The sequence below is a fragment of the Schistocerca serialis genome, chromosome 1 (assembly GCF_023864345.2).
Source record: "Schistocerca serialis cubense isolate TAMUIC-IGC-003099 chromosome 1, iqSchSeri2.2, whole genome shotgun sequence".
Lineage (NCBI taxonomy): Eukaryota > Metazoa > Arthropoda > Insecta > Orthoptera > Acrididae > Schistocerca > Schistocerca serialis.
Genome location: NC_064638.1, coordinates 337,299,975 through 337,444,153, shown reverse-complemented (window position 1 = coordinate 337,444,153; position 144,179 = coordinate 337,299,975). Strand labels below are relative to the sequence as shown.

The 144,179-nt window shown below is 43.5% G+C and overlaps 1 protein-coding gene and 1 pseudogene across 1 annotated transcript; both read right to left on the bottom strand.

Annotated features, from left to right (window-relative positions):
• Positions 1–52,942: 52,942 nt before the first annotated feature.
• LOC126471331 (PR domain zinc finger protein 1-like) lies at positions 52,943–117,774 on the bottom strand. The gene is made up of 7 exons (XM_050099482.1): positions 117,748–117,774; positions 105,993–106,200; positions 101,114–101,205; positions 100,561–100,789; positions 99,881–100,449; positions 62,028–62,253; positions 52,943–52,977 (listed from the first exon to the last, which is right to left on the bottom strand). Exons 1-7 carry the CDS (start codon positions 117,772–117,774, stop codon positions 52,943–52,945), a joined length of 1,386 nt encoding a protein of 461 aa, XP_049955439.1.
• LOC126426369 (5S ribosomal RNA) lies at positions 74,180–74,297 on the bottom strand (annotated as a pseudogene).
• Positions 117,775–144,179: the final 26,405 nt, after the last annotated feature.

Here is a 144,179-nt window from a genome sequence, read left to right as displayed (position 1 = left end):
AATTTCGGACACTTTTGGTTAGTACCACTATGCATCAGTGACATATTAATTTACTTCAACACGGCACATGATAATGATTCCTTTGTAAGTGAGTAACACAGCAAGATGTATTTTGGCGGTTAAAGAAGCGAATGATGGAAAAGTGATGGCATTCTCTTGTCCATTCTAAACTCAAGTTGGATGGGACTGACTTCTTTCGTTACGCTCTTTTGATTTGGCTGCGGAGGCAAGGCCAGTTCGCTGTTTCTTGTTTTTTTGTACTGGACTTTCGGATGTCTCTGTATCCCAGAAGAAGCGCTCCCCTTTCCATTTCCTTATCGCTTCCACCCGACGACGCGCAGCTTCCCGCATAGTAACTCGATACTATTCACAAAGGACTTGTTATCTACCATGTAGGCTAAAGTTTTATTCTGAGTGCATATCCACTCGGTAGAGTAATTATGAATAAATCTGTCACCTCTCAGTTTAATTCTCACCGTGAACAGCAGCCGTTTGTCAGGAGAAACTTTTATTAATCATGAAAATTGGAAACCTCGCTTCGTAAATAACGTCAGCAACCAGCCGCAGCCCTACTTCCCTCTTTCTTTCTCTCTCTCTCCCTCCCTCTCCCTCCCTCTCTCTCTCTCTCTCTCTCTCTGTCGCTATCTCTCTCTCTCTCTCTCCCTCTCTTTCTCTCTCTCTCATTCCTCGAGCTCATATCGTTATTGACTGTTTCGATATGAAAGTTCCTTTCGGATATATACGTGACTGAGACCAACATCTTGAATTAGTACTGTAGTTGGTAAAGTTACACTGAATAACCAAAGAAACTGGTACACCTGCCTAACATCGTGTAGGAGCCCCGCGAGCACTCGGAAGTGCCGCAACACAACGTGGCATAGACTCGACTAATGTCTGAAGCAGTGCTGGAGGTAACTGACACCATGAATCCTTCAGGGCTGTCCATAAATTGGTAAGAGTACTAGGGGGTGGAGAACTCTTCTGAACAGCACGTTGCAAGGCATCCCAGCCATGCTCAATAATGTACAGGTCTGGGAAGTTTGGTGGCCAGCGGAGGTGTTTAAACTAAGAAGAGTGTTCCTGGTGCCACTCTCTAGCAATTCTGGACGTGTGGGGTGTCATATTGTCCTGCCTGAATCATCGGAGTCTGTCGGAATGCACAATGGACATGAGTGGATGCAGGTGATCAGACAGGATGCTTAGTATGTGTCACATCTAGACGTATCAGGGATCCCGTATCACTCCAACTGGACACGGCACACACCATTACATGCTGACATGCTGACATGCAGGGTCCATGGATTCATGAGGTTGTCTCCATACCCGTACACGTCCATCTGCTCGATACAATTTGAAACAAGACTCGTCCGAGCAGGCAACATGTTTCCACATATCAGTAGTACAATGTTGGTGTCGACGGGCCCAGGTGAGGCATAAATCTTTGTGGTGTGCAGTCATCAAGGGTACACGAGTGGTTCTGAAGCTCCGACAGCCCATATCGATGATGTTTCGTTGAACGGTTCGATCGTTGACACCTGTTGATGGCCCAGTATTGAAATCTTCAGCAGTTTGTGGAAGTGTCGCACTTCTGTCACTTTGAACGATTCTCTTCAGTCTTCGTTGGTCCCGCACTTGCAGGATCTTTCTACGGCCGCAGCGATGCCAGAGATTTGACGTTTTACCGGATTCCTGATATTCACATTATACATTTGTGAAATGGTCGTACGGGAAAATCCTTAATTTATCGTTACCTCGGAGATGCTGTGTCCCATAGCTCGTGCGCCGATTATAAAATCACGTTCAAACCCACTTGAACCTGGATATCCTGTCATTGTAGCATCAGTAACTGATCTAACAACTGCGCTAGACACTTGTTGTCTTACATAGGCGTTGCCGACCGCAGCGGCGTATTCCGCCTGTTTACGTATCTCTCTATTTGAATACCCATGCCTATACCAGTTTCTTTCGCACTGTAGTGTATTTTTATTGTAGATTTTCATTTCAGGCAGTACATTCCTCAACTAACAAGTTGATATTCGACTCTTATATAGTTTATCTTCTTCGCTCCTTCCTATTCATCGACGCGATTATCACAACTTTCTTTCTTAGGAGATAAATGCTAAGTTAGTCTTACTACTTCGGACAGTAGAAACCGATGATACTAAACTAATTTTCGCATGTGTGCTGTAACACATACTGTGTGGCTGGCGTAATATTATAGCGGTTGCGGGAAATGGAAATATGCGGCGGACGTATTATTACGTCACGCCAGTTATGATGATTTTCCACGATCTCAAACGTATATTTACGGCTCTCGCAAACGTCTATCGGATACGCAGGGTTCGTATTTCTATTAGATCACTGGAAAATTCATCGCTTTTATAACATTTGTTACCGTGCCTTGTTTTTTAGGCGTTAGCTGACGTTCAAGTCCTGTTTTTTCGTTTTGTCCTCTTATATGGTGATTTTATGTTCAAAATGTTTAGTGGAGAGGAGAGACATCTGGAGCAAATGATTTATGAAGTCCTTGACGTTTCTAATGATGAGAACGGAGTATGTGATATTGGTTCAGATTACTCATTCATGTAATTGTTTTCACAGATAGCGTTGTTATGAAGGATCCTCCTGCAGGTAAATCAGGAAATCAATCCGAGCTTATGATTCCAGTGAGTGTAATGTTTGACTATATATCACTCCACGCTTCAGTTTTTATCGCACTGTGCCCACTATGAACGAAAAATTTTGCTTTGTCATTGTGTTTTGTGTGTTTCTTTATATATAAACTGGCTGTAAAAGCAATTTAAGCAAAAGCTCTCTTGTTTCTTGCGGGAGTATGTATTTGAATACGAGAACTCCTTTTCAATTTTTTCTGCGATAATTACTATTAAAATGACGTTTCACCCGTGGGTTCACATTTAACACCAGCAATACCAAAATATGTATATTTGAAGTAGAAAGAGGAATAAACGTGAAAAAGTCCGAACTCCGATTATATATATGTACGTTGTCTGCTCTTTCGGACAAGTCCGGATGAAACAGTTACCATTTCAACTTTCCTCATCCATTTAAATCGATGCCCGCTGTTAGCCAAGGTCTGTAATTCCTTTGTGTCTTAATACAACCACATAGTTGAATGTACGAGCTATAATTTCAGAAAAACCATGTATTTTAGCGAGCTGACAGGCAATGACAGCTACATACAACAACACCGTATCCGTTATGTCTTATATCTGCTCTGGTTCTCATTTAGCAGAATCGGAGACAATTACAACAAAAAATGCGAAGGTCCGTTGTTGTCACATAATATCAATACAAGCGAATACCAACATTTCCATTTCAGGTTAAAAGAACCTGTACTTCAGCAAGAGTCTCACTCATAACTTCGTAGCTAAAACAAATACAAGCATTTACAACTCACATGAACGTGGTTCAATAAGTTAGGTACTAAGAGCTCTCACGGCTATATAAGTATCCCCTGCCATTTAAACAAAAATTCTGTTAAAAATTGGCTATTTCAGTCCAATGTTTGGTAATAAGAGCATTTAGGGACTTACAGCAAACTTTAAACGCAATTTAAAACCTTTTCTAAATTTTTTCTCACTCATATTCTTAACGTCAAGTGCTTGATACAAAACTCATTTGTAAAGTGATCAGAAGTTTGAAGGTCTTTTATATGTGGTAGTGTGATTCTGTAAGGAATCGATATTTTACTGGTAAACATAAATCTGCCTTTCTTTAACCTGTGTTCTAAGATAAGTCGCAGGGTGTTTGTTGCCTTGTGTGTAACTTTATTTCCGAGGGACCCAAACTGATCTGCTTCTACCAGTTTATCCATTATTCTGTAAATAATTCGCGTCAGTACTTTTCAGCCATACTCATTAAACTGATAGTTCCCTGATATTCTTAACTGTCAGAACCTGCTTTCTTTGGATTTGTTATTATTACGTTCCTCTTGAAGTCGAAGTGTACTTCGCCTGTCTAGCGTATCTTGCCTACGAGACGTCGTGGTTGCAGAGCCCAAGTATCTCAATGATTTTGAAAGAATGTCGTCTGCCCCAGGGGTCTTATTTCGAATTAGCTCTTTCAGTGTTCTGTCAAATTCTTCTCGCAGTATCGCATCTCATCTCCATCTATTTCCTCTTCCCCATCTGTAATGCCAGTAAACCACTGATTCCTTAAAGAATCGAACTCTCATGCATAAAACAGCTTCAGACATCTGATTACGTTGCATATGTGTTAAAGTATTAGATATTGACGTTAAGCTTGTAATCGAGAAAGGGTTTAGAAAAAGTTTGAAATTACGTTTAAGGGGAGTCAGAAAGGAATTTTCTTTCACATTTTCGGATTTTTATCTCATTACAAAATTTGAAATTTTCCACATAAAAATCACTTGTAAACTCACATGGGCAGTATTTTATTTTATTTTTTGAAATATAATCTACACCGGTTGAAAATGTTAAAATTTGTACGTGCATTACTTCAATAACTAATAAAATCGATAATTATTTATATAGAAGGCTGTGGATTGCTGTGTTATAGAGGTTAATAGTGTTGGTCATGTCCAGAAGAGGATGGGCACCAGGTTGAGGAAGCTGAAACAAAGTTTGAGAGACAAAAACTTTCTGATGGTAAAACCATGAGAGACAGGATAACAGACAAAATGGTTGATGAACTACAGCAGTATTATGAGATGGCCATTAGAAATAATACTGAGGATTAGTTGAAAATGTAGCAGGCAGACTGTCAACTGATGGAAAAACCAGAACACCACCTTTGCCCTCCTGGACCTGGTTTATGGTGCAATTACCGCAATGCCTAGTACTCAAATAGTTCTTACAGCCATATCATAAAACCTATTTACAGAGACCTGGCAAATCCTGAATTACTGAAGAAGTGTCTGCCTGGTCAGACTCAAAATCCCAATGAGTCGTTCAATAATCTTGTATCGACTCGCTTACCAAAAAATGTTTTTGTTGGAACGAAGACACTAAAGTGGGGGGGGGGGGGAGGGGGTTAGTGATGCTGGTATTGCTTTTAATGATGGCAACATTGGTAGGATGAAAGTGCTACAGCATATGGGAATTAATCCTGGAACAAACCGCTTCAGAGAACTTGAACGGATGGACAAGGTTTGCATTGATAAAGCAAAGTATGTAGCACAGTTGGCCACTAAGTAGTCCAGAAAGAAGAAAAGAAGAATAAACTTGGAAAAGACCAAGAGGATGATATACAGTATGGTGTGGGGTGCTTCTGAGTGACTAAAAATAAAGAATTAAGCATATATTAAGTGAGTTACAGTCTTTTGTAACTTTAGAAGCCGTTCCTAAAAATTTACATTTTCTGTTGCATATTTCCCTAAATCATGGAAACCACTTCGAGTAGAGTATTCACATTTTCAGTGAGTAATAACATACGTATCCTGAGTCCACTGAACTAAAAGAAGAACATAATGTTATATATAATTATAATTGTTTAGGAAACGTACAAAAAAGTACACAAAATTTTAACCGTGTCATTAAAAAATTGCATTTCTGAAAGTAATGGCTGAAATGCAATTATTGTAGTTCAGTAGACTCAGAACGTACAGTTTAATGTCCTGTAAAAATTTCACGCCAATGACTGCAGTGGTTCATGAAATAGAGGGAAGCCAAGTCACTAAGTTTAACATTGACGGGATAGGGCGTTCCAACTCAGGTTCGTTCGAAATTACCAAGGCTGTCATTATCAAACACTGCATGAATATGGTTTGTGTAATTTGAGCTCCATTTTAAGCAGTAACTAATTTTTGACGCTTTTCAGTCTTCATGACGACATCCCTCCTGAAAATAATGTAATTTCGCAGTTACGCTGTGTGGTACGTATGGATACTGTCTGACAAATATGCTGCGAATAGAGTTTTACTGCAAGTCAACGAAAATGTATTAAGGCGACATACCTTTTTCCATTTCATAACTTTTTGTTTGTGGGACGGGAGGGGGGTGGAATTGGGAGGGGGATTCCAGAGAGAGGAAGTCTCACAAACGTTTGAAATAATGTTTAACGTTCGTAGGAGGTACCCTCATTCCAAATACTGGATGAATATATTCTGTGTATTTTCACGCCGAGAATTACGTTGTTTAAGGTCATACACAGTTAAGAATTGTGATATTTGTCTTACTGTGTTAAACCTGTAATATAAGATTATATTTCTTAATGAGTAGCTTATGAAATCATTTTTTTAAAAGATTCGATCAATAATTAGATGAAATATTGAAAACCAAATTTCTGTTTCCCCTGGAAGCAGTTAGATAGGCAACCTGCAAACTGAGACCGTATTACCGCGCTTCAGGTTAGTCGTTTAGTAACGTCGATTGTCTTATCGTTCATTTCTCTGGTATGGAAATGAAGTCCCATGCTTCTTGACAGAGACCCGCACCGCCGTACTAGGCAAGGTCCTGATGGATGTGGTTTACTGTTGCTTTCTTCCGACCGTAATGGGGATGAATGATGATAATGAAGGCAACTTAATAACACCCAGTTATCGCGGGGCAGATGACAATCCCTGACCCCGCCGGGAATCGAACCCCGGACCCAGTGCTCGGGAGGCGAGAACGCTACCGCGAGCCCACGAGCGCGGAGATGCTTTGGTCTAGCCTTTCTATTTATGTTCTCCACCTTTCAGGTTTCCCTTCGCCTTGTCATCTGAGCTTGATATTTGAACAGTTGCTTTTCTCCATGGCGGTATCTTTCTCCTAGTCAAGCAAGCTCCTGCAGCGTTGTATTTACCCTCTACTCATTCCCGAGTGGCTATTTTGCTCTGATGCCAAGAGATTCTTACTAGGCCGAGTCTTTTTACCTTTTTGTCCTCTGCTACCTTCACGTATCTCTTTTGCTATCTAGGGAGTTTTACAAAGCATTGTCTGTTGATGTATTTAGTTCTCTGGTGCCTTCTCTATTCCATCTCTAACATCTACCCAGTCATCTCATATTGGATTTCTTTTCTTTGTTTCAGCCAGTCGTGCCTAACGATCCCTCTGAAGTTCGCAGTAATCTCTGGTTCTTTCGACTTATCCAGGTCCTATCTTTTCAGTCTCCTACCTCTTTGCAATTAATTCAGTTTTAATCTGCAGTTTACGACCAAGAAATCGTGGTCCGAGTCCACATCCGCCCCCGGAAATGTTTTTCAGTTTAAAATTTGGTTTCGAAATCTCCATGTTACCATTATTTTGTCTATTTGAAAGCTTCCTTTGTCTGTAGGTCTCTTCCACGTACATAATCTTCTGTCTTTATTCTTAAAGAAAGCAAGTATTAGTGATAATTAAATTATGTTCTATGCAAAAGTCTACTAGACGCCTTCCGCTTCCGTTCCCTTTCCTCTAATCCATGCTTTCCTGCTACCCTTCCTTCCCTTACTATCGAATTCCAGTCGTCTATAACAATGAAATTTTCAACTCATTTAACTATCTCAACAATTTATTTTACACACATCAAAAAGAGTTTTGCGTCACTTCGCTTCCGAGAATTCCGGAACCTGCGCAGAAAATTGGAATAGAGATCAACATAAACGTCATTTCCGCCCTTTTTATTCCTAATGAAAACCACATATTGCATGTTGTACCACCATACAGCGATACCTTTAGAGGTGGTGGTCCAGACAGCTGTACACACCAGTACCTCTAATAGCAATAGCACATCCTCTTGCGTTGATGCATGCCTTTATTCGTCGTGGCATACTATCCACAAGTTTATCAAGGCACTGTTGGTCCATATTGTCCCACTTCTCAACGGCGATTCGGCCTAGATCCCTCAGAGTGGTTGGTGGGTCACGTCGTCCATAAACAGCCCTTTTCAATCTATCCCAGGCGTGTTCGACAGGGTTCATGTCTGGAGAACATGCTAACCACTTTAGTCGAGCGATGTCGTTATCCTGAAGGAAGTCATTCACAAGTTGTGCACGGTGGGGCCGCGAATTGTCGTCCATGAAGACGAATGCCTCGCCAATATGCTGCCGATATGGTTGCACTATTTGTGGGAGGATGGCATTCCCGTATCGCACAGCCATTATGGCACCTTCCGTGCCCTCCAGCATTATACGTCGGCCCACATAATGCCAACCCAAAACAGCAGGGAACGACCACCTTGCTGCACTCCCTGGACAGTGTGTCTAAGGCGTCAGTCTGACTAGGTTGCCTCCTAACACGTCTCCGACGATTGTCTGGTTGAAGGCATATGAGACACTCAACGGTGAAGAGAAGATGATGCCAATCCTGAGCGGTCCATTCGGTGTGTTGTTGTTGGGCCCATCTGTACCTCATTGAATGGTGTCGTGGTTGCCATGATGGACGTCGCCATGGACGTCGGGATTGAAGTTACGCAACATGTAGCCTACGGCGCACAGTTTGAATCGCAAAATGACGTTCTGTGGCTACACGAAAAGCAGGGTTCCTCCGAGCTATAATCCGTAGGTAGCTGTCATCCACTGCAGTAGTAGCCCTTGGGCGGCCTGAGCGAGTCACGTCATCGACCGTTCCTGTCTCTCTGTATCTCCTCCACGTCCGAACAACATCGCTGTGGTCCACTCCGAGACGCCTGGACACTTCCCTTGTTGAGAGCCCTTCCTGGCACAAAGTAACAATGCGGACGCGATCGATCCGCGGTATTGACCGTTTAGGCATGATTGAACTACAGACAACACAAGCCATGTCCATCCTGGTGGAATGACGCACTGTTCGGCTGTCGGACCCTCTCCGTCTAATAGGCGCTGCTCATGCATGGTTGTTTACATCTTTGGGCTGTGTTAGTGACATTTCTGAACAGTCAAAGGGACTGTGTCTGTGATACAATACCCTCAAAAAATGGTTCAAATGGCTCTGAGCACTATGGAACTGCTGAGGTCATCAGTCCCCTAGAACTTAGAACTACTTAAACCCAACTAACCTAAGGACATCACACACATCCATGCCCGAGGCGGGATTCGAACCTGCGACCGTAGAGGTCGCGCGGTTCCAGACTAAAGCGCTTAAAACCGCTCGGCCACTCCGGCCGTCATACAATACCCTCAGTCAAAGTCTATCTTCAGTAGTTCTGGGAACCGGGATGGTGCAAAACTTTTTTTGATGTGTGTATATTGTCATACATTCCTTCAATTTGTTCATCATCTGCGGAGCCAATTGGTGTATGAACTGAGACTATTGTGATGGTAGGGTGCTTATGACCTCACTGTCCAGCGTCCAGAAACACCAGCCATCATCATCATCGTCTATTGTGGTGGTTGCTGGCTTTGTTTCTTTTTGTCGACCATAATGTGTTCCCCATGCTGTTTATAGAAGTTTACTCTCATTCCTGTTTTCTTATTCATTATTAAACCAACTGCTGCATTAGACCTACTCCTCCCACTGATTTAATTTTTGTAATCCTATACTCATGTGATACCATTATTCTACATCTATAACCAAGCTTCGCAAGCAACAGTACGGTACACGGCGAAAGGTACCACGTACTACTACTAGTTACTTCCTTTCTCGTTCCACTCGCAAATATAGCGGGGGAAAAACGACTGTTAGCCTCCATATGAGCCCTAATTTCTCTTATTTTATCTTCGTGGAACTTACGTGAAATGTACGTTAGTGGCAGTAGGATCCTTCTGCTGTCGGCCCCAAATTCCGGCTCTCTAAATCTAACATTGCAAGCTACAACATGTAGAATGCCAGTTTTGTTTTTACTGTTGACATCTTCCTTAGTATTCCCCACCCGGATATCCGAATGAAAAGCTGTTTTATCTTCGGAATTATTTTACGACCAAGATGCTGTTATTAAGCGGTACAATAGAGCTTGAAATATGTCAAAAGAAAATCAGCCAGCCCGTGAAAAATATGTATAAGCTAAGAAATATGTAAATAACAATTATAGTGTGTAAGAAAAATGTTGTCAAAAATTTATTGAAGTTCTTTGCCTATCGATGGTGACAGTGAAGTATCTCCGCTCCAAGCTCTTTGTTGGCGTGAGATCCCGCGTATTGATACATAGCGTGGCGAGAAGCGCGTAACATTGTCGATAGAACACTCTTGAGTCAACATTTGTGCAGTGAAGTTGTGTGTACAGACAGAGCAGTGAGCCTGTTCGCCACCAGCTGTATATTACTTGAAGAATACTATAATTATGTAATTGGTAATTATTTATGAATTATTAAAAATCGACGTCATGAAGACATCAAAGGTATTTAAGCGCTAACTGCATATTGTAAGTTCGTTGTTACATTTTTTTTCTGTTTTATGTAAACGATCCGCAAACCAAAGTTTTACAAATTGAATCATTATAAGGAGTTAAAAATCTATATTCAATCATTTTTAGAATAGGTCAGTTTATCTCAGTCAATATCGTATTATTTTTCGTTGAACCCAATAACCACAAGATTTAACTTTTGTTGAGTTTTCTCAATTTTTTTATTTAATAATGACATTGAATTTTTCAAAAAAGGAAATGAGTAATGAGTACAGTTTTAGCTCACGTATTTGCAATCCCATTAAATGAATGTCAACCCAAATAATTATCAACAACAGATCATAGTGAGTATATTCAGACATGCAGTCGGATGACGTTATCCAGAGGCGACGCAGTAAAATAAAAGGTAAGGAGAATATATATGTGCGATTTCAGGTTCACTGCACAGACAACCAGTAATGAGGGCCTCTGCGTAAGCTTGGATTCACGTCGAAATAATCTTCTTTTGATCAGTCACATTAACATCGTTACCAATAAAGGCACAAGGCGAACACCATTGTGTACGCTAAAGACTATCAGATCAGACACGTTGTCAAAAGCAAGTCAAGACAGGAAAGCTGCAAGGCACAAAAAGTTCAATTATCTGTCTTTCTTTCATTAGACGGAAATTAAACTAAATTATTCAAGCTGCATGCCCTCGAGAAAAACAATGGCTCTAGTTTCTCCCTGCTGTGAGCCGTTTGCAGTATCATAGTCATGTTGCCTAGTGTTACAAGACGAGATTAGTCATTCATCCACACTGCTGCCCCTGAAACTTTTGAAGAGGGTGCTACCCCTCCTCATGAACCACATTTTTGTATCGCCTCTCCAGTGATGCGCCCCTGTTGCGGCTGCAATTTCGATACAACTATTCGTGTCGTTGAGGCATGAAAGGCAGCCAACCTCGGCCAGATCCTTGGCTTACGAGACGCGGCATGGATGACTAACATTGTTGCTTAGAACAACAAAATCATTGTTATGAACGTTGTCTCTGTATCAGATCGATACATTTCTTCTTTAACCTGTTGAAGGTAGACATGTGATGAAGGCATTAAGAGTGGAACATTGTCTTTGTTTTGAAGATGAAAGAGGAGGGCAACAGTGAAACTAGATGCTTTTTTGGCTGGGCACGAAAGAGACCGATTACGAATCGTCCACATTCAGCAGGTCGATCGCTATCATTTCCTACCACGCAATGGCGGTGTTGAGCCTGGTGTTCTTGCGATAGCTGGCACGGTAGATCAGCGTGTTCGGTCGGGGGAGTGGGCAGTCTCTGTAGTAAAGAGACTAAGCGAATTTCTCATCGATAATATCTGAAGGATATCGTGGGACATCTGGACAGGAACACGACAAATGTTGACGAAGAAACAGACAGAGAGGAAAATAACGGCTGTAGTTTCAGGTGGGACACTGGGAACAGGTTTGAAACCTCATCCACTTATGAGACTCCGTCCGCCTATAATCGAAGTTTTGTTACATGACTGACAAAATAGAGTTCAGATACAATTCTGTCGGAAAAAATTTACCTGACCTACAGTTGCTTCAGTTAGATACAGGACAAGGAACCTAGGAGGAACTCCATTAAAACTATTCGTTACGAAATGTTCATAATTACAATATTCGTCTTTCTTTTGGACGTTGAAACCACTGTTAATATTAAAGTTGTGTTATTGTTCTTCTAGCTCGTTGTTCTGTTACATTAATCGGGGTATGATCTTGCCAATAGGTTCTCTGGGTCTTGTAAGTGTTTAAAGATAATATGTTAATCTCCTTAATTAAAGAAAATCAGCCACGCGGGATTAGTCGATCGGTCTAGGGCGCTGCAGTCATAGACTGTGCGGCTGGTCCCGGCGGAGGTTCGAGTCCTCCCTCGGGCATGGGTGTGTGTGTTTATCCTTAGGATAATTTAGGTTAAGTAATGTGTAAGCTTAGGGACTGATGACCTTAGCAGTTAAGTCCCATAAGATCTCACACACATTTGAACATTTTTTGAAAGAAAATCACTAACAATGCGATTACCTGTGGCCTCGAAATAATGCAAAGAGATATTGACAGTAACTTTTCAAAATGAAACACCAGACTAAATCAACTTCCATATGTATTCTTCAAATGGTTCAAATGGCTCTGAGCACTATGGGACTTAACATCTGAGGTCATCAGTCCCCTACAACTTAGAACTACTTAAACCTAACTAACCTAAGGACATCACACACATCCATGCCCGAGGCAGGATTCGAACCTGCGACCGTAGCAGGCGCGCGGTTCCGGACTGAAGCGCCTAGAACCGCTCGGCCACCGCGGCCGGCCATATGTATTCTTCACTTTTAAGTAATCACAAAGTAACTTTTCACATTTCTTGATACTTTGTCAACATATCCCCCCTGGGTACAACGGAGACAGGTTACATTTCGACTATCTCTTCGACAGTACAACTCCGCCTCTCCACTATTACTACTAGCAGCAGCTTGAACATAAACCAAAGATACATCTGTATTGACAGCTATGAAATATAACAGGATTAGACGACATATCGTAACATACCACACATTTGTGCCTGTATAGCCAACTATAGCACTCCAGGATTCCATAGTGATAGTCCCATTACAAACCGGACCATTTGTACACTATTGGCCATTAAAACTGCTACACCACGAAGATGACGTGCTACAGAGGTGAAATTTAAGCGACAGGGAGAAGATGCTGTGATATGCAAATGATTAGCTTTTCAGAGTATTCACACACGTTTGGCGCCGGTGGCGTCACCTACAACGTGCTGACATGAGGAAAGATTTTCATACACAAACAGCAGTTGACCGGCGTTGCCTGGTGAAACGTTGTTGTGATGCCTCGTGTAAGGAGGAGAAATGCCTACCATCACGTTTCCGACTTTGATAAAGGTCGCATTGTAGCCTATCGATATAGCGGTTTATCGTATCGCGACATTGCTGCTCGCGTTGGTCGAGATCCAATGACTGTTAGCAGAATATGGAACCGGTGGGTTCAGGAGGGTAATACAGAACGCCGTGCTGGATCCCAACGGCCTCGTATCATTAGCAATCGAAATGACAGGCATCTTATCCTCATGGCTGTAACGTATTGTGCAGCCACTTCTCGATCCCTGAGTCAACAGATGGGGACGTTTGCAAGACAACAAACATCTGCACGAACAGTTCGACGACGTTTGCAGCAGCATGGACTATCAGCTCGGAGACCATGGCTGCTGTTATCCTTGATGCTGCATCACAGACAGGAGCGCCTGCGATGGTGTACTCAACGACGAACCTGGGTGCACGAATGGCAAAACGTCATTTTTTCGGGTTAATCTAGGTTCTGTTTATAGCGTCATGATGGTCGTATCCGTGTTTGGCGACATCGCGGTGAACGCACATTGGAAGCGTGTATTCGTCATCGCCATACTGGCCTATCATCCGGCGTGATGGTATGGGGTGCCATTGGTTGCACGTTCGGTCACCTCTTGTTCACACTGAGTGCGCTTTGAACAGTGGACGTTACATTTCAGATGTGTTACGACCCGTGGCTCTACCCTTCATTCGATCCCTGCGAAACCCTGCATTTCAGCTGGATAATACATGACCGCATATTGCAGGTCCTGTACGGGCGTTTCCGGATACAGAAAATGTTAGACTGCTGCCCTGGCCAGCTCATTCTTCAGATCTTTCATCAATTGAAAACGTCTGGTCAATGGTGGCCTAACAACTGACTCGTCACAATACGCCAGTCACTACTCTAAACTGTGGTATTGTTTTGCATGGGCAGCTGTACCTGTACACGCTCTGTTTGACTCAATGCCCAGGCGTATCAAGGCCTTTATTACAGCCAGAGGTGGTTGTCCTGAATACTGATTTCTCAGGATCTGTGCTCCCAAATTGCTTGAAAATGTAATCACATGTCAGTTCTAGTATAATATATTTGTCCAATGAATACCCGTTTATCATCTGAATTTCTTCTTGGTGTGGCTCAAATGGCTCTGAGCACTATGCGACTTAACTTCTTAGGTCATCAGTCGCCTAGAACTTAGAACTAATTAAACCTAACTAACCTAAGGACATCACATACATCCATGCCCGAGGCAGGATTCGAACCTGAGACCGTAGCGGTCGCTCGGCTCCAGACTGTAGCGTCTAGACCCGCACGGCCACTCCGGCCGGCTCTTCTTGGTGTAGCAGTTTTAATGGCCAGTAGTGTACTAAGTCTAACGTGCAACAGGTTTACACAAACATCGCGATTAGGGCGTGTCCCATCGTTATGATTCTAATCTCTTACCTCCAAGTCTTATTCTACCACCCAAGCGTACCGTCAGCGACTGCCGCGACGGAACGAACGTTTGTCCTGAAATACCCTGCACAGTAAATCTAGGGAGACCGCCCAGGTGCAACAAGGAGAACCTAAGTCGGTGACGTGGCGACACTGTGCCGGGGGGGGGGGGGGGGGGACTGCCGTGAAAAGTTGCCTGTGGAACAGCAGAAGCGTGCCCCACGCCAGGAACAGGCAGACACGGGCACGGCCGGTCCACCTGGAGACCGTAGCATCAGATAGCGCCACAGCTGCCGGCGGCCCGCGCGGCGGCCACGTCACGCTAATTAAATAATGGGCCTTTTGTTTACCAAACGGACGGCGCATCATCAGTTTGCTGATAACGGGCCCTCCCGTGGCTTTCTGGATACTCGCGAGCCGGTGTCTGCGCCACCTGCGGACAGGGAGAAATCGGATATGCCGCACCGAAATACAGCTGTTTAGCCCCTCTGCAACATATGGTTCCGATACCGAAGAGGATTCGACAAGACAGACACTTCTGCTGGGTTATTTAAATGGCACGAAGTTCAGGTAAGCTATTCCCTGGCGAAGAAAAGCTACTGAAGAAAATGCTAACGCACAAGAGCGTATTTTAAGTTATTGCATTCATATGTTGGGTTGGTACACACGGTAGTGTTAGGTAACAGAATGTCGTGCAGTCGAAAAGAGGACATATTACGTGATCGTACCAATCATTTCCGCCAATCCCTAGTTTCATTCGAGTGACGCGGCGTTTGCGATCCTTCTTCGTTTACACACCTGCGATAAATTGTTTCGGCTTCTCAATCAATGTTTCTACACCAGAAATTGGTGCTTATTAGAGCTGTTACATATCGTATGTGTTAGTTATCGAGTAAAGATGTTACGAGACTAAGTACCGTTTCGTTACTACCCGATACGTTTCAGGACTCGCGTGTTTCCGTTCTCCCACGGCAGTTCGTTTCGATTGGTAGTTTTCGAATTCTTCCAATTTCTTACTCTCAGTGAGCCTAGCTGGCAGTGGCACGAAATAACCAATAAATTATGTCGCTCAGCCCTGTTTTCTTTCCCGCAAGCAGTTCGTGTCCAGCTCGGTGCTTATCAGCAGTATACAAGAACCTGTTATTTGTACTCCCAGATTCGATTCGTTTGCCCTGTGAATTCGAACGCTATGAGCGAATGTTAGATGGACGGAGTAGCTTGAACTTGATATCACCGACATCAGTAAGATCGACCTACCTATCTTTCTTACACTGAAGAACCAAAGAAACTAGTGAAGGGGCCCCACGAGCAAGCAGAAGAGCCATAACACGACGTGGTATGGACTCGACTAATGTCTGAAATAGTGCTGAAGGGAACTGACGCCATGAATCCTGCAGGGCTGTCCATAAATGCGTAAGAGGACGGGGAGACGGAGTTCTCTTCCGAACCGCACGTAGCTAGGCATCTCAGATATGCTTAACAATGTTCATGTCTCGGGAATTTGGTGGCCAGCGGAAGTCATTAAACTAGGAAGAGTGTTCCTGGAGCTACCATGTAGCAATTCTAGACGTGTGGGGTGTCGCACTATCCTGCTGGAATTGTCCAACACCGTCAGAATGCACAATGGACATGAATGGATGCAGGTGATTAGACAGGATGTTTACGTACCTGTCAGAGTCGTGTCTATAAGAAGGGTCCCTTATCACACCAACAACACACGCTCCACACCATTACAGAGCCTCCACAAGCTTGAACAGTCCCCTGCTGACATGCAGGGTCCATGGATTCATGAGGTTGTCTCCATATCCGTATACGTCCATGCCCTCGACACCATTTGAAACGAGGCTTGTCCGAACAGGCAACATGTTTCCAGTCATCAACAGTTCAATGTCGGTGTTGACGGCCCAGGCAAGGCGTAAAGCTTTGTGTCGTGCAGTCATCAAGGGTACACGAGTGGGCCTCCGGCTCAGAAGGCCCAGATCGATGATATTTTGTTCAACGCTTCGCACACTGACACTTGTTGATGGCCCAGCATTGCAATCTGCAGAAATTTGCGGAATGGTTTCGTTTCTGTCAGTTGAACGATTGTCTTCAGTCGCTGCTGGTCCCTGTCTTACAGGACCTTTTAACGGCCGCAGCGATGTCGGGGATTTGATGTTTTACCCCTGAAGAATCTATCTGTATATGTATGTATGTCGGGGATTTGATGTTTTACCCCTGAAGACCCCCCCATGAACCATGGACCTTGCCGTTGGTGGGGAGGCTTGCATGCCTCACCGATACAGATAGCCGTACCGTAGGTGCAACCACAACGGAGGGGTATCTGTTGAGATGCCAGACAAACGTGTGGTTCCTGAAGAGGGGCAGCAGCCTTTTCAGTAGTTGCAAGGGCAACAGTCTGGATGATTGACTGATTTGGCCTTGTAACAATAACCAAAACGGTCTTGCTGTGCTGGTACTGCGAACGGCTGAAAGCAAGGGGAAACTACAGCCGTAATTTTTCCCGAGGGCATGCAGCTTTACTGCATGATTAAATGATGATGGTGTCCTCTTGGGTAAAATATTCCGGAGGTAAAATAGTCCCCCATTCGGATCTCCGGGCGGGGACTACTCAAGAGGATGTCGTTATCAGGAGAAAGAAAACTGGCGTTCTACGGATCGGAGCGTGGAATGTCAGATCCCTTAATCGGGCAGGTAGGTTAGAAAATTTAAAAAGGGAAATGGATAGGTTAAAGTTAGATAAAGTGGGAATTAGTGAAGTTCGGTGGCAGGAGGAACAAGACTTCTGGTCAGGTGACTACAGGGTTATAAACACAAAATCAAATAGGGGTAATGCAGGAGTAGGTTTAATAATGAATAAGAAAATAGGAATGCGGGGAAGCTACTACAAACAGCATAGTGAACGCATTATTGTGGCGAAGATAGATACGAAGCCCACACCTACTACAGTAGTACAAGTTTATATGCCAACTAGCTCTGCAGATGACGAAGAAACTGAAGAAATGTATGATGAAATAAAAGAAATTATTTAGATTGTGAAGGGAGACGAAAATTTAATAGTCATGGGTGACTGGAATTCGAGTGTAGGAAAAGGGAGAGAAAGAAACATAGTAGATGAATATGGATTGGGGCTAAGAAATGAAAGAGGAAGCCGCCTGGTAGAATTTTGCACAGAGCACAACATAATCATAACTAACACTTGGTTTAAGAATCATGAAAGAAGGTTGTATACATGGAAGAACCCTGGAGATACTAAAAGGTATCAGATAGATTATATAATGGTAAGACAGAGATTTAGGAACCAGGTTTTAAATTGTAAGACATTTCCAGGGACAGATGTGGACTCTGACCACAATCTATTGGTTATGACCTGTAGATTAAAACTGATGAAACTGCAAAAAGGTGGGAATTTAAGGAGATGGGACCTGGATAAACTGAAAGAACCAGAGGTTGTACAGAGTTTCAGGGAGAGCATAAGGGAACAATTGACAGGAATGGGGGAAAGAAATACAGTAGAAGTAGAATGGGTAGCTTTGAGGGACGAAGTAGCGAAGGCAGCAGAGGATCAAGTAGGTAAAAAGACGAGGGCTAGTAGAAATCCTTGGGTAACAGAAGAAATATTGAATTTAATTGATGAAAGGAGAAAATACAAAAACGCAGTAAATGAAGCAGGCAAAAAGGAATACAAACGTCTCAAAAATGAGATCGACAGGAAGTGCAAAATGGCTAAGCAGGGATGGCCAGAGGACAAATGTAAGGATGTAGAGGCCTATCTCACTAGGGGTAAAATAGATACTGCCTACAGGAAAATTAAAGAGACCTTTGGAGATAAGAGAACGACTTGTATGAATATCAAGAGCTCAGATGGAAACCCAGTTCTAAGCAAAGAAGGGAAAGCAGAAAGGTGGAGGGAGTATATAGAGGGTCTATACAAGGGCGATGTACTTGAGGACAATATTATGGAAATGGAAGATGATGTAGATGAAGATGAAATGGGAGATATGATACTGCGTGAAGAGTTTGACAGAGCACTGAAAGACCTGAGTCGAAACAAGGCCCCCGGAGTAGACAACATTCCATTGGAACTACTGACGGCCTTGTGAGAGCCAGTCCTGACAAAACTCTACCATCTGGTGAGCAAGATGTATGAAACAGGCGAAATACCCTCAGACTTCAAGAAGAATATAATAATTTCAATCCCAAACAAAGCAGGTGTTGACAGATGTGAAAATTACCGAACTATCAGTTTAATAAGTCACAGCTGCAAAATACTAACACGAATTCTTTACAGACGAATGGAAAAACTAGTAGAAGCCAACCTCGGGGAAGATCAGTTTGGATTCCGTAGAAACACTGGAACACGTGAGGCAATACTGACCTTACGACTTATCTTAGAAGAAAGATTAAGGAAAGGCAAACCTACGTTTCTAGCATTTGTAGACTTAGAGAAAGCTTTTGACAATGTTGACTGGAATACTCTCTTTCAAATCATAAAGGTGGCAGAGGTAAAATACAGGGAGCGAAAGGCTATTTACAATTTATACAGAAACCAGATGGCAGTTATAAGAGTCGAGGGACATGAAAGGGAAGCAGTGGTTGGGAAGGGAGTAAGACAGGGTTGTAGCCTCTCCCCGATGTTGTTCAATCTGCATATTGAGCAAGCAGTAGAGGAAACAAAATAAAAATTCGGAGTAGGTATTAAAATTCATGGAGAAGAAATAAAAACTTTGAGGTTCGCCGATGACATTGTAATTCTGTCAGAGACAGCAAAGGACTTGGAAGAGCAGTTGAATGGAATGGACAGTGTCTTGAAAGGAGGATATAAGATGAACATCAACAAAAGCAAAACAAGGATAATAATGTAGTCTAATTAAGTCGGGTGATGCTGAGGGAATTAGATTAGGAAATGAGGCACTTAAAGTAGTAAAGGAGTTTTGCTATTTGGGGAGCAAAATAACTGATGATGGTCAAAGTAGAGAGGATATAAAATGTAGGCTGGCAATGGCAAGGAAAGCGTTTCTGAAGAAGAGAAATTTGTTAACATCCAGTATAGATTTAAGTGTCAGGAAGTCATTTCTGAAAGTATTTGTACGGAGTGTAGCCATGTATGGAAGTGAAACATGGACGATAAATAGTTTGGACAAGAAGAGAATAGAAGCTTTCGAAATGTGGTGCTACAGAAGAATGCTGAAGATTAGATGGGTAGATCACATAACTAATGAGGAAGTATTGAATAGGATTGGGGAGAAGAGAAGTTTGTGGCACAACTTGACCAGAAGAAGGGATCGGTTGGTAGGACATGTTCTGAGCCATCAAGGGATCACCAATTTAGTATTGGAGGGCAGCGTGGAGGGTAAAAATCGTAGAGGGAGACCAAGAGATGAATACACTAAACAGATTCAGAAGGATGTAGGTTGCAGTAGGTACTGGGAGATGAAAAAGCTTGCACAGGATAGAGTAGCATGGAGAGCTGCATCAAACCAGTCTGAGGACTGAAGACCACAACAACAACAACAACCCCTGAAGAGGTCGTACGGGAAAATAGTTTGACAGTAGGAACACTCTCGTGGTTATCTGTCTCCAGTCGACTACTTACGAGACATCATCGGACGACATATTCAGCGTCATCCAGAAATACCACTAACCGTCCTGTATTGGCCGATCAAGTGCAACAGGCATGGAATTCCGTCCTACAAACTGACATCCGGCACGTTTACAACACAATTCATGCGCATTTGCTGCTTACAATCAACATTCTGGCTGTTACATCGGTTATTAATGTACCAGCATTTCACATTTACATGGCTTATCTCGCGCTTAAATTAACTTGTGATTTTACTATGTTATAAATGTTCACGGAGTGGCCTAGCGGTTCTAGGCGCTACAGTCTGGAACCGCGCGACCGCTACGTTCGCAGGTTCGAATCCTGCCTCGTAGTTCTGAGTTCTACGGGACTGATGACCTCAGATGTTAAGTCCCATAGTGCTCAGAGCCATTTGAACCATAAATGTTCAATATGTTACCTGGGAATGTATTCCAGAAATTTTATTGCTCTACATTAATTATTTTTCTGCGTTGCAAACGTGAAATCATGCGATTTGATCTTTAGTGCCTGTGTCCGCAATTTATTTGGTACCACCTTCATCATCAGTAAACCCTGCGGTGACAGTGTGAAACTTGTAGCTGTTGCCCCTAGCAGAAACAAGAGAGTCGAGTCGCAGGATCGCACAATACCACTCACCAACACGTTTCAGTGCTTCAATATGCACTCAGTTCCCACTTTAAAACTGAACAGCGTTGTTTACAATCACTGAAAATCGTTGTCACTCCCTCCGCGTGACCAACACCGTGGGGACCGCAGTCTCTTTCTGCCCAAGACATCCAGACTGGCTACTGCCACGTGAGCTCCTGTGTCCACCAGAAATTTATGTTCCATACCATTTACTTTGCCCAGCAAATAACATTCCGTGTGTGTGGTTTTTGTTTCCACTTACAGCAATCCACACAACATGGACTTCAAACCAAATCAGTGTGTCACAGAAGCCAAACCTAAATATGCTGCTCTCCCATACATTAGCCCACTATCATACCAAATGGCAAACGTGTTTAAAAAGAAAAATATCACAATCAGCTTTTCCACAAATAATAAATTACAACAAAAAGTAATCCATGCTGTAAACACCTCCAAGAGCCCCTACAGGAATATACAAGCTCAGATGTGATACATGTCCAGAATTCTACGTTGGACAGACAGGCAGAAGTTTTGACGTTAGATACAAAGAACACATTGATGCTTTAAGGCTTGCCAGCTTGAACAAATCTGCATTTGCAGCCCATGTTGCTGAAGAAAACCATTCAGTGAGAAACTTTGAGAACAACTTAAAAATTTTACATCTAGCAGAAAAGGGAGCCACTTTGAATATATTGGAAGAAATAGAAATACACACACACACAAACAGCACCCCAGACTATATCCTTAATGAACAAACTGAGTTGGCTAACACCCCTTTCCTGAAACATTTCCAAAAATTATTTTCCACCTTCCAAAGCAACTAGTATTCATACACCTATCTGCAGATCAAGTAGCAAATGTATATGTTACTACAATTCTCATGATGCTAAAAGTAAATAAATAATGTACTGTCTTACCCATATTCACAAAATCACTGTCTCTCTGTACTGGTGTAAAAGGCGTTGCAGCTACACAAGTGAATATATGATCTTTTTCCAAACATGGGGCATCTTTATAATGTTACGATAGCCTGTATCATAGCATCTTTACACTCATATGTTTGTAAACACTTTGTATCAATCAAAACATGCGGTGGATGTTAGAAGTCTGTTCTGTGACAAATCTGAAGTGCTCAGTGATACAAATTTACGTGTGCAACGGCAGGAATGTTGTGGAAATGTATACAGTGACAAAACTGAAGCACTCAGTTATACAAATTTATATGTGCAATGATGGGAATGTGGCGAAAACTACGAACGTCGTTTGGTGGACGAAAACTATGAAAACAAGTACTTCAAACCAACATTTCACGTGAGTCACGTTCCAATGCAAATCTGTAACGCAACCATTTGTGTGACGTCCTTATAATTATGAATTATTTATATTTTAGAACAACTAATCAGTAAAAAACTCAAAACATGTTCTAATGAAAGCATGAAAACCGTCTGACGATGAATTGTAATGATTCGAAACCCATAACGGTACCTTTTGGATAAAGGACCTTAAAATAAATTTGTGGCTGGTTGCTGCCTTAACACAATCAGCATGTTTCCACTCACTAACAGTCCAATATCGGTGTTGACATGTCCAGGTGTGACGTAAAGCTTTGTGGTGTGCATTCATCAAGGGTACATGAGTGGGCCTTCGGCTCCAAAAGCCCATATTGATGATGTTTCGTCGAATGGTTCGCACGCTGACACTTGTTAATGGCCCAGCATTGATATCTGCAACACTGCACTTCCGTCACGTTGAACGATTCTCTTCAGCCATTGAACGATTCTCTTCAGTAGTCGTTGGTCCCTTTCTTGTAGGATCTTTTTCGGCCGCAGCGATGTCGGAGATTTGATGTTTTACCGGATTCCTGATATTCGCGGTACATACGTGAAGAGATGGTACGGGAAAATAGCTACTTCGGAGATGCTGTGTCTTATCGCTCGCTCGCTGACTATAACACAACGTTCAAACTACCTTCCATCTTGATAACCTGCCTTTGTAGCAGCAGTAACCGATCTAACAACTGCCTAAGACACTTTTCGTCTTCCGTTGGCGTTGCCGATGGCAACACCATATTCTGCCTGCTTATATATCTCTTTATTTGAATACACATGCCAATAATAGTTTCTTTGAGAAATTCTGTTAAGTTTTCTTTTAATTTTAACAAGATACGTTACACAGCACAAAATTTTAACAGCAGCAGTACTAGTTCATTTAAATTATGAAGGTAGAACACCTTACACATTCGGTCACGATTTTGTGCATAATTATCGGTTCCCTATTACCAATTTAGCGCCAGCATTAATAATTTGATTTATAGGTATAAATGCTGTTCAGCTTAGTTTTGTTTCAAATGCAAAGTATTTTCATCTATTAAGTCATGTAATGTAAAATTTGTATCAATCTCTTTTAGCTGCACCACGGCATGCTGCAAATAAAGATCAGAAAATAAATTCAAGAAATTAGAAAGTAAGTCATTGATGTGGCGATGACAAATCAGTCCAGCGTGTATGTCAACACTTACAGAAAAATGTCTGAGAACTCAGTTAATGTAGGGTAACATTATGTTCAGGCCAACAGAAATCTTGGTGTCCGACGTAACAGCAGATAACTCTTCCCGTGTTATGCGTTATGCTACACAAATGAGTATTTTTCTTTTTTTAACTGATCACGCCATTATCACTGCTTGAAGCGGATAAACAACAAGAATACGCATTTCGTACTCTTTATTCACGAGTTTTGGGCACTTACAATTTCAAGAATATCAAAACGAACGTATTTGAAACGGATAAATAATGTTCAGTAGAGTTACCACTTAACACGATATTTTATGTCCAGTTTGTTTCTGATTGAATTCTTGTTATTTAGTGACCTGAAGCAGGATAATGGTCGCAGGTTTCTGCGTGGCCTGTTTTTATTTACGTTGGAATGGAGCCTTTATGGAATATATGTTGGCAATCAGATATGGAATGCGTGTTGACTATCACATGTGGAATATGTGTCGACAATCAAAACCAAATCCATCTTGAGTTCTAGACCTTCGATCACCTTTAAAATCCAGTTAGCATCTCTTAAGGCACTCGGCGAGGTATTGTTTCATTTCTCCTGCATATGTCCTTGCCATCTTCTGGACTCTTATTGCACTCCGAATCTCTGATACCTGTGCTCTATATGACTGATTTTTTTTTTGTTTCAGATCAGATATGAACTTGTTTCACACCTTTATCCCAACTCCGTAACCTAGGTCACTAGCGGAAGCGGTAGTACTCGAATGGGGTAGCCGATTAGAACACACACACACACACACACACACACACACACACACACACACACGTGACTCACATTCCAAACATGCCATCTCAAATACAATGGTATCAGAAACCAAACATGGTCAATAACATTTAAGATATCCACCTCATCATGCAAGACGGTTAATCACTGAAACAACTGGCCCCATAATAGCGTCTGGTAACCCAATTATGATCTGAAAGTAATACAAAAGAAAGGCTAAATGACGTGCTACGTTTTATCAACGTCCTCTTCCGCACTAACCTCGCATGGGAGTGAGCCAGACAGAGACTTTAAGTTTGGTCGTCCCCTTTGATGCTATTCGAGGGCAGTAGGCTATATGGCGGCACCGAGTCTGGCCTTCTTCCTTCTTTCAACATCATGCAACACTAACATGACACCACGCTATACGCACACCCATTAGTCAGCTACATTCAACAGATGCACTTAAGACAACTCGTACGCAACACGATCAAAGGAGCTAGCACGAATGGAGGACGAATACCATCCTTAGACCAGGTGGCTGTCGCCGCTCTTCAGGATGGATTTCAGATCCTCTTAATCAGACGGCTGTTGTCCATTTTGTCTGTGCTTCTCTGGAAGGGTAGTCTTCTCTTTCTAATTGGTAATGTTATTCATTTCTCTTGCACAAGCCTTCATAAAATCTTATCAATACCTGTTCGTCAAACCATCCATTGGTCAATTTCTTTACTGGTTTTCCAGAACTCCTTTTTTAAAATCTCGCTGTCTCCTTTGTGTTCAAAGCCCCTGAAGCACATAAGGGGTTTTCTTTGACAATCGTGCTACAGCTTCGTAAATTGTCTCTGAACCTAAGTACCTTCCTGTTGTAAACGTTTTTCGTCAGACGATAGGTTCCTTCTTAATTTAAGATCAAAGCCTCTTGATGTAGCCATCATCCTTCACCAAATATCTTGACCATTCGATATGTTTCATCAGGGCCGTTGCTAGGTGTTTTTCGCCCTAGGCAAGAATTGAAAAATGACGCCCCTCTCTTTTACTACCATCGGTGTCTCCTATATCCCCCTTCCACCGACACCACCACGACCAAAACCACCACCACCGCCAACATCCAACGGCACAACAATGCAAATCACCTATTATGTTTTTAATCATTAAATTAAGAAACCAAACGTCCTTATTTCAGGGGCTCTGTCCTCAGTTTTCCTTTGATTTGCAATTAATTTTTAACACCTTTTGCCGCCCCTAAATTTTTTCCGCTGTAGGTGGCCGCCTAGTCTTCCATAACGGTAGAAACGACCCTGTGTTTCATGTGTCATATTCCGTATTATTCTACATTGTAGATCATTTAGAAGACATGTAATGTAATAACCGATGGCTAACGTACACAGAAAACTGAGAAAACCTGTTAGTGACAGAAAACACACGAAGAATACTCGCTGGTGTGCGACTCGGATCCTCGACCTCAATCTTGAGAGTATGATTGCGTTCCGCGGTCGCCGTGCCTGCGGCAGGTGTAGCCAGGAAGACTGTGGGCGAGATGAGGTGGCGACGGTTGGCTCTTGGCTGCCGTGGCCCTGCTGAGCTGACGCCATCAGCTCTTTACGAGCCCATCGCACGCGGAATGTTGATTGGCGGGCGGGCGCTACGCGACCCTGCAGGCGATGAACCAACACCACCTTGACTATCCGGAAGGCTTTAACAGAACCCAGACCTCGCCAAAGAAGTGGGAAGTCAGCGGAGACCGCTAGCTCTCTGTTACCCTGCCTTACGCCAGTGCTGTACTGTTTGCGCGGATTAACAATGGTTCTTATCTGTATTAAAAACTAAAAACCCGCCTCGATTGCGAAAAAAGCACCTAGTGTTATGTATTAACCCAGGTTTCGGCGTAGATAACTACACCTTCTTCAGAACAACAATAAAACCCACAAGTGCCTAAGAAGACCTTTGTCAATGATCAAAAGAACATCATAGCTATACATTTATAAACGAAAAAGAAAAGGAAAACACAAACAGTATACATGTACAAAGTCAAAACCACTACTTAACTTAATGGTGTACGCTCCACCTCACACCGGCCTATGTTCGATGGGCCATGACCCGCCATAAACTGCAGCTACAAACGGTCGCTCACTTACAAGCTTGACCCGCTATCTATGCTCATGTGCAAGACAAGGGAATTTACTTGAATGCGCATGCGCATACGAATACGAGAAAGTTTATACATGGGTCGGGGCTAAATAGCCGATATATTCCAACCCGTGGATCAACGTATATCAAAAAATGAAATGGATAGAACAAGAGACGAGCTAAATAGGAGATGAAACCTAAAAATAACCGCACACGGTTGCTTATGCTAGTAAAGAAACTTATATATGATGCTACCTATGACAACAGGAGGAAAAACTATACCTAAAGCCAGTAGTTAGCCTGGAGGGGGGGGGGGGGGGCTGAGGGGAAGTAATCTAAAGACGTCGTGGTAATAAAGATATAGGGATAAAGTGTGAGGTGTTCAACGGGCTAAAATCACCTTCACCGTAAAAGGAAAATGAGGATAAAAAGAAAGAAGATGAACAGCTTGACCACCCGCGCTCGCCAATCAGCGCGCGCATGTGATAATCCCCAGATCATCAGATTTACAAGTATGAAGAACAAAGTAAGAGCGCGAAACCTTCAAAAAATTTTCTATTTCTTAGTAGGAGTTGGTCATTGAGGATATTGTCTTTAAGATGTTGCAGTTGCTTAAAGATCTGCATTTCTTTCAAAACTAGATGCTTTTTTCGAAATCGAGGCGGGTTTTTAGTTTTTAATATATTAACCAACGATTGCTGACGCGCTGCGATGTTGAAGGTTCTTAAGTTCTTATCTGTATCGATCAGAATATATTTCTAAACAAGCGGAAAATTAACTGTAGGGTTGCCTTTTGGTTTCAGTCTTATCTGAGCAGTGGGCAACAAATGGTCTGTAGTCGTTGTGACCTAATTTGGAATGATCTGGTACCAGAAAGGTTAGTTATTTCTTGATATTTTAAACATTTTTTTGTCTGCGCACAGCTGTGCAATTACGTAAAATTTAAATGCAGCCAAGCAGTTGCACACAACTTTTTTTAAAAAACATATTAATCAAGTCAAAATATTAACATAAATTCTCTGCAGACGAATGGAAAAACTAGTAGAAGTCGAACTTGGGGAAGATCAGTTTGGATTTCGTAGAAATGATGTAGCACGCGAGGCAATACTGACTCTACGACTTATCTTAGATTAAGGAAGGCAAACCTACGTTTCAAGCATTTGTAGACTTGAAGAAAGCTTTTGACAATATTGACTTAATATCAGGGGTAAAATACAGGGAGCGAAAGGCTATTTACAATTCGTACAGAAACCAGATGGCAGTTATAAGAGTAGATGGGCATCAAAGGAAAGCAGTGGTTGAGAAGGGAGTGAGACAGGGTTGTAGTCTATCCACGATGTTACTCCATTTGTATACTGAGTGGTGCTACAGAAGAATGCTAAATAGTAGACGGGTAGATCACGTAACTAATGAGAAGGTACTGAATAGAGTTGGTGATAAGAGAAAATTGTGGCAGAACCTGAGTAATAGAAGGGACCGATTGGTAGTACACGTTCTGAGGCGCCAAGGGATCACCAATTCAGTGTTGGAGGGAATCGTGGAGGCTAAAAATCGTAGAGGGAGACCAAGAGAGGAATACACTAAGCAGATTCAGAAGGATATAGGTTGCAGTAGTTACTCGGACATGAAGAAGCTTGCACAGGATAGAGTAGCATGGACAGCTGCATCAAACCAGTAGTCTCTGGACTGAAGACCACAACAACAACATTAATGAGGTTTCGATAGCTCTAAGACTATCTTCATCAGATGGTAAAAGTTACATGAAATCACATTACAAATTTTATATTTTCAGCAACAGTGCTATAGTAAAACGACATGTTTTTGTTCCATGAGTCAAGAACATAGGTCACAATGAAGACAGACATCTATCACAGAGTAACAAAACCGTAGTTGCAGGCGGCGGCTAAGACCGGCACATACGCAGCAGTTAACTTGTGCCGCCGCTTGCAACTATGGTTTTTTTGCTCTGTGATAACTGTCTGTCTTTATTATGATCTATATTCTTGACTCATGGAACAAGAACATGTCATTTGACGACGGCACTGTTGGCGAAAATTTACAAGTTGTCATGTGATTTCATGTAACTTTTACCATTCTGATGAGATAGTTTTAGAGCTATCGAAACCTAGTTAATTTGTGTTTTAAAAAAGTTGTGTGTAACTGACTGTTACATTTTTGTCATTAGTTATTTCTGTGCATAACGAGCTGTTTACAGGCCACGTATTCTAGTGTCGTAAATTCATTCTCGACACAATTTTTCCGCAATAGCCGGCCAGATGCATATACTAAACATTTTAAGAAAATGTATTATGTATTAAAGTTGATATACGTTCTCTTTTGCAGCTACAAAAATTGCGATCTGTTCCTTTTTACGTTTGACTTGTAATCACCGTGAGATCACGTGAGGGCTCTGAAGATCGAGTGTCCGGTCCGCCATCTGCAGAGAAGCGCCCACGTATTGTTCTAGGAATCTCCGGTCGTTGTTACTGTCATTTTTAGTGTCTGATGTACGAATTTGATTTGGTTATTAATGTGATATCATTGAGCCATGATAAGAATGCAAGTTAAAGGCTGTTCGCAAGTAGGCGATACTTATTTCTGTGCAGCTAAATAATATCTCAGATTAGCGGACAGATCTATTAATATTGCTAAGAACTCTTTAAATAGAACTGATCGTTGATCCAGTGAAGAGTTTCACCATATTTAAGGTAATGAAGGGGTTTTATTACTGTGAATCGTACGCTGCGTCAGTCTCACAGCCCGTAACACACGGCTCGTGGTCAAAGGAACTTCCATTCGTCAGCGCCAGCAGCGACGCATTGCCGGACACATGTTCAGCTGTCCCAGCTGTCTGTCGGTTTTACTAATGTACACCCTGTATGTGATTTCTGTATGTGTGACGTACACACAGTGCAGCGTCCGTCCCGTCCGCCTGCGATATCAGCACCCCGAATGACAGAACACAGATGCTGGATGCTTTCATCACAGCGAATGAAACCAAAGCAGATGTCTACCGATCGACCCAGGCTGCTGCCGAAGACGAAAACACAGCCTCGTGGCTCAGCCAATGGCCGCCAGGGCCCGCTACCAGAGCACCGCGGATCGACAGCGGCACCAGAGGTCGCCATCACAGCAAGGGAACTATTTTCCTACCACTCAAGCGATCGAAAATATTTCCAGAAGATCCACCGGGCAACCGGCCTTATAAGCCGATGTACCGCCGGCCAGAAGTCAGTTCGTCAAGCCGCCCGGACTTGTAGGGCTCAGCCATCTCAGCTGCAGCATCCACACGCCTAGTATGTTTGTAGTACCTGATCGTCGGGAGTGATAACATCGAACTCTGTGTCAAGAGTATCGCGTGACGGTGGTCTGGCCTTCCTCGACAGCTTTGTGGATACGCTGGGCCGGCCGGCCTCTAGTAGTTCCTTTGGTGAACTTTCTCGAGCACGCCAGAGTGGCGAGCGGTTCTAGGCGCTTGAGTCAGGAACCGCGCGACCGCTACGGTCGCAGGTTCGAATCCTGCCTCGGGCGTGGATGTGTGTGAGGTCCTTCACTTACTTAGGTTTAAGTACTTCTAAGTTCTAGGGGACTGATGACCTCAGATGTTAAGTCCCATAGTGCTCCGAGCCATTTGAACCATTTTTTGACTTTCTCGAGAGAGAGACTTGTGAGGAAAACATCTTATTTTGTTATTCTCTGTTACAAAATCCGAAGTGGGATCCATGCTTTGTTTCTAGCTTAAATTGTGTTTTGTTGCGACTACTTTATCGACATCAGCAAGATTCTTGGTTATTGCTTTTTCCTCCATTGAGGAGTGTCGTACACGTTTTGGCTCAGCTACCACAAATACTAAGCGCGCGCACACACACACGCACACACACACACACACACACACACACACACACACATACATACAAACTTAGAACATCACTTTGTAAGACGAGTTAACGGTCCATATAAATAAAATCATTATTAATTGATAAGGAGATAAGCGCTCTTCAAAATAGCTTTGTTATTGTACTTGAACAGTTTCTCATTAGATTTTCTGGCAACACTGACTACGAGAAAGAAAATGCTGTGCTGTGAAAAAGTGTAGCTTTGATTTTTCTCGCAATCAATTTCAGCTAAGATAGAAGGGCAAATTGTTTCTTCCATATTATTCTTTTTGCCCAACAGCAATATTGTAATCAACGGAATAGTAGAAACTAATCACACGGGAGTAGTACAGGTTTCTTCCTTGTTTCTCAAATCAATTGCAATTCAAGAAAAACCACTCTTGCAGATAGAATACGGGCTCGTTTACCTGATTTAGCAATTCAAGTTTGAGTTTTCCATAATTTTCACAAATAATTTCACTTTAGGGTCATTCATTTCATGTTCCAAATTTTTGAATTTGTGTAAAATGAAGTAAATTATTCTCTAAGTTTTCTGTTTTTATCAGTGATGTTATGTATGTTGTTCTATTCAGTTTTGAAGCACAGGGTTATTACAAATGATTGAAGCGATTTCACAGCTCTACAATAACTTTATTATTTGAATATTTTCACAATGCTTTGCACATACATACAAAAACTCAAAAAGTTTTTTTAGGCATTCACAAATGTTCGATATGTGCCCCTTCAGTGATTCGGCAGACATCAAGCCGATAATCTAGTTCCTCCCACACTCGGCGCAGCATGTCCCCATCAATGAGTTCGAAAGCATCGTTGATGCGAGCTCGCAGTTCTGGCACGATTCTTGGTAGAGGAGGTTTAAACACTGAATCTTTCACATAACCCCACAGAAAGAAATCGCATGGGGTTAAGTCGGGAGAGCGTGGAGGCCATGACATGAATTGTTGATCATGATCTCCACCACGACCGATCCATTGGTTTTCCAATCTCCTGTTTAAGAAATGCTACTGCTTTAGCCTTTTCCGTAAGATTTTCCAAACCGTCGGCTGTGGTACGTTTAGCTCCCTGCTTGCTTCATTCGTCGACTTCCGTGGGCTACGCGTGAAACTTGCCCGCACGCGTTCAACCGTTTCTTCGCTCACTGCAGGCCGACCCGTTGATTTCCCCTTACAGAGGCATCCAGAAGCTTTAGACTGCGCATACCATCGCCGAATGGAGTTAGCAGTTGGTGGATCTTTGTTGAACTTCGTCCTGAAGTGTCATTGCACTGTTATGACTGACTGATGTGAGTGCGTTTCAAGCACGACATACGCTTTCTCGGCTCCTGTCACCATTTTGTCTCACTGCGCTCTCGAGCGCTCTGGCGGCAGAAACCTGAAGTGCGGCTTCAGCCGAACAAAACTTTATGAGTTTTTCTATGTATCTGTAGTGTGTCGTGACAATATGTCAATGAATGGAGCTACAGTGAATTTATGAAACCGCTTCAATCATTTGTAATAGCCCTGTACAGTGTTCAAAATTCTAGTGCGTAGACAATTTATTTAAAAGTGAGCCACTTGTGAAGTCTTCCATAACATCACACACACAGCAAAGGTATATAGCTGAATTAAAACTAAAATGACATAAATAAAAATTGAATGGTAATGGAAAATAAAATTAATTTCCTCGTTTTATACGACTGGAGATACACAAGGTGTTAGGAATTAGGGTCGGATGTATTTGTAACAATTGCAGACTTATAAACAAAATTGGGTATGCTTTGAAAGGACTGTCATTGTGACTTCAGAAAGTGAAGCTCGTAGGTAGAACAGATTTTCATTTTAAAATGGGCAGTTGAAAGAAACATTAAAAAATTAGGAGTTACAACTGAAACCAGAACAAAAACAGCATCTAAATTAAAACATTTGTCTTTGTTACCCCTTATATTATAACGGTGAAACATTTCCAAAAATGTTACAACTTTTTGTCTAATCGTTTGTTTCGGAATCATTCTTCTAAGATGAATGTCAAAGAACCGGGATTCGTAATGGTGAAGAATTTCCCGTTCTTACATGCTTTACCAGTATCAAAGGTTATAAGAGAACTCGTATTCTGTACACCAAAGGAAAATCTAACCAGAGGTTTACATAGGTTTCAAACCAAGGAAAAGTTAGCAGTTGACTGGATGAAAGAAAGCTACAGAACCTACATTCGGAACAGACATACATATGGAACAATAAGTTCAGTGGAAACAAATGAGAGCAGAAATGCTGTTCCATTGTTCAAGGAAGAATGCTATTTGCAACAGTACTGCACTATTTGCCCTGATACGCACCAAGCTAAGAGTTTCTAACCAACATTTCACAGTATTGGCTCCATGGCAACTTTCACAAACGAGGAAGACGCCCAAATGCTCCTTGTTTATGGTGTTTCAGACGGAAAAGAAGAAGTAGCAAGTCAACTGATGCCTCCTGTCAGGGAAATCATTTTAATCAATGGATACATGCCCGTGGGAGTATGAAGAATTAGTGCCACATTTAGAGTTTAGCGACGGGGGGCAAATTTCTTCTAACAGTGCGATTAACAAACAGAATTTCTTCAAACTCTTACGGAGAATCGAAAAATAAGCACCAGATTTCACAGTACTGTAATAGGAATGTCATTAACTTCCGTTGTGCGATTATTATAAGCAAACCAGTTCCGTCCCATTTGCAAGCGTTGTTGTTGGGAGACTACGAGCAGAAGCTAAGCCTCTGGAAGGTCATTAGAAATCATGAGATGCAAGACCAGCTCTACTGAAAAATCTATTTCCTCTTTAATGAAGGACGCTGAAGAAATTAAGCACAGGATGCAAGTTTCAAGGTATCACTGAAAGTACTGTTTCAGTGTCTAATGTGTGTCTATTAGTCATCATCTCATAAGTATGGGGGCAAGGCCATCATGGAGACAGTGCGGGTTGCCAACATTCAGGGGCAAGAAAACTTTCACAGGCAAACCTATTGTTCTCCTTTTGTTCTGCTATGTAGGTTATGACGGCCTGGGGATAATATGTCCTCCTGAGAAAATTCCCCCCACCACTCCCCCTCCTCCTCCCCCTCCCCTCCTCCTCTCCCCTCCCACTGCGAACTGATAAAGGTACACTTTCGAACCTAAATTATTTGAATAGCCCACTCTCAATCTATCAATTTGATTTACTGAATTAAATTGATCAATTAATTAGCCCCTACCCCTCTGGTAAACCCCAACTCAACCCTCTGCCCCCCACCTACCTGGAAATTGGTGGCTCTGTGCCACAGAGGAAGGATCTCATAACAGGAAATTCAATTATGTAGCAGAAAGTATATTGCTTATTTGTAAAAAAGTTAGTTTTCAGGGTTGGAGCTCCCCTGGTAATCATTCTCTGCTGTTTGGAATGATGCAGGTCTTGTAAAATATATCGAAAAGAAGTAATTAAATTCATCACTGTTTTTTCATCCAAATCAGTCAAGGAATACCATCATGAAATAGTCAAAACATGTAATTACACTGTTAAAAATCTTTCAGTTGCGAAGTGCGTACTGTTCGCTGGATGGCTCTCAGTCCCAGCTCACAACACCCGTGTGGGCTGCCCAGAATCAGACTGCACCAGGGGGCCCTGTGAAGTGATGTGTCTGTCAGCAGCCACACCACACTTCGGTGTCCAAGAGGTATCCGCTTGGGCCTCATGACTGACAGACCAGAAGTCTTGCTAATCCTTGAACAAAAACACCCAAGAAATTCCTGTCAATACACGTGGGCTTTCTCTCTCTTTCTCCTCCTGCAGCGTCCCACTGCCAACCCCACATGCACCATTGGTCGCCGTCGGACCAAACTACAAACAAAGCAGCGTTTACCTGATAAACCCCTGTGGAACACCGATGAATTCAAGAATTCCTTTCAAGGCAATTGCCTGACTGAGAGTGGATTCCTGCATGGGCTCTAAGCTGCTGTCTGTGCTGGAGAGGAAGGATCTCACGATAGAAATTTCAATTATGTAGCATAGTATATAGTTTATTTACAAAATTCTATTCACACTGGCTGGATCTCACTTTCATTTCACAGGAAAAGATCACATTCAGCAACTAAATGTCCTGATTACATAATTACACTGCTTCAGACTGGAGGTGTCATCTTACTGGAAAAGTTTCATGTGTGCCCTCACATTGACACGCAGGGATCGACTGAGACAGTGCACAGTATCACCACCAGAGGGTGCTCCAACCACCTATCCCTCACCCCCTCCCTCAGAACCCATTGTAGAAAAAAATTGAAAGGAAAAAGGCTCACTCTGCGCTGAAGAGGCAGGCTCTCACGACACGAAATTCAGATTAAAATTATAACATGTATTGATACATATTCTTTATTTGATCACTTTGCAGGAGACAGGTTTCCCCCACTCGGGTAGACATCCTTGTTCCCCATGATATAATAACTGTAATTACCCAGGGAATTGAATGAAGCGCGTTATAGTAGACACCGTTTGGGGTCTCCCACGTGTGTGTCTATCGCTAGGGCGCCGCCACGAAGGTCAAAACAACCTAATGTACTAATTACAGATCATGTTATTAAATACCACCGACCAAAGCAGCAGGTTGTGTGAGCGCAACAGAAGAGAACATTAAAAATGATGGACGTTCGCGCTGTATGTATTGATATCATCCAAATTCCTATCACTCCAGTCATCCCCGGATGCCGTCCATGGATGGGGATGGTGCACTCTGGCATACAGGTGCTTCAACATCTGCGGCTGTGGCCGCGGCTGTAATTTCCTCCGGTACCTGAACGTCGGCGCTGTCGGTGTACAAATGGACGTGCGCACTGCGTATGGACACCTGAGATGTGACTGTGGGATGTGCAAGTGTTCCAGCGATCTCCATCATCTACCGACATCAGCTACTGATATGGACCGGGTCGTTTTTTAAGTGTGTCATGTTTAGCGATTCCCAATACAGCGCAGTGGGCTCGGTTTTGCAGTTGTATTTGCTGTTGTCTCTGCCCTATCACGCAGTAGAGCTTTCCTCCTTCTGAATGCGGAGGGAAACAATTTCGAAATTATACAGCACTTGAAAAACCCAATTTCGTTATCAGATTCCCAATTGTTGGTGATCTCTGACATCTAGCCATGATAGCTTATTGCTACGGACTGGAACGTGCTTTAAGTGGATTATTTTTAGAGTTTCTCAATACATCGTAGTGGACTCTGTCTTACATTGATATTCGCTGTTGTCTCTATTCTATCACGCAGTAGAGCCTTCCTCCCTCCTTTCGAATGTAGTGGAGATATCCAGTTTAGGAAATCCATAGTACTCTTAAAAACCCAAGCGACATCAAATTCCCGATTGATCAATTTATTGTTTCCAATAGTTGTATGCAAGCAACATGTGGCAGGTGTTGGTCTCTCTCTCCCAGCGAGGCGGATGGGGCTACCCTGTGCGGACGTTGTGCTTCGTGATCGCGATTTTGTCTGATCATCAGGATTTTTTTCCACCAGGTATATTTAGAGAAAATACACTCCTGGAAATTGAAATAAGAACACCGTGAATTCATTGTCCCAGGAAGGGGAAACTTTATTGACACATTCCTGGGGTCAGATACATCACATGATCACACTGACAGAACCACAGGCACACAGACACAGGCAACAGAGCATGCACAATGTCGGCACTAGTACAGTGTATATCCACCTTTCGCAGCAATGCAGGCTGCTATTCTCCCATGGAGACGATCGTAGAGATGTTGGATGTAATCCTGTGGAACGGCTTGCCATGCCATTTCCACCTGGCGCCTCAGATGGACCAGCGTTCGTGCTGGACGTGCAGACCGCGTGAGACGACGCTTCATCCAGTCCCAAACATGCTCAATGGGGGACAGATCCGGAGATCTTGCTGGCCAGGGTAGTTGACTTACACCTTCTAGAGCACGTTGGGTGGCACGAGATACATGCGGACGTGCATTGTCCTGTTGGAACAGCAAGTTCCCTTGCCGGTCTAGGAATGGTAGAGCGATGGGTTCGATGACGGTTTGGATGTACCGTGCACTACTCAGTGTCCCCTCGACGATCACCAGTGGTGTACGGCCAGTGTAGGAGATCGCTCCCCACACCATGATGCCGGGTGGTGGCCCTGTGTGCCTCGGTCGTATGCAGTCCTGATTGTGGCGCTCACCTGCACGGCGCCAAACACGCATACGACCATCATTGGCACCAAGGCAGAAGCGACTCTCATCGCTGAAGACGACACGTCTCCATTCGTCCCTCCATTCACGCCTGTCGCGACACCACTGGAGGCGGGCTGCACGATGTTGGGGCGTGAGCGGAAGACGGCCTAACGGTGTGCGGGACCGTAGCCCAGCTTCATGGAGACGGTTGCTAATGGTCCTCGCCGATACCCCAGGAGCAACAGTGTCCCTAATTTGCTGGGAAGTGGCGGTGCGGTCCCCTACGGCACTGCGTAGGATCCTACGGTCTTGGCGTGCATCCGTGCGTCGCTGCGGTCCGGTCCCAGATCGACGGGTACGTGCACCTTCCGCCGACCACTGGCGACAACATCGATGTACTGTGGAGACCTCACGCCCCACGTGTTGAGCAATTCGGCGGCACGTCCACCCGGCCTCCCGCATGCTCACTATATGCCCTCGCTCAAAGTCCGTCAACTGCACATACGGTTCACGTCCACGCTGTCGCGGCATGCTACCAGTGTTAAAGACTGCGATGGAGCTCCGTATGCCACGGCAAACTGGCTGACACTGACGGCGGCGGTGCACAAATGCTGCGCAGCTAGCGCCATTCGACGGCCAACACCGCGGTTCCTGGTGTGTCCGCTGTGCCGTGCGTGTGATCATTGCTTGTACAGCCCTCTCGCAGTGTCCGGAGCAAGTATGGTCGGTCTGACACACCGGTGTCAATATGTTCTTTTTTCCATTTCCAGGAGTGTAGTATCGTGGAGGAGGGTGTTTATGCTCTCAAACATTGGTGCGTAAAAGACCTCGGATACATCTAGTGCTACGATCTGTTTGTGACGGAAATTTCATTACTTGATTAGCTTAACGTTTGCATGTGATAGTCAAAAGCTGAAAATACATTTTATTATGAAGTAAGATCATCATAAGGTGGAAGTGAATGTTTTAAGTGATCTATTTGACTCCTGGAAATTCTTAAACAGTTACTTTGACAGGTCCCCCTGAGGGTGCAGGAGTAGAATAGCCCCGCGGTATTCCTGCCTGTCATAAGAGGCGACTAACAGGAGTCACCAACGTTTCGGCTTTTCTGTGATGGTCCCCTTTCGGGTTTGACCTCCACATTTTCCAAATTTCTGTTGATAGTGCGTGCCAATTGGGGAAGGGCGCCTTACGTGGTGTTTCTTGTTTGTCCATACACACCAAGATGTTGCATGCTACTTATTTTCGTGTAGCAGGCTTTTCACCCAATGTCTTATGGATTGCCTATTTCTCATCTCCTGCGCCATCCCAGCCTTCGCCCCCACGACAGTTCTGGGCCATTTTGGCATCCAAAATCCGGAGCAGGAGCCAGTCTATAGTGGTGGGGTTGTCATGTACCCTTTTGGCGGTAGCCCCCTGACAACACAGGGATTGCACTGCTGATGCCAGAGCTCAGAAGTCACTGTGTATGCCAAGGAGTAAGTGCCCATCCTTTCAGGGGCACAAGGACTCCTGGCAACGCGCATCCTGCCAGGTGGCCGTTGCTAATGCTGGGTGGCGCCTGTGGGGAGAGCCCCTGATCATAGTGGGTTGCATCAGGGCGGATGAACCACAATGAAATCGGTTAAACTGAACCACGCTGGTGGTCGCTCGACCCTTGCAGTCTCGAACTAAGGAATGGTTCTGATGCTGTGACTTATCATTCCCGATCGCTCCCTCCCTGGCCACACCTTGGGAGGACCATAGGGCATCAAGATATAGTGAAATGTATTTGCCTCTGTATCTAGTTTCCAGCAGGACTGATGAAGCGGCCTTTCAGGCAACGAAGTCCCAGTTTTTTGTCGACCATCTTGAAGATAGGTTAGGGGAAGTGCCGGTGTTGTCCAAAATGTGGAGCAGGTCGATTTTGATCCAAATGGCCCCAACAACCTTGTCATCGGCGTTGTTCGCCTATGACAAACTGAGTGACATTTCTGTTTCGACTACGCCCCATGAAAGCCTTAACATGGTCCAGGGTATTATTTTCCATTGCAACCTCCGTCTGCAGCCAGATGAGGAGCTACGCGCCAACTTAGACCAATAGGGTGTCCACTTCAACTGGTGCATGCATAGGGTACCCAAAGACCACAGGGTTACTACTGGTGCCTTCATCTTGGCTTTTGAGGGTGGCACGTTACCTGAAAAGGTCAAGGTGATTGTTTACCATTGTGATGTGGAACCATACATCCCTCCTCCTATGCGATACAGTCTGGAGCCGCGTAACTACTACAGTCGCAGGTTCGAATCCTGCCTCAGGCGTGCATGTGTGTGATGTCCTTAGGTTAGTTAGGTTTAAGTAGTTCTAAGTTCTAGGGGACTGATGACCTCAGAAGTTAAGTCCCATAGAGCTCAGAGCCATTTTTGAACCTTCTCCTATGCAGTGCTTCAAGTGCTGGAAGTTTGGCTACATATCATCTCGCTGTACCTCCAGCGCCACATGTAGCGATTGTGGTCGTCCTCTGCACCCGAACACTCTGTGTGTGCCTCCCTCCACTTGTGTCAACTGTGGGAAGCACCACTCCCTCTGCTCATCTGACTGCCCTGTTCTTCATAAGGAGAGGCAAATAATGGAGATAGTAACCCTGGACAGGCTCACCTATCAAGATGCAAAGAGGAAATTGAGCAACTGTTCAAATGACTACATCATATGCTGCGACTGCGACTTCATTACACCTGTTGGTGACAGCTGTCTCTGCTTTCGGTAAACCTCAAGTGGGCCCTCAGGGCTGCCCTGACTATTCCCCATGTTCGTGAGGAGGACCACTGCTTCTTCTGGTGCTCCCAACGTACCTCCTTAGGGAGACCACCCTCCCACCAAGTTGACGGGGATATCAGACCAGCCTCCTCCAGCTTCTCTCACGTGGAAAGGGTCCCTTGGAGGTTTACCTTCTAAGGCATCCTCCAGGACGACAGCTGCCATCAGTCAGTGGCTCAAGGTGCCACAGGCGGCAGATCGAAGAGCTTCCTACTCTTCATCTGTCCCTGGCCCTCCTTCTGAGACTCCCTCCCAGCTTGCTCCTAAGGAGCAGTGGGAGGAGAAGAAGAAGAAGAAGAAGAAGAAGAAGTAGCAGAAAAATCTGGGTAAGAAGGAAGAGGTTCAGGTTGCCTCTGTGCCACCTGCGACTACCAGTTCTGCGTCTGAGGACGATTTGCAGATTTTGACGTCCCCCGACGACCTCGATCTTGCCTCTACCTCAGATGCAATGGTTCTCGATTCAGTCTCTCCTTCAGTGGCGATAGATGACCCAGCGGTGTAATCTGCCTCCTCAGTCCCTTCACGCCTTTTTTGGCTGCGGGCAATGCCATTCCTCAGTGGAATTGCAGCGGTTTTCTCCACCATGTTGCTGAGCTCTGAAAACTTATCAGCCTTCACCCTTCCTTCTGCACTACTCTCCAGGAAACTTAGGTTCTGGCGATGCCTTCCTCCGTCCTCCATGGCTATCAGGGTTATTATAAGAATCAGGCAGCTTATGCAAGGATATCCGGTGGAGTCTGTGTCCGCATGTCCCTCTTCTAACACCCTTAGGGGCTGTCACTGTTAGGGTGAGGACGCCACAGGCTCTTACTGGCTGCAGTATCTATCTTCCACCGGATGATGATGTCGCACAGCATGTATTGGCTGTGCTGATAGCCCAACAGCCTCCACCTTTTGTGTTAGTGGGTGACTTTAACACCCATAACCCTTTGTGGGGTGGATTGGTGGCAACAGGCCAATGCGCTGTCATTGAGCAAGTGTTGGCAGAGCTTGACGTTTCTCTCTTAAATAATGGTGCCTCCACACATTTCAATGTGATGCATGTCACATACTAAGCTATCGACCTTTCGGTCTGCAGCCCTGGCCTTCTACCATCTGTCCAATGGAGTGTGCATGACAACTTGTGCGGTAGCGACCACTTTCTGATCTTTCTGTCACTGCCACAGCGTCACTCTTTTGGGCGCCTCCCCAGATTGGCCTTGCATAAGGCTGACTGGAACTCATTTGCCTACATTGCCACTAATGAGCCTCTTTCACATGACGCCATTGATGTGATGGTTCACACGATAACCAACAGCATCATTTCTGGAGTGGGATCTGCAATTCCCTGTTCTTCTGGGTCCCCTCTGTGGAGGACTGTGCCTGGTGGTCACCAGAGATCGCTGAGGCGATTAGAGATCGTAGGTGTGCCCTCCAACGTCATAAGCAGCATCCATCACTGGAACACCTCATTGCCTTTAAGGGGCTCAATGCCTGAGTCCGACGCCTTATTCGCCGATGGAAGCCGGAGTACTGGCAAAGGTATGTTTCCACCATTGGCATCCATACCTCTCCATCACAGGTTTGGACCAGGATTAGGCCTCTCCATCGACAGCAGACCCCCGTCATTGTACGTGGGCTTTCCCTGAATGGAGCAGTCTGTACTGAATCAGACACAATTGCAGAACTGTTAGGAGAGCATTATGCTCAGAGTTCTACCTTTACGAATAACCTGCTGGCCTTCCACTCCCTGAAAGAGTGGTGGGAACGTCGGAGCCTTTTATTCCATACACGCCACTCTAAATCATACAATGTTCCATTCAGCGAGTGGAAATTCCAAAGTACCCTAGCCACTTGCCCTGATGCAGCTCCCAGACCTGATCGCATCCACTATCAGATGCTCAAGCATCTCTCAGTGGACTGCCAGCGACACTTCCTAGACCTTTTCAACTGTAACTGGGTTGAGGGTGAGGTCCCATCACAATGGCGGTAAAGCATCATCATACTGGTGTTGAAATCTGGCAAAAACCCATTGGAGGTGGACAGCTACAGCCCCATTAGCCTCACCAACGTTCTGTGCAAGTTGTTCGAATGCATGATGAGCCAGAGATTGAGTTGGCTACTTGAGTCTCATGGCCTTCTGGCTTCATGTCAGGGTGGGTTCCGTAAAGGCCGCTCTGCCATCAATAATCCAGTCTGCCTGGAATCTGCATCCATATGACATTTGCCTGCTGTCAGGATCTGGTAGCCATCTTTTTTGACATGTGGAAGGTGTACAATACATGGCGACATCATATCCTCACCACGGTTCGTGGATGGAGTCTTAGGGGCCCTCTCCCAATTTTTATTCAAATTTTTATGTCGCTTCGTTCCTTCCGCATGCAAATTGGTCCCTCCGATAGTCCCTCCATAGTCCAGGAGAGTGGGGTCCCACAAGGCTCTGTCTTGAGTGTCTGTACCATTTTAGTTGCTATCAATGGGCCTACTGCAGCTGTTGGAACGTCCATATCAGCTTCTATGTATGCCGATGACTCGCCTGTACTACAGCTCCACTCGAATTGCAGGTGCTGGACAACAGCTGCAGGGCGCTATCTGCTAGGTGCAGTCATGGGCGCGGCTTCGAGTTTTCGGCTGCCAAGACGTGCGTCGTGCATTTCTGCCAGCATCACACTGTTCACCCTGAGCCACAGCTCTATGTTGATGCGAACCTCTTGCTGTGGTAGAGACGCATCGGTTTTTACGATTGGTTTTTGATATCCAGTTCACTTGGCTCCCTCATATTCGGCAGCTTCAACAAACGTGCTGGCGGCATCTTAACGCTCCTCGTTGCACCTGGGGTCCCGATCGGTCTACCCTTCTACGAGTGTATCGATTCAGTCCCACCTCGATTATGGGAGCATGGCTTATGGTCTGTTGTGGTTGCTTGACCCCATACTTCGCTGTGGGATCCGACTCGCAACTGCGGATGCAGCGCCAACAACTACTGGCCGCTTTGCTGCACATGTTTGTAGCTTGCCCGGGCATCCAAATTATCGTCTCCTGTTCCCCAACTCGGTCGTCCATCTTCCAGAACGGCGTCACCAGTCAGGTTGTACGATTGCGGTTAGCGTCTGGTCTCTTCTCTCTGGGCTTGAGTTTTTCCCTCTCTCACCTCTTTTCCGGGCCCATATACGTATGCCCCCCGTGGTGTGTCTCCAATCATGCCTTCAGCTGGACTTAGCACAAGGCCCAAAAGACTCAGTCCCTCCTGAGGCCCTCCGCCGACACTTTCTTTCCATCCTTGCAGCGTTTCACTCTGGTTGCTGGTCGAACTGGTTATGGTTTTACTCTTGGGGATCAATCTGAACAACGCTCCTTGCTGGATAGCTGCAGTGTTTTCACTGCAGAGCTGGTAGCCATCCCTCACGCCCTAGAGTGTATCCACTCCTGCTCAGGTGAGTCCTTCGTCATCTGTAGCGCCTCCCTGAGCGGTTTTCGAGCTATCGATCGGTGTTTATGTCGCTCTTGTCTGGTCGTGGCTATCCAGAAGTCCATCCATACTCTTTCCCATTGCGGCTGCTCCATGGTCTTTGTGTGGACCCCCGGCTGTGTCGGCATCCTGGCAATGAACGTGTTAACAGGCTGGAGATTGGCCTTTCAGAATGTGATCTCCAGTCAGTATTGCGGCAGAAAGTCCTTGGTACCTGAGGTGATGAATGGCGCACCCTGCCTTCACCCAACAAACTTCGAGTTCTCAAGGAGACTACAGGTGTGTGGCGCTCCTCCATGCGAGCCTCTCGCAAGGACTCAGTTGTTCTCTCCCAGCTACGCATTGGCCACACCTGGCTGACGCACAGTCATTTATTGCGCTGCAAGAACCCAGACGTTTGCGCTGCCTGATACGCTCCCTGCTCTTTTAACGGATGACGCTGCCATGGCAAGCTTAGTTTTGAGTTTTATTCGAGCAGGAGGCTTTTATCACTCAATCTGAGGGTTTGTCTCTTTTGTGTGTCGTGTCTCGCCTTTGGCCTACGGTTTTTGATTGGGGTTTTTTGGGTGTATCTTGCTGGTTGATTTTTCCTTTTTTTTGTTTCCATGGTCGGCCAACCACTGTAACTATCTGTGTGTTTTTATTTCCTTTTTTATGGTCTTTGTTTGTGTCTTTCTTGTTCTGTGTCATACCTTGTCCTCTCCGTTGCTTGTTTTCATTCCCTTTGGATGTTTCATGGTCGTGGAGAAAGAGACCGATGACCTTTGCAGTCTGGTCCCTTCAAATCCACAAACAAACCAACCAACTTAATTTGACAGGGTAGTGCAAATGGATTATTTCACTCTATTTTTGCTATCGAAATTGCGTCAGCTTTCCCAGCGTTAGCTAATAGGATTACAGGATTCTGAGGAGAGATGAAAATCTCCGTCTTCGTGTTTGGAGACGCTGGTTCACATAGACAAGCAGGGAGTGACCCCTTGTGATAAACAGGAAGTCAGTCTGGAATTTGTCCATAAACACAATGCTGCTACATGATGCTTTGTTTGGGGGCTGTGAGACCAAAGGATACCGATATCCGGTCAGTGGTCGGCGGTATTTCGTAACATGATCTGTAATTATGACACTGGGCTGTTTTGACATTCGTGGTGGCTCCCTCACAATATACGCACACGCGGGAGAATCAAAATAAAATGGTGACTACTATACCGCCCATTGTGTCATGGGGAAAAAGGATTCGAGGGGGGGGGGGGTGCAGTCTGCAGTCATGATGTCTACCCAAGTTGGGGAAACCCTGGCTCCTCCTGCAAAGTGATTAAATGAAGAATATGTATCAATATATTATTAATATTGATTTGAATTTCGTTTCGTGAGACCTTTACTCTCCTTCATGGAGTGGGTCTTTTCCTTTCCAATTTTTTCTAGGATGGGTAGGGTCTAATAGAGCGACGGTTAGGTGGATGGGACGTGCTCTTGTAGTGGCACAGTACACTAACTCAGTCGATCCCTGCATGTCAAGGTGAGAGCACACATGAAACTTTCCAATAAGAGGACACCTCCAACCTGCAGCAATGTAATTATATAATTAGGACATCTTGTTGCTGGATGTGAGCTTTTCCCAGCAAATAAAAGTGAGATCCAGCCCCTGCGCATTGAATATTGTAAATAAACATTACATCCTATGCTATATAACAGAATTTCCTGTCGTGAGATCCTTCCTCTCCAGCACAGATAGCATCTTAGAGGCCATGGAGGAATCCATTCTCAGTCAGGCATTTGCCTCAGACGGGATTCTCGCATGCATCGGTATCCTGCAGGGGTTAACTGAGTAAACGCTGCTTTGCTTGCCGTTTGGTCCGACTGCGACCAACAGTGCGTGCAGACTTGGCAGTGAGACGCTACAGGGGGAGAAAGAGAGAGAGAGCACGTGTTTCGACAGGAATCTCTGGCGTATTTTGTATCAGAGGGTTGCTGCCACCTGATGCTCTTGTTCGGGGGTTAGCGTGACATGTGGTCTATCAGTCGTAGGGCCCAAGTGGAAATTCTTGGATACAGGCTCGTGGCACAGCCCCTTGTGGTTCCTGGTGCGGCCTCACTCCAGGCAGCCTTTACAGGTGGCGTGAGCTGGCACTGGGTGCAGGCCAGCGGACGGTGTGTGCTTCATGCTCGAAAGGTTTTCTAACCGTGTAATTACATGCAATGACTGTTTCTTTACGGTATTTCTTGTGTGATCAGGATAAAAGAAAGTGATCGATTTAAATACTTCTTTTCAATGTATTTCATAAGACCTGCATCTTCCCAAACAGCAGACAATGATGAGCAAGAGAGACCCAATCCCTGCAAACTGAACTTTTTATGAATAAACAATATACGAGGGCTATTCGGTACGATAGGTCGTGAAATGGGGACCACAGTGAATCAAAACTGTTTTATTTGCAATAGTTTGTTGCAACTTCCAGCTACTTGTCTCCATAGTCGCTGATCCGACATAGACGTTTGTCGTAGCGTTGTACTAACTTCCCATAACCCTCGTTATGGAAGGCAGTCACCAGTGCTTTCCGTCAATTCTCTACACTGGCCTACACCTCGTTGTGTGTACCAAAATGTTGTCTTTATAGCCAGCGGTTCATGTGAGCACAGATAAACTCAGAGGGAGACAGATACAGGCTGTATTGTGGGTAATCAAAGATCTTCAATTGAAAACGATGCAAGAGCATCTTCATTGCCTCTGCAGAATTCGGCTGAGAATTGCCTTGAAGAAGAAAATGCACGACAGTTATGTAATGTTGGCTGCATAGCTTCAGGCGAAATTTCTCACCAGGCCCTTGTACTTGACAGGAGACACTGTTGTTCTAGGTATCTTTATGTGCTTCCTGTGTGCTCAGAACTAAAAAGAATGACGTAACGCAATCGACAGATATACTAGAGACACCGCCCAACACATATGTGCAAAACTTTATCGGATTTTCACTGTGGTTTCCATTTCGCGACCGATCATTCCTTACTTTCCGAATAACCCTCGTACATTGTACCATGTTATTGAATTTTCTATTGTGAGATCCTTCCTGTGTACCACAGAGCCATCAGTTTCCATGTAGGGGAGTGGGAAAGGTAGCACAGGGTTGAGGGTTTACCACAGGCGTAGGGGTTATTTAATTGGTCAATTTAATTAGGTAGTCCAGCAATTTGATAGAGTGAGAGGCTTGAAAGTGTACCTGTACCAGCGAGGGGGGAGGGCTAGAGGCTTCCTGAGGAGGTGGGTGTACGACGAGGAGTGGGAGGGGTGGGGAGAGGTTTTTGAGGAAGACAGATTATCCCCAGGAAGTCATAGTCCATTTAGCAGAACAATAGGTCAAGGACCTGTCAATCAAAAGAGAACAATCGGTGCATGCGTACTTGCCCCTGAATATAAGCAACCCGCACTAACGAAATCGCTTTGTGTCTGCCTTGCCCCCTACTCTCATAGAACTACAGGTGCTACCAATAAGAATTAAAGGGGAGTGATATTTTGCATTTCCTGGATGCTCCTCTGCCAGAATTATTGAAAGACGGTACCCTGGCCTGTTGTATGAAAATATGACCCACACAAGAAGTAGCTCCCATTTACTTCTGCGCCACAGCGCGACACAACCTTGAGAATTTCTTTCAAAGCTGGTCATTCGCAGTAGCTCTGTATCGTGGTCATCTAGACTGCCAGACCATAATTCACTTGATTTGTATTTATGGGCAACTGAAATCCAAAATTTAAGAAGCAGAGATTTCTGATGGCACCAACATGTGACAGAGAATTCAGTACCCCTGTGAGGTTATGTGAACAGTCTATGCATGCCATACACACCATGGCTGTCATTTCCAATAATATGAAATGCAAGCCGAACTTAAAGTTTTCTGTTTCTTAGCTACTTTTACACTTGCATTGCACTGGTTTGCTTCAACGTAGACATAGCTCAGTGTTATTACATTATATTATGGCTCTTCTTTGTTCAAGCTATTTAAAATTAACTCAGTAAAGATACATACAACTAATGCAGTTCCTTCCCAGTTTCTTTTCCCCATGCTAACTAGTCGTGACTGATGCATGGTACCATTTGAAGAAATAGAGAAAGACAGAGAGAGACAGAGAAAGAGAGAGAGAGAGAGAGAGAGAGCCATATGCCAGTGGCTCAGTGGCATATAGTACACAACGCCGGGAAGTTGTACAGCCTTCCCAGTTTTCGCTCCTAGCTTATGCAGGAGTAGAGAAACACTTTAATGTGGCCTTGACTTTCTCGGCTTTATATGGCTAAGTTGCTTTACATTTATAGACATAGAAACCTCAGAAAATCCAAACTGCGTTTCTAGCTCAACATACGCTCGTACAACGCTATGCATTGGAGTTCTGGATGGTACACGAGAGAACGAATCGGCTCCAATGAAGACGCCGACCCTGGTTTTGATGAACGTTATCGCCTGCCCGCAGAACGGTTTCCGTGATTGGGCGTGATATTTTGGAAAAAGATATCAGCGACCTGGAGCCTACTTGGCCGGTTCGACGCTAGTGAAGGTGGTCAGTTCTGTTGGAAGATTCTGGAGTGGAAAGACCGCGGCCATTCTGTCCAAATTAAATAACTTCTGTGTATGTTCTTCTCACTCTTCCCCTCCCCCCCCCCCCTTCCCATCCCACCGAGGTTTATGCAACCATCACTCGTAATTAACAGCAGCTGTTTAGAAGACATTCGGTTGAAAACTTGACTAACTGTAGCTGCCTGTTATTTGTTTTTAAAATTCTGTCATTTTCTGTCTATAGAATGACCGTACGTTCGTAATTAATAACAGGTGTTTAAAAATAATTGTCTTAAAGTCTGGTCACGGAATATTGGTTAACTGTACCTAACTATTCAGTGACTGTTAATATTTTTTATATATCCATAGTGACCGGGCCAAATAACTCACGAAATAAGCATCAAACAAAAAACTACAAAGAACGAAACTTATCTAGCTTGAAGGGGGAAACAAGATGGCGCTATGGTTGGCCCGCTAGATGGCGCTGCCATAGGTCAAACGTATATCCACTGTGTTTTTTTCTTTAATAGGAACCCCCATTTTTTATTACATATTCCTGTAGTACGTAAAGAAATACGAATGTTTTAGTTGGACCACTTTTTTCTTTGTAGTTTTTTCGTTTGACGCGTATTTCGTGAGATATTTGGTCCGGTCACGATCAGTGGGCCACCCTGTATATTCTGTACCTTTGGTGTCTACTGAGTGACACTGAGTTCATAATTAATGGCAGCTATTTAAAGTCATTAAGTTTAAAAAAGTGTAAAGTGAATTTCACTAATATTAGTAAATTGTTTTTAAAATTCTGTACTTTTGATGCAAAGTTAACGGCCGGTGTGGCTCATAATTAGCGACAGCAGTTTTAAAATTATTTCTCTAAAGTGTTCTCTGTCAGTTTCACTGTTGAGTTTTTAAAATTAGTTTGTCTTTAATAAAAGCAAATTATGTGTGGGTGATACTCCGCACCGTTAGGATAGTGGACAGCGAACTGAGGGTCTAGCAAATGTGATCACCTGTAATGCTTTTGCTAGACTGCCAAATCCGATTTTGCATCTACTACAGGGGATTAACGAGCTTTCTATCGACCAGGCTGAAAGATTCAGTTTGTGATACGGTTAATGATACGGAATGAATTGTGCTTTTCATATGCCGTAGTTCTTCAACTTCTATATCCGTCAAATTACCATTAAACAATCCTATTAGCTGCAAAAAAATTGCCGTTATAGCAGTCAGTAAATAACAGATTTACTAAAACGTGTCGTTTTTACTAAGGTTTGCCCAGAAAAGTAGACCTGAAAACGACGTACCTTTTAAAAACAAACTTGACCGGCTTTAGGGAATCATATATAATGATGCACCAAATCCGATCACGAAGTGAATAAAACTACAGCAAGTTTGTTACACAGCGAATCTTAAACCTTAAGATAATTTGAACTAATGAATAGCCGGTTGCTGTGGCCGAGTGGTTCTAGGCGCTTCAGTCCGGAACCGTGCTGCTGCTACGGTCCCTGGTTCGAATCCTGCCTCGGGCATGGATGTGTGTTATGTCCTTAGGTTAGTTAGGTTTAAGTAGTTCTAAGTCTAGGGGACTGATGACCTCAGATGTTAAGTCCTATAGTGCTTGGAGCCATTTGAACAATTGTTATGAAATAATGAATAAAAACTTTACTTACACAAGTGAGAGTTTCTTGTGGGCTGCCTGTTGGCTCTGATGACATTCATCAGCCATATTCTCTTTCGTGTTGCATCTCTCCCTTCGGAAGGAATTGTGTACGGATTTCCTCCCTTTTCGCCTCGAAATGAACAGCCAGAAGCATAGCATTGTGGCATTATTCTAGGTAAACTTCGAAAATACACACTTCCTATGATGCACACGTAACGCTTGGACCCACAGTGGCTGCTAATGTCAGTTAGCGCGGTTTCAGCCAATCCTGAACTGCGAACAGCGGCTAACGCAGAGGAATAGGATGACCATACTTTCCTTCATTCAGAGCTTTACCCCCACTAGCCGACGTATATCTTTACACTTAGATGGCCAAACCACATTTTGGCCAAGGTCTTACGGAAACCTACATGACCGCCCACCACAGTGCTATGAAAATACCTAAATACAGCTGGAACCAATACCTGAGGCAAACAAATTTTGATTGTGTGGTCGCCCTTCCCCTTCTGACACACAATACCTTTATTAAGAACATACACGTCAATATGGTCGCCATTTAAAAGCCTTTTTTTATTTCGAAAGTACTGTTCTTCCTACCTCCTCTACAGATCGCAAAATAATTCGGAAACTTCAGTCAACAAAGCGCCCTAAGGCAAGTTGGCGACCATCCTCAGCAGTCGCCGCCTTTATACGTGTGACTTCGAGTCAGTTACGCTGTTGCCTGGGCCTCTGATATGACAAACCTTAAAACGAAATGAGGGGATGTGGACTGCCCAATGATCAACCCTATCAGTTTTCTGTGGTGCGCCAGTATCCAACTCAACACTAATTATCACTCTCGAGCACCAATTTCCTGTGTTCTAGGCAGAACTTAAACTTCTCCAATTCGCATAGAACAGTTAAAGCTTCTCATTCATACAAACAATTAATATTTTAATTCAGCGGGAGATAAGCAGCCTGATGTGTAATGTTCTTGGAGGAATACAAAAGGCAATTACGGGTTTCGAATCTTCCGTCAAGGGTATCTGATGGTAGGCTTCATTGAAGTTCAGTACAGAGAACCAACGGGCGCCAACGAACTACATGAAGCAACTGTGAAGTTCGGGTAACTGAACTGATTCCAAGACGATTCCTTTTATTTTAGTGCCCCATAATCGAATACTGCCCTATAATCGCCACTCTGTCCTTTAGGAACAAGGAAAATGGATGAACCGCAGGAAGAAGCCGAAGGTCTAATGACACCACCCAAGAGGATGTAATTAGCCCACGAAAAATCTTCATCTTGGGTGGTGATAATTTGTAAGGCGCCTGAAGAAAAGGAATGTCGTCAAGCAAGTGAATCTTATATCGGGTCTTACTAGTGAAGCCAAATTTTTTGTGAAGACATCGGAAAATTAGGATAACACGCTCAACAGTTATCTAGCCGCGCTAGGTTCCAAATGATCAGTGGCAAACTCAGACGACCCCGACTGCACATTACTAAACGGTTGACACGAACACAATGCTGTCATTGCATTCGGACAAAATTTGAAATAAATGGCACGAATTTGATAATCGAGGATCCGACTGGTACGTTCTATGAAATCACACCCCAGTATCAAGTTAACTCACAAAACTGTAGCAACAACAAAGTTGAAAAGTCATGCAAAATACAGTATGCCTGTCTTACCCCAAAACTACCATAGTAGACGTAACTCTTTTCCATTATCCACACAATATCTCTGAAACGGGTGGCACAGAGGAGGAATTCCACATAAATTCCCAAAACTTGAAGTACCAATTATATGAAGTATAACGAAGTAGTGAAACAGAACTCCCCTAATTTAATAGATCACGTATAGGCTCGTTGTTCAAGTGCGCACACACCTAAGGAAACATCAGATTTCGCGCTGTAGCAGTTCTTAACAACGGGCACCTCTTCCCGCCGTTATCCTATGGCGCCGGATGTCCAGACGAGGACCCCTATTCACTGGACAAAACGGCACAAAATGTTTCCTACCACCACACCTGAAACAGACCTTAGGTTTACCATTGCCAAGCGCAAAGCCGTCGGCCTCCTGCTGATTTCCTCCAGGTCGAGAAACGAGGTGACTGCCCGCCTCTCATTGCTCATCAGGAAATCTTAACACTTCCATCTCGGTTACCAAGTTATCTAATTTCATGAAGATGGTAGGTCTCTTACAAAACGCCACACGCAACCAGTCCTCAGGTTTCACGCCTTCTGGTATAGTCTTAACCACATCACCCTCAAGCACTCCCATCCCCAGGACTAGCACAGCAGTGTGGATCTCAGCAATATACTTAGGAAATGTCTCGTATCTCGTATTAGTATTGCACACACAAAAAATGCTTCCGCTCCAGCTCATGCCCGACCCGGAGCGACAACATCAGTTGACTAATGCGCTGTCTCATATCAGGAAGGCACCCGTCACTCTGCATAGTTTCAGACAAAATAGTAATTTTAGGGGTAAAACTTTTCTGTTAGCACATAAAACGAGAAATAGTGGGCGCTACCATACAGAGTTATCTTGACTCATAAAAAAATTGACCTGATTGACTGTACAGTGTGGTTTAAACTATGCTCACAATAATAAATTGTACTTTGCTCCACACAACATAATGTTCAAAACGAAAAAAAGGTTCACTATTTAAGTACCAAACCTGCGACTTTTCATTCGTGAACCATTGACGTTACCAGGAGACTGTTATTACAGTTGCAACGTGACAGCCAATCACCATTGTGTATCAAGACAAATACAGTTGTTAATGTTTCCTAGGCCTAATTCTGATCGTAGGCCTAGTTTTATTCGAACACAAAAATATTGTATCCTCTTATACTTTCGTAATCATTCCCTAACGTTATAGAACAATTTGCAGACAAAATTTTATGGGATAGATCTGACAAAAATATAAAGCATGCGTAATCATGTAGGCACGTTTATCAGTTCTATTTACAAAGGTGTCGCGCATATATGTCTGAATACAATGCTTTGTTTCGTATAACAAAAGAGACATTGGGTGAATTTTCGTAGTACCAAGTAGCAGGAACAAGAAGTAAGTCGATTTCGAGCTTTATAATGGCGATGGATTTTTCCTTGCACTTGCTATCTAATATTGGTTCCCCTTTGTCGTGCTGACTATTTGGATAGGATCAATTTAACGCTAATTACGAAAACAGGTGTTCAAACTCGATACCGCAACAAGAAATGCAAAATGTGCTTTCGCTGTCAATAAAGGATAGCAGGGAAGAAACAGTGTTTCATACTTGCGACAACTTATTTAGCTTCAATTTGTTGAGATTTTCTGTTGCTAAATATCGGACATGTTCCGTTTGAAGCCAATCATCACTTTTTTGCAGTGCACCAGACGATTGAGTGCACCTGTTTAATATACATGGCTAAATATGCTGCAGAAGTCAATGTATCACCAGAGGCGCAGTGGGCCCAAAATGGCGGCCACTGGCAAGTTTGCCATACTTACCCCATACAGAGCTTTAAGGAGGGGTGGGGAGGGGGCGCTGCAGTCATGGACTGTGCGGCTGGCCCCGGCGGAGGTTCGAGTTCCGCCTCGGGCATGGGTGTGTTTGTCCTTAGGAGAATTTAGGTTAAGTTGTGTGTAAGCTTAGGGACTGATGACCTTAGTAGTTAAGTCCCATAAGATTTCACACACATTTGAACATTTTTGGAGAACCCCAATTTTTGCTCATACAAACGTCTTCACGAGTCTACTCGTTAGAGCAGACCCATGGATCATCTCTTTGTGGACTATGCAGGATTCCATCCACGTACCTAGAGGAAGGGGAGGGGGGAGAGGAACCGTTACATCTTGGTAGTGGTGGACGAGTGTTGGCGTTTTAGCTGGTTTACTCCCAGCCGCAGTGTTACTAGTCGTCAATCTGTACAGCATATTACCAAAATATTTGCCGTCTTCGGACCTCGAGCAACCTCGTAAGCGATAATATTCGGCCATTTACATCTAGGGAATTTCGCAGATTATGTTTCGATAATGGTGTTGGGCATGTTACCAGTGCTCTTACTACTCACAGCCGTCCTTTGCTGAACACATGAATAGGAATTTGAAGGCCACACTGATAACATTTCATGCTGGGTTCCTAAGCTCTGGGACCTTTCTATTCCGTGGTTGAATCTTGCTTTTAATACTGCTCCACATGTGACTAATAAGGTAACTCTGGCCTCATTAATCCTGCCCTACCCAAATAAATCTCCCTTCAGATATTTTGGACCATTGACGCTGCCTGGGCGAGTCACCTCCCAAGCCATTCAACCCAACTGGGGGAGAGTGAGGCATAATAGAGAGCTCAAGCATTGGTGTCAGGCTCGTAGACATACACTCCTGGAAATTGAAATAAGAACACCGTGAATTCATTGTCCCAGGAAGGGGAAACTTTATTGACACATTCCTGGGGTCAGATACATCACATGATCACACTGACAGAACCACAGGCACATAGACACAGGCAACAGAGCATGCACAATGTCGGCACTAGTACAGTGTATATCCACCTTCCGCAGCAATGCAGGCTGCTATTCTCCCATGGAGACGATCGTAGAGATGCTGGATGTAGTCCTGTGGAACGGCTTGCCATGCCATTTCCACCTGGCGCCTCAGTTGGACCAGCGTTCGTGCTGGACTTGCAGACTGCGTGAGACGACGCTTCATCCAGTCCCAAACATGCTCAATGGGGGACAGATCCGGAGATCTTGCTGGCCAGGGTAGTTGACTTACACCTTCTAAAGCACGTTGGGTGGCACGGGATACATGCGGACGTGCATTGTCCTGTTGGAACAGCAAGTTCCCTTGCCGGTCTAGGAATGGTAGAACGATGGGTTCGATGACGGTTTGGATGTACCGTGCACTATTCAGTGTCCCCTCGACGATCACCAGTGGTGTACGGCCAGTGTAGGAGATCGCTCCCCACACCATGATGCCGGGTGTTGGCCCTGTGTGCCTCGGTCGTATGCAGTCCTGATTGTGGCGCTCACCTGCACGGCGCCAAACACGCATACGACTATCATTGGCGCCAAGGCAGAAGCGACTCTCATCGCTGAAGACGACACGTCTCCATTCGTCCCTCCATTCACGCCTGTCGCGACACCACTGGAGGCGGGCTGCACGATGTTGGGGCGTGAGCGGAAGACGGCCTAACGGTGTGCGGGACCGTAGCCCAGCTTCATGGAGACGGTTGCGAATGGTCCTCGCCGATACCCCAGGAGCAACAGTGTCCCTAATTTGCTGGGAAGTGGCGGTGCAGTCCCCTACGGCACTGCGTAGGATCCTACGGTCTTGGCGTGCATCCGTGCGTCGCTGCGGTCCGGTCCCAGGTCGACGGGCACGTGCACCTTCCGCCGACCACTGGCGACAACATCGATGTACTGTGGAGACCTCACGCCCCACGTGTTGAGCAATTCGGCGGTACGTCCACCCGGCCTCCCGCATGCCCACTATACGCCCTCGCCCAAAGTCCGTCAACTGCACATACGGTTCACGTCCACGCTGTCGCGGCATGCTACCAGTGTTAAAGACTGCGATGGAGCTCCGTATGCCACGGCAAACTGGCTGACACTGACGGCGGCGGTGCACAAATGTTGCGCAGCTAGCGCCATTCGACGGCCAACACCGCGGTTCCTGGTGTGTCCGCTGTGCCGTGCGTGTGATCATTGCTTGTACAGCCCTCTCGCAGTGTCCGGAGCAAGTATGGTGGGTCTGACACACCGGTGTCAATGTGTTCTTTTTTCCATTTCCAGGAGTGTATATGTAGGAGGTGTGAGTTCAAGGGGAAGGTCAGAGACAGAGGCAAGGCAAAGGCTGCAGCAACCCCTGTAATAAACTGGCTCACCTCTTTGTAGGCACCTGTAAAACCTTCAAATTTCTGAGTCCGTCAATATCTTGGTCCGTAATGATCTCTAGAGTACATTTTAGTCAGTTTAAGGAGGGTGGCTAGTTCTAACTTTAGCTTCTGCCCTTTGGTGCAGAACCCCAGCGGAGCATTTATGATCAGTGGGAGGTCTTGAGCCGTACGGATCCAGTGTTCTACCAATTTCCCCCTTCGTCGACAGCCTTAATCTTGATAATTTTGGAGGTAAGCTAGTGGCACCATCGATGGGGCAAAAGCCTAAAGCAGGAAGATTTTGGGCAGTGAGAGTGTGGTGTCCAGAACGAGGCAGCCGAGAGCAGGAGAGATTTGGATTTCTGGATGATACACGAGAGTGAATTGGCCCCTGCGGAGGCACCGAGCCTGGTTTTGACCATCAGTTATCGTCTACCCTGCGAAGGCATTTATGCGAATGGGCACGACACTTTGGAAAACTGTGACTTGGAGGCTATTTGGCATGTTTGACGCTAGTGAAAGCAGTCTGGTCTCTTGCAGGCTTAATGACTAAATGGACGGCGGGCATTCAGTCCAAGTTAAGTAACTTCCACATGTCTCCTTACCTCTCGCTCTTCTCTCCTCTCCGCCCTCCCCCCCCCCCCCCCCCACCAGCCCGGTGAGGTTTGTACAGTACCATTCATAATTAGCAGTAGCTGTTTAATAGTCATTTGCTTAAAATCTGATCAGTGAATATTGGCTAATTGTAGCTGCTTATTCTATGACTGTTAATTGTTTTTGAATTCTGTATATTGCTGTCTACTGAATGACAGTGGGTTCATAATTACTAGCAACTGTTTAAAAACCATTTTATTACTATCTGATCAGTGAAATTTGGCTAACTGTAGCTGTTTATTCTCTGATCGTTAATTGCTTTTTAAGGTTCTGTACTTTTGCTCTCTACTGAGTGACAGTTTGTTCATTATTAATGGCAGCCTTTCAAAGGGCATTTAATGAAATAAACTGCTCAGTGAATTTTGCTAACTGTAGCTAATTGTTTTTAAAGTTCCTTAGTTTTGGTGTATTGTTAGTGGATGGTGTCGCATAATTAGTGGCAGCTGTTTAAAAGTCATTTTATAAGGTCTGCTAGGTCAGATTCACTCTTGACTGTTTTTAAAACTTGTTTGACTTTAATAAACGTAAGTTATGTAGTAATGATGATGAACGCTAAAGCGTTTATGTGGGGACCCCAGTCCTTCCATTAGGGCGATCCGATCCCAGACTCTTTCAACCGAATTCATAGTTATTAGTAACCTGTATTTATGTTTACGTTCACGACGAATTTCCTCCATAGTGTTTACACTACTAACAAGTATAAATGTGACACCTCAGTATAATCCCTGAAGCTGTGGCTAAAATAGAGACACGGCAATAAGAGCTTCTCCCAGAAATTGGATTGTCAGATTCGAGTTCCTTTTCCAGTGATGGTTTGGCAGAGGTGGTGGTCCGAATAGGCTGGGATAGTCTCCATAAGGATAGAAGTTACGGAGAGTCCTGTTTGGGTAGCTCTGAGCGAAACTCAAATCAGGATATCCCTTTGCCACATATAAATTTCATTTTGTGACAAAAATATTAGGTCTACCAGCACCACATTATTGCCAATTTTTAACAGATGCACAGCGCATAATTCGTAAATCAATTAGTGCTTCAGGCGAAGGGCCCAGAGAGAAATAACACCAGTTAATTTGCTAACAGAATGTATCGTTAAGCAGTCGAGAGCTCTGTAAATAGCAGATTTCAGCACAGTAATGTAAATATTTGAGGCAGAAGGGCATATGATATGACGCACGATCTGGATCAATATTCATGATTGTATAATATTTTAGCGTATGCTGCACCATCAGTAAAGCGGAATTAATTTCTATTTCTGTTAGAAATACTGTTCCGCTGGTTATTCTGCTACGATTAGTGTAAAACATTCATCACTTTTATAACAGCTTCCACTCACTAGTAAGTGTTTAAAACAAATTTTCCCTTCTAATATATGACATATAATCTTGAGAGAAACCGAAAACTGTGACAGTTTGTAACTGTGACTGACAAAATAATTATTTTAAAACGTTTCGTGTTCTCCTACTTAGGACGTGTGTGAGCCATAATTATATTTGTTGTGTTGACATCTGTTTGATAATAGCTATCTTACAATCAAGTTCTTTTGGTCGTTTAGCAGTTAGGTCGTACAGGAAATAAGCATGACCAACTACTACAGAAAAATAACAGAATTATGAGTCATAAGCACAAATGGTATGGATTTTCCAATCATAAAAAGATACGTAGCTGGAGAATGATCACCTGAATTGATCGTAGCAGAAATAATGGACAGACGACACTTCTGTCGTTCCTGTGAATGGAATAATTCGGCATATCACCTTAACAGGCCATAACAATTGAGCATAGCCTAGGCAACAGATGCCATATAGTCAATCTTTGCTGTAGTCGTTCCCTAACTGTCAAATCCTTCCCTTGTCGCAGACAAGTAATTTCCTACCTCAACCAAAATTCTCCAGTCAGCATGACCGTGGTAGCATCGTATTTCTGGTCTCATTGCGTTTGTTGCTATATGATTAAACTGGGACATTTTATTTAGTAATTTTTTACATTACGACGACCCGCCGCCTAGTTTACAATGGCAGACGTGCAGATGATTGTACAAATTTGAACTCTTTTTCACCACCAAATACGCCAAATACGAAACAAATTAATTAGCGTTGAATCTACATATCAATTTTTAACATAAATGTTAAACAAAAGCAATAAAATGTAATTTTCATCTACTACTACTATATTATTCCTACTAATAAGTCGATGTCTCAGAATGATTCCAGTTTCACCACTCCTAAAGCTAAACTACAAACTATTCCTAAACTACTACACCAGACGTTCCTTATCAAATGTGACTTCGTAATAATCAAGTCTATTAGAGTCCACTGTGTCTGGTAGTATTCTATATACATTATACCACTACTGAAATTTTATTTTCTGTTACTAACTATACAGAAAAGTATAATTAAGAGTGATACTTTCAGATCTTTGAATTAAAAGAATATGCAGAGTTCACTGTAGGTACATGTTTTAAGTAATTTTCCACCCATTTCAAGAAGATTAGGTGAGTGTTCTTTGCTGGAGTCTTTATTTGTGTCTGCGTCTAGTAGAATGCCTGCAGCTGAAAATCAAGACCCCTCCTGAGTCATATCCAAAGAAAGTTTCGGCGGTTGGCATGGTCGTTCAGATGTCGACTGTATAACCGTAATTTGCTTTCATGCGTCTGCTTCTCGTGGTGATAATACGGTGACTGGAACTATCCGGCATTTCTCCCACACGCTCCACACTGCCAAGTCCGCTTTTGCGCGGTACCATTTCAACTCATCAATGAAATTTGGTTCGCTCACGCATCAACTTCATTCTATATTTCTTTATAGTAAACTATATTGTTTCTGCTGGTGTTGATCCCTGACCTAACAACCTAAACGGAACAGTCTAAAGGCTATATGTCCGGAATGCCGTGTGGACCACCGTCACGTACGCTTGTAATCCGCCTCTTAATCCTGTGCAGGTATATTGGGTATGGATGATGTCGCGTAAGAAAATGAATCATTTCCCGACTGGAGTTAATACAATTTATCTTTACTCTTCCCCTGATGGTCTGCAAAGATTTCACACTCTCTATAACCGACATCTGATGCGTCTCAGTCCCGTTTCCATTCGTGTAATTTCCAGTGATACAACTGTATTTAGTATTGGACCCCATTCCTTGCTGGCTCTTAGATTGGTTTCCTGCCCACAGCCAGTAGCATGCTGCCTTATATCTAGCCGTGAAATCAATAGGATTACAGTGAGGCAGGCGGGACGGCTACAGACAAGGACACTTAGTAGAATTGCAACTTACTTTGAATGTATCCCTTAATACGAACGAATGTTGAGGCAGCCTTACCTTTCTGTAGTCACTAATTCACCATGACGGATTGTTAGTGGAAACTGTCCTGTCACACACGGCATACAATTTGGACAGAAACAGTATTAGAAAGATATAGAAGTTCACGTACTAATGCCTACAGCGTATTAGAAACGGTACAACAGGATGGCAGCAGACCGATTATCTACCATGTTTGTGCAAGAAACAGATGACAAGGTTCTAATTTAAAATTCGCTCTGGGGAAAACTGTACAGGGGTGGAAAGGGAGTTGTTGACTAGTGATTAGAGTTGTAGGGATTCGTTGCAGGTGGCGGCTTAGACGGTTGCGCATGCCTGTACACTGAAAGCACGTATGTGGGCAGCGGAACGTCGCTTCGACGCCTGACTTGTGTGCTCTTACGTAAGCGTCGTTGTTGCCATATTCTCCCGTTGCGACGGAATAAACAGTAAGCTTGGAACTCGCACGTGTGACTACAAGGTAAAGGAAGTCGGAACGTGCTGTCAGCTAGCATGGCGACAGACAGAAGCACTTATGTACACATTGATGAAAAACGAATCGAACATATGAGACAAAGCAAATGAGTGTGTGAGTGTGCGTACCGAATGAGTAAGGAAGTCTGTGGTGTCTCCAGAAGTTTTACAACTCGGGTACTGCGCCTCCATGACTAGAAACATTGTATGCACAACCAACCCTACAGCGTAGCTATGCTGGCCTAACAGTGTTACGTCTTTATGGCGGGAGTGAGAACTTTTTAGCATGAATGTTGCCCTCTTCACGTGGAGCCAATGCAAATACACAGAGATAAACATCTCCACCGCGTCCATGTGGGCCACAAACAAAATTTGAATGTACAGATCTCTTCCTAACGATCATTCAAACATGGATTTTTTTAATAAAAGTAATTTATGGTGATCACGTAACTATTCGGACATAACTGTATGACAGTCTAACCGTCCCACAACACATTGGTAGTTTCAGAACTTCTCACATAGTTGATTTACCGGAAGAGATTAGCGTATTAATGTGATGTTCTCGCTTGATGTACATGTAATCGATCAGTGATTGTGATCATTCGATTTGTCATTTCATCATTTGTCTGAATCTGTTTCATGGATTTAATGATCTGGATTTATAACGTCTTCTTTTTTTTTGGCTGGTTTTAGTAGTCACCTTGGCCTCACCAACTTGAGCGTAAATCGTTCTGGGAAAGTCTGTAATCTACAGTCTGACATAAGTGCATTTGATGCCGCGTACATCGTGGGTGTCTGACGGATGGGAAACTTGGCCTTTTAGTCGTATAGATATGGGGATTCTCACGCAACATCGTATACTAATGCACTCTTACGGCCGTTCCATCTGCCACAGTGAACTGCAACTGTATTCTTTTAAGTACTCGCCGACGCTGTGTACGTGTATGATGGTACAGGGACGTCGGTCCATGTACTCACGGTGTTCAACTTCTTTTCAGTAAATTCATTTTTGGAAATGTAAAGCGTGCAACTACGCTCAAATGCAGCTGAAACATACACGCTTACGAATTTGCATGCAGCACCTCTCGTAATATCTGTTAGCTTCTTCTAAAATAAACTAGTTCTTCCAGTTTTCTTTTCCTCAAATTGTGTTAATTTTTTACCAGTATTAAACTATTATTGTTATTCTTGTGATATTGCTTAAAAGAAATTTTGTTAGGAAAATGGAACAATGTGCTGTAACGTGTAAAACTGTAAAATGTACGGCCTTTTATTTTTTCCTCTGTAAGCTGAGGAGGGCGTACCGGATCTCCTGGACTATTTTGTTAGCAGGATGCAAGCGTTACAGAGATTGAAGGGGATTCAGAGAGTAGAAACAGACGAGGAACTGTTTACAGTAACCCGTAACATTTAATGTGCTGAAATAGTATTGTATTTCTCGTTAATGTATACCACCATCGGTGAAGTTTGATCAGTTATATGGGGTCTTAATTACAAAAGCTTATATTTCAAGTAAATTTCTACTAAGTGTGACGATATTTGATAATAAAGTCAGTGGCAGCTTGTAACGACAATTCGGACATATGTAGCAGATGGCTCTTTTGCAGACTCATGATTACTGAAAAGTATTTCCTTCTGTTATTGCGCACTTTCATCCATGTCAGTTTTCGGTGGTAATTACTGTACACCTTGTATACATGGAAGTAGAACTTCGTCAATAGGAGGCCCACAACGTATTAAGAAAGACAGGAACCTCCCTTGCTCTTCCTTTTCTGAACTCATGCAATGCTCAAGTGTCATCTACACACTTCTTGAGGTTACGACAAAGCATGCACTAAAAACACATGAAAAAGTCGCTCGTGTTTACACGCACCTCAAGGCGAGCCTCAGAATATTTTTTCAGTTTATTGACTTTTTGGAGATATTCAGTGAGCTCAACATTGGAATGTCACTTACGGTGGTACGAAATTGAGGACAACACAACAATCAGACCGTGAACAGCGTATATCTCCCATTTGGCTGGGAACCGAACCCGGGTTCCTTCGCTTGGAAATCTGCCACGCCGACTGCGCAACTACCGAGGTGGACAACGGACTTCCGTAGAACGAGAAGGATATCAAGTTCTTGATTGCAGGTTCTGCACTATACACGGTGAGGCAGCTAAGTCATGATACCACTCGTATCTCCCCAACCGTAATAGATACAAAGATGCCGCTTGGACAGTGAATTGCAGGGACAGGGGCTACTCGAATAAATCACATTTCATGTTTGTGCTATTTTTTATTACAGAGATATGAGGTCATCTTTGGTTTTTCAAAAATTGAACCCTATGTTAAATTTTAGCGTAACATGATGGGCTTTAAAAACGGTTTCAAATACATGTATATCATAATATTTAGGCGAATAGTTTTTGAGACACATATATGTTCTCATATCGTGCTCGTCCTTTGAAGCGGCGTTGTCCAATGCGACCTTTCCTGTTGACCACTGAGGAACTTAACATGGAAGGCGTTGTTTTCCTGCTTCTCGATAACGCCGCAAGGTGACGCATGAGGTAGCTGCAGAGAAGGGTATAAATGTGCTGCTGGGGTAATGAGACATCACAGTTTCTTGGAGCAGACATGTCTCAGGCCACATTGGCAGCGTGACCACTGTTGCCTGAGACTGCAGTTTTGTGTGTGAGTTGCGTTTGCGTGAGTACGCATGTGTTTGTGTCTGCCGCCTATTGTTGACGAAGGCCTTACTGACCTAAAGCTTCATATGTGACAGTCTTTCCGAGCGAAGTGGCGCAGTGGTTAGCACACTGGACTTGCATTCAGGAGGACGACGGTTCAAATCCCACGTCTCTCCATCCTGATTTAGGTTTTCCGTGATTTCCCTAAATCGCTTCAGGCAAATCCCGGGATGGTTCCTTTCAAAAGGCACGACTGACTTCCTTCCCCATCCTTCCCTAATCCGATGGGACTTATGACCTCGCTGGTTGGTCCCTTCCCCCAAATCATCCAGCCATCCAGTCTGACAGTCTTTTTGTTGTGCTTTCTGCGACTCAGCATCTCCGCTAAATAGTGAGTAGCAACTTTCCTTTTCATAATGCTGTTGCATACCATCCTGGATTTTCCATCGTTTAAATACCTAGTGAGGTGGTCGACAGGACGCTAGCGACGTGAGCTGTCAGGCCGCCGCGGCGGCAGCAGCGGTCCCGCGGGAGGGAGGCCCGAACCCGCGCCCCTGGGGACGGTGACGCACTCCCACCCCCACCCCCACCCCCGCAACGCGGCGCCCCTGCGCGTCCGGCCTGGGCCCGCGTCAGCCGCCAGCCCGCCGGCTCATCCCTCCTGCAGCCGTCAGATTTGCCTACCTGATTAATTAATTAGTTAAGTAATTAATACGGCCCAACTGTCACTCCCCGGGCGCCCGCTGGAGCCACCGCCGGCAACACAACACCGGCGCCCCAGCCACCGCAGGCCGACGCGGTCTCTTTCCGCTTCTTGTAACCCGAACGCAGTGCTCGGACGGAGAGCGAAAAACGAGAGGAGGGAAAAAAACACACACAGTAACACTACAGGATCCACACCGAACGCCAACATAACGAATGATATTTGAGAGTGGCTCGCGTCCGGACTTTGTGCGTTACAGCCCTGTTTAATCAGAGGCTCGCTGCGATTTTTTCGGGCGTCCCGTGGACTAATGAAACACGTCGTTAACGGTGACAGAGCTGCCTGCGCAACAGCAACGATGCCCAATTACGGCCACGCGTGACTGCTGTCGCTCGTGACGGGACGTGCAGTGGACGCACGACTTGTCCGGAGCTGGGCTCGATAAGCAAACATCCAATGCGACTTTCGTTCTTGTTTAGTACATGAGGTGGCCACATCTACGGATTCTCGGTGTCACTTCACATTTGATTAACCGATGAATAATTAACCTGTGGTGTGCGTATAAAACATTATGAAGACAGGTGGTGCAATCGACAGCAAGCAGGAAGAGCGATGCCAAGACGTCGCAACCGCTATGTCGTGGGAGACGTCACAGGCCCCAGGCACCGTCGGAAACGTCACAAGACAACAGAGACAGGAGTGACAACTGGATAAGAAAATTATTGAACAAGCTTTATTTTTAGAAAGTGCTGAAAAGAGTGAACGAATGTGATGCAATCCATGCTAAGTGTATACGGAGTGCTAGGGGCACAAGTGGTGATATTGTTGTCACTGCTGGCGTAATATGTGCTCACATCAGTACATTAAGGGGAGGTTTACTATCTTTGTCCCGAAAGAAGCAAGTTCTTTGATAATTTTTTTCTCGGGATGTGTTATAGATATCAATGTCAAATTTGATCAAAGTATTTACTGATATGTCCACTGCAAACTGGAATTTCTTCGACCGGAAATGTCGAAGATCAAAGGCCGTAGTGCCGTCAGAACGAAACAAAATATCGATGTAGACTTCCACGCGTGGTATGTCACAGGTCAGCCGGATCGTCTGAAATCAAAATTGAGCTGACGTTAGTGAAGTATATAAGATTCTTTAGGAGTTATACCTCACTTAAGTTATTTGGACCATAGGGAACAAAATGGCGGCCATTTGAAAATAAATAGGGTCTTTTTCACCGATTTTTCGACTTCGTCGGCCAAGTAAAAATATGTATAGTTGATGGCTCGGAATAAAAGTGGTACAACTCCTAGACAATTTAGTTAGCAAAGAATCATGCCAATCGGTTAGGCAGATTTGAAGTTATCATACTTCGCGATAAAAAAAAGGCATTTCGAGAAAAACGCGTTTGAAGTTTTGACTACAACTGCAATATTATGCAATTTACGTTCAATCTGCTATCCCGGGTCCATAAACTAGTCCTTCTTCTTCCTCATAGAGGGCGTTCTGCTCGAGCTGGGCCATCCTGCGCTGCGCCAGAGCCGCTCGTACGGCCGGTGACAAGCGGTTTTCGGCCGCTCAAATCCGGTGGTCGTCCGAATGCTTGGCGAATTGCGTCGAATAGAGTCCCAGGGTGACGTCCATCGTTGTCATGGTCTTCAGAATTGCTGAATACCGTTCGTTGAAGCTGTTCACTGCCAGGAAAGTCGCAATCTCCACAGTCTTCGCACCAGAATGTAAATGCTTGGGGGCTAACTTCCAAACACACGCGTTCAAACTTTCGTTTGAATTTTGTGTGTTTCCTCTCAAGCACCGGTACAATAACGCGTCCTCCGAAAGAAAAAAACTGGCGCGTGAAAAAGGCCGATTTCAGGCAGGTGCATTTTTTTGTTCAACCGCGAATAGCAAACATTTCCGTTCCGTATTCGGAAAAACCGTTTCAGGGATAGATTCTAAACAAGTTTATGGATGCAAAAATGCAATTTAAAAAGAATCGATTTTTTGAACCAAAAGATAGTAAACCTCCCCATAATTGTTTTTTCTCTAAGTCTAACAGTCTTCCTACAAACAAGTCTCATAATTTACTACCAAATCTTTTCTGCACTATCGTAACTGCACCACGAAGTGGACTACGTCTAACAGCATAGACAAATCGTTTAACGCCCATGCGAGTTGGGGATTTTTCTCTGCCGGGAACTGGGTGCTTGTGTTGACCTCATCATTTCATCCTCACCATCATCGTGACAGTGGCTAGACTGGACTGTGAAAAAATTGGACTGCGTGAAAATTGGGACTTTGTACGGGCGCTGATGACCGCGCAGTTGAGCACCCCACAAACCAAACATCATCATCATCCTCATCCATGTACTTGGGAGTACTAACCAACCTACAAACATACTAATCCTAATATGTACAATTATTTCCTGCAAATACTTAGGTAATGTGATCCAGAAGGTCAGCAATCTTCTTGTGATAATCTTCGGTGTTCAGCAAAACCGTAGTATCTCCTTTAACAGCTCAAGTACAATAATGCCCTTATCCGCATCGATCTCCCTCAGTGCCCTCCGTTCCGCTTGAAACAAATTGCTGGTAAGTGGTTTCACTTGGCGTAATATTTTGGACTATGCATAAAAAGCTTCAGAAGGTTCCCACAACCAAAATTTTGGCAAATAGAAATCAACTGGTAAAACAATCTTCTCTTTCTTTGGATAATAAAAAACAACTCTGCAAAACGGAAGCTTATCCACCCAGACTATATGGACTCCCAAAGGTACATAAACCACAGGTCCCCTTGAGACCGATTGTGAGTGCTATAGGATCTCCAACACAAGAGGTGGCCAAGATATCTCGCCTGCTTGCTGCAACCATACATTGGCAGAACAGACAGTTACATTAAAAACTCGGCGCATTTTATTGAAAAACTGAGGGAGATGAACGGCATCCCAAGTAATATTCTTGTGAGCTTCGATGTAGTGTAATTGTTTACCATGGTGCCTGTAAACGAAGCTTTTTCATATATAGAGGAACTCGGGGCGGAACGGGATACTTAATGTTTAACAATTTGTATACAATAAGGGAACACAAGGAAACACTTCTTAAAGTTATAAAAAACACCTTGTAGTGTAACCTAATGTACCTTATTTTAAAATCACTTAAAACAATACATTTTGCATTTTTTACAATTTTTCAAAGAAAGTCTTGCATAGTTCCCGTTCCGCTCCACCAACGGGGCAGAATGGGATAAGGTTAATTTTTGTTAAATTACTGCATAAACGTTTAATTTGAATTACGAATATCACATTAAACTATGACAAAATGTTGTGTAAAAGGCAATTCAGACTAAGGAATGTATAATTTAAACAATTAAAAAGTGATTCTTCAAAATAAGGAAATAGTCTAATGCCATTCTGAAAAATGTACAATGCTTAATAACCACCATACCACTAACTACTAGCCCTTTCGACAATAGTCACAAATCAGTATTTCCTCTTCATCTTCACTGTCTATGCCAGCACATGAATTGTGTGCCCACTTGAAACACCTCTGGCATGCGACCCAGCCCTCATTAGAAACGCAGTAGAAGTCCCTACATTACACTCAGCTCTCTTCTCCATCATCTTCTTCCTTTTATTTTTCTTAAGGTCTTTGATGTCCTCTGTTTTGGTTTTTTTTTGGGTGTACAGTTTGATATTTTTGCCTTAAGTTGCATTGCACCAGACGTCCATGTCCTGACATTGTTCATATATGTGTACCCTCCTCCTTTCTGTAGGCCTACTTTAGGTGCGACAGCATTCTGCAGTTCATTCTTGTAAGGAGAATCTGTTAATACGACGGTTTTTCCTTTTTGTCTTGTATTCCGCAGAGTATTTTGACAGATTAGTGGGATTGGAATGACAGTCTCAGGCGATATCAGGAAAGCTGATTTGTTCGGCGAACATAGCTGGTTGGAAGTGTCTGGCATCCATGAACATCCAGGCTGGGTTTGCTTTCTACTTGCATTCAAAGTATGACGGGGCAGAACGGCACACTATCCCATTCTGCCCCGTCCCGTTCCGCCCCAAGAGTACTTTTGAGGTTAACAACTTTTATCGAGTGTAATAACTGACGTATTTAAACGCATTAAATAACTAAAGTATAACAAATGCAATGCACTTTAAGGAAATGTGATATTTTAGGGTATACAATTAACAGTTAACAGCTTACCTTTCGTTGAAATTCACCAAACATTAGAACAACGCAAGCGGTAACGTGACGGACAACAATTCACTCAGATCTTACACTTCAAACTAAATCAAAATGGCTGTCCTCACTTCCCTTCCATTTGGAGAAATAGTTACATGCCCATACAACACGTTGCAGCACTGTCCAGTCTAGAAAAGAGCAATTTCCCATCGTGCCCCGCTATCCCTTTCTTCCCCGAGTTCCCCTAGCAGATATTTTTCCGACTGACATAGTGGCTTTATTTAAACACTGCCTGGCGACAACTTATTTCTAGTACAACAACGAGTTTTACGAACAGATCGACGGGGTGGCGATGGGAAGCCCTCTCAGCCCAACTGTTACCAATTTATTTATGGAAATCTTCTAACAGCGAGCGCTGCAGACTGCCAGTAAAAAGCCAGCTAAATGATACCGCTATTTTGATGACACATTTGTAGTGTGGACTCATGGTGAAGAAAAGCTGGATGTCTTCTTGGGGCATCTGAACAGTATTAACCCGAAGATACAGTTTATGATGGAGAAAGAGAGCAACGGTCAACTCAATTTCCTGGATGTGTCGGTAATTAAACGAGTGGATGGGAGTCTGGGCCACAACGTATATAGAAAGAACACTCGCACGGATCAATAGCTTCACTAGGAATCAAATCATCATCCTAGGCAAAAAAGAGGTGTCATGGAAACCTTGGTGGAAAGAGCCAACAAAATCTGCGAGCCGGCTTACCTGCAAGATGAACTAAATCACTTACGGTGAGCCTTCATGAAAAACGGATATACCAGCAAGGAAATTGATCGAGCCCTCCATCAAAGAAGAAAGGAAGACAGAAGTCCAGAGCAACAGCGGTCAGCTACTGGAAAAGTTTTCCTACCGTTCATTAATAAAGTCACGGACAGTATCGGGAAAGTTCTGGCCAAGTATGGGATCGAAACAATCTTCAGACCCACCAAGAAGATTAATGAATATTTAAGAACTGCGAAAGACGCCCGACACCCCCTAGCAACACCTGGGGTATACAAAATTCCGTGCAGCTGTGGACAAGTATATATTTGAAGAACGAAAAGAAGTGTTGAAGAACGTGAAAGAAAGTGAAAGTGAAAAAAAAAAAACGTTGAAGAAAGTGAAAGAACGAAAAGAACCCGCTCAGCCGAACATAAAAGAAACTGCCGCTTAGGACACATCGAAAAATCGGCCGTAGCTGAGCATGTTTTTCGAGATGGAAACCACGAAATTAAATTTAATGAGACAAGCATTCTAACACGAACATCCCAATATCATGCGCGCATGTATAGAGAAACAAAAGAGATTCACAAACACCATAATAATTTTAATAGAAAAGAGGAAGTTTTAAAGTGGGATAAAAGGTGGATGTCGGCATTACGCCAGCAGAATGACAATCGATTACCCTTAATCGCGAATGATGACGCTTTGCAAAGATCGTCGGCATCACGTGACGAATGGTGGTGCCATTTATGCGCTTTATAAATGCGAGAGTACCTGGAGCCTCAGTCGCAGGAGCCGGACGACCTCAGAAGATGTCTCCCGCAGATGGAGACGAAACGTTAGGTAGAAATTTTATACATCGACCACGGCCTCTCAGGCCGGAAGTTTCATCTGAAGACAACACTGGCTGTGAAAGCCTACATTGTATGAATGTATGAGTTTTGTAACTCACAGTTGTGCACTAGACAAACAGACCAAATCTCGGTGACATTAAATAAAGGAATTGTATTCAGTGTTCACGAAAAATGTTCGAGACGTGTTTACGAGAAAAGAGAAAGCAGTATATGGACTGCGTAGATGTTACGACGAAATGTGAGATATGATGCAAATTGTGAAGTGCACATTGGAATAACAGAAACTAATACATAACTTTACTTGTTTCCAGGTGTTATTAATATTGACAATAGTCTCATAATGTGTACAAATGTTTCGTTTTCACGTAGCTGGAGTCCTGGAAGCTGCACAAAACCGGATGCTGACAATCGTTTGCAGCCTTTGGGAAGAACACGAAAAAAGTGAATATACTTGAAAAAAAAAAGACTCTAATATTTTTCCGTAAAAGCACTCCGTCTTCGGGCCTCGAGTGGGCTACCGGGACCATCCGACCGCCGTGTCATCCTCAGAGGAGGATGCGAATAGGAGGAGCGTGGGGTCAGCACACTGCTTTCCCGGTCGTTATGATGGTATTCTTGTCCGAAGCCGCTACTATTCGGTCGAGTAGCTCCTCAATTGGCATCACGAAGCTGAGTGCACCCCCGAAAAATGGCAACAGCGCATGGCGGCTGGATGGTCACCCATACAAGTTCCGGCCACGCCCAACAGCGCTTACCTTCGGTGATCTCACGGGAACTGATGTATCCACTGCAGCAAGGCCGTTGCTAATATTTTTCTGTAACATATAAAAAACATTAATATTTTTCCATGTGAAGCGCCATCGAGTGAGAAGGACAAAGACGATCTGCACGCCTTATCACCTACCTAGGCAATGATTAAAGAAGACAACATATACTCTGTTAATTTTCATTTGTCTGATAAAAGAGCAGACATTGTACCTTTCCAAGTAGTACCGCGGATATAGCAAGAAGCACTCTTCCTACGTTCCGTATTACGAGGTCTGTAATACGTGTAGTAATTTTTAATTTATCGAAATCATTTTCGAAATACTAAATATCGCTTGTTACCATTGAAACCATCTTTTATTTATTGAAGATTTGTGTTCTTTCCTGCAGTTATTAAAAGTTTTATAATTTATGATCTTACCCTATTATTGTCCACCATTATGATCGGTACAACTAATTTTGACAGATATTATTGACATAACTTATTCAGTTTACGCATTCGCGAAAGCAATTAAGTGTCTTCGTCATTATTTTCTTTTCTGATGCAAATATTTCTGTATTGGGTCACAAATGTCGAGTACGTTATTTTTCACACAGGTACCATTACAGAGAAAGCTATAACTAAATATGCTTCATGCTATTAAAATTAACAAATGAGTGTGCTACTAATAGATATACATACATCCTAACCCTAAATTTTCAACTCCTGAGACAAAAAGAGATCATGTTCACATGTTTTCACTTTGACGTAGCTCCACGATAACGTAACTTCAATAAAAAGAAATAATTATACTCAGTTACTTAGCATACCGAAGTCTTGACTGTAATAAAACTGTGCTAACATTTTTACAGCAGTTTAAAACATTGTAAGAACATCTGTGTTAAAAATAATTAACCATTATCTGTTTAAGAAAGACGCTTTCATACAACACGTAACAATTACACCAGACATAGATCATTCATTCACATTTACACATACGCGCAGACTACACACACACACACACACACACACACACACACACACACACAGCGCCATTATAACCAAACTGGTACAAGTTTAATCTTTGTCACACAGAATCATTGCTGAACTGCGCTCCAAAGGTCGGCCGATATGCTGCTTATATATATATATAACAGATTTGTCATACTTTTTATATAAACAAACATGACAAATATGTTATATATATAAACAAGTATGACAAATGTGTTTTGCAGCATATCGGCTGACCTTTGGAGCGCAGTTCAGCAGTGATTCTGTGTGGCAAAGATTAAAGTTGAGCCAGGTGGTTATAAAGGCGCTGCGAATGCAAGAAAGACATATGGCAAAGTTTCTGTATGTAACGAATTAGAGTCGTGACGTTGACACAAAAGATCGAAAAAGTGAGAAATGCGTTGTTGTTGTTGTTATGGTCTTCAGTCCAGAGACTGGTTTGATGCAGCTCTCCATGCTACTCTATCCTGTGCAAGCTTCCTCATCTCCCAGCACCTACTGCAGCCTACATCCTTCTGAATCTGCTCAGTGTACTCATCTCTTGGTCTCCCTCTACGGGTTTTACTCTCCACGCTGACCTCCAGTACTAAATTGGTGATCCCTTGATGCCTCAGAACATGTCCTACCAAGCGATCCCTTCTTCTAGTCAAGTTGTGCCACAAACTCCTCTTCCCCCCAATTCTGTTCAATACCTCCTCATTAGTTTTGTGATCTACCCGTCTAATCTTCAGCATTCTTCTGCAGCACATTTCGAAAGCTTCTATTCTCTTCTTGTCTAAACTATTTATCTTCCACGTTTCACTACCATACATGGCTACACTCCATACAAATACTTTCAGAAACGACTTCCTAACACTTAAATCTATACTCGATGTTAACAAATTTCTCTTCTTCAGAAACGCTTTCCTTGCCATTGCCAGTCTACATTTTATATCCTTTCTACTTCGACCATCATCAGTTATTTTGCTCCCCAAATAGCAAAACTCCTTTAATACTTTAAGTGTCTCATTTCCTAATCTAAGTCCCTCAGCATCACCCAACTTAATTCGACTACATTCCATTACCCTTGTTTTGTTTTTGTTGATGTTCATCTTATACCCTCCTTTCAAGACACGGTCCATTCCGTTCAACTGCTCTTCCAAGTCCTTTGCTGTCTCTGACAGAATTACAATGTCATCGGTGAACCTCAAAATTTTATTTTTTCTCCATGGATTTTAATACCTACTCCGAACTTTTCTTTCGTTTCCTTTACTGCTTGCTCAATATACAGATTGAATAGCATCGGGGAGAGGCTACAACCCTGTCTCACTCCCTTCCCAACCACTGCTTCCCTTTCATGCCCCTCGACTCTTACAACTGCCATCTGGTTTCTGTACAAATTGTAAATAGCCTTTCGCTCCCTGTATTTTACCCCTGCCACCTTCAGAATTTGAAAGAGAGTATTCCAGTCAACATTGTCAAAAGCTTTCTCTAAGTCTACAAATGCTAGAATCGTAGGTTTGCTTTTCCTTAATCTTTCTTCTAAGATATGTCGTAGGATCAGTATTGCCTCACGTGTTCCAACATTTCTACGGAATCCAAACTGATCTTTCCCGAGGTCGGCTTCTACCAGTTTTTTCATTCGTCTGTAAAGAATTAGCGTTAGTTTTTTGCAGCTGTGTCTTATTAAACTGATAGTTCGGTAATTTTCACATCTGTCATCACCTACTTTCTTTGGGATTGGAATTATTATATTCTTCTTGAAGTCTGAGGGAATTTCGCCTGTCTCATACATCTTGCTCACCAGATGGTAGAGTTTTGTCAGGACTGGCGCTCCCAAGGCCGTCAGTAGTTCTAATGGAATGTTGTCTACTCCCGGGGCCTTGTTTCGACTTAGGTCTTTCAGTGCTCCGTCAAACAATTCACGCAGTATCATATCTCACATTTCATCTTCATCTACATCCTCTTCCATTTCCATGACATTGTCCTCAAGAACATCACCCCTGTATAGACCCTCTATATACTCCGTCCACCTTTCTGCTTTCCATTCTTTGCTTAGAACTGGGTTTCCATCTGAGCTCTTGATATTCATACAAGTGGTTCTCTTTTCTCCAAAGGTCTCTTTAATTTTCCTGTAGGCAGTATCTATCTTACCCCTCGTGAGATAAGCCTCTACATTCTTACATTTGTCCTCTAGCCATCCCTGCTTAGCCATTTTGCACTTCCTGTCGATCTCATTTTTGAGACGTTTGTATTCCTTTTTGCCTGCTTCACGTACTGCATTTTTGTATTTTCTCGTTTCATCAATTAAATTCAGTATCTCTTCTGTTACCCAAGGATTTCTACTAGCCCTCGACTTTTTACCTACTTGATCCTCTGCTACCTTCCCTATTTCATTCCTCAAAGCTATCCATTCTTCTTCTACTGTATTTCTTTCCCCCATTCCTGTAAAATGTTCCCTTATGCTCTCCCTGAAACTCTGTACAACCTCTGGTTCTTTCAGTTTATCCAGGTCCCATCTCCTTAAAATCCCACCTTTTTGCGGTTTCTTCAGTTTTAATCTACAGTTCATAACCAACAGATTGTGGTTAGAGTCCGCATCTGCCCCTGGAAATGTCTTACAATTTAAAACCTGGTTCCTAAATCTCTGTCTTACCATTATATAATCTGTCTGAAACCTTTTAGTATCTGCAGGGTTCTTCCATGTATACAACCTTCTTTTATGATTCTTGAACCAAGTGTTAGCTATGATTAAGTAATGCTCTGTGAAAAATTCTACCAGGCGGCTTCCTCTTTCATTTCTTAGCCCCAATCCATATTCACCTACTACGTTTCCTTCTCTTCCTTTTCCTACTGTCGAATTCCAGTCACCCATGACTATTAAATTTTCGTCTCCCTTCACTACCTGAATAATTTCTTTTATCTCATCATACATTTCATCAATTTCTTCATCATCTGCAGAGCTAGTTGGCATATAAACTTGTACTACTGTAGTAGGCGTGGGCTTCGTGTCTATCTTGGCCACAATAATGCTTTCACTACGCGTCCTGCGTCGTGTATGGACGTGTGTGATGTCCTTAGGTTAGTTAGGTTTCAATAGTTCTAAGTTCTGGGGGCTGATGACCTCAGATGTTAAGTCCCATAGTGCTCAGAGCCATTTGAACCATTTGAACCATGCTTCCGGCCTTGTGACTCGGGTAGTTAACCTGCTGGAGGACGCCAGCGCCGTCAAGGAAGACATCGAGCATGAGGGGATGCAGATGGTTCGGAGTAATGTTCAAGCAATCTACAGCTGTCGCGGTGCCTTCGACAACAGCCACAGGTCCCTTTGCAGCCGGTATGAATGTGCCTGAATGTCTCCGTTGCATGTTATCGCCTTCACCGGGCTACGTCCGAAGTACGGCGCCTGTTCAGAGCATGGTGCAGCATGGTGCATAAAGGCTCGACCGTCGACCTAACTTAATAACAGTAGTGAATCTTCCGATCTTGACTCGTGGTCTCGTTTCAACGATCTCTCGTTTTCACTACAACCGTAATTTAAGTCAACATGGAGATACATATGGGTCGTCTGCCGCAGAGCACCGTGTGCACCGAACGATGAGCTCAGAAACTCTTTGGCGCCCCCAACATTCAACTTCGTCCCCGAGTCTGCCACAAGTCGCCACCTATCTTGCTGTACGGGGTGGGCAGGACTCGTGCCTGGACTCCGTGATAACGAGTGGACGTCCAACACATTGTCGCCTGCTATTAGTCTAGTTAGATGGCTTGTTTCGCGTTCAGTGGATCATTTTGCACGTTAAATATATAAATGTCGTGTGGATAGGGCCTCCCGTTGGGTTGACCTGTCGCCTGGTGCAAGTCTTTTTAATTGATGCCACTTCGGCGATTTGTGCGTCGATGGAGATGAGATGATAATGAATACGACACAACACGCAGTCTCTGTGCCGAGAAAATCTCCGACCCAGCCGGGAATCGAAACCGGGCTCCTTTGCATGACATTCTGCCGCGCTGACCACTCAGCTATCGAAGCAGACATTTTGCCAGTTAAATCGTAATGATGTGGATGTAAATTAACTTGTAAATGTGGCTACATGCTGAACATTTGTAAGTGTATTTCATTTTATTTTACTTTTATTTCATTTTGTGTATTTATTTTTTAATATACAGAAGCGGGCTTTCACACATGCACTCCGTCTTCAGGCCACAAGTGGCCCGTCGGGACCATCCGACCTCCGTGTCATCCTCAGCTGAGGATGCGGATAGGAGGGGCGTGTGGTCAGCACACCGCTCTCCCGCACCTTAAGATGGTTTTCTGTGACCGGAGCCGCTACTCTTCGGTCGAGTAGGACCTCAATTGGCTTCAAGAGGCTGAGTGTAGCCCGAAAAATGGGAACAGCTCATGGCGGCCCAGATGGTCACCCATCCAAGTGTCTGCCATGCCCGACAGCGCTTAACTTCGGTGACCTGACGGGAACCGGTGTATCCACAGCGGCAAGACCGTTGCCTTTCATGCATTAAAATAATAATAATTCTTCTACAGAATATCAGGAGTTGTGTAGGAGTATTTTTCCAGTTGGTTTTAAAATTTTACTGTGCTGTCTGTCAAATTCTGGTTAAGTGATCAAAAATTTTTGCCTTAGCGTTGTGCATCCCTTTTTGTGCTACAGACAACCTTAACGTGGAGTGATGAATGTCATTTTTCCTTTCGGTATTGTTATTGCGTAAATCATTGTTCCTTTTGATCTTTAGTTGATTATTTACTACAAACTTCATGAGGGAATTGGCCGGCCGAAGTGGCCGTGCGGTTAAAGGCGCTGCAGTCAGGAACCGCAAGACCGCTACGGTCGCAGGTTCGAATCCTGCCTCGGGCATGGATGTTTGTGATGTCCTTAGGTTAGTTAGCTTTAACTAGTTCTAAGTTAACTAGTTCTAGTTCGGCAGTTGAGTCCCATAGTGCTCAGAGCCATTTTTGCCATGAGGGAATTAGTACACTGCGAAGCAGTAGTCAGAATGTCCACCTTCTTAAATAGACGTCTACAAGATGATCGTGGCTGAACATCACATATTATTCGTACAGCCTGCGTTTTCGACCAATTAAGACTTTCTTTCTAAAAGACGAGTTACCTCAGAACAGTATTCCATATGACATTATTGAATGAAAACATCCAAAATTTGCCAACTTTCTGATTTGTCTCTCCCCAAGATATACAATGACTCTGAATGCAAATGTGGCTGAACTACGTTGTTTTAATAGTTACAAAATGTGCCTTTCCAGTTCAAATTCTCATCAGTGTGGACACCTAAGAAATTTTAAGTGTCGATCCCATTTATTATTTCCTCATAATGAGTTACAACTGTCACTGGTGTTCTACCCTAGATGTGCAGAACTGAATAATATATAGTATCAGTTTGGAACTGAGGATGACACCACCGGTGTGTGTGTGTGTGTGTGTGTGTGTGTGTGTGTGTGTGTGTATGTGTGTGTGTGCGTGCTGCGAGCGTCAACATGGCACTCAAGAATCACTGTTGCCCGCAATATTTACGAATGTGTACAGTGTTTATTAGAGCGATTCCTGATAAGAAATATTTTGTTCCCAGCCACCCACAACCGAGTGAGACGTACGCTGATGCTTCAGTCATGAGATTCCTCTTAGTAATCTGTTGTATCTCACAGAAACTCGACTGACTTGAACTCAAAAAGTCGTTGGAAGTCCCCTGCAGAAATGAGCCATACTGCCTCTACAGCCATCCACAATTGCGAAAGTGTTGTCGGCACAGAAAGTTGTGCACGAACTGACGTCTCCGGTTCGTCCCATAAATGTTAGACGGAATTCATGTCGGACGATTTCGCCGGCCAAATCATTCGCTCGAATTATCCAGAATGAGCTCCAAACCAATCGCGAACATCTGTGGCCTGCTGACATAGTTGTTTGGGAACGAATGGTTGCAAATAGTTTCCAATTAGCCGAACATAACGGAACGGAATGGACAGTGTCTTGAAAGAAGGATATAAGATGAACATCAACAGAAGCAAAACGAGGATAATGGAATGTAGTCAAATTAAATCGGGTGATGCTGAGGGAATTAGAATAGGAAATGAGACACTTAAAGTAGTAAAGGAGTTTTGCTATTTAGGGAGTAAAATAACTGATGATGGTCGAAGTAGATAGGATATAAAATGTAGACTGGCAATGGCAAGGAAATCGTTTCTGAAGAGGAGAAATTTGTTAACATCGACTATAGATTTAAGTGTCGGGAAGTCGTTTCTGAAAGTATTTGTATGGAGTGTAGCCATGTATGGAAGTGAAACATGGACGATAAATAGTTTGGACAAGAAGAGAATAGAAGCTTTCGAAATGTGATGCTACAGAAGAATGGTGAAAATTAGATGGGTAGATCACATAACTAAAGAGGAGGTATTGAATAGAATTGGGGAGAAGACGAGTTTGTGGTACAACTTGACAAAAAGAAGGGACCGGTTGGTAGGACATGTTTTGAGGCATCAAGGGATCACAAATTTAGCATTGGAGGGCAGCGTGGAGGGTAAAAATCGTAGAGGGAGACCAAGAGATGAATACACTAAGCAGATTCAGAAGGATGTAGGTTGCAGTAAGTACTGGGAGATGAAGAAGCTTGCACAGGATACAGTAGCATGGAGAGCTGCATCAAACCAGTCTCAGGACTGAAGACCACAACAAAAACAACGATTTACAGTCAATGATCCGTTCAGTTGGACTAGACGTCCAAGTTCATCCGATGTAAACGCAGTCCACACCATTTTGGAGCCACCACCAGCTTGCGCAATGCCTTGTTAACAACTTTGGTCCATGGCTTCGTCGTGTCTGCGTGAGTCCTACTATTAGCTCTTACCAACGGAAGTCGGGACTCATCTGACCAGGTCACGGTTTACTTGTCGTCTAGTGTCGAACAGACATGGTCACGAGGCCACGAGAGCTGCTTCGCGCCATGATGTGCTGTTAACAGTGGCTCTCGAATCGGTCGTCTGCTACCATAGCCTATTAACGCCACATGTCGCCGCCATGTCCTAAAGGGTACGTTCGTCTTATGTCCCATAATGATTACTGCGGTTATTCCACTCAGTGGACTTGTCTGCTAGCACTGACAACTTCATTCAAACGCCGCTGCTCTCGGTCGTTTAGTGACGGCTGTCGGCCACTGCGTTGTCCGTGGTGAGAGATAATGCCAGAAATATGGTGTTCTCGACACGCTCTTGAACTGTAGGTCTCGCGGTATTGAATTCTCTAAGATATCCGAAATAGAATGTCCATTTATCCAGCTCCAACTACCATTTCGCCTCCAAAGTGTCTTAATTCCCGTCGTGCGGCCACAACCACGTAGGAAACATTTTCACCTGAATCACCTGAGTACGAATGATAGCTCCAGCAATGCACTGCCCTTTCATACTTTGTAAACGCGATACTACCACCGTCTCCGTATGTGGGTGACCCGTTTCACAAAACGATCCTCATTTAATGTTACTAAATCGTCTTTATTGCTGATTTGTATCACTGTAGTATGTTTTTATGATTATCAAGACTTTTCTGAGTTTGGGTTCCTAAAATGTTAACGTTTTTAAATAGGAGTAAGCTAATGTCGTAGGCTGTATAGGGGCTGAGGCTGCTACATACACTGTGTGATCAAAAGCATCCTGACACCTGGCTGAAAATGACTTACAAGTTCGTGGCGCCCTCCATCGGCTATGCTGGAATTCAGTTTGGTGTTGACCCACCCTTGGCCTCCACGACAGCTTCCACTCTCGCAGGTATATGTTCGATCAGGTGCTAGAAGGTTTCTTGGGGAATGGCAGCCCATTTTTCACTGAGTGTTGCTCTGAGGAGAGGTATCGATGTCGGTCGTGTCCGCAGCTCGTGGTCGTGCGGTAGCGTTCTCGCTTCCCGCGCCCGAGTTCCCGGGTTCGATTCCCGGCGGGGTCAGGGATTTTCTCTGCCTCGTGATGACTGGGTGTTGTGTGATGTCCTTAAGTTAGTTAGGTTTACGTAGTTCTAAGTTCTAGGGGACTGATGACCATAGATGTTAAGTCGCATAGTGCTCAGAGCCATTTGAACCATTTGATGTTGGTCGGTGAGGCCTGGCACGAAGTCACCATTCCAAAACATCTCAAAGGTGTTCTGTAGGATTCAGGTCTGGACTCTGTGCAGGCCAGCCCATTATGAGTATGTTAATGTCGTGTAAAAACTCCGCCACAGGTCGTGCTGTCTGAAAAGGTGTACGATCGTGTTCAAAGATGCAGTCGCCATCCTCGAATTGCTCTTCAACACTGAGATGCAAAAAGGTGCTTAAAACATCAATGTCGGTCTGAGCTGTGACAGTGCCACGCAAAACAACAAGAGGTGCAAGCCTCGTACATTGAAAAATACGATCACACCATAACCCCACCTCCTCCGAATTATACTGTTGGCACTACACACGTTGGCAGGTAACATTTGCCGGGAATTCGCCATATCCACATCCTGCCATCGGATCGTCACATTGTGAACCGTCGTTCGTCACTGCACACAACTTTTTCCACTGTTCAAACGTCCAATATTTGCGCTCCCTACACCAAGCGAGGAGTCGTTTGGTATTTACCGGCGTGATGTGTGGCTTATGAGTAGCCGCTCGACCATGAAATTCAAGTTTTCTCACCTCCCGCCTAACTCTCATAGTACTTGCACTGGATCCTGATGCAGTTTGGGATTCCTGTGTGATGGTCTGGATAGATGTCTGCCTATTACACATTACTACCCTGTTCAACTGTCGGCTGTCTCCGTCAGTCATGAGACGAGGTCGGCCTGTACACTTTTGTGCTGTACGTGTCCTTTCACGTTTCCACTACACTATCACATCGGAAACTGTAGACCTAGGGATGTTTGGGAGAGTGAAAATCTCGCTTACAATCGTACGACACAAGTGACTCCCAATCTCCTGACCACGTTGGAAGTCCGTGAGTTCCGCGGAGCGCCCCATTCTGCTGTCTCACAAAGTCTAATGACTACTGTGGCCGCTGATATGGAGTACCTGGCAGCAGATGGCAGCACAATGCATCTAATACGAAAAACGTATGCTTTTAGGGGTGTCCGGATGCTTTTGATCAGATAATGTAGAATGTCAATGGACTAGCGATTTCGCCGGAATTCTGGATTTCACTTGCTCTTCCTGGACATTGGTATAACCACCATCAATTTATATATTTTTCCCTACAATCTACAAGTTGGCCCTTGGTAACAGAATTATTTGTATCAGTTTTGTGTAAATAAACCTTATAATGGTGATGTATTTATTGTGTTAAAAAATGGCTCAAATGGCTCTGAGCACAATGGGACTTAACTTCTGAGGTCATCAGTCCCCTAGAACTTATAACTACTTAAACCTAACTAACCGAAGGACATCACACACATCCATGCCCGAGGCAGGATTCGAACCTGCGACTGTAGCGCCTAGAACCGCTCGGCCACTCCGGCCGGCTATTTATTGTGTTATTCCTAGTTATAACAATGAATAAAGGACTGTTATCAACCAAGCTTGGAAGTTGTAAACACACATGCTCCATTGGCGATAATGCTGCATGCTTTTTGATAGGCAACTCCTTATTCTCTGTAGATGAATATCTTAACAGAGACTGTTAAGCCAGCTGAAGTAAAAATTTCTGATAGACTACGGTATGTTGATGATTTTCACTTATGGACCGTCTGACAGCAACTGAATGAAACACAATGTTAGTGCCATACGCGTTTCGCCTTTATTTTCTGCAAGGCATCATCAGTGGCCTGTAATATGTACATATGTTAGCTATTTTATTTACATTTTTGTCACTGTGCCTATAGGTTATAAACAGTTCTGGTGGTTGGTATTTCCTATTAAGTAGTAATGTTTTGAACTGTACTTACAGGTTGCGTAGACAGTTTCTTACATATTACGCTCCTGTTGCATTTTTGGTCTTGTTCTTCTTCCTATGAGCGCCAATTTGCTGTTTTTTCTGCATTCCACAGCACTATGCACTGAACGCTTTTTTTAATGCAATGTTTTGGTTTCTGTTGCCGACTGTCAAATGTTTTTGCCAGAGATCGAATATTACTGCCAAACTTATGAGTGTAACTATCGAAGTATCTGTGGTCTGTTCGTTGTTCGTGTATGCATTTGTGTGTGTGTGTGTGTGTGTGTGTGTGTGTGTGTGTGTGTGTGATTTTGGTGTCATATTAATTTAATTTAATTTTTTTGTATTTAATTTTTTTTTTTTTTTTTTTTTCAACGTGTACAACAGGTTCAAGAAAATACATCTGAGACTCCATAAGACGATACAGCATATAAAATTCAACAGAACATGCAAAAAGAACGATTTAATTCCAAGCTACATTAATGTAAAGGTTAAAAACAGTTCTACAGTGGCACAAAAGTCGAAATCATTTGCAGAACGATATTGGTTACTACATGAAATTAAGATGCTCTATTCGAAAAAACAGCACCTAAACATGATGCTCTATGAGACTCATCTAGAATTGGCAAAAAACGTAGGAAACGCCGCAGTTTTCATGGCACTAGTAGAAAAAACTGAGCACAACACATACATAGCAATGAAACATTTACAAAACAAACATAAACACAAGATAATGAAACTAACAGTAAAAAAGACGCAAAAATACATTTACATTTTAAATGTGAAACCACATGAACACCAACACTCATTCCATCCACGCTTAGTTAACCTAACAGAGACAGAACTACACGAAAACGAAAAAATGCTCTTGGAAAAAGGTTTGAAACACTGCACCAATAGCAAGGTGAACAATCAATACATAGAAAATCTCATAGTAGAAACCGAACACATCCTTACACGTGAAGAACAACAAAATAATTGTGAAATAAACATAGGACTGACAAGAGAACTAGTAAAAGAAGAAATAAAAGGCATAATAAAACAAACACAGCAGACACACAATAAGAACAACCAAACAGAAGCAGCTACTATGAAAAGGTTAAAACAAAAGTTAACAAACAACAATGTATTAATAACAAGAGCAGACAAGGGAAATGTAACAGTACTCATGGATAAAGAGCAATACATCACAAAAACCAAGGAATACATAAACACCAACGCAATACAAAAACTGAAGTCAGATCCTACTACACGATTCCAGGCAAATGTGAAACGAACACTGAAAAACATTGAACACACACTCACAGACAAACAAAAATACTACTTAACGCAGAAAAACCCTCAAGCACCAACACTCCGCAGTCAACCAAAAGTACATAAAGACGGAATGCCAATGAGACCTGTTATCAACTTCAAGAAAGCCCCAACATACCGCATAGCCAAACACCTCCAAAAGTTAGTTACAAAACACTATAAAGTAGAAAACAACAGAACACTGATAAACACTGGAAACCTAATAGAAAATATACAGAACATACAGGTACCGCACACAGCATCACTGATTTCATTCGATATAGAAAATATGTATACCTCCATCCCTATCACAGAAACAATAGAAATCATAGAACAAAATCTCTCATCCCACAGCAACCTCACCACAGACGCAATAAAAGAAATAACAGATATGCTCAGACTGACAACTGAACAAAACTACTTTCAGTTTGAGGAAGAATATTATCTACAAACTGATGGACTGCCCATGGGATCCCCAATATCAGGAACACTAGCAAACATTTTCATCAGTCACCTTGAAAATCAGATATTTGATAAGATAACCACAAATGAAAGTTTCAAAATCATATATTGGTACAGATACGTGGATGACATTATTTGTTTGATAGACGAGCCAAGTGAAAAAATAGATGAACTCCATTCAGAAATAAACAAAGCTCATAAGAACATAAAATTCACACTTGAAAAAGAAAAAGAAAATCAAATAAATTTTCTTGACATTACAATTAAAAAAGAAAATGGAAAACATACATTTAACATCTTTAGAAAACCAACAGCCACGGACACAATAATACATTCCACATCCAACCACCCCCAAAGCCAGAAATTTGCAGCACTAAGACACATGTTACATAGATTAAACAGAATCCCACTCAGTAAGAGAAACTATGAACAAGAAATGAACACGATCATACAAATAGCTAGGAACAACGGGTATGACACACATGTGGTACGCAGGCTCAATCAAAAAATAAAAACACAAATAAAAAACAAACACAACATTTCCACAATACAAAAGAACTCACAAGATGAAAACTTACAAACACACTCAACAAACACACACAATGACAACACCACACAGAAAAGAACCAGATGGTACACCATGACCTACACACATAAACTAACACACAGAGTTGCAAATATCCTAAAGAGACAGGGCTTCAAAATAGCATATAAGCCTGGGCAAACCCTTCAATCACACCTAAGCCAGCCAGCTACCAAGAGGGACAAATTCCAACAATCAGGAATATATAAACTTGAATGTCAAAGTTGTGATGCAGTATACATAGGCATGACATGCAGGAATTTTGAAACAAGATACAAAGAACATATCAGATGTTGGAAGTATGAAACAAACCATTCCACATTTGCAGAGCATTTAAAACACTACAACCATCATCCTACAAACATGGAACAAGAAATGAAAATAATGAGAATAAGCAACCATGACAAACATCTTATACAAATGCAAGAAAACTTCCACATCCAGAAAGCCATAGCAGAAAACAAACATGTGATAAATGAACAAACACACATCAGCACAGGCTCCTTACTACAATTAATAAAGGAAATGATAACATAAAAGAAAAGTATATAACACCAAAATACACACACACACACACACACACACACAGCCGACCCCCCCCCCCCAAAAAAAAAAAAATAAATAAATAAATAAATAATTAAATACAAAAAAATTAAATTAATATGACACCAAAATCACACACACACACACACACACACACACACACACACACACAAATGCATACACGAACAACGAACAGACCACAGATACTTCGATAGTTACACTCATAAGTTTGGCAGTAATATTCGATCTCTGGCAAAAACATTTGACAGTCGGCAACAGAAACCAAAACATTGCATTAAAAAAAGCGTTCAGTGCATAGTGCTGTGGAATGCAGAAAAAACAGCAAATTGGCGCTCATAGGAAGAAGAACAAGACCAAAAATGCAACAGGAGCGTAATATGTAAGAAACTGTCTACGCAACCTGTAAGTACAGTTCAAAACATTACTACTTAATAGGAAATACCAACCACCAGAACTGTTTATAACCTATAGGCACAGTGACAAAAATGTAAATAAAATAGCTAACATATGTACATATTACAGGCCACTGATGATGCCTTGCAGAAAATAAAGGCGAAACGCGTATGGCACTAACATTGTGTTTCATTCAGTTGCTGTCAGACGGTCCATAAGTGAAAATCATCAACATACCGTAGTATTACGCGCAACTGAGGAGGACAGGACCAAAAAATTGAAGATTTCTGATAGACATTAGTTTTGATAGCACTTGGCCACAACGGTCAAGATTAGCTAATTTGTGTATGATAAATTTATTAATAGTGCACAAAAATGTTTCTTTCTGACAGTGTGTTAATTCATTAAATATTAGATGTTCCAGTTTACCGCATTGTGTTCACCTATTTTGACAGTCTCCTGACAAATGGTCAGGATACTAAGTATTATATTAAAATGTATTATGTTTTTATTTTCATAGTTTTTGACTTGTTCCATACCCACGAGAATCACCAAATTTTTTGGGTCTATGGAACGAAAAAATCTAATCTAATCTAAGCCTGTTACAGCGAACCTCCTTTACTCTGATACTTACCATTGCCACAGACAGGCCCCTACTCCTAGGGGAAATGCTGGAGTTGCCGCTCAGCCAGCTGTCGACGCGGGTGCGTCTTCGACTCGGCGAAGAGGTCAACAGGGCCGCAGCTGGGCGCCTCGTGCAGTCATTAACTAAGTTTTGCGTTGAGTCGTCAAGACTCGTCAGATGAGGTGATTTACGATGTTGACTTGCTAGTGGAGACAATGAATTTTGTGTCAAGTTCCACTCTCATAGGCATGTTTCTTGCAAATGAGTCGCTAAAATTCAGTTGCGTTATCAGCTTTCACTTCGACAGATTTCGGACAACGCACCAATCATCAAAATGCGAGTAGTCAATGAAATGTAATGCTAATAAACGTTAAAATACTGATTATTTTCTTGGTTTGATGTTGTGAATGCAACGTTTGTAAAACGTTTCAATTAGAAAGTTCCATTAGTCAATTGATGATTTACTGTAATATTGTATGGTCCCCGACACACTAAATAATTTTGTGAAAAGACTGGTATCAAGCAAGGTTTTCTTTCCTAACGCATACTACAGCGGTGGCGACGCAAATATGTTTCTCAGGTTCATTTTAGGTGTTCTTATCATACTCGTCTTTTGTGTAAAAAAGGGCTCAGTTTAAAGGCGTCTTGCTAAGAAAATTTCTATGGAAACAGTTGTTAACACGTGGCTTAAGACGAAGCGAGCAGTGTCCGTGTGTGTGGTTTTTACTAGATTTGAATACTTCATTTAGACCGATTCCGGAAGCTTCAATTGCTACACAGGTAATGTTTTACGTGGTATAAGTCACATTTCGATACAAAAACTTTTTTTTCCTTTGTGATCTCATTGGTCTATTTTAAGACAGCATCCACTGAACAAAATGTCACCTTGCGGTTGCTCTTCAAATAGAAGTGAATGCTAAAGGAAGTGAGTCCTGTAAAACGTAAAGAACACTGATTACTGATATCCTTAAAACTGAATAGTGAGAAATGCATTTCAGGATTTATTGCTGATAAGTGACTGCGTCGCGTTACTTAAAGAGACGTAGCAAGAGAGAAGTATTTCCTTGGTGTTGTAATGAAGCCATTTCATGTAATTATTTGACACAATGAACAGTGATTCTCCAGTTAATACTGGCATGAACTGGTATCTGCCATAAATTAAAAAAAATAGTCTATATGGTGAAAGTATCCCCTGTTATACTGAAGATTGTTTAATACTAGTGGTTTCACACAGTATTTCTGTAAACAAAACAATAAATTGTCGAAGTACTTTCTATTTACACTCTACATCGTGGCTTTGAGACTCTCTTATGGCATGAGTGTAGATTTTAAATGTGTCATTCCTGTGTGAATGCTTCAGAATGGCAGAAAATAATGACGCAATTGATATTACACAGCGCAGAACCGTTAACCCAGCTGGGCAACTGCGAACAGACCTGCTATAAACTAGACAAATGGTGGCAGTTTAGACGTAACATTTAGCTTTCGGTTAATTATTCTGTCACATGTTTAATGCCTTTAAGCAAAGCATATCCCAAGTACCTACTTCAAATGTGTGTATGGGAAAAAGTGTCTCGTGGAATTATTTGTCGTGACATAAATTGAAGCAGAAGAATATGTCAGTATACCTGTCCTTAGCAGAATATTGTGCATCTATAAATACATGTTGTGAGGGTTATAAGTGCAGATATTTTGATTGTACTGATCAACATTACACAAGAATTTACTTCATTTACAGGCTGATAATTACAGCTATTAGATGCAGTATGTTTTTAGGTTTTCTTGGTACCTTCAAGTACGTGTGGCAAGAGCAGGTCATTAATGCTTGTATTTTCCCCTACGCAGCATGTCACATATTGAAATGTGGATGCGTAGACGTAAAACGGTTAATCTTCGCTGAAAAGCGTAGTCCACATAGTGGTGAATTACTACTGGGCAGAAAACATCAGGCTGTAAATTATGTGACGTGTTTGTAGGACGACTGTTTTTTTTTTTTTTTTTTTTTTTTTAATCTTATGGGACTTAACTGCTAAGGTCATCAGTCCCTAAGCTTACACACTACTTAACCTAAATTATCCTAAGGACAAACACACACACCCATGCCCGAGGGAGGACTCGAACCTCCGCCGGGACCAGCCGTACAGTTCATGACTGCAGCGCCTAGACCGCTCGGCTAATCCCGCGCGGCGACGACTGTTTGACATGGAGGAAAAGCAACTGATACACTGGAGTGGGTACATATTGAGGTACAATGATCACAATATTACACTTATATCCGTAACACTATTTGTAGTTGGCAGTCGTGGTAAGGAACAAAAGAAAACACTGAGTCTTTTCTACACTATTTATTACGAAAATATATTACAAAATTCGCTATGTAGTGTCTTGCAAATGCAGTACAATATGGTCAGCGGCCGTCATCAGCCGCTGTGGGTAGTGGGTCAGAGTCCAACTTGCTAGGTATATCAGATATCGCAGACTTGAGCTGGGCCGCCCCGCCTCGCGGCTTTTGCGGCTCACTTTATTCAGGGCAGTTTCCTTTCTGGTTGCTCTTCGTGTTCTCTCGAACATACACAACTGGCCGTCTCGCGACGGCGCACAAACAAGTTCTTACAATTTACTCACATGCGAAATGAAAAAAAAAAGATTAAAAAAAACACATTTCAGTCGACAATGAAAAGGAATCCGCTGAAAAGGCAGGGCTTACGTACGACTTTACAATCAATACACGCTACAATAACACGCGACAGAACAACACTGTACTGCAAAAAACACGTCTTCTCAAATGATGACTAGGAATCTGACAATAGTGAATACAACAAGAATACTAGAATATTGTGAACATTCACAGAAGATACAACACTTAAATAATATACAATAAAATACATTTGAGAGAAATATATACTTACAAGAAAAAAGTTTCAAAAATATTTAGACAGTTATCATTTGACTAGTTCGATTCAGTTTTTTTTGTAAGAAAATAATAAAGATAATTGCCAGCTAGTCTCAGCATTTTGAAATTCTTATTCACAAAAGAAAATGAAGTCCGGAGTGGATGCGCATAAGCTGCTGCTAGCTCGTCATTGCTGTTTACGTACAGTTTACACCGCAAGACAGCGCTAGGAGTCTTTCCGCTCTACACATCACATTCGGCCTCCAGAACCCGCAAGGAAACACTGCTTGCGCAGGGGATACAACTTTTCTTTTCTCAAAATTGTAAAAGGCTTAGCGGTATACTTAGCATTTACTTGCCCTACGTGTTTTAATAATTTCAGTAGCGGATGCTATAAGCGTGGGTGGAGAATTATTGACTAATGGACCATTATGGTGGTTCGAGATGGCGAGAGATGCGACGTAGTAGTTGGGACTAAACTGAGCAAAGGGGACTCGTAAGAGGTAGATTTTCAAACTATGACAAGTCGGGAGGAGTATTTCATGAAAGAAAAGCGATTGCTTGCGCTAACAGCCTTACCCTAAGCGAAACTAAAGGCTACGTACTCTGATGATCAATAAATATCGATTCAAGTCGACGGCAGTTCTTCTTACTCTATTAGATATAATATTTTATTAAGGCAGTGCAGAAGTTTTTAAGAGTGATACTGCTTCCATATGAAATATGCGCTCAACTGCTGAATATGATTAAAAGTAGGTAAAGAAGCTATATATCTCCTCTAATTCACCTTAAACAAAAATTCGCTTTCCTATTGGCACTCGCGATGTGTAACTCAAACGGAAGAATATTATTAAGTCTTATGCTAGAAGCAGTTTGACTTTGCTTTAGACTACTTTTTTTAGTTTGGAACGTTTACCTCTAGAGGCCGCCTACCCTATCAGTCCATTCTGTATGAATATCGTCTAAGTTCTTTTTTAAAACTATATTTTCGTTGCAAAGCATATGGCGCTTAATATTTTTATGGTTTAAATTTTTACTGATTTTTCTATAATCATTACTGAATTAAATAATTTATTTGTATATATAGTTCGGTCTATATTGCTATAATCTTATTTATATGGGCCTTCTTTGAGTCTCTTACATAAATATCATTTTCAAATGACTATCTATAATTTCTTCTTCTCGGCCCGACTACATTATTATTGCTTGTGAATACCTGACATTCTCCTGGAAGCGAAATACGAAGAACCGCGTGAGGCCCTTCCTTTATACCTTTGCCCCGTCGGCGTTAAGTTTGTAACAGTCTACCTGCCTATTGGGACGAGTACTCAAAGATAACAATGTGGTTGACAACTTCAAATCATATTACCATATTTCATTATAAGTGTCTTATTATCGTGAAACTGAAAGACAGAGAAACATGATTTCATATGCCTTAAGCCCATCTGGAGTGAGATGACAATAATATGGCGTTTATTTTTATTGCTAATTTGCTCGATCATTCTTGCTTCGAGTACTGATGAAATCACAATTATAGTACAACTAAAAACATTTAACAGTGTGTAAAAGAAGTCACTCCTAAAACATTGTCGAACTTGATTTTCTAGGAATTCTGATACAAAATATTTCTGTCTACCCTAAACGTTCCTAACGTTCAGTTTGAAAATTATTGCTTTGACAATACGTGCGAAGTACTATTTCTTGAATTCGTTGTTTGTTACGCTACTAAAGGGCGGAACTAAGTCTTATAGATACGACAGGCACGTTAACTGCTAATTTTGAAGCAAAAGTCTATGAGACCTCGTTGTTCTTTGAATAAAACCGCGGTATGGATGTGAATTCGGATCACCGAACGTACAGTACGAGATTTCTGGAAACACAGCCGAACGGAAGTCCCTTGGCTACTTTTGTGGCCCAGGTATGAGGGAGAGCTTCTCGCAGCCCTCCTGCCGCCCCAGTTTCTGCCAGTGAAATGCTATAAAACAGAGTACATATCATAAACAATGTGGACGCCGTGCGACGTTTCGCTCGCTTGCATCCCACTCACACACTCACACACTGCACATTACTACCGTGTTAAGTACTTTGGCCACAATTCAACAAGAGTTCTGCCGTTACTGTAGCGTATCTGAACAAAGTGGAGTATTAAAAATCACCTAACCTACACGCTGTGCGGCGTTTTTGACTAGATAATAATCCGAGTTGTAATATCAAGCGGTAACACGTGGTGGCTATGAAATGTAGCCAAGAGACGGTAGTAATCAAGTAAACGTTTTTTTACTGGTGTATAATGTTATTCAAAACGGAAAACCCGGTTGTTTAAATATTGCCACTGTCATGCTATTGCTGTGAGAACCCTACAATGAACGCTACCAGTAGAGGGAGTATTGTTATCACAGTAACTCGATGTCTGAACACTCACCTATCAACCTTCGATGTATGAACTATGATGAGTTATTTAACAATTTTATTGCTTACGATTATTGCTACAAAATTATTGCTCTCCATCTTGCATACATCAATTTTTATTCGAGGCACGCGGTATTTGGTATCTGCTAAACGTCAAAACATTTCTTTGATTTATTTCCTAATGTTTTAAAGAGCAAAGCTTTTTGTGAAGGATCCGTGTGCACCTAGTAGTGGGACAAGAAAGACTAGTAAAACTCCTACGTAAAATTTTAAACTCTTGTTGAATCTCGGTGTAGGTGTGGTAACGCTAGTGCAACGCATGTATACTTTAATTGACTATGGTGCGTGAAGACTAGATGCGTGACTGTTTCTGCGAAGAAAGTATGTACATATTACTTAAAAACTACTCTTTTCTGAGGGGAGGCATCCTTGAACTGGAACAAGAAGCTCTATTGCAACTGGAATCACGAAGACCGTTCGAACAATTTCCAAAAAAAAAGGCAAGTTTTGCAACGGACTGAGATTCTCATTTCACGTGGTTCGCAACACTTCAGCGTATTGACGTTGAAAAGACCTCACGAACTCAACAGCTGAGATGTTGATGAGAAAAACAGTATGTTGCACTACCAACGGCCACTCCAGAATTGGGGAATGGAGAACGAACTGTCTGCCGCGTTGTTTGGATAGAGCCTTCGTAGTATTTGGTCGGAGCAGCGGTACCACCACTGTATTCTTTCGGCGGACACCCCGCCTGACTAGAGAACACACTCGTCTGATCCGCCCCAGTCCGGTGTTGTCGACCTACTACTTGCTTGATATTGCGTGACGAAAGGCACACAATGAAGGTATCTCTGTTTTCACTCGGTTCGTCACAGTAACTGCTACTTGTGTAAATGTCGAAACTTCAGCGATGGGGGAAAGTTGTACTGTCCAGGTAACGGCTTTACTGTTTTGGCTGGTTGCTGAAAGATGAGAAGGGCAAGACGGGATGAATCGAGAAGGAAAATTTACAGGATTTTTGATGAAACATGAACCACTGAATATTTATAGCACATCGTAAACTGTCCAGTATACCGTTACATAGTTTGTAACAGGTAATACTGAGCAAAGTGGCGGGTACTATTTATCGACAAACTTACTGTGATATACGGAACTCTTGATGAAATTTCAATTACGTCTCACTGAAGTGTATTTTGTTTTTACAGCGCATGTCATTTCTAGTAAGTGTACCATAAAAAATGTCATCACGATTTTGAAGCTGTTACTGGTAAATTGCAGGGAGCGAAAGTTTGTCAACAAAGTATACGTAAAACGAACTGTTGACCGAAGACTGAGTCGAAGGATATTAAGAGATGCTAAGGCTATATAGCCTGGCCCCATATTACTCAATCTTTGTATTGAGCAAACTGCAAAGGAAACCATGTAGATATATAAAAAGTAAATGAATATTCAACTGGAAATAAAAAACTGTAGGGTTTGGATGGCAAAATACTAGGAGAGTATCTCTAAACGAAGTTTTAAGATGAACGCAAAGAAAAGTAAAAGTTTCTGAAGAAACTACATTAGAAAATTTGATACTAGAATTAATGGGCGTGTTATGTCATTAAGGCAGCGAAATAACTCACGGTGGCCTGAGTAATGAGGATATAAAATACAGACTGGCAACAGCAAGAAAAGGTTGGGTGAAAAAAGATTTTACTAGCATTGAACAGAAATGTAACACGTCCACACTGGCACTGACTATTGTGCTCCTTCTGTGTGGCGCGCGTGTATTCATGATTTACTTCATCTGGCGGCACTGCTTTTCCTCTCCTCAAAATGAAGGGCGACGCACATATTCAAGTACCCTGGCTACATTAATATACTGACCTTCGGTTTAAATCCGTAAAAAAAGAGATAATAAAAATTTTACACTAAATTAATCACATATTATGTGATACTGGTATCTCATTTGTTCAGAAAGCCCTGTCATTGAAGGTCAACACAAAGTTGTATTCACTGCTTTTCATAGCTCCTAGTTGATAAGAAATCCATTACATGTTATGTATAGCTTGTAGCGTAGTTGGGGCAGTGTGGACCACCCATGGTGCATACCGAACGATAGCATTGTCAAGGATTAACCAATAGTGACAAGTGCCTCCCCATGAGATAGACGAGTGAGGACCACTGGTGTTACATGCCGCCCAATGGGATTTTTGAGCGTGAACCACCGGTGGTGCATGTTGCCAGATGGGATAGTCAAGTGCTGTATGCTGCCCAATGGGGTTGTTGGGCACGAACCACTAGTGACACGGGCCATTCGATGGGATATTCGAGTGCGAGTCACTGTTCGTACATGCTGCCCAATGGGATTGTTGAGCACGAACCACCAGTGGTGTGTGCCGCCTGATGGGATAGTCGAGTGAGAGTTACCGGTGTTACATGCTGCCGAATGGGGTTGTTGAGCTTGAACTATCGGCGGTATGTGCCACCCGATGGGATAGTCGAGTGTAAGCCACTATTGGTACATGCCAGCACGAATGTGTTAAGTATTAGGAAGTCATTTCAGCAAGTATTTGCCTTAAGTACGAGTGAACCATGAACTGTAAACATGGAAAAAGACAATAGAAGCTTTCTAAATATGCCACTAGAGAAGAACGCAGACGAGTAGGTGGGAGGTCAACTAAAGGAAAGGAACTTATCACGTATGGCAGAAAATAAACTGTCGGCACAAGATAACTAAATGGAGGGATATAGGCTGATAGGCCACATCATGAGGCATTTAGTAATGGAAGGAATTGTTTGGGGGGTGGGTTGGTGGAGTGCGAGGCGCGAGGGAGCGGGAAGGGTAAAAATTGTAGAGTTAGATCAAAACTTGTAAGCAAGTTCAAATGGCTGTAGAGTGCAGTAGTTATGTAGAGATGAAGAGCTTTGCAGAGAAAAGATTGCATAGAAAACTGCACCACACCTTTCTTAGAACAGAAGACCACAACAACCGGTAACTCCATACTTCAGTACACACAATAGAGTGTGACTTTTTAACGCGATACCTTCCTTAGAATATCTCTTTGAGAAAACAGAAGTCAGTAACATTTTCATCGAAATGAATATGAGTGTGAGGCGTGAGGAGGTGGTAAAATGGAGAAGAGCTCCCTGTCCACGTGAGACACAGTACAGGCCAGGAGAGGGTGGTGGGATATTTTCTGGTGGTCTGGGGTTGCGGGCAATTCCCGGCGGGGCCATTATGCGGCCGCAGCAGAAGTGGTCGCTGCGAAAACATCCCCCGGCGTGGGGGCGGCTTGGCCTACCCCTTGCCCCTTGGGTTTCCTTCTTTCCTCGCTTCTTTCCGTTTTCTTTTTCTACCTCGCCAGCCGAAAACCACCAGCCTGCGTTTTATTGGAGCCGCGGGTTAGATCTTGACAAAAGAACTTCGCTTTCCGTAGGGGGCGGGTAAAAAAGGGGGAGTTCCGGCCATTCCTTTCGGGATAGCCCGGAGCGTGCAACTACGTACGGGAGCTTACACACACACACACACACACACACACACACACACACACACACCCATGCGCTATCACACTTTCCCAGCGGACAAGTCCCAGCTTATCCCTCGGAGCTCTTGTTGCTGCGGTGTCTGTAATCTCGGATTACGCTCCGGGGGACTGCTACGTTAACACAGGAAAAATTCTAAGGACTCCCCCCATTTATCTCGGAAATATCTGTGCGACGGGAAATAGCTCCTCGCCTGAGCTTAGAACTTATGTATCGCTTCCACGTACTTCTTTATATATATATATATATATATATATATATATATATATATATATATATATACATTGGTACCCTCACCTGGATCTGAGCTGGCTCGCTTGCACAGCGTGGCTATGTACACAACGGATTTTGAGAAGGAAACAGACGAATATTTATACTTTATAGTACGGACCAGTCAGAAAGTTAAATATCTTTTCTTAACACTGTCCGACATTCGGTTGTTGTTGTGAGATACAACTAGTAGGCAGGACGAGGGTGATCGTGTATTGGCAGGTCTATATTTGTTACGTCTGTTGTCAGTTTCCCTCTACCAACTAATCTTCGAAAATAACACCACAAAGTCCTGTGCACTTTGATGTTCGTGTTGCTAGACGCAGGGCTGAAATTGGTGTCATTTTCTTTTTTACAGTGTTTTTCAGTTCGATCAGATATACAGATGCGCTCTGCACGTACTCCAAAAACTAAGTACACAGGAAAACTGCTAAAGAAATATGACAATAACTAGGAATCAGTCTGTTTTCACTTTCATCATTTTGGGTGGCAGCTTCTGATTTTCATTCCAAGGGCATCATAATCAGATAGAAAGATGAAAAGGGTAGAAGCTTTTGAAATGAGTTGCTGCAGAAGATTAAACGGGAAGATCCAGTAACTGATTAGAACTGGGAACAGAAATGTTGCTTGGCACAACTTGACAAAAAGAGAGTGTAGGTTGTTTGGACACGTCCTTAATCATCAAAACGTAGTTCGTTTGTTGCGGGAGACGAGTGAAAGCGATGGTGTGAGGCTGGGGGGAGGTCAGCTAAAATTTTTAGAGAGAGATGATGACTTCAACCTAGTAAGCAGGTCCGAATAGAGGTAGAGTGAGCAGTTATGCAGATACGGAAACTCTTGCCCAAGGTAGACTAGCGGGGAGAGCTACATCTCAACCTCTGGTTAAAGGCTGCTACTTCATATTAGACTTAGAGGAACGCGTAAATTTTGCTTGGTGTATAACGGAAAATTTGATGACTCTAGTTGAATGTTTGTATATGTAAATAAACCTTAAAAATGTATCAGTACTGTGTTGTTGGAGGAAACGCACAAACAAGAGTATTGTCTGCGTGAGTCACAATTAGCTACGTGAACCTGGGTTTTGGAACAATTTTGAATTTATTTTAAAAGACAGTGCCGAAAAACAGTTGGGTGTAGAAATGTTGCATGCTGCACACTGAGGATGATTGAAGAAATAATGATAGAAATGAGCAAGGCAGAGTATATTTCTTTTATCGACCGGGAGAAGGCTTCCAATAGAGTAAATTGGAGTGTACTACTGAGAATTGTAGAAGACGGGGATACAGACTGGAAGGATAAGTGGTTAATAAAAGGCATGTAGACAAAGGAAAAAGTGATGGATACAGTAGAGAATAAGGAGGCGGAGCAGATGAGTACTGGAAGGGGTCTAAGGCAAGGTTGTTCACTGCACCGACGCGACTGAATATTATTACTTGTAGAGGAATAGATAGATAAGGCCATAGATGATGAGAGAGGCATTATAATTCGAGGAGAAAGAATAAAGACTACAAAATACGCAGATGGTGTAGCAGTGCTGAGAAGTGAAGCTGCAGAAGATGTTCATGAGCACTGCAAAAAGGAGCAAGAACTATGGAACGAAGATATAGGAAAGACAGAAGTGATGAGAATAAGCCTGAAGGAAGCTCCAGTGAACATATTCCTAGACAGGGAAGATACAGAATAAGTAAAATCCTTTCTGTACCTGTGGCTTGGAATGGAAGCTGTACAGAAGAAATAAGGTGGAGAATATGTATGAGAAAGAGAGCATTTGAAAAGGTGAAGCATTTAGTAATATCTAGAACAATTAAAATGGATCTGAGGAAAATATTTGCTAAATGTTATAATAAGAAGAGAATAGAAGCTTTCGAAATGTGGTGCTATAGAAGAATGCTGTAGATGGGTACATAACTGAGGAGGTATCCGATAGAATTGGAGAGAAGAGAAATTTGTGGCACAACTTGACTAGAAGACGGGATCGGTTGGTAGGGCATATCCTGAGGCATCAAGGGATCACCAGTTTAGTATTGGAGGGCAGCGTGGAAGGTAAAAATCGTAGAGGGAGACTAAGAAATGAATACACTAAACAGATTCAAAAGGATGTAGGTTGCAGTAGGTACGGGGAGATGAAGAAGCTTGCACATAATAGAATAGCATGGAGAGCTGCATCAAACCAGTCTCTGAACTGAAGACCACAACAACAACATGTCTGGAGTGTAGTGTTATACAGCAATGAATGACGGACAGTTAAAAAGAAAGAAGGAAGATGTTTAGAAGGTTTCAAAGTGCGGCTGTGGAGAAGAACGCTTAAGGTGAGGCGGACTGACAGACATAAGAATGAAGAAGTAATAAAATACGGGAACAAAATTATCGTAAGTGGTCAGAGAGAGGGAATAATCTTGGACAGGTACTACGTACGAATTGTCTGCTACAAGAATTATAGCGCGAAAAGTGTAAGGAATGAGGGGATAGGAAGAGAATTGAAATTAAGTATTACATTAGAAGAGGAAGAAAATTCAGATAGATAAAGGAAGATGTTCAGAACAGGAGGCGATGGAGAGTCAGTCCTAAGACAGACACATTAAGGAAGAAGCTGCGTACAGGAAGAAACGTAGAATTGATACGTAACAGAATTTCCTGTCGTGAGAGTGCCCTGGCAACAGCGGAAACGCCAAAGTGGGCGCTCTCTGTCGCAGACGTTTGCGCGGTCTTATTTCAGGAAAACATGGGGTAAGACGGAAGACAATCGAGAAAAAGGAAAGATTAGAACTGTAGAGCCGTCTCGGCGTCTAACACGGACGAGAGAGGAGAGAAAGGACTTAGCAGAGATTTCGAGGATGCTGCGGGAGAAAGAGAAATCGACAAGTGGGACTGTTTGGCGGATGGGGAGGGCGCGTCTGCGGCTGCGGTTGACATCTCGAGAGACGGGCTCTGGGGACGGAACTCATATCTGCGACACCAGCAGTACAATTACTGTGCGCTGCCGGGCCCTGGGGGCGGCGATACGTAGAGCTTACTTGTCGCTGGCTGCAGCGCCGCCAAGCCTAGATTCCAGGCGTCGGGCGGCAGCTGCTTGACTTCCCGGAGTTTCGGAAGTCACCAAGTTAGGTGTTTTGACATCTTCGGAACTTCATTTGTTCTACGCCATCTAGAAGACATTTCATTTTCAGTGTGTCAGTCACTCGTAGGCCCTCAGATGTGTCTCTTCGTTTTGTGTCTGATTTCTGAGCGTGTCTTCAGGCTCAACTCACTTTTCGCAAACCACGCGTAGATATACTATTTTTGTAATAATTTACGCTAATGTTTCCTGGAATGGCCTCCAAGGGCGTTAACGGAACTTCGGTGATTGCCCACAAGAAAACAGGGCGTAACTTTGGTGCAAGTCGCATGTTCATTTCAAACGCCTAACAATAGGAAATGTACTGGAGTTAAATTTTCGTATTTTAGTTCAAGGGCGATATCACGAAGACTGAATGCTACAGATATAGTTGTATAAAGAACTGGAGCAATGTTTTCGATTGGTTTATTGGTTTTGTACGGGGTCGCGACTTGAGCATCATCGAGGAAGAAAATGCGTCATGCAACTTATTAGTAAAGCGTTGTTTTTCACAATCTACGCAGTAACTGAGTTCTCTAACAAACTAACATGTACCGAAACTGACATGGTATTCCCTCTATGGAAAATGTCAGATGTTGTGATGATCTGATGCAGCCATTATGACCTTATAACTGAAGGGTGAATTCTGCCAGATACATGAGCCTAGGAATTACGATAAACTTGTATTCTTCAGTGCTGAGGGTCATCTGTAATTCCATCTGATGTGAGGTTCCTAGTTACGTTCTCAATTGCAGAGAGAGTGGTTCCGTAATATGGTAACAACCTTTATTACACTTTTCTGCGATTGATAAGACTGTCCTTCCACTGCCATAATACCCTCACTGTTCAAGCTTGCGCTCTTGCGCTCATCGCCACCACCGAAAGATGTTATCTGCAGCACTGGAAAATCATCAGGCTGCTTGTTGAGAAATCGGATTATCAAAGGGTGGAGTCAAAAATAAGAGGACTGAAGTATGGATTGGGAACTGAAAGAGTGAGTAACAGATAAATAGCTAGCGTATCAGTACAGTATACATGATTGTACCGCATATCATCAGTCCGACTTATTTTAAAATTGTTCCCGAAGGAAACATGTTTTGAAGGAAGTTACATAACTGTAATGTATAATAGATTACAGACATCAGCAAAAAATTACGACGAATAAACTAGTTTTCAGTGGCGTATACAGAGAGACATGTTACTGAAACTCCGATGACAGTCGTAAGCTTTTACGATCGTAAGGAAGAAGCGCCCTCAAGTGAAGAGTCAGCAGTAGGCTATGCCGAAAAACACGTTTCAGTCGTTTCAGGAACCACCTTATGGGAAGGTAATTTCTTGTACATCTGGGGGTCTGCTCTCACCGGTACTCCACATAGCCAAAAATTCGAAATGCGGAATGCAAACCATCCAGCAGTTACTCGACGTGATTTTATTCTGGTTGCAATAGTACATATTAACTTGTAATGCCTTCATTGACGGGGGACTATTAGAGATTTGCTAATACTCACTCAATATCAAGCAAATAATAAAAGTCTGAACCGGACTCGAGTGCGAGAAATCGTATACACTTTAATTGGAAAATAGAAAAAGCATACTCACATATGCACACACTGACACTCAAAGACACACACTTCTCAAAACATGCAATGACTACGAGGGTGGCCAGCATGAGGATTACAATTATATTGCACTATATCCCTAGCTCTGTTATTACCTTTACGGCGCTATCTCCACTAATCTGCTACGTTGTTTCATTTACATCACACGACTTATGTACAAGTTGTATGCAAAAATATTACTGTGTTTTATGCGTATTATATTCGTTTCAGAAAATGAAATACTTGTTTGAAATGCAGTCTGGAATACTACGTCGTGTGGCTATTGGCCACAAAGAAGTCATCTTATTAACTGGAATGTTTTAAAGTATGGAGGAGAAACCGAAGTCTATGAAGCCTATTTACGAGTCAAAAAGCAAAACGACAGTGAAAAACCAGAAATGAAAGAAAAGTATTATGAACGGAAATTTTTAAAACTGTTCGTACAAACATATATTAATGTTATAAATACATTATATTTCAAACCTTGTGCAAAATACTTTTCGATATATTATTTATGATACATGTCTTAACTGGCAATGGCTTGGAGTTCCAAGCCCAGAGAGGCTCGTGAAACTTTTTATATCAATTCATATATTATTACATAATAATAAATATCAATCTCTCTTATAAACTGTGTGTGGTCGGACTTGTGTCACTTGGTATTCCCGCCAAGGGTCAATTATATTTTGTTTGCATATCCTAGTAGTTAACTATAAACTCACTGAATTAGGTATACACAGTGTTCGCTTAAAAACTCTAAACTATATTTAATGCTAACAGTGCAGTCTAACAGGCTTATTTCTGGAACGGTGTATATGACTTAGCAGTGATGACTCATTTCATCAGTTATTCATCAGTGACTAGACTCTTCTCACTAACTCATTTGTAACAGTATTTCCTAGCCAGCCTACACTTCTAATGTGTACATTTTAAAATTACATTTCGTTGTATGTGAAACACTTCGTTCCTTGTGTGAAACTTTCGTGAAACGTTCAACTAAACCTTTTACGTCAACATAAAAGATGATCCACTATCTGGCATTACAAAGAAGTCAGTGATCTACTTGTCTCGCACATCCCTAAGCCTCTAATCACTTATAAACTTATAACAAATAGGTACTTCTCAATGCCAGAAAGGCCTCCGGTTTGAACTACTTCAGGGAGGGATGTCGCTGTACTAAGTGTAAAAATTTTAAATTTCTTTAAAATCCAATATAAAATATATGTCAGGCATTTTATGTACTATGCGCATCCAGCAAATCTTTGATTTACAAAAGTATAGAAAAGAAGCTTTTTCTGCTTTACTTGAAGAAAAGAGTCTGTAAGGAATTCAGCATGGGAAAACATTTCGTATGGTTATAAACGTGATCATAAAAATTAACTCGTTTTCCCATTTGCTGTGCAAATAATAGGACTGATATTTCATAAATTTGGTATAAAATTATGGTGTCTATTAAGTTGCTGATTTTACAGCTAGTAATGCTTGTGAAAAGAGCTGATAATTTTGTGCACTATTTATGTATGTATATATATTTATATTTATATTCAACTGTAAGAATATCTGACAGCCAGAATAAGGAAACAACTGCGTAAACTGAGCGTCCGAGGAACGCTGGCTATTTACAAACATCACTAACGTAATGAAGCTTTCCCTTCTAGGCGCGTGCAGGATGACTAACGAACTTGATTGTAGTTTCAACGTATCTTAACCGTAGAGATAAATAGACTAGACAAGAGTGTGCAGATTACACTGCTGACTATTTAGCCGAGGTCTGTTTCAGGGCTTCCGAAACGTGTTGTACTATGAGTACAGTGACTAGTCACGACTAGAAAATAGGTACATTTTTTAGTGACTTGGATTAATCGTCACTTTATGCTAGTGGTGTTTGTTGGTGGGGAAACTCACGCCGCGGGTTGGTACATAAATTACAGAACTGAAATTGGTGGCTTCAGTATGCTTCATTGTTGCTTGTTTATCAAGAAGATGGTATGCTGACATGAAAGAATATCTGATGATTGGAAAGAAGAAAAGGACTCTGAGGAGACGTATAACGTACAGTTCACAGATCATGTTAGCCGACTCTGTGCAGGCGTTATTAACATGCTGAAAATATATTGCGTCAATGCAGTTTTGACGAAGCTAGCCGCATACGTAAAAATAAAATCTTTCCTCGATTAAAACATGTGTGCGGCAGCAATTTCTACCTTCTGTGCCTCTAAGTGTCGGTCACGGAATGATCTGTGCACCGTATGCAGCCATATTCGCTGCTGGTGGTTACAGACACGACAATCACTCTGTTTTGTTAGTGGTATTAGCGCTCACGGAGCGTGACGTTTCGGAAACCCTGCTCGGCGAAGTGGGTCGGGATCAACAGGAATAGGGGAGCGGCGGCGCGGCCAGGAAGTGGTGCGTGGGAGGCGACAGAGGGGGGCAGGCGGCCGCCGCCCCCGGCCGGCTCGCCTCGTCGGGCGCCGGCACGACGCCGCCGCCCCCGCCGCCTCCGCCGGGAGAGTCTCGCAGACACGCCGACTCGAGGTGCTTGTTGAGGTAGGATTTGAGCGCGAACGACTTGTGGCAGCGCGAGCAGGCGAAGTTCTTGTCCTGCGAGTGCGTCTGCATGTGGGCGCGCAGGTTGGAGCGGTCGGCGAACGCCTTGCCGCAGTGCGCGCAGCCGAAGGGCTTCTCCCCGGTGTGCGAGCGCAGGTGGCCCTGCAGCAGCCACGGCCGCGAGAAGAGCTTCCCGCAGACGCCGCACGCGTGCGACAGCTTGTGCGTGAGCAGGTGCATGGCGAGCGCCGGCATGCTCACGTACGCCTTGCCGCACGTCACGCACTTGCGCGCCGCCTGCGAGTCGAGCGAGCGGTGCGTCTGCTTGTGCCGCGACAGGTTGGACGACGTGGCGTACTGCTTGCCGCACTCGCTGCACGTGTAGCGCTGCCGCGACGACGGGTCTGCGGTCTGCGGTGGCGCCGACAGCCCCGCCTTGCGCTTGGACCGGCCGTCGCTCACGAAGAACGCCTCGTACGTGTAGGCCACCGTCTTGGTCGCCGTCCGTATCACCGACGTCGCAGCGGCCACCGGCTGCTGGAGGTGCTCCGCGGACGGCTGCGGTGGCGGCGCTGGCGGTGAGAGGTGTTGCTGCGGCGGTTGGGTTGGCGCAGGAGGAAGAGGAGGAGGAGGTGGCGGCGGTGCGTGGGGCGTCGCAACCTCCGCCACAGACGCGATGGCGGTCGACGCGCTGAGGTCGAGAATCGCGTGCGCCGCGCTGAGATCCTCCTCGGCCGGGGTTCGGCTCGGCCTGTCGTCCAGCGAATAAGGCCGATAGATGTCCTTCTTCTTGGGCGGCAGAGATAAGGCAGCCCCCGTGCTCGTGAAGCACATGGCTAGAGACTTGCGGAGAGGGAGAGGCGCGGGTGACGGCTGGTGCGGCGGAGGCGGAGGTGGCGGCGGAAGAGGCGGCGGAGGCGGCGAAGGCTGCCGCGTCGTCGTGGGCGGCGGAGGCGGAGGCGGGACGGCGTGGTGGTCGGGCAGCCAGGACCTCCTGTCGGCTGCTGCGAGGTCCCGCAGGCGGCGCGCCTCGGCGGCGGTCTGCAGCACGGCGTAGCAGGGCGGCGGCGCCCCGGCGGCCGGCGGCGGCTGCGGCTGCGGCACCGGCACTGCAGAAGCGGAGGCGGACCCGGGGGCGGAGGGCAGCGACGTGGCGGGGTACAGCGCGCCGGGGGCGGCGCATTCCACCAGCTCCGTCCGGTCCGCCTTGGGCGGCAGGTACGCCGTGAAGTGCAGAGAGGACAGGTCCTGGACGTATCCTGCAACAGTCAACATACGCACACTTGTTACCTTCCTTTAGTTAATTAATTAATTAGATGTTACATAAGGAATCTAAACAAATTTTTCTTATCGAAAAGAATAAGAACGAATTAATTTACAGGATATGCAAGAAAAATTTGTTTTAATACTAATGAACAGTCAGTTATCTTCACGTCCGACTCCGTAGCGTAGCGGTAGCATTACCGCCAGAGAAAAATTATTTTTAATACTAATGAACAGTCAGTTATCTTCACGTCCGACTCCGTAGCGCAGCGGTAGCATTACCGCCTACCACGCAGAAGGGCTCGGGTTCGATTCCCGGCAAGGGATTTTGGGTTGTTTGGCGGAAGAGACCAAACAGCGAGGTAATCGGTTTCGTCGGATTAGGGAAGGACAGAGAAAAAAAATCGGCCGTGCCCTTCCAAAGGAACCATCCCGGCATTTGCCTCGAGTGAGTTAGGGAAGTCACTGAAAACCCAAATCAGGATGGCCGGACACGGGATTGAACCGTCGTCCTCCCGGCAAGGGACTGGATGTTGTGTGTCCTTGATCATCATTTTCATCATCATTGACCCGCAAGTCGCCGAAGTAGCGTCAACTAAAAAGGACTTGCAATACGGCGGCCGAACATCCCCGAATGGGGACTCCCGGCCAACAGGGCCGTACGATCCTTTCATTTCAGTTATCTTCACTCGCGTACACTTAAAATCTAGGTTTTTTCAATTATGTTACCAGTTTTTAACAAAAATACGTCTATGGAAAAGCAGTTGTCCAGAAGAAATGATTTTAGGGGTACGTTTAAAACTCGTTTTGTAGACGGTCTGACGTATTCCGTTGCGTAAACGAGTAAACCTTTTTGGCGATGCTTATTGAACTTCTTTCTGAGCCACTGGCGGCTTTAATAATGGGTAATGAAGGTAGGGTTCCGTATCCTGGTTGGTAAAAAAGAATCTCTTATAGCATGACTTTGTTGTCGGTTTGTCTCAAGACCTTTTTTTCCTCAGGAGCTGGTGAAATGTATCAAGTTTACATTTATGTCGAATACTAAGGTGTGCCGTCCTCAGTGGTGTAAAAAATTTAAGCTCCTAAGTTAATGCAGTCAAAAGATACGTCCATTTATGTAACATATGTTGATACTTGCAAACTCGCTCATCACAACCTCTAGAGAAACCATCTACATACATAATTAAGCTTGTATGGAACTCTGGCACTTCCCTGTTCTTTTTATTTTCGTTACAGAGTGTTGTAGCTATGGACATCACTATCCTTCTGAATTTAAGATGGGTTACTTACGAAGATTTTCTTTGTTCCTGAAGCTGCAGATAAAATTCCTAACTCCTCGAAGAGGCACTTACAAGATAGTCATTACATATGCTCACTTTTAGGTGCTAATGCTTCTTTTCTAAGTGATGAATTGCACCAAAAAAATATTCCAGAATACGTTGCTGCGTGGAAATATGCAAAATACGTTAGAAGTTTGATCTTCTCTTTTCAGTGCTACCAATTACATGAAGAACAAAAGTAGCCGAGCGTAATTGTTTGAGCAGTTCACTTATATGCTTCTTCCAGTTAACGTTTGATTAATGTGTACATTCAAAAATCTGAAATATTTTACTTTGTTTACTGACTCCTGTTCGTATCGAACATCACACATGGATTGCTTCTTATGGGGTAGCCGCAAAGGTACAAGCACATTTTGAAAATTGAAGAAAAGCACAGGACAGTTGCTTCATCCACAATCCTTTATTGGGTACTTGTTTCGGAACGGTAACAGGTGGATCATCTGATGTAAAAAATACAACCACGCAATCATCTGAAGTTTTGAGGATTTTTCGTTACTTTTTTGTTTTTGTGAGTGTGTGTGTGTGGGGGGGGGGGGGGGGGGGAAGGTGGAGGTTGGGAGTGTGTGAGGGCGCTGTAGGTTGACGTTATCAAATAATTCTTTGAGGGAAGAAAACAGAGTTCCATTGCAGAGAGCTGTGTATTAATTTATTACTTGTTTTCCATCAACTATGGCTTCTTGTATTTGATAGTTGTCTTCAGTTGTTAGTTTTTGTGGAGGTTGTTGCTGCATTTGAGAATTTTCAAGTCAGTATTGATGTCTGTTGGGCTATATTTCATGTCCATAAGGTGTTCAGCAAATGTGGAATAACAGCTGTTAATTTTTAATTTTTATCTTCTGTTCTGTGTATCTGGTATTAAAGTTTATGCTTGCTGTCCTATATAAACTGATTTGCAGTCCTGACATGTTAGTTGGTAAACATCAGATGTGTTGTGTTTGTCTGTGTTTGTGTTGGTTGTCCTTAATTTTCTCTGTGTTGAGCTGTCTGTCCTGTAGGTTTTTTGAGTATGTTGCCTATTCTGTGGGCTGCTTTGTTGTTGTAGGTGAGAGTGAACCACTTTTTCGTTGTTGTTAGTGTTTCTTGTTCATGTGTGCTCATATGTGTGTTTTGTTTTAATTTTGTGGTTCATTAATCAATAGTGTACATATAGTATCCATTCTCTACAGTTATTTGTCTGATTGTCTGCAATTCAATGTTATAGTTGTTTTCAGTGAGTGGAGTATTGTTCAGTCTGTGTAGCATATATTGGAAGCCGGCTAGTTTGCGTGCAATCGGATGATTAGGATGTTTGTGAATGACTGTGCCGGTGGTGGTCACTTTCCTGAATATGGAGAATTGGTGTTGATTGTTGTGTCTGTATATTGCGAGATCAAGAAAATTTTACATTTTGTCGTTTTCTATTTGTATAGTGAATTTTATTTTTGGGTGGACTTGGTTTACATCACTGTGGTGTTGTTGGATGCGACTGGGTGTTTCATGTAGAAAGCATACGATGCCATCTACGTAACGATACCAATATATAATCTGGTACTCTCTGGGTCTTACTATTGTTTCAAATATTTCATTTTCAGTGTGACTGGGAAAAATGTTGGTTAGCAGTCCAACCATTTGCTAAATTTTTTATAATTTTGTATTCCACGATCGCTGCACAGAAAGGGAACCTTATAGAGCCCAAAATTCAAATGAGAAGTAGTGTTGCTCTGTGATTAGTTTTAGAACTCTAGCTGTTTCTTTTATGTGGAGTTTGGGAATTTCTGCGTGTTCTTATAATTGTTGTTTGATGATGTTGGTGGTTTCTGTGGTGGGGGTATTGGTATACATGGCGGACCCCATCCAAAAACATATGTATTGTCATAACAAACACGGATAAAAGAACTTCAACCTCAAGGTGATTACCTGAATTAAACATTCAGATTTTCTGTTTTGTTATAAATGTTGTTTATTCTTAAGTAACGGACAGGAGGATAAATGTGTAGAACAAAAATACTCCGTAGGTTACCTGGCCGTTTATATATCCTCACTCAGTTTCTAGACAGTTCATCGCTTCCAATTTTTAGGGGACTCTAGCGAGACCCGATAGGTATGCAGCACACCCAATGAACAGAAAACGCGTCTGCGACCATAACTGACCATAGTATATGTTTATTTATGCTATGAAAGGGAAGAATTGATTGGGAAGGGAGTGAGACAGGGTTGGAGCCTCTCCCCGATGTTATTCAATCTGCATATTGAGCAAGCAGTAAAGGAAACAAAAGAAAAATTCGGAGTAGGTATTAAAATCCATTGAGAAGAAATAAAAACTTTGAGATTTACCGATGATATTGTAATTCTGTCAGAGATAGCAAAGGACTTGGAAGAGTAGTTGAACGGAATGGACAGTGTCTGGAAAGGAAGATATAAGATGAACATCAACAAAAGTAAAACGAGGATAATGGAATTTAGTCGAATTAAGTCGGGTGATGCTGAAGGAATTAGGTATAGGAAATGAGACACTTAAAGTAGTAAATGTGTTTTGCTATTTGGGGAGTAAAATAACTGATGATGGTCGAAGTAGAGAGGATATAAAATGGAGACTGGCAATGGCAAGGAAAGCGTTTCTGAAGAAGACAAATTTGTTAACATTTAAGTGTCAGGAAGTCGTTTCTGAAAGTATTTGTATGAAGTGTAGCTATGTATGGAAGTGAAATATGGACGATAAATAGTTTGGACAAGAAGAGAATAGAAGCTTTCGAAATGTGGTGCTACAGAAGAATGCCGAAGATTGGATGGGCAGATCACATAACTAATGAGAAGGTAATGAATAGGATTGGGGAGAATAGGAGTTTGTGGCACAACTTGACTGAAAGAAGCGATCGGTTGGTAGGACGTGTTCTGAGGCATCAAGGGATCACCAGTTTAGTATTGGAGGGCAGCGTGGAGGGTAAAAATCGTAGTGGGAGACCAAGAGATGACTACACTAATGAGATTCATAAGGATGTAGTTTGCAGTAGGTACTGGGAGGAGGGGAAGCTAGCACTGGATAAAGTAGCATGGAGATCTGCATCAAACCAGTCTCAGGACTGAAAGACCACAACAACAACAACAACAACGGAAAACTACGGTAGTTTTATAACTCTATTTGTAACACATCCTTGCTCTGAAAGAAGTAACTATATACACAATTTTAGTAACATTTAATGTAAGAGCTTTGCTAGAAAGGAAAGGTCGCCAAGTCCATCTGCAAGAAAAGCAGGCCCACGAGACCGCATCCCTTTCCTGGATGACGAATCCAATTAAGATACGCCGTTGGGAACAATGGGCAATCCAATAACTTGCCGGCTAATACAGGGAGATGCGCAAATACGCACAAGTTGTTTCCGACTGGTAGCAAACACGGAGAGAGATGTCTTAAAGATAATTTGCCCCGTTGTTTTTCTGCGAGATGTTTAATCTGTAGAATTTGCCTGGCTCTCGGTGGATGCTGTTTGAGTTGGGCCCTCTTAAGGCGGTCCCCACCCCGTCGCGTTCCGTCCCCGGCTTTATGCAGGCTGGGGGGTGGCTGGCAGCTGTAACGGCCGCTGCTGCCACTAAACTTTGATCTTTCGCGGCGGCAGCGGCGGGGGCGGCTATCAGCGAGCAGAGAGCGGAGCGCTCGTAACGCGGCGGCAGCGCCTGCTCCACAGCGCGCGTCCGTCACTGTTTCCAACTCTCAGGCGACTCGATTTGCTCGCGGGGGAGTAAGAAATAGTCGAGTTAGTCGTAAAACGTCACACAGCGATGCTGCGCTGGTACCGGTCTCCATCCAGGCTTCCACGCTGTGAGAGCTTCGGAAACGCTATAAGGAGCAAGCTTTATTCGTCACTCTAGAGCTTATGGTTATCCAGTGAGCTGAAACTACTTACGAGGACACAGCGAAGCAGAGCTCTAGAGGGTGAAAAGTATTTAAACCGACAAACTCTGGGAGGTTGCAGGGATCATCAAAACAAATATTTTTCCCTAATGTCATTTTTTTCTGTGAGGATTATCTAAACCGGTGGAGGCCGTATTAGGCTCTTCAGTTGTTAGAGGCCGTATTACGCTCTTCAGTTGTCAGCAACTGCTGTCCACCAGTGTAGTAGTTTTACTAATGGAGCGATACACCTGGAATGAGTACACTGATATGGTTGGTGCGTACTACGTAGCGCACCACAACGGACGAGCTGCACAGCGGGTTTATCAACAACAATATCCTAATCGCCGTATCCGGAATCATACGACCTTTGCTGCTGTGTACCAACGTCTGCGTGAGACCGGGTCATTTATCAGATTACGCGAACAGGGACGCCGTCGCACGGTAAGAAAGCTGCAATTTGAGGAAGCTGTCTTGCAGCGTGTGGAGCGGGATCCTTCAATCAGCACTCGTGCAATTGCACGTAACATGGGGACGAATGTAAGATCAGTCCTTCGAGAGCAATTGTTACGCCCATTTCACTTACAGCGTGTCCACAACCTGGAATCAGTTGATTATCCACCCGAAGCATAGTTTTCGCAGTGGTACCTGGAACAGGGTGAAATGCATCCTACATTTCCATCCTCTGTGTTGTTTACCAATGAAGCAATGCTCGGGCGTGATGGAGTCTTCAACATGCACAATTCGCATGTTTGGAGTGAGGATAACCCATATGCCACAGTCATTAGCACTCATCAAGTGCGGTTCTTCGTTAATGGGTCGGTCGGTGTTGATGGGGACTGTTTAATTGGGTCGTATCTGCTACCTAGGCCATTAAATGGTAGGCACTATTACAATTTTCTCGCCAGAGCGTTGCCAGAATTGCTGGAAGACGTCCCGCTCCCTACAAACAACGCATGTGGTTCCAACATGACGGGGCGCCGGCATATTTCAGTCGTCGTGTGCGTAGATTCCTGGGCAGACGGTTCCCAGGATCGTGGATTGGTAGAGGTGGTCCTGTACCATGGCCTGCTCGATCCCCAGATATGTCCCCTCTGGACTTTCTTGTGTGGGGAGAGATGCGCAACCTTGTTTGCGCAACCCCTGTTGCATCAGAAGAACATCAGGCTGTCCGGATACTAGCAGCAGCAGGAACATTTCAGGATACTCCTGGGGTTTTTGCCCGTGTCAGACAGAACATGATCCGACGGTATAGCCTTTGTTTACGTGTCAGTGGAGGCATTTTTTAAAATCTACTGCAATTGGAATTGGGTTGTGTTAATGTGATGTCTCTCGGTCATAAAAAAATGGAGAAGTGTTTGTTGGTTTAATTAATTTGCCGCCAGAGAAATCTTTCTCTACCGGTTTAAATACTCCTCATCGGAAAAAATGACATTAGGGAAAAATATTTGTTTTGATGTCCCCTACAACCTCCCAGAGTTTGTCGGTTTAAATACTTTTCACCCTGTATATAGGGCATTTTAAAAACACTTTTACAAACTTTGGGGACAAGTTCCCTGCACCAAACCATGAAAAAAAAGTCTGGCAAACATTGACTCTAAAGCGCATACCTTAAATGCTATGAACATTGGTTCATCTTTGATACTTTGAAACAGATAGCTTCTACTGAGAACTCTTTGCTTCCCGCATTGCGGGAGGAGATAGTACCGACCAAAACAAGAAAAAAATGACCAGTAAACGTGCAATTTAAAGTGAGAACTTGTTTCATAACGTGTTTGACAGTACCGAAGATGAACAAGTACTCATAGCTCTTAAGGTACGCACTTTAGAGCCTATGGCTATTGAACATTTTTTCTTATTTTGGTCCATACCCCCTGAATATGGAAAGCCAAGAGCTTTCGATAAAAGAGACGTGTTACACAGTATCGAAGAAGAATGAGTGCTCATGGGTCTTTAGGTACGTACTTTAGAACCCCCGTTCGCTGTCTTTGTTTATTAGAAAAACACTTTCTAAAGCTAAGATTGCATAAATACTTCTTTATTTACAAACAATCGATTTCGGCAAAGTTTGCTGCTATCTTCAGGTCTTCAAACTCTTTGTTACGAAATATTGAGCTGGATACTAGCGATAAGCTGTCATGTAGATAAAACGTGGCATAATGTATTAAGGTCTGTCATAAATAAAAACGTCAAAAATGGTTCAAATAGCTCTGAGCACTATGGGACTTAACATCTGTGGTCATCAGTCCCCTAGAACTTAAACCTAACTAACCTAAGGACATTACACACATCCAAGCTCGAGGCAGGATTCTAACCTGCGACCGTGGCGGTCACGCGGTTCCAGACTGAAGCGCCTAGAACCGCACGGCCGCACCGACCGGCAATAAAAACGTTTAAAACCAAAAAGCACATTGTGCTCGTGGCGGTTTCCATATATGTAGCGCTCGCAGACGATTTTTACGGCATACATAACGTAGTACACAATAAAACGCACAGTAGTACATCTGCTTAAGTCATATGGACGTGTTCTGCTCTTGAAGATCCACCATAGATGGCGTGTAACGTACGTTCAAATAGTTGGAGTTTAATCGAACTTATGTAAACGGCCTTCTGGTCACTTTTCTCGTGCAGTGCTCTTTGGTATCCGGATGAAATGCTTCTTCGCTTGGAGAAAGCTGGGTGACTTCACGGGGTTTGCACTTTCATAAAATGGTCAGTTTGTGGCTTGAGAATGATACACATGTTATCTGCAGCTGAACCTTTCCTGTGCAAGCAACTCGACGGTGTGCAGCGAAAGATACTTCAGGCACCTCTGACTGACTCCAACTTCACTGTTCCATTCGCAGCATAACGTGGGAAGAATGGTTGCCCGTAGACCTTTTTAGCTGTAATGTCTCTTGTTTCGTCGTTGCGATCATTTCTCGAGACGTATGCGGCTTATATAATACGTTGACTGACTCTCTCCGGAACGTTCTTTCTCGTAATTTCAGTAGCAAATCTCCCGTGATGCACACCTCTCTTGCAGGGTCTCCGTAGCGCTCTCGCGCAGACTAAACCGTCCCGTGAGGAAACACGCTGTTCTTTGTTGGATCTCCAACTCTCCTATGAGTGCTACATCTACATCTACATCTACATCCATACTCCGCTATCCACCTGACGGTGTGTGGTGGAGTGTACTTCGAGTACCTCTATCGGTTCTTGCTGGTAAGGATCCCAGAATGATGAGAAATATTCAAGAATCGATCGAACAGATGTTTTATAAACCACTTCTTTCGTGCATGAGTTATGTTTCCTTAAATACCTTCCTATAAATCAGAGTCTGGCAACTGCTTTTTTTGTTATTGGTTTCATGTAGTTATTCGAATTGAGGTCGCTCTCGCTGGTTACTCCTAGATGTTTTACGGTAGTTACTCTTTCAAACAATTTGCCATCAATAGCATAACTGTAGACTAGACGATTTCATTTCCTACGTATGCGCAAATGTTTCACGTATTCACTTACAGAGTCAACTGCACTATTCGTCAGTCCCATGCGGGTCTTCCAGCGCTTCTCTACACTCATCGGACGTTATCCGCTAGGTCATTTATAATATATACAGGGTCTTTGTTTTACCATAAGGGAACCAAATATCTCGATGCAATATGCAATAAAAATGGGAAGGTTCCCACCTGAAAATACAATATTGACTCATTTCATGCAGGAGGGATATTTAGGAATTGACCAGTTGTAGCACAGACAGTTGTCTCCTTTACTAATATTAACTTCTCACCAGGAACATTTGTTTCGTATGATACGTCGATTTCGAGAGATATATATGTGTAGCCTTAAAACGAACACTGTGTATGCTGTAAACAGCCTTCCCGGCGTGGTCAGGGATTTTCTCTGCCTCGTGATGACTGGGTGCTGTGTGATGTCCTTAGGTTAGTTGGGTTTCAGTAGTTCTATGTTCTAGGGGACTGATGACCATAGATGTTAAGACCTATAGTGCTCAGAGCCATTTGAACCATTTTTTCTAAACAGCTACGGTCGTTTTACACTTCCTTGAGGTACTTACAATATCACCTTTACATCCGTTGATTTTGTTCTGTTGAGTTCTGTCTGCAAGGAAGTCTAGAATCCAGTCACATATCTGTCACGATATTGGTAATTAAGTACTTTTTTCACTAAACAGCAGTGCAGAATTGTATACAATGCCTTCCTGAAGTCAAGGAACACGGATTCAGCTTGAGTGGCGATATCTACGACGTTGTGGATCTCGTGGAGGTACAGGGCTCGTTAGTTTCCCGATATTTCTGTTTGTGGAATCCGAATGAATTTTAAAGGGTAGACTTTCGTTCCCCTTAACCGTCATAATCCGACGAAATATGTGTCTATTTCGCCGTAGCCAGCTGCATTCTCGAAAATTTGGTGAATATTTTAGTTAAGTAGATGAAATACGTTTTCTTTCCGCAGCTCATGGGCGCTGGCGCGTTCCGTCAGTGGTCTGACAACTATCTGAATAAGAATAATAAAAAAAACTAAGTTCTCATATACTGAATGCAAAAGGTGCCATGCGATATCTGTTGAGAACCACTGAAGAAATAACTACAACGAAAACAGACCAGCCGGCCGGGGTGGCCGAGCGGTTCTAGGCGCTACAGTCTGGAACCGCACGACCGCTACGGTCGCAGGTTCGAATCCTGCCTCGGGCATAGATGTGTGTGATGTCCTTAGGTTAGTTAGGTTTAAGTAGTTCTAAGTTCTAGGGGACTGATAACCTCAGAAGTTAAGTCCCATAGTGCTCAGAGCCATTTGAACCGAAACAGACCACTAGAAAGAAGACGAAAAGAAGTGGGCTAATGACTGGCGTTGCTGCTTCTGGATATGGAGATTCCGAGCTCCGTTTCCGGTCGGATTGAGATTTTTTTCCGCTCGGGGACTAGATATTGCGTTGTCCTTATCATCTTTTCATTATCAGGGTCGCGCAAATCACCGAAGTGGCTTCAAATAGAAAGACTTACACTAAGCGGTTAAAACATCGATATGCTTTCATTTCATTTCAATATGTTTTGTGCCACAGAAAGGTAATTATTTATATAGCACTTATGGTAGTTTTGTGATTTTGGCTATTTAAACATTTACAGACCTTTTCTGCACTGTTTTGTAAGAAGTTACCCAACGAAGCCAGATTTTATATCAATTTTCATAGCGTAGTGCAATGCAGTCCGTTTACATTATATGCAAACTGAAGTGCTTCCGCCGAGACTGCACTACACTGAATTTCAGTCCTGCGCCGAAAGCAGTGATGGCAGATACCGAATGGATGCAAGCGCCGAAGTTAGCTGTCGGTACTGGGACAATGGACGGATGGCGCGGCTGGCCGGTACCGGTGCGCAAGTTGAGGATTCCTGTCCTGCGCCCGGTTGGCCGCTACACAAGTTGTGGCGTGCCTGGACGGACCAGTAGGGGGAGGAATACCCTCGCCAGTCCGGTCTGCGCCGCTGAGCCAACACCGGAGATGAAATCTCGAATGCGCCGTCAGGGGGCAGGGCGAGTGTTTAGACAGGCCCGCTGGCCTGATGGGAGCGGCGGCAGCAGGCACCTGTGCGCCGGCTCAGCTGCGCGTTAAACGCCGCTGCCTGCCGCCCCTCGTCCCAAACCCATCTCCTAGAATCTACGTCCCTCCGTCACGTAAATGAAGGAACGTGAGGGAAGCCACACCACTGAAAAGTGTTGGCGAGTGGAAAACACCACGCTAAGCTACTCCTTCTTTTCACCCCCCCCCCCTCCTATCCCTCATTTCTCTTTCCGAGCGTTCATTTGGTCGTTGCGCTCCACTGTTTTCATTATCTGGCAAATTTAGTTCTACTTAACTACTGGCCATTAAAATTGCTACACTACGAAGATGACGTGCTACAGACGCGAAATTTAACCGACAGGAAGAAGATGCTGACACATGCAAATGATTAGCTTTTCAGAGCATTCACACAAGGTTGGCGTCGGTGGCGACACCTACAACGTGCTCACATGAGGAAGGTTTCCAACCGTTTTCTCATACACAAACAGCAGTTGACCGGCGTTGCCTGGTGAAACGTTGTTGTGATGCCTCGCGTAAGGAGGAGAAATGCATACCATCACGTTTCCGACTTTGATAAAGGTCGGATTGTAGGCTATCGCGATTGCCGTTTATCGTATCGCGACATTGCTGCTCGCGTTGGTCGAGATCCAATGACTGTTAGCAGAATATGGAACCGGTGGGTTCAGGAGGGTAATACGGAACGCCGTGCTGCATCCCAACGGCCTCGTGTCACTAACAGTCGAGATGACAAGCATCTTATCCGCATGGCTGTAACAGATCGTGCAGCCACGTCTCGATCCCTAAGTCAACAGATGGGGACGTTTGCAAGACAACAACCATCTGCACGAACAGTTCGACGACGTTTGCAGCAGCATGGACTATCCGCTCCGAGACCGTGGCTGCGGTTACCCTTGACGCTGCATCACAGACAGGAGCGCGTGCGATGGTGTACTCGACGACGAACCTGAGTGCACGAATGGCAAAACGTCATTTTTTCGGATGAATCCAGGTTCTGTTTACAGCATCATGATGGTCGCATCCGTGTTTGGCGACATCGCGGTGAACGCACGTTGGAAGCGTGTATTCGTCATTGCCATACTGGCGTATCACCCGGCGGGATGGTATGGGGTGCCATTGGTTATACGTCTCAGTCACCTCTTGTTCGCATTGACGGCACTTTGAACAGTGGACGTTACATTTCAGATGTGTTACGACCTGTGGCTCTACACTTCATTAGATCCCTGCGAAACCCTACACTTCAGCAGGATAATTCACGACCGCATGTTGTAGGTCCTGTACGGGCGTTTCTGGATACAGAAAATGTTGGAGTGCTGCCCTGGCCAGCACATTCTCCAGATCTCTCACCAATTGCAAACGTCTGGTCAATGGTGGACGAACAACTGACTCGTCACAATACGCCTGTCACTACTGTTGATGAACCGTGGTATCGAGTTGAAGCTGCATGGACAGCTGTACCTGTACACGCCATCCAAGCTCTGTTTGACTCAATGCCCAGGCGTATCAAGGCCGTTATTACGGCCAGAAGGGATTGTTCTGGGTACTGATTTCTCAGGATCTATGCACCCAAATTGCCTGAAAATGTAATCACATGTCAGTTCTAGTATAATATATTTGTCCAATGAACACCCGTTTATCATCTGCATTTCTTCTTTGTGTAGCAATTTAATGGCCAGTAGTGTTCGTGGACAGGTGCCCTTTCTGTTGCCACAGCTGTCAGTTAACCTGAGCGACTAAAGTTGTACACACGTTGTGTCTGGGATTCGCGTTAATATTGCTCTGGTGTGTTATCGGACTTAAATTATTTGCGTATCATATTTTGTAAGGTGGAGATTCAGCATTTGCCTAAATGAGCGTGTAAAACGGCCTAAAAGCACTTTTAGGCTTACCAGTGTACCAGATCAACTGTGATCAATTCTGTTGCACTGCAGAACAGTGTACTTGGTGCAGACAGAAAAATTTCACTTTCCTGGCAACACTAGAGACAGAACAGAATGGGTCAGTAGCCAGGTGGAATCCCAGCCAGAAAGGATCACTGATAGTACAGTGGTAACACAGGTGATATTGTGACACCCTGAATGGCACGCTAGCCAGCAATGTAGCAGAATGACGTCATGGCGACAGAGAGATTTCGTTGTAATGGGGATGGCGGAAAGCGTCAGAAGTAGTTCTAAGTTTTAGGGGACTGATGACCTCCGAAGTTAAGTCCCATAGTGCTCAGAGCCATTTTTGAAGACCTAGACCCTGTGAGCGGAAGTGCGTGTTTTCACGCAGTCTGCTATCCGGGCAGCTTAGATGGTGCAGAAGATGATGTCTTATTTTTCAGACAGTAATAAACGGCTCTGAGAGCATTTTACTGTGACATCTTACTTAGATATGCACACGAGTGTGCGTGAGGTAAATTGGACAAGAAACACAAGAAGTTACAGGAATAGGGAGGTCGAGGTCGAGTGGACAGGTGCCCGTAAAAACATAAATTCCAGTGAAACAGAAGAAAGAAAAAGAATATAAAATTGCGGAAGACGAGGAATGGGGATGATAATAAACACTGGCTTAATTTGAAAAGGAGAAGACGCCAGGTGGAAGCGTAAATAAGAGGAAGAAAGAAACGGTAAAGAATGAAAGGAGCACACGGGACGAGAGTGTCGGCTAATTTCGGCGTTCCCTGGAGGGGTGGTGGGGCGCAGAGAAGGGATGTGGGGAGTTGGTGGTGGGGGGGAGGGAGGAGGAGGCTGCGGTGATTTAGGCGACTCGCGGAAGCCGGCGCAAACACTGCGCCGCCTCCACGGAGCACTGCGACGCCGGAATACGGCTGTCTTCTGTTTGCTCAGCTCCTGCGGGACCCGGCTGCTCCGAGCCAAGCACACTTCTTTCTGCAGATCCCCGCGACGACAGCACCCGGGCTCAACGCACCGGAGGATGCAGGAGTCGCTTGCGAATCCGCTGTCGACTGGATCCGTCAACTCCTCCTTACATCCAAGGAAATGCCTATCAGTGTTACAGTGGGAACAAAAAGTATGCATGTAGTGTTTCGACCAAGTCAGTTGTGGGAACGCTGTTAGTAAATTAACCTCCGACTGCCTATTTAAAATAAATAGGTGCTTGCACCTTCATGGCAGTTACATGGTTGGAAAAGGAGAATTTGAAAGTCACAATGTGTAAGTAAGCTATTTCATTCGTCAGTATATACACACCAAGTGACTGAAATGGTATTATTGCGTCTACCCGCCAATTACGAAGTATTGGAGAGTGTCTTGAAAGGAGGACAGTGTCTTGAAAGGAGGATATAAGATGAACATCAACAAACGCAAAACGAGGATAATGGAATGTAGTGGATTTAAGTCGGGTGATGCTGAGGAAATTAGACTAGGAAATGAGACACTTAAAGTAGTAAAGGAGTTTTGCTATTTGGGTAGCAAAATAAATGATGATTGTCGAAGTAGAGAGGATATAAAATGTAAACTGACAATGGCAAGGAAAGCGTTTCTGAAGAAGAGAAATTTGTTAACATAGGGAATAGATTTAAGTGTCAGGAAGTCGTCTCTGAAAGTATTTGTATGGAGTGAAGCCATGTATGGAAGTGAAACATGGACGATAAATAGTTTGGACCAGAAGAGAATAGAAGCTTTCGAAAAGCGGTGCTACAGAAGAATGCTCAAGATTAGATGGGTCGATCAAATAACTAATGAGGAGGTATTGAATAGAATTGGGTAGAAGAGGAGTTTGTGGCACAAGTTGACAAGAAGAAGGGACCGGCTGGTAGGTCATGTTCTGTGGCATCAAGGGATCACAAATTTAGTATTGGAGGGCAGCGTGGTGGGTAAAAATCGCAGAGGGAGACCAAGAGATGAATACACTAAGCAGATTCAGAAGGATTTAGGTTGCAGTAAGTACTGGGAGATGAAGGAGCTTGTACGGGATAGAGTAGCATGGAGAACTGCATCAAACCAGTCTCAGGACTGAAGACCACAACAACAACCACAACAACAAGGATTGGACAAAACTATGGAAACGCCGCTAGAAATGCGTGCTTGAACATAAACGCAGTTGCTAGCCAAGCCTCAGTTTGCGCTTTTGTTGGGAGACACCTAATGTCTGCAAATCTTCGCACTTGTCAGTCGGAACCGAACAGTGTTCTGTATAGTTGTGAGCGCATTACGTCGGTGCTAAGTGAATTCGAATGTGGACGATTTGTTGGCACTCGTATGATGGGCGCTTCTGTAACCAAAGGAGCCAAAGTGTTTGGTATTTCGAGAAGCACCGTATCGAAGATTTATACCATCTACAGGTAAAGTGGCAGAACGTCATCTGCTAAGTTACAAACCAGACGAGAATATACGTTGAATGATGTTGACGCATGGTCCTTGAAGAGGGTTGTGACGGAAAATGAGATGATGACAGCTGGAAAAAACACTGCAGAACTAAAGGTCGCACTCGTGAACGTTGTCAGCACCAAAACAACACGAAGGTACAGTAGCTCTAGAAGTAGGGAATTTCAATGCAAGCTGGAATTTCAAAACCAAGAGCAATGACAGAATTTTATTTGGTCGGATAAGTCTTGTTTCACACTGATTCCAAATCCTGGAAAAGTTTACGTCCCGAGAATGAAACAATCGGTGATGATTTGGGCAACCACATCGAGGTATTGCATGTTCCTCATCATTACACTGTAAGGTCGCTTTACTGCCAACGGGAAGATATAAGATTTCCTTGAAAATCATACGGGACCTGTATTTATCCAGTCAGAGAATGCCAACGGTTTTCCTGCGCCGTGTTATGTATGCTAATGTGCTGTGTTTGTAGTGTTTTCATATTTTTGTCCACTTCCTGCACGCAAGGTGCAAGTGGTCGAGGAAGACATTCAGATGTGTCTGATGAACTTGTGCAGTATGTTGACTAAACTGTGAGTGCGAGACGTAGGTTCACAATCTCAACCCTCTTTAACACTGTCATCGACAGTTTAGGTTACCATACGTTTTGTGCATCGTTGGTACAAAAGCTTATAACCGATGTCCATGAAAGTGAAAGCATGGTTTCGACATTAACATTGCCTCAGTGCAGCAGTTAAGAGGGGGAGTAATTTTTTTAACAGAAACAGGCCTGGGACCCGTCATGGGGGCAGTACATGAACCCAGAAACTAAAAACAGTCCGAACAGTGCGTGTACACTCTTTCTCCCAAGCAGCCCAAAAAATTCAAGGAGACGCTTTGAAACCGAAAACGATTTTGCGCTTTTTTCAGATCACAGAAGAATTTTGGGAACGGATTTCATAAGAGTGACTATCGAAATTTCATAAGAGTCTCAAAATAAGCTGTGTTGTCACAGAATTGTAAAACGTTACATTCACATCCATTCGAGTGTAAATCGTAAGCGAAACAGCAAACTGATTTCATACAACAGTTAATCAGAGCTCACCAACCATTACCAACCAATATAGCAACTCTCTATCGAAATAATATTAAAAGTAATTATAAAATTTTTAGATTAGCGTAACATTACCCTGAAATGACCAGCGTTAGCAGCGAAAGATTTAGATGTTCTTTTATCCCATGTACTTTTTGAGAGTGGAACGTTGGAAAAATATTCTGAAAGTAGTTCTACGAATCCTCAGACAAACACGAGAAAATTATATAGTCGTCGTGTAGCTGTAGATGAGACCAAAGCTGTACACCTACATGGAAGTACGGAAGGCTCTAGTTTTGACCGGTTCGAGAGGAGCCGCAGAATGCTGTAGGGAAGCGACGATTCTGTTCACCTTCAGTCCTGGACGGGGGTGGGCCATCGTCTTCCTGCAGTGCCTTGGCGTGGTGAGACGAGGCAGGGCTACGTACGAACCCCCCCCCCCCCCCCCCCCCCTGCCGACTACTGGTGGAGCGGCGAGCGCTCGCCGCATAAAACCCGGCTCCATCGCCCCGCCGCCCAGCAATAAACCCACCCTAAGAAGCCGACAGCAAACGTATACTGAGCCTCCGAGGGCCATCAAGAAGCAGTGGATCCATAAAAGTAAATTAAAACCATTATCAAGTTTGAGAATGCCATGAGGAATGAATCCGGAAACAATTCGGAAGTGCCCTTACGCTGAATCAGGAGTGGTTATTAAGTCCAAGTTTGTTTTAATGAAAAGTAGCTAACTCGCATTTTAAGGAGCTGTATTTCAGAATGTGGCCGTTATGTGAAGTCGCAGCGGGTGGAGGCCTTCGAAGTTCGTGTCTGAGTTCGATGTAGATTGTATATGCGCCTTCATTTTTCACTACTTCGTCGTCACTGGCGTTTCAGTCCCGACACCGGAGATGTTTCCTGCAGAGGAAGCCATCTACACTAACTTTATAGTATTCGAGTCTTTCTTTTACTGGGCACATCATTAAAGTCTCGTATCAACTCTTGCTGCAGAGGGAAGTATGAAATACACTATGCAAAATAATTATATTGAGTGAAATAATATCAGTTTTGTGTCATACAGATTATTTCATGCATGACACAAAACCGACACATTTACGACCCGTCAGTAAGACGACAGGAAAAATTCCCCAAAGTACATTGAATGAACGATATTTGCGGTACTGTCTCCACTGTGACTAGATTGTCAATTTGCAGGAACTGATTTCTAAAACATCGAAGAAATTAATTTTGCCCACAGGATCTCGACACAGCCTGAATGGAATTGACGAAAATATACTTGCTTATGTAATTTATGGGCAAAACACAAAAATATTCGTAACTCAAAAAGATGTGATAGAAAGGCGATTAATTTTCTTGTTTTCCATTCGCGCCCGAGGGCTCTCTCTCTCTCTCTCTCTCTCTCTTTCTTTTTGTCTTTTCCCCGTTTCTTCTACGGTATCGAAATTTGTTTTATGGGTGTTGGAAATGTTGCTAGCAATTCGGGCCGAATGCTCTTCCTGACATCATCCGAGCGTGTTAATTTAGACAGTGTCTGAAATATACAATATACGTGACAGTTTGTCATCAACTGAAGTGACGTGAAGTAATTTCTTATCATTTTTTTTTCGTTTTGCGAAATGACTTCTCGTCATGTACCTAAACAGTTTAAATGTGTCATACTTTGGAAATATTTTTTAAGTAATAAGAACGCTCATCTATAGATAAACTAAGTCTAAACAAAGTGGTCGTCACAGCTTGTTTCTGGCAGTACTTAGGAAACAAGTCAATTGGAAGGCAGTGAAGTTGGTCGAAAGACAATGCAAGTGGCCATTTGTATCATTTCACTTAGGCGAACAGATATTGGCTACTTGTTAGCCTGGCGTCGTAAGGTAAAGTTGCTTCCATGTATAAGACGTTACAATCCAGTTTTTCTTCACAGAGAGAGTGGGTGAAAGTAAATCTAGATCAGTGGTCATCAAACTGCGGTCCGTAGGCCGCACGCCGCTCGAATCAAGTTCTCGTGTGGCCTGCGATTCTCAGCCGTATTTTATAATAATACGCTTCTAGTAACAAACAGGAGAACCTAAACCCATCAGCCAGAGTTGAAAGATTCTTAAGTATTTTTCTTGCACAGCAACAAACAAAAATATTTACTGAGACTGTAATATTTCAAGATGGACGTAATTTTGATTCACGTTGGTGAATTCAGACGCGAGCTAAGTAACATTTGACGCTTACTTGAGGGGCAGAGTAAAGACGAAGTAAATATTTCACAATCCGAATGAAGAACAGCTACCACCATGAGTAACTTAGAAGTAGATATCCTAGGAGTAGTGAAGCAACTTAAATCGCTTAATAAAAGCAAGTCATTCGATCCAGATTGTATTTCAATTTCGTTCCTTTCAGAGAATGCTGATGGAATAGCTCCACACTTAACAAGCATATACAACTGTTTGCTCGACGAGAGATCCGTACGCAAAGACTGGAAAGTTGAAGAGGTGACACCAATATTCAAGAATGGCAATAGGAGTAAGCCACTAAATTAGAGGCCCATATCATTAACGGCGATTTTCAGCAGGATTTTGGAACGTACATTGTGTTCGAATATTACGAATTACCTCGAAGAGAACGGTCTAAAAATGGTTCAAATGGCTCTGAGCACTATGGGACTCAACTGCTGAGGTCATTAGTCCCCTAGAACTTAGAACTAGTTAAACCTAACTAACCTAACGACATCACAAACATCCATGCCCGAGGCAGGATTCGAACCTGCGACCGTAGCGGTCTTGCGGTTCCAGACTGCAGTGCCTTTAACCGCACGGCCACTTCGGCCGGCCGAGAACGGTCTATTGACACACTCAAGAAGGATTTAGGAAAAGTCGTCCTTAAGAAACACAATTAGCTCTTCACTCAAACGAAGTGCTGAGTGCTACTCACCAGTGATTTCAAATTTATTTTGTATTTATGGTTTTCAGAAGGCTTTTGACGCTGTACCTCACAAACGGTTTGTAGTCAAATTGTGTACTTATGGAATATCGTCTCAGTTATGTGACTAGATTCCTAATTTCCTGCTAGAGAGGTCATAGTTAACTGTAATTCGCGGAAAGTCATCAGTAAGATAGAAATAATTTCTGGTGTTCCCCAAGGTAGAGTTATAGGCCCTCTGTTGTTCCTTGTGTATATCAATTATTTACGAGACAATCTGAGCAGCGCTCTTCGGTTGTTTTCAGATGATGCTATCATTTATCGTCTAGTTAAGTCATCAGAAGATGAAAACGAATTGCAAAACGATTTCGGAAAGACACCTGTACGACGCCAAAATTAGCAGTTGACCGTAAATAAAACTGCGAGGTCATTCATAAGAGGGATAAATGGAATCATTAAACTTCGGTTTCACGACAAATCAGTCAAATCTAAAGGTTCTAAATTCAACTCAGTACATAGGAATTATAATTATGAAAAATTAAAATTGGAAAGAACGCTTAGAAAATGCTGTGGGGAAGGTGTACCAAAGACTGCGTTTTAATGGCAGACCAGTTAGTAGGTGCAGCCGATCTACAAAAGAAACTGCCTGCACTACGCTTGTCCGTCCTCTTTTGGAGTTCTGCTGTGCTCTGTGGCATCGTTATCAGATTGGATTAACGGTGTACATAGAGAAAATTCAAAGAAATGCAGCACGTTTTATATTATCGAGAAACAGGGGAGAGAGTGTCACTGATTTGATACAGGAATTGGGATGGACTTAATTTTAAAAAATGCGGTTTTCGTTGCGGCGGAATCTTCTCACGAAATTTCAATAATCAACTTTCTCCTTTGAATGCGAAACTATTTTGTTGACGCCGACCTATATGGGGAGAAGTGATCGAGAATTGTTGTGAAAGTGGTTCGATGAACCGTCCGCCAGGGACTTAAATGTGGTTTGCAGGGTATCCATGTAGATGTAGAGTGCTATATAGCTCGGCCGCTGCGGGTTTAATAGAAGTGAGGGAGGAATATTTTATTGTTTGTCTTCCAGAGCTGACAACTCACAAGCGTGGACAACTAGCACCGTTCAGTTGCTATGGTACAAACGTCAAATGGAAGTAGTATGGGTGCATGAATGCGCACTATAGAGACGATCATCTGCAAATGTGATAGACGTTTGTGGCAAGTAACATGAAATCAAATTGTAATGCAATGGAATGAGTAAAAGAAAAGTGACACTGAAAACATTTAGTAAACATTTGTGATCGTGTCTCATATTGTAGTAACTGTTATTAATTAATTAAACAGTCATTTATGTAGGCTACCAGTTAATATTAAGGTCAGTAGTGGAAGGTGCGGTGAGGTGGCCAGTAGGGAAAAAGTGGCCACTCCATATTCTTTTCACCTGAAAAGTGCTGCAGCCTGCCGAGAAGTGGTCAGACTAGCTGCACTGTGTACCGCCATTGGTGTCAGAGACACTTAAAGAGGAACGTCTTTCCATTATTTTTTAGTCTCATATAAAATAAGTTATTTATATTATTCTTGTTGTCTCCTGAGAGTAATAATGTTTTACAATATCAACGTTTAAAGAATGGCTTTTAAACTATAAATGTAGTTCCTCTTTTTTATTTCAGATTAATAGCTTCCTCTGTGGACCACGGTCCGGAGTAGTGGCCAAGGTGTTCACCCAAATAAGAGTAGTTACTTCAAAAAAAAGTATAGTACCAAAGATGAAACTCAGTTATAAATCTTTTTGTATACAAATCTGTCATCCACCATTATATCCCTTTCTGATAATTTTAATGAAATGTTATTATTTAAAACCGTGTCTAGACTGTTATATTTGGCCTCATGCAAAAGTCTGATTTGAAAACGGTATATTGCACCCACTTGGTATTCTTTCAGATGCTGGGGCTTGAAGATGCCTAGAAAATACGCCTGGAAATCAGAAAAATGAACATGGCATCAGGTTGTGATGGCACTGGCCACATTGCCCGCTTAGGTACGGAGAATTGGTCACTATGTGAGCCTTCAGAAAAATGCATGTATTTCCAATATATTATTTCCTTTTCCACTTCAAATATTTGCTGTAGCAAGGTAAGCTTCTGTCAATAACCATGGTTTGCTGGAAACTGAATTTCACTTTCAGTTACCACTTTACATCCCCCCCACCCACCCACCGCTCATTCCTATGCGGACCGAGAGGCCATCCAGCAATGTCAACAGTGGGTCGTAAGGAAAGATGTTTGACGACCACTGGTCTAGATTAAATTTTGTGTCGAGATGAACATTTGCAAGCTTGTCGTAACGAACCGGATTCTAGAGTGATTTGAAGGGGAGGCGCTATACGACGTCTGCCTATTATGGAAACCAGTGACCGCTGATATGAGATGCACTAGCGCCGGAGGTACTTTTCAGCATTAACTGATAGTAATAACTTGAGTAGCTAAAGGTGAAATCCACTGGGAGGTACAACTTGCGAACATACGGCGTATTCTAACAATACTGTAGATCTCTCAAAGTGTCCTCCGCCCGTAGAAACAAGACCTTGATCAGATTTTGCAGCATTATTCGAAACGTCGCAAAACGGCTGCTGTGCTGGTAACCGTCAGACTCACGGTGCGCGAGGCTTAATCCGAGGCCGCAAATATGAAAATCCCCGGGGCGCAGCTGTGCAGCGGTGGGCGACGCGTGGCGCTGGGCTGGTGGCGCAGCTGCAGGTGTCGAGGGGCGAATTACGCGGCGCCTCCCCTCCCTCGTACTCACCTACCTCCGCCCTTGGCGCGGCAGGCGCGCATTTGCATCTCTCCAGTCTTAATCTGAATTGTTAGCTCGACGCCCCACCACGGAACTAATTAAACGACGCCGGTTTTCATTAGGGCTGTCAGGTGGCGCCACCATTGCCGACCCAAATTTGCCGCATTCCCGCTGCCGAGCCGGTTCCACCCTTGCCGGGTGCGATTCGCCAACCGGCGAGAGGGAAATCGCTGGGGCGACGGCTCCCGGGGGACGCAGACGCAGCCACCTGCCCACGCAAACTCCCCACCCAGTCGATGCTGCTGGCACTACCTCGGGCACTTGTAGCGGCAGGTGTATAACGACCCCACGACATCCCGCTGCCCTCCTCAAGTAGGCCGAACACAGGAAAGAAATTAGCACCACCGAAGGTTTGTGACACCGTTCCTCGCCAGCTGCTTCTAATCAAATTTCATGCCTGTGGAGTACCGTCACAGCTGTGCGACTGAATTCGTCACTTTCCGTCAGGAAGGTCACAGTCCATAGTAACTGATGGAAAGTCATCGAGTGAAACACAAGTGACATCCGCCGTTCTCCAAGGAAGCGTTGTAGGCCATCTACTGTTCTTGATCTACATAAACGGTTTGGGAGACAATCTGAGCAGTTATCCTAGATCGTCTGCAGATGGTGCAGGCGTTTACCGTCTAGTAATGTCATCAGAAGATCAAAACCAATTGTAAAATAATATAGACGTCACATCTGTATGGTGAGAAAAGTAAAACTGACTCTAAACAATCGAAAGTGAGAGATCATCCACATAAATACTAAAAAGAATCCACTGAATTTCAGTTATACGCTAAATCACACAAATTTAAAAACTGTCAATTCAACTATACACGTTGGAATTACAATTACGAACAACTTAAACTGGAACCATCTCATAGAAAATGTTGTTGAAAATACCAGCCAAACATTACGCTTGTCCTTACTCTTCTGCAGCATAACTGTGCGGTATGGGATCCTTACCACATAGGACTTATGGAAGACTTCGAAAAAGTTTGCAGGGGGGGGGGGGGGGGGGCAGCTCCTTTTGTATTATCGCGAGAAAGGGAACAAGTGTGACAGATATGATGCGCAAGTTGTGATGATAATTGTTAAAAGAAAGTCATTCCGGCGTAATCTTTTCACGAAATTTCAGCCACCAAGATACTCCTCAGAAATCAAATATATTTCGTTGCCTCCCGTCTACCTCGGGTGAAATGATTAGCGCTATAAAATAAGAGAAGTAACCCAGTTTCATGGAAATATTGAAGTGTTCGTTTTTCTGACGTGCGGTCCAAGAGTGGAATTGCAGAGCAATAGTCTCGAAATGTTTTGATGAACCCTCTGTCAAACACTGAAGTATAAACCGCAGAATGATCATGTAGGTCTCCATGCTTCTGCAAAAACAGTTTACAACTATCTAGGGGTTTGTATATATATGGATATCAATGGTTCTATTTCGAGTCATTGATAATAATACAGTATAAATTAATAAATAAAGGCACTTACGCGAATGGGAGGGAAAGCGGTAGATATTATGTACAAGTACAGACAAATAAATTATTAAAATTTCAGCTAAATTTGATAATGTTCCAAGAGAAAGAGCTTCACATACTGAGTAAGTCAATAACACGTCGGACCACCTCTGGATATTGTACAAGCGGTTATTCCACTTGGCAGCGGTTGGCAGAGTTGTTGGACATCCTTCTGGGGGATATTGTAACAAATTCTATTCAACTGGAGCGTTAGATCGTCAAAACCTCGAGATGGTTGGAGGACCTGCCCGCAGTGCTCCAAACGTTCTAAATTTTGGAGAGATCCGGCGATCACGCTGGCCAAGGTAGGATCTGGCACGCACGAAGACTGCTTCTGTGCCTTCCTTTAACCCGATCTGGTGGGGATCCCAAACACTCAGCTGTAATTAAGAGGCTGGGCACTGTGGCCGAGCGGTTCTAGGCGCTTCAGTCTGGAACCGCGCGACCGCTACGGTCGCAGGTTCGAATCCTGCCCCGGGCATGGATGTGTGTGATGTCATTAGGTTAGTAAGGTTTAAGTAGTTCTATGTTCTAGGGGACTGATGACCTTAGATGTTAAGTCCCATAGTGCTTAGAGCCCTTTTTTTTTTTTTTTTTTTTTTTTTTTAGAGTCGGTCTTCCACGAAGACAACAGTTGTGTTCAGACGGCTGTACGTATACATTCCTGGCTTGACGAACACTCAAGTGCACTATCGCTACTCGAATGGCCCACTAATTCAAACGATCTGAATTCCGTAGACAATACGAGCGGAGCTCAATGAGTAATGGAACACATTTTTTTCTGAAAGCATTTTTGTTTTACCCAGGATTCCAATACACCTTATTACTCTGCACTCTTTTGGCTAAAATACATCTTTCAACACAATCTCCGTTCAACGCAACGGTCATACACCACATTACTGGCTGTACGGCTGTACGTATACATTCCTGGCTTGACGAACACTCAAGTGCACTATCGCTACTCGAATGGCCCACTAATTCAAACGATCTGAATTCCGTAGACAATACGAGCGGAGCTCAATGAGTAATGGAACACATTTTTTTCTGAAAGCATTTTTGTTTTACCCAGGATTCCAATACACCTTATTATTCTGCACTCTTTTGGCTAAAATACATCTTTCAACACAATCTCCGTTCAACGCAACGGTCATACACCACATTACTGGGAGGGTGTGTATGCCCAAATGGAAACACTCTGCTGGTCGATGTCGGAGCCAAGTTCTTGCTGTATCCACGTACTGCTTCCCGCGGAGTGCAACCTTCATTGCGCCAAACAGATGAAGTCGGAAGGTGCGAGATCCGGGCTGAAGGGTGGAGGAGGAAGAACAACCCAATGAAGAGCGTCAGCACCACCAACAGAGAAGTCCAGGAGCGAAGAGTAGCGAAGTATATGATTGCTATCCGTCGATGACCTCGAAAGAGTCTCCGCACATTCCAACATCTCAGGAGTCACAGCTGTTTGATAACAGATTACCGGTTTCGGTCTTTAATGACCATCATCAGACCTGTTTCATAAAAACAAAGTCCTAATGTACTGCAGCCACAGTGGCATCGTCAGATGTTAAATGCGGAATCAGCACCAGCATCGTAAAATACATACAGATAACATCACATGTACAAGTCATGTTGACAGTAGTACTACCTAACTGCGGTGAAAGTAGACGTCTCGCCCAACGATTCGTTGTGCTTTTGTTCACTGTCAGGATTCCGTAGACATTCCACAAAGGGCTACGAACGTGTGTGATGCTCTCGTTTCCCCCCAAAAGAAATTCAGTGAGAGCTTTCTTTTCGGAACGCACCTTTGATAGGGGGGTCACTTTGAACGCTGCCATCTTTCTGAACTTCATGAAATGATAGGGCATGAAGCAGGAATATTCCACAAAGTCTCAAACCAAATTCCGCATTTTCCAACCGAAGTTGCCAGAGGAAAAAAGTGTGTTGCATTAGTAGTGTATGGGATTATTTGGAACAACGGGTAAAATGTCGCAGTCAAGTTCCCCATAATTTGGGAGCACTACGGGGTATAATTGTCGGTGAGTGGGTACGACATGCGGGGTATGACAGCCCTGAAGAAACTCTTGCACTGTCTTATCGGCCGAAGTGAGGCCATAATACAGGCTAGAGGGGGTGTTGTACGATTTTAACGCGATGTCTCCAGGAGATGGGCAATTTTTTGTCCGGTGGGGTTGAAATAGCTTGTGAGAGTGTTTGTAGCGTGGGACAGGGAGCTGGAGAGGGCGGCCTGGTGGCGTTGCTGCGCGGCGCGGCGCCGTGCCCTGCCGTGCCGTATCGAGCCGGCGTGCCCCGGGCCGGCGTGGCGCGGCACCCTCGCGACATCAATCACGGCCCCGCTCAGCCGCCGCCGGCCATTAGAATAGCCCGGCGGCTGCAGCGCCCGCGGGGCCGCCTCTCTCCCTCCAGCCAGCACGGCGGAGGCGGCGGCCCGTCGGCGCCCCGCACTTCCTCACCGACTGTCGCAGCCCAGGGGCACGCACTGAGTCGGTCCTTTACATCTGGGTGATGCTCAAACACTTTAACGAAATTTAGAGGTCTTCTAACAATTCGTTTCCTTCTCTTTCTACGTCTGATTGGTTTTTATCATGCAGTCGTGCTCTACGCACGTAAGGAAATAAGTGCTCTTTGATCTGAGAAGTGTTTAAATACGACTTCCGATGAAGACAGAAATGTGGTAAATACACTACTGGCCATTAAAATTGCTACACCACGAAGGTGTCGTGCTACAGACGCGAAATTTAACCGATAGGAAGAAGATGCTGTGATATGCAAATGATCAACTTTTTAGAGCATTCACACTAGGTTGGCGCCGGTGGCGACACCTACAACGTACTGACATGAGGAAAGTTTCCAACCGATTTCTCATACACAAACAGCAGTTGACCTGCGTTGCCTGGTGAAACGTTGTTGTGCTGCCTCGTGTAAGGAGCAGAAATGCGTACCATCACGTTTCCGACTTTGATGGCTCTGAGCACTATGGGACTCAACTGCTGTGGTCATAAGTCCCCTAGAACTTAGAACGACTTAAACCTAACTAACCGAAGGACATCACACACATCCATGCCCGAGGCAGGATTCGAACCTGCGACCGTAGCGGTCGTGCGGTTCCAGACTGTAGCGCCTTAACCGCTCGGCCACTCCGGCCGACCCGACTTTGATAAAGGTGGGATTGTAGCCTATCGCGATTTCGGTTTATCGTATCGCGACATTGCTGCTCCCGTCGGTCGAGATACAGTGACTGTTAGCAGAATATTGAATCGGTGGGTTCATGAGGGTAATACGGAACGCCGTGCTGCATCCCAACGGCCTCGTATCACTAGCAGTCGAGATGACAGGCATCTTATCCGCATGGCTGTAACGGATCGTACAGCCACGTCTCGATCCCTGAGTCAACAGAGGGGGACGTTTGCAAGACAACAACCATCTGCACAAACAGTTCGACGACGTTTGCAGCAGCATGGATTATCAGTTCGGAGACCGTGGCTGCGGTTACCCTTGACGCTGCATCACAGACAGGAGCGCCTGCGATGCTGTACTAAACGACCAACCTGTGTGCACGAATGTCAAAACGTCATTTTTTCGGATGAATCCAGGTTCTGTTACAGCATCATGATGGTCGCATCCGTGTTTGGCGACATCGCGGTGAACGCACATTGGAAGCGTGCATTCGTCATCACCATGCTGGCGTATCACCCGGCGTGATGGTATGGGGTGCCATTGGTTACACGTCTCGGTCACCTCTTGTTCGCATTGACGGCACTTTGAACAGTGCACGTTACATTTCAGACGTGTTACGACCCGTGGCTCTACCTTTTCTTTCGATCCCTGAGAATCCCTGCATTTCAGCAGAATAATGCACGACCGCATGATCCAGGTCCTGTACGGGCCTTTCTGGATACAGAAAATGTTGGACTTCTGCCCTGGCCAGCACATTCTCCAGATCTCTCACCAATTGAAAACGTCTGGTCAATGGTGGCCGAGCAACTGGCTCGTCACAATACGCCAGTCACTACTCTTGAGGAACTGTGGTATCGTGTTGAAGCTGCATGGCAGCTGTACCTGTACACGCCATCTAAGCTCTGTTTGACTCAATGCCCAGGCGTATCAAGGCCGTTATTACGGCCAGAAGTGGTTGTTCTGGGTACTGATTTCTCAGGATCTATGCACCCAAATTGCGTGAAAATGTAATCACATGTCAGTTCTAGTATAACATATTTCTCCAATGAATGCCCGTTTATCATCTGCATACTTCTTGGCGTAGCAATTTTAATGGTCAGTAGTGTATAGAGTGGGTAATTTTTTAAGGAAAAGGTAGTTTTACTTGCACCTCAATTTTTATGCTGTCGTATCTCCTAAAGTATGTGTCTACAGTGATATAATTTTTCACGTATTTTCAGGGATATATGCGGATACTGTCTGCAAAACCTGTTGCGAATAAGATTAAGTAAAGAAGTAATAAATTAAAACATCATACTTGACGCTGAAATTGTTACTGCATAAATAGCGAAAATGTAGTAAGTGATAAACTTTTTGCGTTCTATCAGTTTGTGTGTGTGTGTGTGGTGAGTGGCGGGGGGGGGGGGGGGGGGGGGGGAGAAGGGGGATCAAATAATTTCGCGAAGGAGTTCATGTGCGAAGATAGCTGGAAGTGGCTACTTGCTATCATTCTCGAATACTGGATAAATAATGCCTAATCTCCGCATCATGACCTATATAGAGTTGTTAAGTTTTACCATGTTAAACCTTTAACATAAGCTTGCACCTCTTAATGAGTAAATTGTGATAAAGGCATTTTAAATTTTTAAATTCGGTCAGTAATTGTATTAAATATTTAAAGTCAAATTGTTGTTACTTCTGGGAGCTATAGGATAGGCAATCGGCAGATAGGATGCTTGTGACTCAGGACACAGAACTAGTGTGGGTACTGTAGATGTTCGATTTCGTCAGTGGATCACACCACGCTGGGAACGTCCGCACCGTTTTTGCTCTGTTGGAGTTCTTCTTAACTCTTTTACAGACCATTAGTGGAGCTTAGTCTCAATTAACTATTTGTGTGTTAACTCCTTACTTGTTTCATTTATGGACTGCTGTTCATTCTTTCTTTCTTTGTTTTTTTGAGATGGTGCGTGGTAGTCGTAACTCGGGAGAGACAGCGCTCGTCCGCGTTTGCCGTAGGGCTGTGCGCGCCGCTGGATGTTTATTATCTCTGGCTGAGCAGCGCGCCGCCTGGAAATCCCGGTTGAGCCGCGAGTAACAGCGCCCGTCGGCTGATCCCGCCCTTCTGCAGGGCCGCCGGATGCCGTCGAGGGGACTCACCACCGCTAGCGAATATCTGCTGGCCACACGCGCCGCTTCCTTCGCTGCCACACTTCGGCCAACTTACTGCGACAGCTTCAGTTCACTATCTCGCGTTCATATGAAACCGGCTCTGAATCATAAGGGTTGTGTAGAAAACTGTCTGTGACCTTAACATCGGAGCAAGCGGCCCTACATTTCGCTGACAAGAAGCATGAGGATACAGGTTTGTATATTTAATAAAGAAGATAAAAAGGAACACTTTCGTTATGCGACAAAAAAAAGTCAAAGGTGCACCGTTTTCCCTCTAGATCTCCATGTTGAAGGTTTTGACACACGAATTCTCTTAGGCCAACGTTCACACTTGCTTTGACTGCTTCGTATGCAACACTGGAGTCTGATTTGCAGCAGAATTACATCTTACTGCTAGGAAGGGCACTTTTCGTTACTGCTAGCATTGTCCACGTCCCTGAATAAACATTTACTACTGTTTATGTTGTGTTTACATGAAAGTTTCAATTGACGTTTACGGGCTTTTGGTGGCTGATTACACTCTAACCGAGTAAGGTGACATGTATCTCATTTATAGGGATGCACGTTGCGACAGTCGAGCTGGCATTCAGAACAGTTTCCAGGAAGGACGTTACGAAACGGTTTCACATTTCAAAGAACCGGTAGCCACCTTCGTGAAATAGGATTCTTTAGACCTAACCGACGGGAAACTGGTAGACTTCGCAATGAGCGAACTTTCAGTATGAAGAAGTTGCGTTACAGCGAATTCATGGCAACTCTAAAACCACCATTCGATTCATAACCAAGGAGCTAAGTATCTCCGACGCTAATGCGTGCATTATGTAAACGGATGACATTTTCAACAACATCAGTAAAACAATACTCGTCTCAAGGCAGTTTGAACCTGTGAACATCATAATGTGAAAATATTCAAGGACCCCCTAACGGGGAAATAGTGTTCATGTGACATTTTTGTCACTTAAAAATATTCTTTCTCTTTGTCTCCTCTAAACACTTAGTAATTTTGAATATGTAGCATTTTTACGGTCTACGTTCACACGTGGCGCCATGGCCTTCTGTCACAAAGGATAAGTTCCAATGCTTCCATGGCGTGTGCTGTAAAAACATGAAGATGCTTCCAGTTTCACAGTACGGTACTCTCATATTTCGAGGCATGTATATACTTCTGACGCCATAATATGGACACCCTGGAATGGCCACTACACATCCTAAATATTTGTTTTGTTTCTTTCTCACCGCAACGATATAAAAAATATGCTAGTGTCAAAACGTTCTAAATAATGGTTTTCTTTTCATACAGTGTCCTTTTTATAATTTAAGTGTCTCTCTACTTGTTCGTAAGACCGTTCTTCAGTTTCTCATATTATAATTGTTCGTCGTAACGAAACGCTTCATTCTGCTGCTTCGTTTCTTAAGTCGTATATTTCTAGAGCTTTTTTCTTTTAACTTTTCTGGTAGACCTTATGATCAAGTTCTTTTGATATAAATATCGGAAAATGCAATTTTTTCTCCTTGTGTTATTCACGCAGCGTAACCACTCAACACTTCTCACTTACGTCCTTACTGTTTCCGTTATTTTTCCTAAGTTCTGATGGATTTCATCATTGTTTCTTAAGACGTATATTTTCGTGCTTCTTGTTGGACCTAAAATAATGGTCGTTTTATAAAATAAAATTTTATTGTTTTGAGTATATCGAGTAAAATTAAGATCTCAGTTCGAATTTTGGCGATAAATTCTAAGAATTTAAATTAAAGTTATGACTAAGAGAGAAAAAGGTGTAAAGTAATATTAAGTCACTACGGCGGGAGGAGGTAGTGCAAGTAGACAGAGATAAACAAAGGTCGACTTCATTTTCGAAACATATTCCACGCAAGAATGCTCTATCAATATTTACCGACAATTTTGATCGTGTGTAAGATTAGTTTTTAGTGAGGATTCAAAATCGTTCAAATGGCTCTGAGCACTATGGGACTTAACACCTGTGGTCATCAGTCCCCTAGAACTTAGAACTACTTAAACCTAACTAACCGAAGAACATCACACACACCCATGCCCGAGGCAGGATTCGAACCTGCGACCGTAGCGGTCACGCGGTTCCAGACTGAAGCGCCTAGAACCGCACGGCCACACTGGCCGGCTTTAGTGAGGAAGACTGGTTACTTATACATCTATTTCGAGTCGAATAGTTACTGGATTTTATAATAGCTATCTGATAGCTAAAAAATAAGAAACATCAAATTTATCCAGATTAGAGGTAAAATGTTCGTTTACAATATATAGGTGCCCGTGTAGACTTCACAATTGGCCGAGAATCGATTGACTGTATTTCTCCCCGACTTTAAAAGTGTAAATAAGTGCAAATGAGCAGCACAGTAACAGAAATAAACACTTGCATAATTTACAGTTGCGACTGATTATCTCACTTAAAAAAAAAAAAAAACAGCGAATTGTGTTCCTATCGAATTTTTAATCCCGTTTCAGATTCTGTGTTATAGCATGAACAGTATTATGTAAATATTACAAACTGCGATTCCACCGAAACAGTGCGCAACTGCATTCAGAATTTATTCACTCATTAGCCGAATTCCATAACAAATAAGCTTTGCAGGACAAACTGAAACTAATTTCACGGCAGAAAGCTCTCGGACAACACGGGGCGCCCGCTAGATCAGCGCGCTTTGGAACTGCCCCATTGTGCTGCTGCTGTTTACTCTCGGCAATTCTGCCTTCCCAGCTGTCGTGTGTTGTTTACGTAGCTTCGAACGTGCGTGCCGTAATCCGAAACAGTGAATGCTAGTGATGTTTTGAGAAAGGTACAACTCCGGTAGAGTTCAGTTATATTTTAATAAGTCCTTAACTGTTTACTGCCCTGGTCACAAACAGGTGGTTAGCTATTGAGAGGTTGCTCTGTTCGCAGCGAATTTGAAATACATTCGAAATTAGTATACTAAGCGGTTTAACAACCAGTGGTTGGGCAGTTGGCAATCCTGAATGTACGTTTCTCTTTCACAAGGATTCTGAAATGCTAGCCACATTGAAATTCATTCTGAAGGAACGTAGCGACTGCATCCGAACATCACAGGATCTGTAAGTTGCCTGTTCCTAAACATTTTCTCTGAAACTGTTAACAGAACTACAGCATAGGGAAACAGATTATTGGTTACACTCGGTACATATATGCTGCAAGGATGAATCATAATGCCGACAATTGTTCCTGATAACTGCACAGACATTCAGCTATTGATCACGAATTCCCTCACCACCACCGTCATACATTTCCCATTTAAAATACTTCTTCGGTTGTGATAGTCTGGGAGAGAAGAGTAGACTGTAAAGTCTAAAACACTATAGAGTATGAATATCGCCTTGAATGCAACGATTGTACAAGTCTGCCACTTGTAGATTACCAGTAATGGTACTGAAACAATATATCATGACAACGCTGTCACTGGAATGATAATTCGAGATGACGTCATTTAAATTCGCCAAGAATTCATGCATTCTAACACAGACTTAATGTATTTTATATCTGTTTCAATATTATAATGATAAGTTGCCGAGTAGAAATTTACATTTTTCGTACAAACAATTAGAATGCACTCTGTGACATGTAGTGAAAGAAAGGTTTTTAGAAAGTTTCTTGCTGCTGTCTTCAAGCCAAAGCAAAATCACAAACATAAAAAAACACATTCGAAATACTGGATTTACATTTAAATTACTTGAAATTAAATAAATACTCCTGTGGCTGGACCATGAACACGCTCTAATACATGTTATTAAACACATAAACAAATTAAATAAACATATATCAAAGAAACCGAAGAAAAGGTAGGCCAGCAGCCTAATGTCTCTGTGCTTTCTAAAACACAGTAAATTTTGAACCAATTTCTTCATGAATAGTATATATCGAATATAAACGAAGACATAGATGAATAAATATCTTTATATGCATGCTGCTGTGGCCGAGCGGTTCTAGGCGCTTCAGTCTGGAACCGCGCGACTGCTACGGTCCGGCCTCGGGCATGGATGTGTGTGATGCCCTTAGGTTAGTTAGGTTTAAGTAGTTCTGAGTTCTAGGGGACTGATGACCTCAGATGTTAAGTCCCATAGTGCTCAGAGCTATTTGAAATATTTTTGTTAAGCAGCCGACGTCACTGCGTATTGCTTGAAACTGTTTATATCTGCAACTTTGTTCTTCACTAGCCTCTTGTACTTCTCTGGGAGTTTATTTTCTGTGTCACCGCAGTGGTCTGACGTTCCTGTGTCATCAGGCTGCATGTTAGAGTATTTGCGTTACTAACAGTTGTACTAAAAACTTAGGAGTTCGACGTGATTTCAGCACAGTAAGCGTACTTAGCAGTTAGTAACTGATTCGGTTTGCCGGCGAGGCAGAACAGCTTTGGTATTTCGTTGAGATGCTCGCGAACGTAATACATCACTGTACGGCTCGATTGTTTGATGCAGTGACCTCTTAGGCGATTTAACCACTTGCTCTATAGGTTGCACAGAATTGCACCAATTCGATTTACATGGAACGAGGTTACTATTCGGTAGGAAAGGTGACCTGCTTACCAGTTAATTCGCAATCTGTTTTTTCTCCCTGCGTCGTTCAGTGATTTCATAATGCTGGGCTTGTCAATGTCTTCACTCAATAGATAAATGTAAAACTCACTGAAAAAATTAAATATTTTACAGTGCATAAAATTTTCGCTTAAGGTTATATGAATATTTCTGTGTCATTCATTTAATAGAAATACAGTGTCTGTATATGACGACACGAAGTTCACTGAAGCAAATTCTAATGTTTGTAACCAACTTCACACAGTAGAACTCGTTTCTGAATTTGGCGACAGTAAGCACTAGAACAAGGAATAACCTTCTGAATCTTGTTGGTGGAAAGGGGGTTGGGATAGGAGGAGGGGGAGGGGGAGGAGTTGTGTTACGGTTAGGCCGGGGACTGCTCCAGGCTATTGTGCCGCGAAGACCCCTCGGCGTTATTGTAGCAAGGCAGTGCCGGCTTGCCGCGAGTGTTGTTATTAAAGCCATTAATAACGGGAGTGTGTGTACTCTGTCATGCGGCCGCAAAGGCCACTTAGCACCTAGGCCGCCCTAGGCCTGCGAAATGTGCATTAGCCGGCTAACTCTGACGTCACGCCACTGTGGTGGGGGCCAGAACACAGGAAGCTCTGACCGGGCTTCCCTCCCCCGCTCCTCTCTGTTGGATGCAGTTACCTTGTAAATAGCCTGTAATACTATGACTTGGCTCATCCGAAGCCTTACCTACTGACTAATTCCAAGGGTATTCAAGTGACATACTGGTAACGCGGTGTGACGTTACTTTTCTACTCGTCAGTGTGATGCTTTAAGTGTGCACCCTACGTGCTTGTTATTGATGGTTCACAGTAGCGAGTGAAGAAACTTCTGAAGTTTATAACGCAGCTGTTGAATCAGACTCCTCTATATGTGACAACAAACCAAACTAGCACAAAAAACTGTTTCTAGGACAGCCCAAAAGCAACGCGTTGAGATACCTTCGTTTCAGTTACTCACATATTTACTTTAAGTAAAAAGTTGAGACCAGAAGAGAAGTGTAGTGTTCGTTACTTACAACATGAAGCTAAGCGGGAAAGTATGTGGCGAAAGAAGAAACTGGTTCATGTATTAACCATGGCTAAGAAAGTAAGTTTGAAATATGTAAACTGTTGGTTTATTACAAGCACAGTATCTTCTAAGAATGTAGGAAGTATTTCATATACGCCGTACAATCCTATAACTGGACTATAGATGTCGCGTACGCGTGTGAGAGAGCGTTATCAGCGTTGACAAAGTTCGAAAGAGGCCTTATGGTGGGACTCCATTTGTCCGGCTGGTCGAATCACGCAATATCATTAAGATGTGGCGTTGGCTCGATACTGGACTGCAAGGGAACATGAGACTAGGTACGGTCGTCGTCAAGTTTCCGGTCTGACCATCACAATGGAGGATCACGGTATTGTGCGCCAAACACATCGTAACCCTTCACATTGTGCCTGCTATACGAACACGTAATGCATTACTTCCAACATTCTTTGTCATCCCGCACCATTCGTGGGAAACTAGTAGCAATCAGGAATTATTCTCCTACGGATAGGCTGTCGTTGACACTAAAAAAGGAAAGGCTGCCGTGAGCAGGAAGTAAGGACTGCTGATGAATGTCGTCGCTTTGTGTTCAGTACTGGACTGCGTTTCGGCGCTACCATATATTACCATCATCGGCAGTATGGTGGCAATCTGGGGAGAGGTCACATTATGCCAATTTTTAGAGGGGCACTCCTGGTGTCACATTGTGGGAAGCCATTGTGTATGATTTCACGTGACGGCTGCTAGTGACTGAGGGAATTCTGACGACACAAAGGTACGTCACAGGTACCTCGCGTCATGACGTATTACCGCTCACGCGTCTGTATCATGGTGCCATTTCTCAATAGGACAATGTTCGTCCACATATGGAATGTATTTGTATGAACTGTTTGCATGATCTTGAGGTTCTTCAACGGCCAGAAAGATCGCCATATCTATCGACCAGCTCGGACTTTTGTTTCCAGTTCCAGCATTCAGGATACCAACGACCAGTTACAACAGTTGTGGCCCATATTGCTGTATTGCTGCAAGGGAGGATACAACGGATTTATGACTCTCTTACCAACAGAATCAGTTCACGCAGCCACCCGAGAATGGGTCCAACGTCATATGGATAATGGGCTCATACTGCCAAGGACTTTGAAAATTTTACTTAATTTTGTAATCACTAAAATTATACCACATATTCTCTCAGTTCGTTCTCCTCTTCTACTTGCTTCACTTTTTTCGGGAGGCAGTGTACTTGGCTCTTTCAGGAAATAATTATGTGTCCTTGGCCTTACTGCAGCGAGCAAGTTCTAAACCTTCTGTAAAATTTGCAATACACTTGAAAACAAGAAAACCTTTAGTATAGACATAAAATGGGGAGAGCTATGGACTAACTCACTAGTTTTGTCAGAAAATAATGCCAAAAACACGATCTATTGCACCATGGAGAACTACAAAAAACTAAAATCCCAAACTAAAGGCAAAAGCATGAGATGATGTATGAAGATACTAAAGAAAGTAATATGCGGAATTTATAAAATGAAGAAATCACTGAGATTATTACAAACGGAACGTTATTAATGAAAGAATAGCTTTTGTTCATTCACATGTTTATGAAGCAGGTGGAACAGGGAAACGCGGCTATAAATAAAAATAATTTTCAATCTAAATTGCTGACATTTTACTCTATGAACATGGTATATACTCACAGCGAGTGACAATAAAACAAATAATAGGTAAAGAAAACATAAGACTCAGTTCAAGAACGGTATATAATGATAGACCGACGTTAGGTGATTTGTAGAGGAACAGTCGGCTAAAAAAAATAAAAAAAAAAATCAATAAGCAAATTTCATGTAATGAAGATAAGATGCATCATTGAGAAAAATATGCTCCACTTGTTGCGAAGCCTCTTACGTAACGAAAAAACCACTGTTTCAATTTTGAATATCGGGAGTCGTCATAGTTGTACGCGTGTAGGCGCGGATGACCTGACTAGTAGCCATCGAGGGCAAAATCAATATGATATCCGAACAGAAGGTTTCTTATAGTAAATACTGCACAGAATGGAGAAATGGAGGGGAACGGACCGGTATAAAATTTGGATTTAGTTCCATGTAACTTGCTACTCTTCGAAGAATATATAAAATGTCCACTTTTCGTTTCAGAAAAAGTGAAATAAACCATTATTTTTCTAAAATTTTTGATCCTAACATGTTTATGGAGGAGTTTTGTAGCTGATATTGAATAAATTTCTCTCCAAATGACGGCCGCGGTGGCCGTGCGGTTCTAGGCGCTGCAGTCCGGAACCGGGGGACAGCTACGGTCGCAGGTTCGAATCCTGCCTCGGGCATGGATGTGTGTGATGTCCTTAGGTTAATTAGGTTTAAGTAGTTCTAAGTTCTAGGGGACTGATGACCTAAGATGTTGTCCCATAGTGCTCAGAGCCATTTGAACCATTTGAATCTCTCCAAATAATAAGACTGTGTTTCTCTCGGCTCTTTGCAAACGTAAGCTGGGCAGGCGTTGGGCTGTTGTTGTATAGTGCCCGCCTCCAAATTCCTCCATCTATTCTGAATGCTGGTGTAGCGAGCTTATTTTGTACTTTTGCTCAGCATTACCTTCACAAAACGGTAGTCATCTGTTGTTCGTTGCCAGATCCATGGAACAACGAAAGACGCAGTTTAGTGCGAAACAGATATATAAAAGGTAGTGGCTATTGTAAATTCTCTCGTGGAAAGAAAATTTTTAGTAAGTGTACCAACGCAGTAAGAAATAAAATCGTCAACAGGAAGATTTTTTTGTTTATTTGTAAATGCATGTCTGCAGTCCTGATACGCAATGAATTCTCCTCTACACAATACCGTTCAATAGTATGACATTATACGTTCCAGGACATTTTATCTAATTTACCACTTGGACCCCAAAATACCGCAACCCTCTGATGAAGTGGAATACTGTTTTCTGCATTTGAAGGGGAGCAGCCGGCCGAAGTGGCCGCGCGGTTCTGGGCGCTGCAGTTTGGAACCGCGAGACAGCTACGGTCGCAGGTTCGAATCCTGCCTCGGGCATGGATGTGTGTGATGTCCTTAGGTTAGTTAGGTTTAACTAGTTCTAAGTTCTAGGGGACTAATGACCTCAGAAGTTGAGTCCCATAGTGCTCAGAGCCATTTGAACCATTTGAAGGGGAGCAAGACAGCAAATAATCCCTGCTGGGCTGGTAAAAGTTGTTGGCTTCAATGTACCATCACATATAACAGTGGCCAGATGGAACAGACACCTCTAGTGTGGTCAGACAAGTTTGGATAACCAAGAACGAAGTCGCAGACACTCTCTATTTGAGGAACCAGGAATATCAAGAAAGTCGAGATCCTGGTCTGGCGTATCACAATTGAAGTAATAGAGGAAAACATGGAAAATGAATCATAGATTAATTTTGAACGTTTTACAAATTTTAAACGTGCTAAATGCGCCCGCATTCTGGGTTCATCAAATGTTCACACCCATTCGAAAAACTCGCTGGACAGCAAAAGCAGCGGCACTGTATCAGTCTAGTCTAGATGAATTCTTTAGCTGCTTCATCGCCGTGGACCAGTGTTTGGTGTATCACTACGATCTCGAGCAAAAGAAGACCCAACTATTATCGGGCAAGGTGACGCTGAGGGTTTCTCTGGATCTACCATGGTGTGATGCTGTTATGAGGCAAGCCGTCACAGGAACATGCTTGAAGATTTCCTGACGAGTTTACTGGCAGATGCCAGACGAAGCGCTGCGGGATGCTGTGCAGGTAGTATTTTCCCTTCACGACAACATCCAACTTCATTCTGCACAGGTGCATTTACATATGCTGCTTCTGACAACCAATGTCTCCACCAAGCGATCCAGCATCCACCGTTGGGAAACATGTATCGCACTGAAAAGTGAATACGTGAAGAAGGATAAACTTTAAGTTTCGTAGTTGCAACTTTTTTTTTTTTTTTCGAGGTAATGATCAAAAATTTATACAGGAAGTAATAAATTCCCCAGTTTGGCGCAGGACAGATTTAAGGTGTTGGAGGATGTAAGTTAACTAGGATTAAATACTTAGTGAATCTATGATGGACAGAGGTGGGTGATTGTGTATTCCGCAGGGCACGAGCGAGAGAGTATCGTAGTTTGGTGCCCCTTACGCGTAGGCCACTGCGCGCAGCGTCCGTGGAGACAGCGGTATAGCATATACAGGGTAGCCAGCCGTGCAGCCCTTTGAGTCGGCCGCATAAAGCGATGCGCGTCTGGCTAATTTACTGTCAATCGGAGCACGGGAGCCGCGCTCCGCTGCGCTGAGTCGGCACTGCGTCCGCCCCTAACGCAATCTGCTGGACAGATTAACGCGCAATAACCTCGCCGTCGATATTGTTATAGGCCAATAACCAGCCAGTAACTCGCTAAGCGGCAAAGTATGCGCCGTCGAGCCCTCTCTAAGCGCTCCAGGTTTCTCTGGGGCAGAGTTTTACGGTGTCATTATCGCATCGCTGCCACATGTCTGACTGAGCCCGCAACAAAGCCGCAGGCCCGAATCGATCTATACTTGCCGCAGGACTTTTACGGACAAGTAATTACGCCGCTTTGAAACTTTGCGACCGTCCACTGCACATTCCACTCACCACTTAGCAGTCACCAGGGCACATATTAGATTGTTAATCATTCTTAGTAACGAAAACCAAGCAGATTTCCTAAATTCGCTTTAGTCAGAACGATAATTCCGATACAAATATTTATCATTTGTCTAACAAATATAAATAGCGAGAAAAGTGGTCGCAGGTTCGAATCCTGCTTCGGTGATGTCCTTAGGTTAGTTAGGTTTAAGTAGTTCTAAGTTCTAGGGCACTGATGACCTCAGATGGTAAGTCCCATAGTGCTCACAGCCATTTGAACCATCTGAAAAGTCGGTCGTTCGCATACCAATAACTGTAAACTGATTAAACTTTTCAGTGAGCAGAAAAATCAAAGCAATAAACCACAAAAAGAAGTGCAAAAGCAGTTTTCTCGCTTTTAAAAAGCAAATACTTTTAAGGTGTTAAAAAATGTCAGAAGATCTTTTTTTCATATGCGTACATTCCACAAGTAGAAGATGTTAACTGGGAATCTCCTCTATTAATTCAAAGAGAGTCTGACGCTTTTTTCAGCAGGCAAAGGAAGAAAAAAATTCTGACTAATTTCGTTTGAAAGCGTTGATCTATGATTCTGTAGTACAGATACCCTCGAAAATGATGCAAGTTGCATTTTATTCAAATAATAGTTGGAATTTAATAACAAACAGAATGATAGAAACACAACTAAATACAGGAGTAATCAATAACGATGGCGCACTTAGACATATCGTGTGTATCGAGATGATTCTATTGACAAAATGTGATCGGTATGAAATACTTTCACCATTCTCGTAGGAGCCATTAGTCTTACATTCCATGTGATAAATAGCAAATATTCTTGCCCTACCGACTTTCGCTTTTCATAATAGTCGTCTGACGTGGGAAGTTAGTGGTGTAAGATGTGCTGACTGCAAGAGTGAGGAACTTTATTTTCTATAGAACAGTATCAGAACCAATCGAATTTCGTGAGAACACCGTGGTTGTTCCCGGAATGCAGTTCACATATGATTTCGCGACACAGAACAGGAGGGCGAATCCGTTGCATACATCGATGTATGGTTTCAGAACATGTCTCAGTGTTCTTGAAAGAATAAAAGCTGAGTGTAATTCGTCCTATATGTGCATCGCTTAAAACAGGCATGTCCGAACTGTTATTCCGTAGGAATGGGAACCTTGCGACGTTCACGTAGGAGGCAGAGAAGATATTTTTAAAAAGGTGTTGCTTAGCTCGTCGTGGACAAGAGTACATTGTGCATCATACAAAGACTATTAAATGTTAGAACCATATGTTTTGAGTCATGAAGTATATTACTTCTTCTTAAATACATTTCACATAATTATCGTAGAGGTAGAAGCAGGGAGGTATGTGGGTAGGAAAACACAGAGACATATTGCACACAGTACGCTACGTAGGCTATGCACAACACAACGACTGATAATGTACTGTTGAAAATAATACGAAGTCATCAGTTTATTTGTAAAGTCGACGTGTTATGTAGCAACCAAATAGCTGAGCACTCCTGTATCAACACATCAGATTCTCTATACACTTGCGTAAAGTTGATGGCAAAGTGGAGCGCAGTGGAGTCGTAACGAAGGAGAGCAACATTAAGGGTGCGCGTTTTGTCGCCGTAGCACCGAGAAGACGGCGCATGCCGCCCCGTGAGCCTTCCTAAAGTTGGCGCCGGGGTGGGGGTGGGGTGGGGGAGGAGGAGGGTGGGCGAGTCGAGAACAAACTCCCCTGTGCGCGCGCCCCATCCGCGCCGCCGCGTGGCCCAGAATGTTAAACAGTACGAGCTCAGGCCGGCACCAGCCCCTAGCGGAGACACAACCTGCAACATCTACCACCAGCTAAAAGCGATGTTTCTTATTGTAAGCGGATGGATCCTGTAGCCTGCCTCGCTGGTTAAATTTCTACTCAACTCATCAGCGTTTCTGGTAGTTTTATGACATGGTGACAGATCCTCTGACAATTTAGCTTCTCTTTATTTTTAATTTTTTATGATTTCGGTGCAAGACCATCGATACAAATGTCTCGTTTTGGGTCCCTGGTCAGTCCTGGGATTATAATCTGTCACTTATAAATGTTTACACATCTGTCAATACTAAAATGTAGACTTTCACGGCCGGAAATATCATGTCCATTATAATTATCCGGGCTGTTATGCCGTGGTCGGTTGATGAATTCTGTGTCGATTCCCAACGTTTCGTCTCCGACTGCGGGAGACATCTTCACAGGGGTCCGTAGCTCGATGGAAGGTCCAACACACCCACTGGCTCGCTACTGACTGCCGCTAAATTCCGTGTCCGCGGAAATGTAACGGAAAGAATAGGGAGGATCTTGACGAAGCGGAATATTACCGTAATTTACAAGCCCACCAGGAAGATACAGGAATACCTTAAGCCTGCCAACGACGCTCGCAAACCATTGGAAAAAGCTGGGGTGTATACGATCCCGTGCAGCTGTGGTGATGTTTATGTGGGTACCACTAAAAGAACTGTTTCTAAACGTTTGGAAGAGCACAAGGGAAATTGTAGAAGAGGAGAAACGGAACGATCAGCTGTTGCGGAGCATGCTTTCCAGCCAGGGAACCACAATATTCGTTTCGAAGAGACGTAAGTACTAGCGGCCACAAGCGGATGTTACGAAAGGCTCTACAGGGAGGCAATCGAAATCGCTAAACACCTAAATAATTTCAGCCGAAAGGAGGAGGGCGTGAAATTAAACGGTATATGGATGCCAGTGCTAAAGAAGATGTGTACCACCCGCCCACTACTGGGTGATGGCAACGGCGATCGACGGCGACGGACAGCGGCCAATTGCACTGACGTTTTGAAAACACGTGACGTCACGCCGCGGCGTGGGAGCGCGCGGACACGGAATTTAGCGGCAGTCAGTAGCGAGCCAGTGGGTGTGTTGGACCTTCCATCGAGCTACGGACCCCCGTGAAGATGTCTCCCGCAGTCGGAGACGAAACGTTGGGAATCGACACAGAATTCATCAACCGACCACGGCATAACAGCCCGGATAATTATAATGGACATCTGTCAATGTTTGTTGATGTGAAAAATTTCGAGTTTCACCGTGGTTCGTAGTGCAAATAAAACTGTTGGTTGTCCTGTAACTGGCTGGTTCAGTTCAGAGGCCGGAGGATGGCAAAGCTTAACGCCTTTAATTGGAGTGTACTTAGTAAAGGACGGTGGTGTTCAAACTGATCTTCAGATTGATGACAGCTTGTGGTATTGCATCTCGCCTGTCCATCATTTCCGCTGAAAAATGGAACCCAATGAAGGTGATGTCACATTGTGTGGCTTTAGAAGCATCTGACTCGATACTACTTTCTGTTGTGAAACAAGCAGTCAATTTGAACACTGATTAATCATAGCAACGTAGGTGAACAGGAAGGGCACTACCACAATAATAACAAAGGGAAGAGCTCAAATTCGTCTTCTTAAATGCGATGCATTCCGGATGCAAGATTTACAAAGCAACAGAAATCTAGTACTAAACACTGAAACGGGTAGGAAATGGGGCATTAGTGGGCAGTGCCAAGTTCACATGAAATAAAACATCAATTAAAATGAAATTTATAGGAATGTAATTAATGAAGTGCTTATAAGGTTGAGATGAGCGAGAGAGAGAGAGAAATATTAGCTTTAAGGAGCGACAGTCGAGCGCTATGGCACGTCACCTCGCCTTGTTGCACCGGCTGGCAATTATCCACGAAGTCCTCTGTGGCCTCTGCTCCAGGACTCCACAAAAGTGTGGTTGGGTGACTCCGATGGACAAACTTGGTCCCAGCAACAAAACAGACTGCACGGTTAGGTACTGTTTTCTATTGCTATCTCAAACAAAGTGCGATGTCTGTTTTATTAGCAAGTTCTTCAGGAATTATCCAAATCTGTTAGGTTGCCGTTATCTGGTTGGTCCTAATCGCCAACTGCTTCT

What these genes read in the sequence shown, in the direction of transcription:
- LOC126471331 (XM_050099482.1), bottom strand. Translation starts at nt 117,774, where the DNA reads ATGGCCCACCCCCGTCCAGGACTGAAG. An exon ending in TGGAATGCGCCGCCCCCGGC is followed by an intron (nt 100,790 to 101,113) that starts GCGCTGTACCCC and finishes CCTCTCCGCAAG; the next exon opens with TCTCTAGCCATGTGCTTCAC. An exon ending in CCTGTCGACCACCTCACTAG is followed by an intron (nt 52,978 to 62,027) that starts GTATTTAAACGA and finishes TTCAATTTCCAG; the next exon opens with GAGTGTATGTCTACGAGCCT.